Here is a 144,179-nt window from a genome sequence, read left to right as displayed (position 1 = left end):
TGACCCGGCTCTCTCCATATCCAGCTGTCACATGACCCGGCTCTCTCCCATATCCAGCTGTCACATGACCCGGTTCTCTCCATATCCAGCTGTCACATGACCCGACTCTCTCCATATACAGCCGTCACATGACCCGGCTCTCTCCCATATCCAGCTGTCACATGACCCGGCTCTCTCCATATACAGCTGTCACATGACCCGGCTCTCTTCATATACAGCTGTCACATGACCCGGCTCTCTCCATATACAGCTGTCACATGACCCCGCTCTCTCCATATACAGCTGTCACATGACCCGGCTCTCTCCATATACAGCTGTCACATGACCCAACTCTCTCCCATATACAGCTGTCACGTGACCTGGCTCTCTCCATATACAGCTGTCACATGACCCGTCTCTCTCCATATACAGCTGTCACATGACCCGACTCTCTCCATATACAGCTGTCACATGACCCGACTCTCTCCATATACAGCTGTCACGTGACCAGGCTCTCTCCCATATCCAGCTGTCACATGACCCGGCTCTCTCCATATACAGCTGTCACATGACCCGGCTCTCTCCCATATCCAGCTGTCACATGACCCGGCTCTCTCCATATCCAGCTGTCACATGACCCGGCTCTCTCCATATACAGCTGTCACATGACCCGGCTCTCTCCCATATACAGCTGTCACATGACCCGGCTCTCTCCATATACAGCTGTCACATGACCCGGCTCTCTCCCATATCCAGCTGTCACATGACCCGGCTCTCTCCATATACAGCTGTCACATGACCCGGCTCTCTCCCATATACAGCTGTCACATGACCCGGCTCTCTCCATATACAGCTGTCACATGACCCGGCTCTCTCCCATATCCAGCTGTCACATGACCCCGCTCTCTCCATATACAGCTGTCACATGTCCCGGATCTCTCCATATACAGCTGTCACATGACCCGGCTCTCTCCCATATACAGCTGTCACATGACCCTCCTCTCTCCCATATCCCTCTGTCACATGACCCGGCTCTCTCCATATACAGCTGTCAAATGACCTGACTCTCTCCATATACAGCTGTCACATGACCCGGCTCTCTCCATATACAACTGTCACATGACCCGGCTCTCTCCATATACAGCTGTCAAATGACCTGACTCTCTCCATATACAGCTGTCACATGACCCGGCTCTCTCCATATACAGCTGTCACATGACCCGGCTCTCTCCCAGCCTGTCTGCAGGGAAATATAACCAGGAGGAGCTTCTAGTCCGCCGCTGCTGGTCACATGTTCAACATAAAAAAAAAAAATAAAATAAAAAAATGGTGTGGGTGGATTTATGCCAGTCACAGGCTGTGGCATGCCCCTCCAGGCTGTGTCATAGGATAGGAGAGAGGTGAAGCCTCCATCAATCTATATGTAATATCCCGCCCCGCCCCATTGTGTTTAGCTGGTTAGTGGGCGTGGAGGAGGAGGGAGGGAGTGGGCTGACATTTAGCACTGTGTATACGCCCATATAGAGTCATATATACTGTCGATCAATCTCTGCACAGTGACTGAACAGCAATGGGTAATCTATTTTCTGTTCTTCTTACTTCTTACTTCTTACTTCTTACTATTACATCTCCTCGCTCCGGTATGTGTCCCCGATACTCCGATTTGCATTATATTTCTGGAGTCCAAAGGGATTATTCAATGTTAAAGGCATAGTTCATCTTTACCAAAGAACTGCCTATCCATGTAGATGTAAAAAAAAAAATGTGTAGCTCTGAACAAAGTTGAATAATGCCCTTGCTATAACTGTAGGCCATTTATGTACCTCCTGAAGCCTGACTGAAAAACTACCAGAGATGGCATCTCCCAATCCACTCTTGTTGCTTGGACATTGCTTTGACAGACGTTAAAGTGGAAATGCACGGCACCTGAGCCCCACAAACAATATTTAATTCATTTTAATGTTCACAGCAAGCTCCCCCATCCATCCATGTCTCCATGCTTTACTTTGTTAAGAGATCACTTTGAACCCCAAATCTTCCCCCCTCCGTTTCGAGCATTTCTGGCAGCAACCATCTAGAGTAAAGGCGGATGGTTCATGTAGCATTTATTTCCTGGAATCCATCTGCCCTTAGCTCAGGCATGCAGGAAGGTGTGCTTAGCTGAGAAAGCCTCTCCTCCCATGAAGACTCCTGGGATGTATGACATTATTTTGGCCTAGGCCTAAAACTAGGAAGTAGTAAAATATGATATACTTTCCTATCTATTTATTAATGCTAACAGTATAAGGATAACACATTGTCAAAGCTGATTGAGAGAGTGAAGTTCCACTTTAAGTTCACCTCCATCATCATAGGAGGGTGGCAGCTGGTGCTCCATTGGTCGGGGGGGAAGGGCGGCAGACAGACCTGAACACAGACATCCCCCTTTGCTCCAGCCCGCCACCCCACACTAACCCTCCTCCTCCTGTTGCTGGAGCCCGCCACTGACACCATGCCCACACCCCCCCCCACACCGGCTTGCCCGCCCTCTGGCCCGCCAGGCCCCCCTCAGCCCTGCACTGACCATGCAGGTCACGGCTGCAGCGGCGGCTTCCCCATCTGCTCCGTGTCCCAGCTTTCGCTTCTCCTCTTGGCCAATGGGGTCTTCGGACTTCCGGCCAATGCGCGCTTCGGATTCCTGGCCGATGGGGTCTTCGGACTTCCGGCCAATGAGGTCTTCGGACTTCCGGCCAATGAGGTCTTCGGACTTCCTGCCAATGGGGTCTTCGGACTCCCGGCCAATGGGGTCTTCTGACTCCCGGCCAATGGGGTCTTCAGACTTCCGGCCAATGGGGTCTTCGGATTCTCGGCCAATGGGGTCTTCAGACTCCCGGCCAATGGGGTCTTCGGACTCCCGGCCAATGGGGTCTTAGGACTCCCGGCCAATGGGGTCTCAGGTACCGCTTCCTGATTGGCCGGGAGGAGAAACAGGATATATATTAATTTGCTATGGTCACACAACTGGGTGGGCTCTGCGCCCCGAGCCCACCCTTTTTTGAAGCCTATTAGAGCCTCAGGATCTAATCATGTGTGTGACAGACTCACCCGGGACAGAGGCTTTTGGAGGGGACTGAAGGCTAGCCTCTTGCCTACCGATCATGGGCCCTGGCATTTGGGGGAATGGTGCTCTTTGTGAGCTGTATGCCTGGGGACCCTTGAGGTGGTGTTACTTTAGATTCAGGTCCATGTCCCCCAAGACACACAGACTCTGGGAACCCTGTATATGCCATATTAGAAATAGTGACTGATTCATACTGTTGGGACACATACTGTTAGATGCTAATGTCAACTCCAGCCACCTGTCTGTTGTCTTCTATAATGTAAATGAGTTTGGTCTGGCTTGCCACAGCTTCTAAGAGTATTTCACCCATTGTTGTTTGTGCTAATTAACCCTGCTATTGTATGAAGGAGTTCTGTGTTGATGTTTATGATAATGTATAATCTACTGTGTGAAGCTCGGTGACCACAAGTTTGACCTGTAGTGAAATCCTGATCAATCATAACAATGCTCAGGAGGGCACGGAGTCACATCGGCTGCTTTAAGAGATTAGTTAATTAGCTCTTGTTAATTCTGTTTCTGGTTACAGGTGTATTGTTAGAGTAATATGAGCAGGAGGGAGGAACCTCCTCTTTAACTGTATATAAGACTTGTATTTTGGTTCTAATAAAACAGTCCATGTTCAGCAACTAAACAAGTATCGTCTTGTTTTGTGCCTGTGAGCGGTTGGAATATCTGATATCTATAGTCAGACTGGGAGGAAGAGGTATATGACGAAAGCACTCAAGCGGAGTGTGAGACGTTTCCTTACAATGTGCTTCTAAAAAATAAAACCCTGTTGGAATCCATGCATCCGGCGCCCTGCATGTAGATTAGGGGGCCGGGCACATGGATTAGGGGGGCGGCGCCCCTAATGAGCGGCCGCCACTGTTCAAACTCCCTCACATGTGCTTGCTCTCCCCTGATGCAGTAGCTCTGAGCTCAGCATTTGAGCGCTCACTCCTGTGATGGTGGATGGGAACAGTAACAGCTGGGAGTCGTCTTAGCAACAAGTCAGGACGGGAGATGCCATCTCTGGGAGTTTTTCAGACAGGTTTTATGAGGTATGTAAGTGGCCTACAGAGCTGCACAATTAGTTTTTATCTACAGACACCCCCCTTATCTGCATAGGCAATTTTTTGGTTAAGGTGATTTTAAAAAAATTGTATTCCAGCCTGTATTCCTAACTCAGAAAAGTCCCTTTTATGGCGCTCAGCCTCCTCCACATTATTTTTATTTTTTTGCTGCTGTGATATGACTTCCTGTTAGAGGGTGGCTACATTCTTCCTCCATGGTCACCCTGTATGTAGGAAGGTAGTCACCCTTAGACATGTGCAATTCGTTTCTTTTCAAATTTGGTTTTCGATGAAATTTGGAAATATTCAAATTAACAAAAACCTGTTAAACGAATTTTTCAGAAAATCTGATAATTCTGAAATTCGGACATTCGAAAATCCGAAAATCGAAAGTTCGGAATTTCGCAAATTCGAAAATTTGAAAGTTCAGAAATTCGAAGATTCGGAAATTTGAAAAAATCTGAAAATAAGAACGAAAATCTGAAAATTAGAAAACCCAAAAATTTGAAAATCTAAAATAATAACTACCTAATTAATAATAACTATTACTAACTATTAAATTATAGTTATTGGAATTTCCTTTCAAATTTGTCAGTGAAAGTAACGAATACGAATTGTCTGAAATAATGAAATGCCGCATCTAAAGGAATGGAACATAAGGAATTAATAATAATAATAATAATAAAAAAAAGTTTTATTATTATTATTTACTATTATTAATTTGTTACGTTCCATTCGCTTAGATGTTATTTCGGTTATTTCGTAATTTCGGATAAATTTGTATTTGTTACGTTCACTAACAGCCAAATTTGAAAGGAAATTTCAATACCTATAATTTAATAGGTATTATTAGCTAGTTAGTTATTATTTTGGATTTTTGAATTTTCGGATTTTCTTATTTTCGGATTTTCACATTTTTTGATTTTCGTTCTTTCGAATTTTCGGATTTTCCCTTTTTTTGGATTTTCACATTTTTTGATTTTCATTCTTTCGAATTTTCAGATTTTCTTTCTTATTTTCGAATTTCCGGATTTTTTAATTTTTGAATTTGCAGATTTCGAATTTCCGAATTTTCGAATTTTACGAATTTACAAATTTTCGAAATTTACAAATTTTTTCAAAATAACGAATTTCTATCATAACAAATGACCCGAAAAACGAAAAAAAAAACCCCCAAAAAAACGAGACAAAAATGAACAGATTTTTTGGCAGTGCACATGTGTAGTCACCCTCTCTTGCTCACTCCTGAGATGGATTATGGGATGTGTCGTGTAGAGCAATGTACATGACTGTAACTAACATACACTGTTCATTCCATATAAACAGAAGTGAGGGGGAAAAAGAGCTCATGGAGGATAAAACAAGTAAGCAGAAAAACACATTAGGAATTTATTTCTTGAAAAATAGAATAGATGAAGTAATGGACGTGTATGGATTGTTTTTTGGAGACGAAGGATATCGTTTAGTGCCGTTATTACAATGTATTTTGATATGAAAGCAGCGTGAGTACCTATGTCCGTCATGATCCGTACAGCAGGCTGGGTCAGGGAGGGGCTGCCTTAGGAGCCAATCAGGTTCTCCAGCAGTGCACACATGAAGAGTGCAAAGGCTTGTGCCGCTGCTTCTCCCCCATCATCCAGTCACCAAGCTGTGCTGCTGCATCTGTGGAGGTCCAGGGCCGGGCTGTGCTGTCTGGCAGGGGTGCCTGGATCATAAGACTGGCTGAACAGAATTTCCCATCCTTCATCCGGTAAGAATAACATGATTTGTTTAGTCAGTATTTAGGATGCCTGGAGCTCACACTGTGGGGGCCCATTCGCACAGCGCTGGGTCCTTTAACCACTTTCTGCCCATGCTGTAGCTGAAAGACGCTAAGGTGCTGGCTTACTTTGCCGGGGGGACGTCCATACACATCCTCCCGTGATCGCACTCTGTGATTGGTGTGTCCTTCTGACTCAGCTGATCACCAATTGGGGTAAAGGGCCAATCACTACGGCCCTTTACTACGTGATCAGCTGTGTCCAATCACAGCTGATCACTCCAGGTAATCGTTTTTTCTTTCCTCATGCTGACAGTTGATCGAGAGCCGATAACCGGGTTTTGTTAAAGGCACATCAGCACTGATAATCAGGGCAGTCCCAGCAGTGCCCGCCAGTGCTGCCAATCAGTGCCCACCAGTGCCTATGAATGCCACCTATCAGTACCCATCAGTGCCACTTAATAGTGCCCTTCATTGCCGCCTATCAGTGCCCATCAGTGCTGCCTATCAGTGCCTATGTATGCCACCTATCAGTACCCATCAGTGCCACTTAATAGTGCCCTTCAGTGCCGCCTATCATTGCGCCTATCAGTGCCCATCAGTGCTGCCTATCAGTGCCCACCAGTGCCTATGAATGTCACCTATCAGTACCCATCAGTGCCACTTAATAGTGCCCTTCAGTGCCGCCTATCATTGCCGCCTATCAGTGCCCATCAGTGCTGCCTATCAGTGCCCACCAGTGCCTATGAATGCCACCTATCAGTACCCATCAGTGCCACTTAATAGTGCCCTTCAGTGCCGCCTATCATTGCCGCCTATCAGTGCCCATCAGTGCTGCCTATCAGTGCCCACCAGTGCCTATGAATGCCGCCTATCAGTACCCATCAGTGCCACTTATTAGTACCCTTTAGTGCCACCTGTCAGTGCCTCCTATCAGTTCCCATCAGTGCCACTCATCAATGCCACATATCAGTGCTGCCTATCAGTGCCCATCAGTTCTGCCCACCAGTGTCTAGGAATGCCACCTATTAGTACCCATCAGTGCCACTTATTAGTGCCCATCAGTGCTGCCTATCAGTACCCATCAGTGCCTATCAATGATGCCTATCAGTACCCATTAGTGCTACTTATTAGTGCCCTTTAGTGCCGCCTATCAGTGCCCATCAGTGCCACCTACCAGTGCTCTTCAGTGCTGCCTATCAATGGAGCCTCATCAGCGCACATCAGTGAAGGAGAAAAATTACCTGTTTTCAAAATATTATATCAAACTATGACATTTTTTTTTTTCAAAATTTTCGGTCTTGTTTCGTTGGTTTAGCAAAAAACTCCAGTGGTGATTAAATACCACTAAAAGAAAGCTCTATTTGTGTGATAGAAATGGTAAAAATGTCCTATGTGTACAGTGTCACATGACCGAGTAATTGTCATTCAAAGTGTGACAGCGCTGAAAGGCGAAAGCTGAAAATTGGCCTGGGCAGGAAGGGGGTGAGAATGCCCGGTAGGCAAGTGGTAACAGATGCATTTTGGCACATTGAGGCACATGGCGTTAGGCAGCCCACTCCAGGGCCACTGATAAGGGGGTACCACCAGATCTCCTGTATGTGGCACGGGCAGCAGGGGGAATCAGATGTGGGCAGGACAGGTAGGATAATTGGTACAGCAGGGGTACAATTACAGGAACGATGCCCTGTGTGTCTCTTCCTGCAGCAGCTGAAAGTCGGTCTCTCCCCCTCTCCCTCCAGCTGGCTTTCAGCTGCTGCAGGGAGACACACACAGGGCATCCCCCCCAGCACTGCCAGCTTCCCTCTCCTGCCAGCTGCTGCGGGCACACGGAGGGGAAGGGGGAGGATGTTCAAGATGGAGTGTGGGGGAAGGGGCCAGTAAATATGTCATTTACTGGCCCCTTCCTTTTCTGAATGAACACAGCGTGTGATTTAGTGACTGTTCATTCACAACTGAAGCATAGTAAACTGTGTTCACACACACAACTTTATTTATTGACTATTGATACGATTGTATCTTTTAGATTGCACAAGAATTTTGTAAGTTATGTTATGTGTGTGTCCGCTCATAACAATTGTAGTGTATATGTAAGGAAATTATTCAGTGGGGGGCGGAGGGGGGGTTGGGTCCTGTCTGGTAGGCTGTACGGCCCACTCACACTGTCACTGTCCTTCAGCGCATGGAAGGATCAATCCTGCATGATTGTTATAAACGCAGCACACTGTAACATATGGAGCATATACTGTACATCGGTGGCTGCTGGTGCTCCATTTTGGGGGGGGGCAAACAAAACACGCTCCACCCCCCCTCCAGTCGGTCGGTCCCCCACCAAACCCCTCCCCCATCACTCACTCGTTCGTCCGTCCGCCCCACCAGCCCCGCACTTACCCCTGCGGTAAGCGGGACCAGAGACTGGGGGGAGCCGAGCTATAGTGTCAGGCATGCCTGGATGACATGGGAGGAAGGGGAATAGAAGCCCGTGCTTATCCTCTCAGCCAATCGGGTCTCAGGACCCACTTCCTGATTGGCCGGGGCTAAGTGGGTGGGGCTGAGGGCGCAGTGCTCTGCGCCCCTGAGCCCACCCTTTTTTTGAAGCTTCCAGCTCTAATCAGGTGCTTTGAAAAAAAAAAAACCCATTGGAATCCATGCGTCCGGTGCCCTGCATGTAAATTAGGGGCCGGGGCGCATGGATTAGGGGGGGAGGCACCCCCTGCACCCTGTATGGACGAGCCGCCACTGCTGTACATGTGTGTGAGTGTGGTGCTATAACACGGGTGTGGAGAAGCTCAATGTAAACTGGACTCAGGTGGGATTACCAGTGAAGAGTGATACACTTATGTGTTACATTGTTACCCGATCACACATTGTTCTGGGGTGTGATGTGGGGAGGGCAGTAATTATGTTGCTCATGTACAATTACTGGTATAAAGGAAGAAGGAAGGAGGTTGCAGCACCCGATGATCGCTCTATTCCAGAATGTGAGCCCGGCGGACGGTAGAAACGTTTTCCAGAGCGGCTGTAATTAGTATCCTGTCATTGGTAATCTCTCTTTTATACCGCAAGGTGTCCCAGAAATTTGGGAGGTATGAGTGTGAACGCCTCCCTCGGCTCGAGCACGGGGCGATTCGGTGCTGGCACAATGAATTAGCGACTCGGAATGCGATAATTAATGTAACTCGGAGACGGGAGGTGTGATTGGGCTTTGTATCTCTCCTCCAATTTTTACTTCATCTTTTACTGTAACTTTCCTCTCTCCGTGAATAATATCCCAGAATACCTCCTCTCCCCCCCCCCCCACCCCCGTCACTGCAAGAAAATGAGAATCTGTTCTTCTCACCGGGTCCAGCTTCTCATTTAACCATTTCGCTGCCAGAGCCGTTTTTGCAGGGTTTTTTTTTTTTTGCACACATGTTTAAAAAAAATAATTTTAGGCCTGAAGAATACACAAAACCCACAAATATTGTATATTTCTGAAAGTAGACACCCTAGAGAATAAAATAGTGGTAGTTGCAATTTTTTTTATGTCACACGATATTACCGCAAAGGTCTAGGAAACACAAAATTTCTGTAAAAAACACACTAATGTGAATTTTAGGGCAAACACAAACACAATAAATTACCCAATTTTTTGGGTAGAATATAAAAGACGAGGGTAAATAGATACCCAACAATGTACGTGCGCCCGTGAAATGGCCACAAACTTTAGTACCTTATATTTTCTATGGGCGATGCTTCAAACCCCCCTATAGGTATCAGTTTAGTGTTACGGAGGAGGGCTGGTGTCAGAATTATCGCTCTCACTCCGGTGTGTGCGGCGATATGTAACGTGTGTATTGCAATCAAAGTTTTCACACGTAGGCGCCCCGACGCATGCATTTACATTTGTGCGTGTGTATATGTGTGGGTGGGTGGGGCTTCAAAAAAATTTGGGGGGGGGGTATTTTACGTGCTTGGGTGTAAATTTTTCTTACTTAATTTTTTTTTTCATCACATGGGGGACAAACAGTCCCCCATGTGATGATTTTTAGGTGAAAGGTTCTCTTTATTGAGATTTGCAGGGTCTAAAAGACCCCCAAATTTCTCCCCTCTACTCCACTGAATGTTTTGCAATGCAGATCGCATTGCAAAACATCCTTTCTCGGCAAAGTGAGCCGGGGACACCGAGAGCTTGACCCGGAAGTGACGTCAGAAACGTCGCTTTCCGGGTCACAAGAAGAAGGGGGAGGAGAGCGCATGTGTGACCCCTCCCCAGCAACAATAGATCCCCCCCCCCAGCAACAATTGATTTCCCCCCAGCAACAGTAGACCCCACCTCAGCAACAATAGGTCTCCCCCCAGCAACAATAGACTCCACCTCAGCAACAATAGATCCCACACACAACAATAAACTCTCCAACTAGCAACAATGGACCTCCACAACAAAATGCCACCCCAACAACAAGAGATCATTACATACATTAAGTGCTGGAGGTGCCGGAGCTGCGTTTCCCCACGTTCCCTCTGAAAAAGATCCCTGATAATAATAATTAATTTCTCTGTCTACAGTCACTTAACGTCAGCGTCTCATCTGTCACCCCAGACACACTGCACTAAAACCTAGACATAGGGGTTCATCTATTAGAATGTCAGCATGATTCTGTTTTTTTATTTCCTTGCATCTGATTGGATGTGTGTAGCCACAGGTTCTTCACATCTCAGTAAATGAGGTCCTGGATGTGTCAGAGGGACGAGTGAAAATCCAGTTTAATAACATTGTAACCGGAGTGTATTAAATAATTACCATCTGAAAGATTGTACCTTACTTTGAATGCCCTATCTATGCTTATGAGTCAGTTGATTTGCTTCTGTGTTGTAATAATATTTCTTTCAATAAAAATTAATGAAACAATAAAATTGTATCAGAGAGAAGATGTGAGGACTGGGGAGTAATCTGAGAGAAGGTCAGATTTGTATGCGATGAGGCCTTCGCTTTCTCCTCTGACTCCGTCTCCATCGCCCTCTGGCCTCTCATCTCCTATTCCTAAACAATCTTCTCTTCTAATGAAATCAGTAAAACTTAATTTGCACCCCGGAGACCGCACTATATATTAACTCCATTTATCACCCGCAGAGCCAACCCCATGAAATAGACTGAGCTTGAGGAATGTATAGTATTTATAGGACATGTGAGAGTTTATAGATTACTCCTATGTGGCTTTAATGTAAAAATATTGCTTCAATATACTGAAGCCATTATGCCAGGTGCGGATTATACAGTGGACTCTGCTGCCCTCTGCTGTTAGTATTCACACATTACATGAGGTGATGCCTCCAAGTGGCCAGTGCAGGTTATAGCTTGTTTCTTGCATGTGAACTTTAGTGGTCATCGCACATTGGCTCATCAATGTTTTCCAAAGTGACCAATATAATTAACTACATTTGAGGTCAGTTTTTTACAGTAAAGTTATTTTTAGAAATATATAACATGAACCGCGCAATGCACGTAATCTTATCATTGTGTGTTCAGGGTTTATAAACCTTGTGTTTGTGTATATCTTGGAGCATTGGTGTGGTCTATAATCTATAGCCGCAGTCCTCAGCCTTTTGTTAATTGTGGCACCCTTTAAAAGAACACAAAATCTTCCTCCGGCACCCCAGCCTGAAATATAAAAAAAAAACCATAAATGTGTTTCTGCCATAACGTCAGAGTCCCCTAGTCACATCATAGGCCCCCCATCACTTCAGAGGCCTCCTTTATATGTGAGAGCTCTTCAATCCCCCCACCACATCAGAGCCTCTCCTCTCCATCACAGAACCCCCCAATCGCACAGTCCCCCATCATAGAACCCTCCAATCGCATAGCTCCCCCCCCCTCATAGCACCCAATCTCCCCATCACAAGGTTCCACAATCACATAGCACTCTCCATGTCCAGAGCCGTGGCACAGCCTCTGGTGTGACCTGATATTTGAAGACGCTGTATGGGCTGAACATCAGGAACTACTGTGTTTATTGCAATCGTTGGGTGCCATCATCATCTACATTTTCCAGTGATATTAGAAAAGAAATTTGTAAATTCTGTAAATAATAGTATTCTATTTTGTATGAATTGCCTATGTATTGCTCACTGCACTCATTGTGCACAGGGCACTAATATTGTTTTCAGAACATGCATGGCAGTACCCCCATAGGGGCTGCTGAGTGTAGTAGTCCATCTAGTGGCAGCTGGTGGTTTTTTGTTTTGGGGGGCGGCAAGCAACCAAACCCCCCCCATTCCCCCCCCCCACTGCCAGTGAGTCCACCGGAACTTAACCCATCTAGGTGGCGGGCATCGCCGGGGATCGGGCATCAGCGGGCATCTGAGTAGCAGCTGGTATCGGGCATCCGACGAGCTGGGGGGATTGGAGCACCAAGCAGTGGTGGGTATCGGGCATCCAGGCATTGGCCAGCAGCTCTTCTCCTCCTCGCTTCCGCCGTGCATCTCCTTCCCTCCTCCTAGGCGTCCAATAGCATTGCCTGCCCTTTCAGCCAATCGGGTGATGGGTATCAGTCCTGCTTCCCGATTGGCCAGGAGGAGGATCAGTGTTGCAACAGCGAATATTCATTCGCTGCTGCAATACAACTGGGTGGGCTCCAGACACAATGCTCTGCCCCTGAGCCCACCCTATTTTGAAGCCTATTAGAGCCTCTGGTTCTAATCAGGTACTTAAAAAATAAAACCCTGCCACTGTAATTCATGTGCCCGGTGCCCTGAAAGAGGTCGGGCGCATGGATAGTGGGCGGTGCCCCGGAGTCCGTCTGTCACCCTGCCCAGCCAAGCACACACTTTTTCACTACTCAGAGACCAGAAAGCAGTCTTCGCACTTGTTTTTATGTTTTATTGAGGTGAATTGAACTTGGATAGGGTTAGGGGATTCATGAGATGCCCAGATAAATTTGAGAGTCCATATTGAGACTGACTATGTACACCGCGGTGTATATACATTCTCCTCTTCTCCTCCTCCACATCACTTCCTTTCCTTGAAGACTGAAAACTCCTCACTCCTCCAGCACATCACTTCCTTTCCCAGACTAGCTAGCACTGCAGGCCTGACACTGACTCAGCCAGGCCCAAAGCAGATGCTCTTTGCAGGCAGGAGTCGCGGGCCCTTATGGTGTAGCAAATATGTAGAAAAGTCCCAGTGCTAGCTGTCCATGTGGCTACTGCTCCCAGCACCACCTCTTCAGGCCTGGCAGCCCTCCTGGCTGCAGCTGCCTCTTTCCACTGCCTGTGCCATCACAATCCTCCTGACTGGCTTTGCACCCACCTCAGACCGCTCCGTCCTCTCAGGCGTGCCTCCCAGTCCTCCCGATTGTGCCTCCTGTCCAGGACACCTCTGTGGTTTGTACGAGGGTCCCGTCCGCACCCGATCCCAGGCCCAAGGTCACCCCCCTCCCCCAGACTGGGGAGCTCCCTCAAAGGCAAACACTTTATCTCAGATCCAGTTGCTATTAGATACTGACCACTAGGGAGGGAACCAGATGTCGACCCCCTCGCTACTGGAGGACCTGTAACCTTAGCCGGTACCACACCTAATGACTGGATGCTTTGCATCTCGAACTTGTGCTTGCAGAGTTAACCCTTTGTAGTGGTGTTACTTTATACCCCACATGTGCTTTACAAACCCCAGTTCTTTTGGAATATGCCCAAACCAACATGCATCCCTTGAATAACTTCAGACCAGGCTCAAAATGGTTAATGTAACTTTACTGAACAAGTGTGGCATAACCGTTCTATATGAACCTCAGCCCTAATCTAACTATAGTAGTGTGGCTGCCCAGACATACCTCTGTGAGGTGAGGGTCCATTATGGCATTGTCCATAGCTTGGCTGTCTTCAGTAGCAGTCCCGGTACCACAAACAGAACCAACCATTATGGCCCAGAAGAAGAAGGTGACCCTGGACCTCAGCCTTTCCCCTTTTTATAGCACAGGTGGACTGGCTAGGACCAAAAAAACCTACAATGGAGATTGCAATAGTTAACCCTTTCCCAGTCTGGGCCAGCTGCTAATTTGCTAGAACCACACATTTCAACCTTCCTACACTGTGTTAAGGATTGCAACAGGTCCGATCCAAAGCACACGAGGAGCATTCCCACTGAATTGGGCCTGTCCAGCTCACCACTTGACAAGAGTGCTGGACAGGCCCAATTCAGTGGGAATGCCTGCCGTGTTCCTTCGCAGGGACTTGACACCGACAGACTGGATCCTTGTCCCCTGTCAATACACTTGATGTCTTCCTCAGCTTTCAGGTATGGTCCCCCTCCTCTGACTTATCCAGAGAGAAGTTCCTGGCAGCCATGTTTGAGTATATGGACCAAATTGAAACTATCTTTGATGACTGAGAATGTACTTTGACGCCTTTCCCTCTAGAATCCCTGTCTGACATACTTGCAGGGGTTGGGCCTTCTGTTGCGGATGCTGTGTCTGACAAAGAGCCGCACAAATCCTTGATGGATGAATTCATTGCTGAGGAGCTGCAAGCAGCTGTCATCGCTCCTAGGCTTGGATACCCTATCTGTTCTTCTTGATGTGATGTGCATCACCTTAAAATTAGAACAATAGCCTGTAGCTTCTACTAGTTTTTTTACTAGTCTGGGACCCCTGAGAGGCCCCAAGACTTTCAAAACTTTTCCATTACAATCCTTTTTTCTTCAACTTGTTCTGTATTTTGACTGGAAAACACTTCAAAAACTATTCACTCCTCCAAAATGCTTTACAGACCAATGCCCAACCTGCTATGCAACCTTCCAGAAACTGTGCTATCACTCCATAAAACCTTAGGGGAATATACTCATATAATGTCAAAGGATCCAGTTACTGATACTTTGTTCGTAGAATGCTTATGGCTTATGCCTTCAACCCTACACTACTGTATAGACGGTTTATTGTCCATCTTGTTTCCCAGATGTGACTCCTGTCAGTGAATATGCTGAGATGTCTAGCTACAATAGTAGTCTGTGGAACAGCAATGTAAAAAATAATTACTACCCAGGCTTCTTGATGGCAAATGTTCTTTCATAGTTCTTTGGACAACCTCATAAAGGATCTCAGGGGGGTAAAAGTTCATATTTGTCCCAACAAAAGAAGCCTGAACCACAAATAGAGAAGACTCATTCCCTTCTGAGGCCAAGAAGAGTTCCTTTCATTACTCTCAGGTTTCAACCTCCAAGGCCAGATTCAAACCAGGGATCCTTAAATGTCTGAGCTTCTGTCAAGTCCTCTATGATATGAAGGGATGCCTTCACTTTTCAAAGGTCTGTTGGGCTTTGAGGACACATGATCAGAAAGCATGTTGAAATATTGGGTTAGAATAGTGATTTCTTGGAGCTACAAGCCGGAGTTCTTCTCTCTGCCACCACCCTGTTTCATGGTATCCAACTTGCCTCCTGAGTCTTTTACAGACTATCAGACTTTCAGATCTCCAGCCAGGGAGTTTCTGCTATTGTTCCAGCAGCAGAACTGTTTCAGTGGATTTACTTTAACATTTTCACTGTTCCAAAATCAAAAGTGGGCATTTGTCCCTTCTTAGATGTGAAGACAATAAATGTCTTGATTCAAGTCCACAAATTGTCATTGGAATCTACAAGGTTTGTCATAGCCTTCCCCCACCAAGGAGACTTTCATGCTGCTCTTGCAGATCTCCAGCCAGGGAGTTACTGCTATTGTTCCAGCAGCAGAAAGGTTTCAGGGGATTTATTTTAACCTTTTCACTGTTCCAAAACCAAAAAGGGGGCATTTGTCCCATCTTAGATCTGAAGACATTAAATGTCTTCATTCAAGTCCTAAACTTGTGCTGGGAATCCACTAGGTCTGTCATATCCTGCCTCCACCAGAAACACTATAGCTGCTAATGACATCAAGGAGGCATACATGAATGTCCTCTTTTTTACAGTGCATCAACATTTCCGGTGGGAGCCATTTGCTGTGGGAGCACAACACCAGCAGCTTGTAGCACCATCATTCATCTTTCTCTCCTTGAACGTTCACCAAGGTATAGGCACTTGTGTTAGCCCTAAGTAAATCCTATTGTAGGATATCTGAATGATCTTTTACTGAAGGAACAGTCAGCAAAAATATTGACCAACAATGTGTTGCCGACTGTCCAGACTTAAAATGGTTTGGTTGGATCCTGAACCTGGACAGCATTTGAGCTGACCCATGACTCAGAGTTTCTGGGTCTCATTCCAGACACATCCCAAGCCAGAGTTGTTCTTTTGCCCAATAAAACCTTTTTGACTTTCCACTCCCAGTCCAGGAGATGTCCAACTCCATGATTCTGCATTCTGGACTTGTTGGTAGCCTTCTTCAAGGCAGTATAATTTCCTCGGTTCCACTCCAGACCCCACCATGCAACATTCTTTCATCTTGGATCTAATTGTTTCTGTTTCTAGACAAACTGACTCGCCTAAAGCCCAAGACCAGGTTATCTCTTGCCTGGCCTCTCGGCAATCCATCTCTGACATTGGGGAAATCCTTCTTCCTGTTTTCTTGGAAGATCCCCAAAGAGTCCTAAACACCTTGTTAATCCCAATGGACTTGGTTGCCAAAGGAATCTCATTTCCCAATCAACATTCTGGAGTTTCGCATGGATTGGTTTTCCCAAAAAGCTCCTCAATGTGTTCTATGGAGCTCTGCTCCCCATAATTTCCTCCTAGGCAGGTTTTGAAAAACCAAGAAAAATTCCTGGCTCGACTTACCAGCCAGCCTGCAACAAACCAAATTATCCTGTCTAACAGTTCACATTAAAAACAGAGGTTTAGTTTGCACACATTACATTTGTAAGCTGCAGAGGCCGCAACAAGGCACCCCAGTATTATCTGCAGTCCTAACTTTATACATTTTGAGAGCCTCCATAGTAGATGCACATACAGTGCATCTGGAAAGTATTCACAGCACTTCACTTTTTCCACATTTTGTTATGTTATAGCTTTATTCCAAAATGGATTAAATTCATTATTTTCCATAAAATTTTACAAACAATCCCCCATAATGACAACGTGAAAAAAGTTTGTTCGAAATCTTTGCAAATTTTTACAAAATAAAAACGGAAAAAATCCCATGTACATAAGTATCACAGGCTCCTCCCATGTACATAAGTATCACAGGCTCCTCCCAAGTACATAAGTATCACAGGCTCCTCCCAAGTACATAAGTATCACAGACTCCTCCCAAGTACAGAAGTATCACAGACTCCTCCAATGTACAGAAGTATCACAGGCTCCTCCCATGTACATAAGTATCACAGACTCCTCCCATGTACATAAGTATCACAGGCTCCTCCCAAGTACATAAGTATCACAGGCTCCTCCCAAGTACATAAGTATCACAGACTCCTCCCAAGTACAGAACTATCACAGACTCCTCCAATGTACAGAAGTATCACAGGCTCCTCCCATGTACATAAGTATCACAGTCTTTGACATGACACCCAACACTGAGCTCAGGTGCATTCTGTTTCAACTGATCATCCTTGAGATGTTTCTTGATTGGAGTCCACCTGTGGTAAATTCAGTTGATTGGACATGATTTGGAAAGGCACACACCTGTCTATAGAAGGTCCCACAGGTAACAGTGCATGTCAGAGCACAAACCAAGCCATGAAGTATATACAAAAAAAGGGGAATTGGGACTTTATATGAAGCGCTTAGGTAGTGGAGATAAATATTACCATATTTAAATTGCACTATGAAATGTTTATTGGTTATAATAAATAACAAACAATAAAAGGAGTATTCGTTTCATATACAGTAACAAATGTATTAATTTCATATCAGTATAGGAATTATACACATAACATAGTAGAAAATATATATATGCACGTATACAGCACATAGTTGGATATTGAGAATAAAAAAGCGTAATATTCTTGGCAGACACATGCCTGGTACCGATCGATGCATTCACATGGTATATGTATATTTACTGAATAAAGTGGTTGGAAAAAACAATGGTATAAATGAGTAGAATTCCATATAGAATGTAGCTGGGGCATCAAAAACAAAGCTCGACGCGTTTCGTGGGTATCCCCACTCATCAGGAGCTGATGTAACCCAAAATTCCTAAAAAATACATATAAAGATAATGAACCATGTTGTCCATATATAAGGATAATAAATAAGTATGTAAATAAATAAATATTTGATATATCCAAATAGTTAGATCAAACACTCTCATCAACTCGGACAGCAAGTGCGGTGCGCGGCGATGGGCGTAGGGCGGGCCAGACGCATAGCCCCTCCACGGGAGCCGAGGCGGCTTGAATATAGATGCAACAACGGGCAGGGTGAGGAAGGGCAAGATGGAGCAAAGTGTGTTCAAAATCAGGAGTGTATTGAGGTGGGAGCAAACGTATCTGGGAACAAAATATAGGGTATATGTATAAATTAGCAGTAGTGTTTTACAAATAACAGTAATCAGTGTAAATAGTGGACCCAGTGAACTCCAAAAAAAGTAATAGTGTGTGTAATGAAAAGGTGGATAAGTATTAAAAGTCTATATATTACACGTGAGTGACAGTGGAAGTGAAAATGTAGAGTGGCCAAATTAAGATAAGAAGTGGTGGCAATTGGTGCAAGGAAGAGGGTTGGCAAGTGAAAAAAGGGGGGGGGTGACAAGAGGAGGTGAGATCACCAAAAGTGGGGACATTTGAACCCAGATGGAACAGCTAAATAAATGAAGAAAGGGAAAAAAGAAAAATACAACAACCTACCCCATTGTGGCATGTAGAAGCGTCACCAGCCAAACGTGAACCGCAAGGCTGGTGTGCAGTCGTCCCAGGAAGAGACCAGCCGTGTCAACAGCCAGCTCCAAGTGGGGATTATAAATATGCCGCCAATGCCACGTGGGTGACATAGAGGAGGAGCCGCCGCACCTGAGCCGAGTGTACACTCAGCGGTCGGCGCGGAGGGAATCCTACCATGATGACACCGGGATGGACACGCTGTACGTCAGCGCAGTGACGTTGGGATATGACGTCACACGCCCGACGTAGGATATGTGGCACCGATGCGCAGAGGGGCGTCCGCCCAGATCTCCTATCACTGAGTGAATGGGGAGAAGGGGAGGAACCACTGGCGCATCGCAGCTCCCACAGAGAGGAAGACCAGCAACGCCGAAACGTCCAAAACCCCACACACAAGCACAGAAACTGGCCAGGTGGAGGGCGTGCCCAGGATCCCTATAAGGAGAAAGCCATATGGGGCAAACAATCGGTAACCAAGGTGCTGCCTAGGAAAATTAAAGAATAACATGAAATTAAATAAAAACAATTATAAACAATAATATGTGCCATGACTAAATTATGTATAAACCATAGAAAGGGCAATGTCTTATATATGATGATACCCTGTAATTAGGGGCAAAACTCACACCGGGAGGGTAGGGGAACACTACCAATCCCATATACCCAATTGTTTCCATCCCGATAATATATGAAAATATGGAAGGGAGTTTGGGACTTTAAATGAGGCGCAATTAAGTGCCTCCATCCCGATATTTGGTATATACAAAAAAAGGGGAATTGGGACTTTATATGAAGCGCTTAGGTAGTGGAGATAAATATTACCATATTTAAATTGCATTATAAAATGTTTATTGGTTATAATAAATAACAAACAATAAAAGGAGTATTCGTTTCATATACAGTAACAAATGTATTCATTTCATATCAGTATAGGAATTATACACATAACATAGTAGAAAATATATATATGCACGTATACAGCACATAGTTGGATATTGAGAATAAAAAAGCATAATATTCTTGGCAGACACATGCCTGGTACCGACCGGTGCAAGCCATGAAGTCCAAGGAATTGTCTGTAGACCTCCGAGACAGGATTGTATGGAGGCACAGATCGGGGGAAGGGTACAGAAACATTTCTGCAGCATTGAAGGTCCCAATGAGCACAGTGGCCTCCATCATCTGTAAATGGAAGAAGTTTGAAACCATCAGGACTCTTCCTAGAGTGGGCCACCCGGCCAAACTGAGCGATCGGGGGAGAAGGGCCTTAGTCAAGGAGGTGACCAAGAACCTGATGGTCACTCTGACAGAACTCCAGCATTTCTCTGTGGAGAGAGGAGAACCTTCCAGAAGAACAACCATCTCTGCAGCACTCCACCAATCAGGCCTGTATGGTAGAGTGGCCAGACTGAAGTTACTCCTCAGTAAAAGGCACATGACAGCCCACCTGGAGTTTACCAAAAGGCAACTGAAGGACTCCCACACCTTAAGAAACTAAATTCTATGGTCTGATGAAACAAAGATTGAACTCTTTGGCCTGAATGGCAAGCATTTTGTCTGGAGGAAACCAGGCACCGCTCATCACCTGGCCAATACCATCCCTGCAGTGAAGCATGGTGGTGGCAGCATCATGCTGTGGGGAGGTTTTTCAGCGGCAGGAAATGGGAGACTAGTCAGGATTGAGGGAATGATGATTGCAGCAATGTACAGAGACATCCTTGATGAAAACCTGCTCCAGAGCGCTCTGGACTTCAGACTGGGTCAAAGGATCCTCTTCCAACAGGACAACAACCCTAAGCACACAGCCAAGATAACAAAGGGGTGGCTACGGGACAACTCTGAGAATGTTCTTGAGTGGCCCAGCCAGAGCCCAGACTTGAACCCGATTGAACATCTCTGGAGAGATCTGAAAATGGCTGTGCACCGACGCTCCCCATCCAACCTGATGGAGCTGGAGAGGTCCTGCAAAGAAGAATGGGAGGAACTGCCCAAAAATAGGTGTGCCAAGCTTGTAGCATCATACTCAACAAGACTTGAGGATGTAATTGGTGCCAAAGGAGCTTCACCAAAGTATTGAGCAAAGGCTGTGATACTTCTGTACATGGGAGGAGCCTGTGATACTTCTGTACATGGGAGGAGCCTGTGATACTTATGTACATGGGAGGAGCCTGTGATACTTATGTACATGGGAGGAGCCTGTGATACTTATGTACATGGGAGGAGCCTGTGATACTTATGTACATGGGAGGAGCCTGTGATACTTATGTACATGGGATTTTTCCCTTTTTTATTTTTAATAAATTTGCAAAGAATTTAAACAAACTTCTTTCACGTTGTCATTATGGGGGATTGTTTGTAGAATGTTGATGAAAATAATGAATTTAATCCATTTTGGAATAAGGCTGTACCATAACAAAATTTGGAAAAAGTGAAGCGCTGTGAATACTTTCCGGATGCACTGTGTCCCTCTAAGATCTCTTCTGCCCTCCTGTGGCTTCATTGTGTATTACACACAGGGCTTTATTCACTAAATACAGATAAATGAGAGTGTACCATGCAGTGTGATGTTCTCATGATTCATCCTTCTTATACAGTTTCTCTGTATGTGTGAATATAGGTGAGAATTGTACCACATGCAAATTTTATTTTACAGCTTGGTGAATCAGGCTTATGTAATTATGATGATCAACTGAATAATTTCCCCTCTTTTACCACACTTTACTAGAATTTACAACTAAAAGTCTCTCTGTTTCCTCTCCGCTGGATGTAAAAAAAAAAAAAAAAAATAGTCAACTTTAGAAATGCCTTAATGTATTTTGGTTCAATCTGATTTTATTAAAATATGTATAGAAAGGTTAACACATACAAAATATTAACAAACGTTTGCTTTGACAATACAAAGTAGAAAAAATACGATCTCTTGTGTGTAAAGTCGAGGACGTATATTCACAAAGCAAGGAAGTACTAATGATTGTATATATGGAGCAAAGAATACAGAATAGCAGCAATGATACAACCCGACGCTTCATTGTGAGGGGGAGGACATCAATAAATATAACTAGGGTTGCACCGATACCACTTTTTAAGCCTGAGATACTTTTTTTCAAGTACTCGCCGATACCAGTTACCGATACTTTTTTAAAATGTCATGTGACAGTGGTACATGTGACAGTAGTTTTTTTCTTTTTTTTTTTTTTTTTTCTTTACAATTTTATTTTTTACAGGTTTTTTTTTTAATTATTTTTTACAATTTTATATATATATATTTATTTATTTTTTACAATGCTTTATTTTTATTTTTTTATTCTTTTTTTGGGGGGGGGGGGGAGTGGACTGTTTCAGTATTTATTTTATTTTTTTATACAGTTTAACGTTGAAATATTTATTACAATCTTCCTTTTTTCAGCCCTGTTGGGGGGGGGGGACTCTAAACAGACCCCTGATATCTCCCCTTTAAGACAGGGAAAGGGTCTAAGGACAGATATTCCCCAGTCCCTTTCTCTGTGGCCTCAACTGCACTGAAAATGAATGGAGAGGAGACGCTGGTCAGTCTGTCCATTCAGAAAAGGAAGGAGTCGGTAAATGACAGATTTACCGGCTCCTTCCTCTGCTCTCCATCCTGAAAGATCCAGGATATGGGGGGGACCGGAGGAGGACAGAGGGGTACCGGAGGAGCAAACAGAGAGCCAGGGAGGATGCAGGGGGACCCGGAGAATGACACAGAGGGGAACCAGCAGGACAAAAAAGATTGGGACCCGGAGCAGGACCCGGAGAGCCGGGGAGGATGCAGGGGGACCCAGAGGATGACACAGAGGGTGACCCAAAGACAAACCGGATCGGGGACCAGGACACGGGGAGCACAGAGGGGGAACCAAAAAATGACCCCGGGGAACACTGAGGGGGACAGCCGGGGGGTGATTGGTGCGGCGGTGGGGGCAGTTACAAGCACCTATTTCCCTGACAGCCACGGGAGGGAGAGGAGGAGAAGCGGCTGTCAGAAAAGCTTTACAGAGAGATCGTGCTTGTAACTGCCCACCGCCGCACAGATCATCCTTGAGGCTGCCTAAGTATCGGGTCAAGCATCGGAGCATTTGCACGAGTACAAGTACTCATGCAAATGATCGGTATCGGTACCGATACTAGTATTGGCATCGGTACAACCCTAAATATAATGCAGCGCAGTTATGTTTGAGAAAGTAGTATACTGAAGGGATCACACGCTGTTGTGAATGCACACTGTACTTAACACCAGGAATGGATATCGGTCCCCTGGACGTTACACCCTAAAAAGGAATTACATAGCCAGATGGAAAAGAAAAAGAGCTTAAGAGAGCAAGGAATGAAAAAAGTGAATAAATGAATGAAGTGAATAAAATACACTCCAACAAGGCTATTAGGGGGTGTCTGCAGAGTCACCTTCAGCCCAAGCAAGGAACTCCGAGGAGTAGCAGAACATGAACCATGAGGTACAGGTGAGGGAGAACTGTTCCTCCCGTCCAGCTTCCTGAGCCAACAGTCATTCCAGGTCTCTTATATGGTCCACCTCACTCGCCCAATCTCCAAGAGAAGGCATAGTCGTCGATCTCCAATGGCGGGGAATAACTACCCTAGCTTCAGCCAGGAAGTGGCACAATGATGTCTCTCTTTACAGATTTGAAGGATCCAGGAAGCATAGACAAAAGGACCACCTCAGGTGAAGGTTGGATAGAGGTCGCTATCAACTTACAATACAGTTCAATTATTTGTTGCCAAAATCTCTTTACAGGGGGAACTCCCACCAGATGTGAAGCATAGTACATCTGGCTACATGACAACACCAACAAGAGTCTGGTGAGGAAGGACTGAAGTGATGGATGGTCGGCGGAAAATCTGTACCATCTAGTCACCAGTTTAAACCCCTTTTCTTGGGTCATATTGCCAAGGGACAGTTTGAGTTAGAATAAAACACTTTTGCCAATCCGCAAGAGAAATGTAGTGACGTAGTTCTGATTCCCACACCTGCGTGTAAGGAGGTAGGTCAGGGGTCAGAGCCCTCAGTACTAATGAATAAAGTTGGGAGACTACATGAGTTGGAGGGTCTTCCTGGAGGAGCATCTGCCAAGGAAGGGATAGTACGGATGTAAGACATTACTTGTCTCTGAAACCATTGTGTTGGGTAGCTCGCTACTGATGTGGAAGAAGTAGCTGTCGTCAGTGACTGGTCTACTCGAAGAATTTGAGCGAGTCTCCAATGATCTTCTTTTGTCCGAGGCCCATGGCCCATTGCACGCAGTGCCGGTGGAAAAGCCGGGGTCCCAAAGAAGGGAGTCATGGCTCCAGAAGGTTTAGATATCCTACAAGTTGCCATCAGCTGATTCCATATTTGGATCATCTGATGTGTAATGTCTCGAAGGAGGGATGGGCTATTCGAAGAGTGGCTGGGATCCATGGAAGGGCACACAGATTGAAAGGGTTCATATGATTTTCTAATTGGACCCCAAGCTTAAAAGAGGAATGATGGAACCAGTCTGATATGCGAGTAAACACTGCTGCCTTATGGTATATGAAGGAATCCAGTCCTCCAGCTCCTCCTCGAGATTTCGGTAGGGATAACGTTTCATACCGTATTCTAGGACGTGCCGCATTCCAGATGAATCTTGGAGTAAATCTGGCGAAGTGGCTATATGGATCGGGATTTTCTGGAATAAGTACAGAAAACGAGGAAGAACATCCTTTTTTCAGGGCGTTCACCCTGCCCAGCCAAGAAAGCCGTCTGGAGACCTAGGATGATAAGTCAGCTTGTGTTCTGAGAAGCAGGTATCAGAAACCATGAAATCAGACCAAGACAGAAGTACAGTTAAATCACACTTGTTTAATAATAAAAGTAAAAAGAACAAACGTAGTCAAAACATATCCAAAGTTCAGTAACCGGAACGGATAGTCAGCCAAGCCCGAAGTCAGGGATCAATGTAATGGAACAGCAAGCAAAATCTGGAGCCAGAAGGGATGTCAGCAAAGCAGGTCTTTGAACAGGACCGCAGGAGAAAGTTTCTGTGATGTTGACCAAGGCGAAGACAGAGATCCACTGGGCTGAACGGCTTAAGTAGGCAAGACTAACGAGCAGGATATCATCAACAGCTGAGTAACTGTGGAGAGATAAAAGCTGGCAATTAGCTGACAGCTGAGCGGCCAGCTCTGAGAAGGAAGGGCTAAGCCCAGCCCTGACAGCAGGGGAGTAAAATTCCGTGAGAAGGGCTGGGGTGCGTCCGCAGGTATTTGAATCCCGAGATAACGTATAGAGGTAGAACCGGCCTTAAACGGAAAAGTAGACGAAAGGTGTTGAAAAGCCGTCATCGATAGTGAAATATCGAGGAGTTCTGACTTGTTGTAATGTACTTTAAAATTGCTAACTACCCCAAATTTCTGAAACTCTGTTTTGATTGAGGGCAGGGATGTGTGTGGTTGTGTCACAAATAAAAGCAAATCATCTGCGAATAGGGCGAGTTTACGAGTTTAGTATGTATAGGGCCAACTGCAATACCCTTTACATTAGGGTTGTTTTCGCTGGTCAACAGCCAGATGTTCCATAGTCAGGATGTATAAAAGAGGGGACAAAGGGCATCCCTGTCGTGTTCCATTATATATAGAAAACGACGGAGATAAAGAGCCGTTGATTCGAATTCCAGCGGATGGCGAAGAATACAAGGACATTATCCTTGAGAGCGTATGAGGGCCCAATCCTATCTGCTGTAATGACAAGCGAAGAAATTGCCAGTCAACTTGATCGAATGCCTTCTCAGCATCGACTGTTATGCCGCGTACACACGCTCGGACTTTTCGACCGGACTTGGCCGACGGACCGAATCCGGCGGACAATTCGATCATGTGTGGGCTTCACCGGACCTTCAGTGGACTTTTCCAGTCGCAAATCTGACGGACTTTAGATTTGAAAAATGCTTCAAATCTTTACGTCGTAACTCCGCTGGACCCAGAAATCCGCTCGTCTGTATGCTAGTCCGACAGACAAAAACCCACGCTAGGGCAGCTATTGGCTACTGGCTATGAACTTCCTTATTTTAGTCCAGTGTACGTCATCACGTACGAATCCGTCGGACTTTGGTGTGATCGTGTGTAGGCAAGTCCGGTCGTTATAAAGTCCATTGAAAGTCCACCAAAAGTCCGTCGAAAGTCTGTCGAAAGTCTGTCGGACGGGCTGTCGGACTTTTGTAGCTGAAAAGTCCGACCATGTGTACGTGGCATTAGGGAGGCATAGAGGTATGTTTTGAGCTTCCATAAGAAGAAGGGTTTTCAAAGTTTTGTCCCCCCAGCTTCCTGACCGCTCATGAATCCGACCTGATCCATTGAACGGGAAATGGGGTGGGATCTGTAGCGTGGTCAGTCAAAAATAAATTGAAAATGGTCTCCAAAACGCGTTTGGCACAGTCGGGGGTTCGTGAGCAGCGAATCATTTCAACGCCACGTCCATTCTTTCACGGGGGTGGAGGGGAGCAAAAAAGTCAGGTACACTGGAGAGTGGTTAGACCAAACCATAGCGTCCATATCACATTCAGGGGACCAGTCCAAACAACTATGGTCAATGGGGAAGTAGTCGATACGACTGTAAAAGTGGTGTACAGGAGAATAGTGGGTATAATTACAAGACTTAGGGTTCAATACCCTCCAAACGTCAATCAGATAAAAGTCATAAAATGCACGCTTCAGAGCCCGTAGCTTAGCATAAGGGATAGAGGGGGTGGGGGAGCGACACTAAAGTCCCCCCCCAAGGATGAGCTTATCCTCCATAAAACTAGACAGGGCCTTTATTTGTTACTATTTCATTCGGAGATTCGGATACATCTGAATCTTAGAATAACCAAAAATTTGTCCGAATTTGTATTTGGATCAAAACGAATTGCACATGTCTACCATTCATTACAGGACCTGGAGGACAGTAAAGATCACTGGAGTAGCAACAACTGTTACAGTGACTTACAGCTTCTACAGGGATCCTGCTATTACGGATTATAGATATATTCATTGGTCCAAACTATGCACTAAGATCCTTCCCTGGAGTTCACCATTGAGGTTTTGTAGGACTGCCAGCAGGACCTGCATGGAGGGCGATGGGATCAGCAGGACCTGCATGGAGGGTGATGGGATCAGCAGGACCTGCATGGAGGACGATGGGATCAGCAGAACCTGCTTGGAGGGCAATGGGATCAGCAGGACCTGCATGGAGGGCGATGGGATCAGCAGGTCCTGCATGGAGGGCGATGGGATCAGCAGATCCTGCATGGAGGGCGATGGGATCGGCAGGTCCTGCATAGAGGGCGATGGGATCGGCAGGATCTGCATGAAGGGCGATGGGATCAGCAGGTCCTGCATGGAGGGCGATGGGATCAGCAGGACCTGCATGGAGGGCGATGGGATCAGCAGGACCTGCATGGAGGGCGATGGGATCAGCAGGTCCTGCATGGAGGGCGATGGGATCAGCAGGTCCTGCATGGAGGGCGATGGGATCAGCAGGTCCTACATGGAGGGCGATGGGATCAGCAGGTCCTGCATGGAGGGCGATGGGATCAGCAGGACCTGCATGGAGTGGGCGATGGGATCAGCAGGACCTGCATGGAGGGCGATGGAATCAGTAGGACCTGCATGGAGGGCGATGGGATCAGCAGGTCCTGCATGGAGGGTGATGGGATCAGCAGGACCTGCATGGAGGACGATGGGATCAGCAGAACCTGCTTGGAGGGCGATGGGATCAGCAGGACCTGCATGGAGGGCGATGGGATCGGCAGGTCCTGCATGGAGGGCGATGGGATCAGCAGATCCTGCATGGAGGGCGATGGGATCGGCAGGTCCTGCATGGAGGGCGATGGGATCAGCAGGACCTGCATGGAGGGCGATGGGATCAGCAGGTCCTGCATGGAGGGCGATGGGATCAGCAGGACCTACATGGAGGACGATGGGATCAGCAGGTCCTACATGGAGAGTGATGGGGTCAGCAGGTTCTACATGGAGAGTGATGGGATCAGCAGGTCCTACATGGAGGACGATGGGATCAGCAGGTCCTACATGGAGAGTGATGGGGTCAGCAGGTTCTACATGGAGAGTGATGGGATCAGCAGGTCCTGCATGGAGGACGATGGGATCAGCAGGTCCTACATGGAGAGTGATGGGGTCAGCAGGTTCTACATGGAGAGTGATGGGATCAGCAGGTCCTGCATGGAGGGCGATGGGATCAGCAGGTCCTGCATGGAGGGCGATGGGATCAGCAGGTCCTACATGGAGAGTGATGGGGTCAGCAGGTCCTACATGGAGGGGGATGGGATCAGCAGGTCCTGCATGGAGGGCGATGGGATTAGCAGGTCCTGCATGGAGAGTGATGGGATCAGCAGGTCCTACATGGAGAGTGATGGGATCAGCAGGTCCTACATGGAGAGTGATGGGGTCAGCAGGTTCTACATGGAGAGTGATGGGATCAGCAGGTCCTGCATGGAGGGCGATGGGATCAGCAGGTCCTGCATGGAGGGCGATGGGATCAGCAGGTCCTACATGGAGAGTGATGGGGTCAGCAGGTCCTACATGGAGGGGGATGGGATCAGCAGGTCCTACATGGAGGGCGATGGGATCAGCAGGTCCCTGTACAGATGATTCCTCCTGCTGCACTCATGCGGCGATGATCCGATAGGCTCTGCAGGCGGAGGAGGATGAAGCGGTTAATATTCCCAGGGACAAAATCCATAGTAGAGACCTAATTCATCAGCGAGCGGCAGTCTCTGACCTAGATTGTGTAACCCCAGGACCCCCAGCCCACCCAGAGCTCTTATCTGTCTGCCAGTGCCATGCCAGCGTGACCTACTTCTGCCGTACGGGGAACCTGGAGGCGCCTTGTCCTCCGCATAATCATGTAAATTTCATTGGATTTCACTGGGAAGGGACCCCCGGGGGGGTGCGGAGCGCAGATATGGAGGAATCATGTCACCGATCTGATTCAGGAGAAAGGGCGACAAAAAGTGACCCCCCCGCCAAAATATTTCACCAGATAGAGAAATCTATTTCCTGAGATCGGGGGTGCAAACTGGACTGGATTGGGGGGTGCAAACTGGACTGGATTGGGGGGTGCAAACTGGACTGGATTGGGGGGGTGCAAACCGGACTGGCCTGGGGGTGATGTACGGAGCCAGAGAAAGAGTCCCTTCCATAAGTAGCCAATAGGGATCAGTATATTGAAGGTCACAGTCCTAAACTTCCTCCGAGCAATTTTCTTTCTTTCCTCCAGATTTCCATTAAGGTGAAAATAAACCAGAAAATCAATTTCTAACATAAAATTTCACAAACTGTTACATCTTCTTACAATGTTGCAAATAGTTATCATTATTATTGTTATCATCGCACAGGGTTTATATAGAGCCAACAGTGTGCGCTTTTGGCAACTTTAAAATATAAAGGGAAATAATACAATTGCAATACGATTCAATGAGAAAATTGGTGTCAGTAGGAGGAATAGTGCCCCATCATTGGTATCAGTGGAAGGAATAGTGCCCCATCATTGGTATCAGTGGAAGGAATAGTGCCCCATCATTGGTATCAATGTGAGGAATAGTGCCTCATCATTGGTATCAGTGGAAGGAATAGTGCCCCATCATTGGTATCAATGTGAGGAATAGTGCCTCATCATTGGTATCAGTGGAAGGAATAGTGCCCCATCATTGGTATCAATGTGAGGAATAGTGCCTCATCATTGGTATCAGTGGAAGGAATAGTGCCCCTTCATTGGTATCAATGGGAGGAATAGTGCCTCATCATTGGTGTCAGTGGGAGGAATAGTGCCCTATCATTGGTGTCAGTGGAAGGAATAGTGTCCCATCGTTGGTATCACTGGGAGGAATAGTGCCCCATCATTGGTGTCAGTGGGAGGAATAGTGCCCCATCATTGGTATCAGTGGGAGGAATAGTGCCCCATCATTGGTGTCAGTGGGAGGAATAATGCCCCATCATTGGTATCAGTGGAAGGAATAGTGCCCCATCATTGGTATCAGTGGAAGGAATAGTGCCCCATCATTGGTATCAATGTGAGGAATAGTGCCTCATCATTGGTATCAGTGGAAGGAATAGTGCCCCATCATTGGTATCAATGTGAGGAATAGTGCCTCATCATTGGTATCAGTGGAAGGAATAGTGCCCCTTCATTGGTATCAATGGGAGGAATAGTGCCTCATCATTGGTGTCAGTGGGAGGAATAGTGCCCTATCATTGGTGTCAGTGGAAGGAATAGTGTCCCATCGTTGGTATCACTGGGAGGAATAGTGCCCCATCATTGGTGTCAGTGGGAGGAATAGTGCCCCATCATTGGTATCAGTGGGAGGAATAGTGCCCCAAGATTGGTATCAGTGGGAGGAATAGTGCCCCGTCATTGGTGGGAGGAATAGTGCCCCATCATTTGGTGTCAGTTTGAGGAATAGTGCCCCATCATTGGTGTCAGTGGGAGGAATAGTGCCACATCATTGGTGTCAGTGGGAGGAATAGTGCCCCGTCATTGGTGGGAGGAATCTATCTCATCATTAGTATCAGTGGTAGGAACCATAATGCCCTGAGGACCAGATAAAAGTAAGTAAAAGGTCGCAGTTTGGAGATCACTGATCTAGAGGATTATCCAATCCCTGAGCTGCTTCCACCCACGAAGTGACGAATCATTTACAAGTACTTGGACTGCTCAGCACAGTCCCTTATAGTGCACTCAACTTTCCTCCATACTGTAGTAGTTTCTCTATGGTAGCTCTGATATGAGTGGACTGACTTCAGGAGGTAAGGTCAAGGTGTGGCCTGCCCCCTTCCATGTCCCATTGGCCCTCGATTTTGATGGGCGGCTCCTGTGTTATGCATTTCGGGGTCTCGAGCTCTGGACAAGACGGTGAAATCTGTGTTCAGCCATTGGAGGAAGCCAACTTATCAGGAGCAATCCAAGTATCTGTCTCCATTAAAGGGAAGTAAGGCGTCCGTCCACGATATATTTATAACGATCGGACGCACAACGCTCCCCTCCAGCAGCTGAATCCACAGCAGAAAATCAAATTAAGGGCCCCCATTGCGATGGTTTTCATTTCCCGCGTCTGCCTAATTTCTCGTGGGATTTACATAGACGGGGAATGTGTCTCTCTGTTCTGGCGGTGATGTCAGGGGTTCACGCCTGAGCGCCGAGTGCCTCTAATTTCCCACGCCGTGCGCCTATTTACTGATGTGTAAAGGAGCGTCCGTATTAATGGTGACACCAGGCTCCTACAATACCGCTTTCAGGTCTTTTTTCCTTTTCCTGCAAGCCGCCGCTCTCATTATCTCCATCGCAGTCGTAGCTGTAGATGACTCTGTCAGCGGCAGAATCGCCGCAACAATTATCTCTGCCAAAGAGCTGGATTGATGAAACGCGTCCAGCCAACCAAAGGCGACTGGTTACAAGCGGTTTCTGATGATTTATTTTATTCATTTATGCAGCAACAAGATATTCTTTGGACTCGGTTCTCACCTAACCGTTGAGATGAAGCATGCACAAGCTTTTTATTTTATTTTTTTTTCATGTTAATGTGTGCTGCATTCCAAATGAACGGACTGGCAGTGCACCACTGCAGCCCAAAAAAAATGTACCCGATCCTTTCTGGCATTGCACCGCACCACAACGTAGGTTTGGGCATTGCCGTATTTGTCAGCACGGTGCAATGGGGTGCCATCCAGAATCAACGGCACCACAGCAAGTGGCATGCGGTGCTGCATGCTGTGGGAACACCTGTCCCAAGCAAGCTGATATGCGAAACGCGTTAATATACGTTCCCTTACATCATTGCTGTATATGTGTAATTCTATCAGAGTGAAAACTATTATAAAACATTGGATATCATATGTTGTGTATATTGGTTTTAAATGCTCAAGTGGAATAACATTTTATGATTTGTATACAGAAAATGTCATACTTTTTTTTTATACATTTTGTTTGTTTAGTTACAATCTCAGTGTTGTATAGAAAGTACAATAACTGTGTTAATGGGAGAATGCTGCACCCCATGCCTCACCTTCACCATAACCTTGTCCATAGGTGAATGGTTCACCCCATGCCTCACCTTCACCATAACCTTGTCCATAGGTGAATGGTGCACCCCGTACCTCACCTCCTCCATAACCTTGTCCATAGGTGACTGGTACACTCCATGCCTCACCTCCACCATGACCTTGTCCATAAGTGAATGGTACACCCCATGCCTCGACTCCACCATAACCTTGTCCATAGGTGAATGGTACACCCCGTACCTCACCTCCTCCATAACCTTGTCCATAGGTGAATGGTACACTCCTTGCCTCACCTCCACCATGACCTTGTCCATAGGTGAATGGTACACCCCATGTCTCACCTTCACCATAACCTTGTCTATGAGTGAATGGTGCACCCCATGCCTCACCCCACCATAACCTTGTCCATAGGTGAATGGTGCACCCTTTGCCTCACCTCCACCATGACCTTGTCCATAAGTGAATGGTACACCCCATGCCTCGACTCCACCATAACCTTGTCCATAGGTGAATGGTACACCCCGTACCTCACCTCCTCCATAACCTTGTCCATAGGTGAATGGTACACTCCATGCCTCACCTCCACCATGACCTTGTCCATAGGTGAATGGTACACCCCATGTCTCACCTTCACCATAACCTTGTCTATGAGTGAATGGTGCACCCCATGCCTCACCCCACCATAACCTTGTCCATAGGTGAATGGTGCACCCTTTGCCTCACCTCCACCATGACCTTGTCCATAAGTGAATGGTACACCCCATGCCTCGACTCCACCATAACCTTGTATATAGGTGAATGGTACACCCCATGCCTCACCTCCACCATGACCTTGTCCGTAGGTGAATGGTACGCCCCATGCCTCACCTCCGTCATAACCTTGTCCATAGGTGAATGGTACACCCCATGTCTCACCTCCACCATAACCTTGTCTATGAGTGAGTGGTGCACCCCATGCCTCACCTCCACCATAACCTTGTACATAGGTGAATGGTACACTCTATGCCTCACCTCCACCATGACCTTGTCCACAAGTGAATGGTACACCCCGTGCCTCGACTCCACCATAACCTTGTACATAGGTGAATGGTACACTCACACCTCACCTCCACCATAACCTTGTCCATGAATGAATGGTACACCCCATGCCTCACCTTCACCATGACCTCTCTGCTCTTGTCTTGTGCCGTCTGGAAGTTTAATGCATACACGGCTCTCGGAGGGACGGCGAGGTTTTCACCTTGAGCGATCGTAAACATGTTTATTACGGTCTGTCACCATGACGCCTTGTTATAAATTTAGCTGCAATCACTTTGATGAATGTTATGTTAATGAACCAGTACAGGGACCGTGCAAAGGCAGGAAAATCCCCGACAACCTGCAGCTATGGTGGCTGCAGCCGGAGCTCTACCTTAATAAAGGACATTTCATAGGAGTAATAAAACAATGAAATGATTTTGTCTTATTATTATTATAATACAGGATTTGTATAGTGCCAACAGTTTGCACAGCACTTGTATAGCTCACCTCCTCTTCTCTTGTAAAGACAGGACAGATGCTGAATGATTAACTTTTTGAATAAGAAAACACCCGGCTTGCCCAGTAATTCTTGTACTGGCTCTTTAAGTATCTGCGTTGCCTGGGGAGTAATGGTCAGGCTGTACTTTGTTGTTGAGGGGGAACTGTAGACACATGCAGGTTGATTTACTAAAGGTAAGTACACTGCTCACCCTGCAAGTGAAGTTGTACTCTGCAAAGGAAGTTTCCCCAGAGATTAGTACATTTGGATGAAGCTTGATTTTGCAAAGATTATCCAATCACATGCAAGGACAATAAAAAAAAAATGCAAATTTGTTTGCGCATGACTGGATGATGGAAGTCAGCAGAGCTTCCCCCCTCATCCACAAAGCTTCGGGGATAATATGAACATTCTGGCCAATTGAATGCATTAATGCCAGATGTGTGAACATTCCTGGAAAAACACCCTTTTTTTTTTTTTTTTACCACGTTCTGCTGCTAAACTTTAGGAGAAGAGTAGGTGTCATATAGAGAATACAGCGGGCAGTGGTGGCCCATAATGCAGGACGTAGGGGTGCTGCCCCCCTATCCATGCGTCTGGCCCCCTAATCTACATGCGGGGCATGGGACGCATGGATTCCAATGGGGTTTTTATTTTTTGACGCACATGATTAGAGCCTGAAGCTCTAATAGGCTTCAAAAAAGGGTGGGCTTGGGGCGCAGATGCGTTCAGCGAAGCGTTTGGCGGTCTGCAGGCCACATGCTAGTGTCATATTTTGAGGGTGTAAACAATGCACCCCCCAGTTGGTCGGGTCACCCGCACCCTCACCCCCCCCCCCCTGTTGGTCGGTTACCAGCCCTGCACTTACTCCATCTATGCCGCGGGCAATGCTTCCCTCCAGGTGACGGCTTTCCCTGCGTCTCCTCTTGGACATCACGGTCGGTTGTGTGTCTCCTCCCTTGTTTTCCTAAGCCAATAGGATCGCTTCTCCTTTCGGCCAATCAGGAAGCAGGTCTCAGGACCCGCTTCCGGATTGGTCTGGAGGAGAATCAGTGTGACAATAGCAAATGTTCATTGTCACGCCAGCTGTGTGACAATAGCGAATGAACATTCGCTATTGTCACAACAATTCTCCTCCCGGCCAATCAGGAAGTGGGTCCTGTGATCTGTTTCCTGATTGGCCGAAACAAGAAGCGATCCTATTGGCCTAGGTGGATGAGGGAAAATCCATGGATTTTGTTGTCGGAATGTCCGATCGTGTGTACGCAGCATTAGAGTGAGTGCGGTACCAGAGAAAGTTGTGATATGTCGGTGGAGCGATCGCCCAGAGCGGCTTTATCGGTCGGAGAATCATCAGAGATATCATTCCCTATCATACAGGCAGTAAAGTATCAGTTTGTAGCTGTTAAAAAGAAAAGTATCAGTTTTGGACTTTTGCTTCAAGGAGAAAGGCAGAAAAGTGTTATTTTGTGAAGGAAAGTTACAATAAATATGAGCCCGGACCTGGTCTAAACGTTTATTAATATTTCCCTCCTGGCGGTTCCATGGTTGTCACCAGTGCAATGCCAGCTTGGTCCTCATACATGGATCATCACCATCGGGTTCAGGCAGTGATCCATATTTAAGGTCTCTTTCACACAGACGGCCGTTCTGCCGCTGTTAAAAGCAAGTTTTGTTATGTTGAAATTCCAAGACTCCAGGCACAGCGATCACTTGCAGGTGTACATTGCTATTAGCTGCGTTTACGTGCGTTTACATGTGGCTGCGTTGGAACATTCTTACCATTTCTGATGTGCTTCCTGTTATTTTTTCTTTCCTTGTTGCTGCTGCTATCCGCAAGGAGAATTAATACACTGCGATTACCTGCAGTTATGTACAGATAGCTGCAATAAATCAGTCCTAGACGCACTCAAACTTATTTTTTTCTCAAAACCCCCATGTAACGAAGCCGTTGCTAAACGCAGTGTGTGAATGGGGCCATAGGAAAGAATTGTGTGAGTTTAGCTGCAGTAAATAACTTGATCTATCCGCAGCTAAAAGCTGAATTCTATCCGCCCGCGTGAAAGGGGCCTTACAGTACATTCTCATTACAAATGCGCACAGTTCCCTTTGTAGCGCGCGCTCCTGACCTTTCTGCCCCCTTCTAACGGTTTTGTTGACCTTTTCCGCCTCTCATTATGACAACCTGAGCTCCCTTGCAGCATCTCCCCCTCCGCCCCCCCGAGTTCCAGCTAAAACCACGGCCTCTGATATTCCATCAGTGTTGAGTGCCGGCAGAGCGGCCCATGGTGTCCAAACGCAGTGACCAGGAACCTGGAAATCGGAGCACCTGAGAAACGTACATTTTTTTTTTCTTTTTAAACCACGTTTGGTAATAAAGATCTTTTAATGGGAAATCTCACTTGACATGTGGTTCCTCTTCTTCAGTGTGTTATTCTCGGTTGGAGGAGACTGCGCTTACAATTTAACCACTTGCCCCCTTAATGACAAGTCCGATTTTGGGCATCCCCTGCAACACAAATGTCATTTTAACCACTTAAGGACCAGAAGGTTTTGCCCGCCTTAATGACCAGGCTATTTTTTTGTGATATGGCACTGCAGCACTTTAACTGACAATTGCGCGAACGTGCAAAGCTGCACCCAAACAAAATTGATGTCCTTTTTTTCCCCACAAATAGAGCTTTCTTTTGGTGGTATTTGATCACCTCTGTGGTTTTAATTTTTTGCACTATAAACAAAAAAAGAGCAACAATTTTGAAACAAATAAAAAAAAAAAACAAATTTCTTCATCAGTTTAGGCCAATATGTATTCTTCTACATTTTTTTTTTTTTTTAAATCACAATCAGCGTAAATTGATTGGTCTGCACAAAAGTTATAGCATCTACAAAATAGGGGATAGATTTATGGCATTTTTATTTATATTTATTTTTTACTAGTAATGGCGGCGATCTGCGATTTTTAGCGGGAGTGCGACATTGCGGCAGACAGATCGGACACTTTTTTGGGGACCATTGACATTTATACAGCGATCAGTGCTATAAAAATTCACTGATTACTGTGTAAATGTCACTGGCAGGGAAAGGATTATCACTAGGGGGCAATCAAGGGGTTAAATGTGTTCCCTGGGAGGTGTTTCTAACTATAGGGGGATGAGACTGACTGGGGGAGGAGAGAGATCACTGTTCCTGATCACTAGGAACAGCAGATCTCTCTCGCCTCCCCTGTCAGAACAGAGATCTGTCTGTTTACATTGACAGATCTCTGTTCTGGTTCACTGTGGAGCGATCGCGGGTGGCCGGCAGACATCTCGGCTCCGGCGTTGCTCCGCAGGTGCGCACGCACACCCCCTGTTGCTCTTAAAGCCCCCGACATACACCTATGGTGATTCACGCAGGAGAGACAACTTGCCACAGTATAATGACGACGGCTGGTCCTTAAGCTGTTAAAGATCACTAAATCTACTTTTCAGACCAGTATTATATACCATTATAATAGGAGGCTGAGCAAAGGGCCTTGACCATAGGATTTAGTTTGTATATAAGAACATATAAAGGTCCAGCAGACTTTTGGCTCTGATGAAAGGGGGGGTACCCTCAAAATGTGTTGGCATCTGCATCCATCTAGCTCCATCTGAAGGTGCATAACCAGTTCTGGTCGATCTGTTTGATACTTGCAATGGACTTGATGCTCTGTATTGTATGTGAGTCCATTACTTTTTATTCTTTAATAAATGGTGTCTCAGTTCATGCCTAAGGCTAGAGCGCCCCCCCCCAGTTTTTTGTTTTATCAAAGAGAAGAAAGAGCTTCACTCACAAACCCAGTGCATTAGTATGTAGATGAATGTGGCCTCAGCCAGCGTCACTCCAGCCACGCCTCCCTGACATGTTTCGCCCCACTTACCACCGGGGCTTGGTCAAGGTAAATGGGCGAAACATGTCAGGGGTACGTGCCTGGAGCGACGCTGGCTGAGGCCACATTCATCTACATACTAATGCACTGGGTTGGTGAGCACCGCCCTTTCTTCTCTATAATAATGTTCTTACATCTCTGAATGGTGCACTGATGCCTGCTCCCTTCACTGCAACCGGCAGGGAGATCTCAGCTTAGAGCAGCACTGCAAGGTTCATTGGAATCCCTTTTTGTTTTCTGATATATATATACAGTGCTTATGGATTCTCCAGTCAGAGGTGGGCAGCAAGACCAAGTGTATTGTAGAAGACCATGACCTGGGTTATGTGTTGGAGATGACTGCAATCTAGAGAGCGCCTCCCCAAAAGGACCGGTGCCATACCTAAGCGCAGAAGTGGGATTGCATCATTTTTTATGGTTGTTGCTTATATATCTTTTGCACCTGATTCCCCCGCTATCTGCATCCAAGCTTTTGAAAATACAGCCATTGTGTTCCATGGTTCTAGCTCCGCCCTCTCTCTATGAACCACACCCACTGCCATCTGAAAGAGGGACCTGCAGCACAGAAATCGAGAAGCACTGATAAATTCCCATTAAATCTAGTTGCAACATGTTTTTCTGATCTGAAGTATAAGTATAGGGTTGATTTTCAGAATTTAGCACAGTTGCAATATTTGCAAGATACAGTTAGCAGTTCTTGGAATGATTGGACTTTATAACTGCATCTTTAAGGCGTCGTTTACACTTGCTTCAGAATGTGGCATTGGACGCTTTTTTTTATTTTTTTTATTTTTTTAAAAACTCTGAATGCCAATCAAAGCTCCTGTCACTAAATAAAATGATGACCTTACAGTCCTGGTCACATGTTGCGTTTGCTTCGCTTCAAAAATGATCCCCCATGTCTCTTTCTTGATGCTTCAATGCATCTTTAATGCCTCCATAGAAATGAATGCTCGCTAACAGCACCTGCAGCATTTATTCTGAGGTAACGTTGCTTTGTTTTGGAGGTATTGGAGGCCTGAGATATCCCAGGATGCACTGGGAAACCAAAAAGCGAACAGGAACAACTTCCGGTTCATGTGTATTCTGAAAGTGTCGGGCGCCTACGTCACATCTGATGTGCAGCATGGAGCAGCAGGAAGGCAAGCGGGGTCCGGAAAGGAGCAACTAGCAAGATGGCACGTGGTGTGCAACATGGGAACACAAAAGCGGAAGGTGAGCGGGGACTGAAGAGCGAGGACTGAACGGCGGAGGATCAGAAGAGCTGGGGGACCGAAGCAGGAGAAACTAGCAATGTCACAGGTGGTGCGCAGTGTATGAGCAATATAGGGAGAGGTAAGCAGGGACCAGAGAGCGAGGAAGATCAGCAAACAAGAGGATCAGCAGAGCTGGGGGACCAGAGCACGAGAAACTAGCAATGTCACATGTGGTGAGCCAAGTGGGCGCAATATAGTGGGAGGTGAGTGGGGACCAGAGAGAGGGGAGGATCAGCAAACAAGAGGATCAGCAGAGCTGGGGGACTAGAGCAGAAGAAACTAGCAATGTCACACGTGGTGCGCAGTGTATGCGCAATATAGGCGAGGTAATCAGGGACCAGAAAGAGAGGAGGATCAGCGGAGCTGGGGGGAACAGAGCAGGAGAAACTTGCAATGTCACACGTGGTGAGCAGATTAGAAACAATATAGCGTAAGGTGAGTGGATACCTGACTGAGAGGAAGATCAGCAAACAAGATGATCAGCAGAGCTGGGGGACTGGAGCAGGAGAAACTAGCAATGTCACACGTGGTGCGCAGAGTTGGAGCAATATAGGGGAAGGTGAGCGGGGACCAGTGAGGGAGAGGAGGATCAGCAGAGCTAGGGGAGCACAGCAGGAGAAACTAGCAATGTTACCAGGGGACCAGAGAGAGAGAGGAGGATCAGCAGAGCTAGGGGACTGCAGCAGGAGAAACTAGCAATGTTACCAGGGGACCAGAGAGAAAGAGGAGGATCAGCAAACAAGAGGATCAGCACAGCTAGGGGACTTAAGCAGGAGAAACTAGCAATGTCACATGTAGTGCACAGAGTGGGAGGAATATAGCGGGAGGTGAGCGGGGACCAGAGAGAGAGAGGATCAGCAGAGATAGGAGAGCACAGCAGGAGAAACTAGCAATGATACCAGGGGACCAGAGAGAGAGAGGAGGGTCAGCAAACAAGAGGACCAGCAGAGCTGGGGGTTGCTATTAAGTTAGGGATCAGCAGAGCTGGGGTTTACTACCGAGTTGGGGATCTGTTGAATCGGGGACGAATGAGCTGGCATTCTGCTGAGCTGGGAGTTTACTGAGCTGGAATTTTACTGATCCCCTTTAAAACAAATAGAAATTCAACACGCACGGGGCATTTGCCAAGCTTCTTTAAAGCTTCAAATAAGCATCAAAACACATCAAAAATGCATATTGAATTGGTAACCTCTAAGGTGAGTTAAAACCAAAGCAAGTGTAAATGAGTCCTAAATAAGACTTTTTTTTTTTATTTAAAAAAAAAAATAACTTACTTGGAGAACACAAGTAATGCCATGAAGTTAAAATTCCCATCTTAAAGCAAAAGGTGACGTATATCTTTCTTCTCGACATGTATCTCTGGGTGCTCCTACCTACAGACATGAAAATACCTGCACTCTACTGGATGATGTATTCTACAAACTCATCTCATATATCTGTATGTTACTGACTTCCACCCTAACGCTACAGATTTTAGGTTATCCGTCAAGGTAGAGACCATAGGCCAAATATTAGTATGGACCTAACATTGTTGATGTAGAGGAGCTCAGACAGTTGCAGCAAGGATGAACATTCATATACAAGGAGTTGTTTCATAACAGGAACCTTTTTCCTGTACTCTTTTATCCCCTTTTCACCTGGTGAGTAAGACGAGTTTTGTTGACAAGATCTTATTTAGGTAAACTGATGCACGGGTCTACAAGAACATCTATCCTCCCCCGCTACAGTCTACACGGACCGCCAGGATTGCACGTCACACGGGATTAACATCAACGATCACACAACAATGATCTCTGGATCCACCTAAGCGTGCACAAGACATCGACGTTCCCTTGTATCCCTGACTTCTACATACGATTTGCACCCTTCTAAACATGTAGAGAATAGATTTACTACGCAACGGCGGCCATGCAGGTGAAGCCATTTTGAAAAAAGAAACGTTACGAGCTGTTTTCGGATGACTCTACCTCCATGATGTCTTGGTCTGTGTCTGCTGAAAAGTTTGAAAAAGGAATCAAATTTTACAACACAACTGCTAAGCATATATCAAGACATGACCATTTAGGACTTGGCCATGTGCAACTTTGTAGAAAGTCATGAGAATGCCTCCATTCTTTGCCAAGGCCACCTGATTGTAACAAGTTTTCATTCCATGTCAATAAGCTTATCAGATGAAAACAGAAGAGACGACTCGGAAGGTGAACATGGAGTAGCTGATCCCGCTAGCCGTTTACATTGTTGGACCGCACAGAACTGGTTTGACTAACCTATGGTGGAACAAGTGGGCTGCAGGAACCCTCTTACGTAGGTGTAAAATCTCTGCTAGGTGTTTGTTGAGATCACTTGTCTCTTTAGCAATAGGGAAAACGATGAGTGGACTAGAGGTCATGTTTGGAGGGTCGGCATGGCCTGCAGAACACCGATACAGCCTCAGGGTTTGGCCACGGTCCCGTTTTCAACAAGGAGACGAGGACATCTGGTCGTAGTCAGGGCATTTGAGGAGGGCGGGGTAATTAGAGTTCATCTGCAAAGAGGCTTCACTGGAGATATCAGAAGGACTCCGGCCTCTGACCCAAGCCTCAGGGTGGAGGAACTGGCCAGAATAGTCAGAACAGTTGCTTAGCCGTGGCCTGTAGAAGCCTGGATGAGGTCTGTAGGCATCCTCGGCCGTGTATCTTTTCATGAAGAGGTACACAGACATTACTCCAGCACTCTGTGAAAGAAAAGATGTAAAAGTCGTGAACTCAGAAAAAATTAGATTATAATCCCCTCCCTCCTGCACCTGGATCTCCAACCATTTTAAAGGCTGCAAGATTTGACATTTTTAAGGAGACCACCATGTGGATTAAACCAAGGCAGGGTTCCCTCCCCAGCTCACACTGGGCCTTCCGGCTTTTGTGATACAGTGGTTGATATGTATGACCACACTTGAGATAGTTTAAGACTTGCAAACCCTATTCTCCTATCTGCCCTCCTGTGTGAATGTGATAGGCCCCATGAAGTTCAACGTGGAGCTACACTACTTAGCCCACATGAATTATTTCATATGTTCTGCACTCGTGGTGCTACACTAAGTTACGTACCCTTATCCCCGAGGCATTATGAAGTTTTGCATCAAACTCTGAGACAGTTGTAGGCAGGTGCTGTTAGGAACTTTGCCCGTAGGTGGCTCTGTACCAGAATAGTGTTTGGTACAGCAGGTAGTGACACTAGGTGTTAGGCCCCTTTTAGGCAGAGTCCTCCCTCAGTGATATCAGGGGTGAGTCAGCACCAATATCTAAGCTAGGTGAGGAGGGGGACGTAGTGAGTCTGGGGTAATGGAAGTCAAACACCCCACACATGTGAGCATGTAGCCAACACACCTAGGCCCTGGACAGGGCAGGAGGCCTGGTGAAGTGGACCTATATGCAGGAGGAGCCGGCTGTAGTCATTCTGCCCCTTAAGGAGGTGATTGCTATGGAGGATTGCAAAAGGACTAACTAGAGATCCTTGTATGAGGCTTTTTCCCTGGAAGGTCCCCAGGAGAGGTGTACCATGCTGGGAGGTGTCTACAGAGAACCCAGTCCTGTGAGTACTGATGACCCTGGGCAGAGGGGAGACTATAGGGAGATGGCTGTTGGGGTGCTGCACAAGCTTTCACCTGTGCTTACTGCAGGTCGTCCACGTTATGTGATTGACTGTGTATGCCAAGTGACTCCAGAATGTAGGTTCTTGTGTTGTGACTGTATTACCACTCCCTGAACAACATCATTAAATTGCAGTGAATCTATTAATTGTATGAACAATCCTTCTTCTGGATATAATGGACTTTGGCTGGGAATGTTGTGAGGAGGCCCACGGTGAGGAGCAGGACACAAGATGACGGAGGGGTTGGCCTCAGCAGGTGGAATCGTGTTCTAGCAGGGCTGGAGCGTGGGGGAAGGGACATGTGCTTGGGCGTTAAAATCAGTCAACCAATGAAGTTCCTCTTACACAGTTGCATACATCTGTAACTGTTGTTCCTACAGACAGGAGAAACTATTCACATGTGGCCAAATAGGAGAATGGAGACACACCTTACGCCACATTGTCCTGGCTGTTTTTACATTAGCAGTGGACAATAAGGTCAATGTTATCTCTTTTAGCCAAAAGTGTACAATGTATCTTTTTGCTTGTTGAGAAAAATGTTTTATATCTTTTTGTTGGTTTGGATCATTTTAATAAAGGGCATAAAAAGAATGACGGTGCCTTTTTTTTTTTGGTACACGTTTTTGGGCTCTTCTGGCACTAGTTTAAACGGAATTTCAAAATTTTAAAAAATGTCAATTGATATGGACTATTGATGCGATACTGCAGGCGATAATGGTCAGATTTAGGATCTAGGTTACCTTTAATTAGGTTTTATAGTTAAGGGTTAGGGTCGTTTTTTGGGGAGTTATAGGTTAGCTTTCGGACGTGAGTAATTATCTATAGCATTCTTTCTCAACCTTATCAACACAAATGAACCCTTGAACTAACCTTCCTGTCTCAGGGAACCCCTGCTAAAAATTACTATATCTCCAACTCAAGAAACTTTACGAAGATGGTTAGTAGGGAGAATGCTCCTTACACTTGTGGTCATTGGGAGGAAGAGGCAGATCAGTAAAGAGGCAGAAATTGCTCATGGCTCAAGGAACCCCTAGCATCCTCTGGAGGAACCCTAGGGATCCATGGAACCCTGGTAGAGAAACCCTGATCTACGGTGATAAATTACATGGCAACAAACTACCATACGAGGGAAGTCTGAAAAGTTCATGGCCCGACAGGGAAGGAGTAACCACTTAGAGATAAAATTTTATCACTGCACCAAGCCGCTCCTCCAGATCTTTTGCTCTGAAAATGGCGCATGAGCACGGTTTTCATGTGCTCTTTGCAGACAGCTGGCACCCCCCTTAATCAAGTTGAAAATGGAGAAGGTGGAGAAAGGCAGCTCTGAGTGTTCCATCAGCGGGCAAAGTGATTGCAACAGCCTTCTGCACTGCTGATGCACACCCTCCAAATCCCAGTAGATTGTTGCCATCACTTTGCCTGCTGATGGAACACCCCAAGCCTTTTGTGCTAAATGTTTGTAAAGAGCGCATGAAAACTGTATTGCGTGCATGCACCATTTTCAGCTGACCATCTGGAAGAGTGGCTTGGTGCAGTGATAAAGTTTCATGTCTGTGTGGTCACTCTTTCCCAGTGGTGTCCCTAGGGTTGGTGTCGCCTGGTGCGGTTAAACATTGTGTGACCCCCCCCTCCCCCCATCGGGGTCTCTCCTGTCTCACCACCCCCTTCGGGTTCTCTCCTGTCTCACCCCATCCTCATCAGGCTCCCAACTGTCTCGACTCCATCGTGGTCAGATATCGCTTCCTACTTGATGGTGTCAACCCTCTGGCGGGTGTCACCTGGGTGCGGCCCGCACTCCCATAGCGACGCCACTGCTCCTTCTGTGTCAGGCCGTGAACTTTTCAGGACAACCCTCATAATGATTTCATTTCACCAAAACTAATGTGTTGAAAAAAACTGCAATTGGCATGGAAGCCCAATAAGTGAACTGTAGTGTCGTTTGGACTGTGAGGCTGTACAGGAACTCATATCTCACTCTTGTTGCTCCACAAATCTTAAAATGAGATAAATGTTATCAATATTCCTTGATATTCCTTAATAAATATCCCCAAACCATCAAGTTCTATACCTGAGGCATCCCTGACTACCAGAGATGTGTGACTTTCCCTCTAAATAAAAATACTTTGAGGCAGTGGTGGCTGGTGGTGTATATTTTGGGGGGGCGGCAAAAAAGACATCCCACCACCACCTCCCGGTAGGTCGGTCACTCAGTCAAACCCCCCCCCCTGCTGCTCGCTCATCCGCCCACCAGCCCCGCACTTACCCCATCTAGGTCTTTCCTGTGTTTCCTCCTCGGCGGCTTCACCCTGCGTCTCCGGCTTCACGACGGCTTCCTCTTTGGCGGTTTCCCTCCTCCTTCCCTCAGCGGCCAATACGATCGCTTCTCCTCTCGGCCAATCAGGTCTTAAGACCCACTTCCTGATTGGCCGGGAGGAGAATCAGGAAGACAATAGCGAATATTAACGCGCTATTGTCACACAACTGTGTGGGCTCTGCGCCCCAAGCCCACCCTTTTTTGAAGCCAATTAGAGCCTCAGGTTTTAATTACGTGCTTAAAAAAAAACAAAAAACAAAAAAAAACCATTGAAATCCATGCGTCCGGCACCCTACATGTAGATTAGGAGCCGGGTGCATGGATTAGGGGGGCGGCGCCCCTTCCCCCTGTATGGACGGACCGCCACTACTGTGAGGTCTTCACCCTGGACGAACTTCTCAAATCTTTTCTTTTGTTAGCAAAACCCAAAACATTACGGCCCCTCTGGAAATCATAATTACCTCTGTGAGGAGAAAGGATATAGCGGCAAACGCAAAGGACCATCCGTACTTGTAACTGAAATAGGTCTCCGAGTCTTTTGTACGATTCAGGATTTCATCGTTAATGCTGGATATGTAGAGGACCAGGCCGACCACCAGGGACAGTCCTAAGGAGGAAAAGAACATGTTGCCATAAGAATTCAGAGGATCTGGCAAACTTCTGTTTATTGAGGAGCAACCAGGTCATCACCAGGAGGGCTGTGATAGGTCTGGTATTGTCTAGGGGACAGGGAGGCTTCAGGTGGTTAAATATCATAGGTGTGCGCAGCCTATTGTATTAAGGTGTGCACCTCAAAGCTCCAACACATATGCCTTTGTGACATACTAACGGGCCTTTTCCTCACTCGTCATCCTAAAACAATGGGGGGGAGCAGGTGAGCACACAGGGGGACCTGGGCAGCAGAAAGAAAAGGAACTGGGACAAGAGGGGTGGCATACATTGGTACCAATCCCCTGTATTTTCCTCCCATGGCATCTGAATATCGGCGAGAGGAAGAGGAGGAGAAGCCTACTTTCAGCTGCTGCAGAAGAAAATACAGATCGGTCCCTTAATTTCCACTCCAGCCACCTATCCTGTCCAGGTTCTGGGGGTCGGCAAGTAAGGATCGCGGCTTACCTGTCACCTGTCCACAATTGATGGGTTGCCAACTCCAGGATTAGGGTGTGCCCAGGCACACCTGGCACACCCCTTGCGCACACCTATGTTAAATATTATGTGTGGCATGTCACAGGACCTAGACCGCACGTCAAACACATGCCAAATCCCGCCCACCAGGCCTTGTCATGTGGGCCCTCGCACCCAGTTTTGCAGCCAGAACTTGCTCTAACTCCATTCCACCACCTCCGTCTCTCGCTCTCTCCGCTCCCCCTCGCCGCTGTCACTTGTAAACTGGGAAGGCTTCGAACTGATCCCTGCATGCACTCACAGCAGAGACAGATTTCCTTAATCTAAGAGGGAGAATGATCTCCCTGCAAGGGGAGGCAGAACCTCCTACACAGGGAGGTACTAGATTTGGGCCAGGTAGGAGGGAGAGATGCAAGGGAGCTTTTGGGGTTTTGGGTTGCACACTGTGCATAGCGCACCCCTAAACACTGCACTCTGTACATAGTGCACCCTTAAACCCTGTATTTTGTATATAGCACACCCCTGAACCCTGCACTCTGTATGTAGCGAACTTCTAAACTCTGCACTCTGTGCATAGCACACCCATGAACCCTACACTCTGTATGCAGCGAACTTCTAAACTCTGCACTCAGTACATAGCACACCCCTGAACCCTATACTCTGTATATAGCACACCCATAAACCCTGCACTCTATACATAGTGCACCCTAAACTCTGCACTCTGTATGTAGCATAATTCTGAACTCTCCACTATGTAAATAATGCACTCCTGAACCCTGCACTCTGTAAGTAGCACACCCCTGAACCCTGCACTCTGTACATAGCACACCCCTGAACCCTGCACTCTGTACATAGCACACCCCTGAATCCTGCACTCTTTACTTAACACACCCCTGAACCATGCACTCTGTACATAGCACACCCCTGGACTCTACACACTGTATGTAGCACACCCGTAAACCCTGCACTCTATACATAATGCACCCCTAAACTCTGCACTCTGTACATAGCACACCCCTGAATCCTGCACTCTTTACTTAACACACCCCTGAACCATGCACTCTGTACATAGCACACCCCTGGACTCTACACACTGTATGTAGCACACCCGTAAACCCTGCACTCTATACATAATGCACCCCTAAACTCTGCACTCTGTACGTAGGGTAATTCTGAAATTTCCACTCTATACATATTGCACTCCTGAACCCTGTACTCTGTACATAGCACACCCCAGATACAACTGGTTCTTTGAGGGCAGCCATACTGCTGATGAGGCCCTTGATTACATTGAGTCTGACCTAAACATTACTTTGTGCACTGGTGCACAGTACTCATGTTGGAACAGGAAGAGGCCATCCCCAAACTGTTCCCCCAAAGTGAAAGTGAAAATGAAATTGTCCAAAATGTCTTGGTATGCTGACGCCTTAAGAGTTCCCTTCACTGGAACTAAGGGGCCAACCCAACCCCTGAAAAACAACCCCACACCATAATCCCCCCTCCACCAAATGATTTGGACCAGTGCACAAAGCAAGGTCCATAAAGACATGGATGAGCGAGTTTGGGGTTGGAGAACATGACTGTCCTGCACAGAGTCCCGACCTCAACCCGATAGAACTCCTTTGGGATGAATTATAGGGGAGACTGCGAGCCAGGCCTTCTCATCCAACGTCACACAAATGCTCTTCTGGAAGAATGGTCAAACATTCCCATAGACACCCTCCTAAACCTTGTGGACGGCCTTCCCAGAAGAGGTGAAGCTGTTATAGCTGTAAAGGGTGGGCCAACTCAATATTGAATCCTACGGACTAAGACTGGGATGTCATTAAAGTTCATGTGCGTGTAAAGGCAGGCGTCCCAATACTTTTGGTAATATAGTGTGTGTGTGTGTGTGTACATATATATATATATATATATATCAGTATATCCAGTGGCCTATACAAACAAACAATTCTTACTCATTGTAATAACTTCTTTATTTCACAAACTCTGACATGTGGGTTTCCCTCTGGTGACTTCAGAATGATTATTCCCAGTCACAGATGTTCTATAAGCCTCTCTATAAGGTGCTCCCAGCATGCCTTGTTCTACACCTTATGATTATGGAAGAAAATCCCGGGTTTATCATATAGATTTAGAAATGTGGAGGACGGAGATGGGGGCAGCAGGAAATGGCGGATTAGGAGAAGACTGGTGGGAGTGACAGGTGGGCACAAGGAGATTAGAGATTAATGTGCGCCCCCCCAGGAGGAGTGGTAAAAGAGGCAGTTTATGGATGGAATGGGGCGGACACACATTGGGGGTTCACGAAGGACAAGCATTTTATTCATTACATTTACCGTTGGAGCGTTCTGTAAATTGGGTCGGGTTTTAGGAACACTTTATGTGCTCTGAGGAGTGTAAGGGACAAAACAACACGAACTGCAAATCACTGGCACACTTTACAATAGGTTTGCACAGATCATAAGAGCTTTGCAGCCGATTTTGGTTGGAAGAGAGATTGTCCTGTGCCAGGATTGGTTGGAGAAAGATCATCCTGTACAAGGATTGATCGGAGAAAGATCATCCTGTACAAGGATTGATCGGAGAAAGATCATCCTTTACAAGGATTGGTCGGAGAAAGATCATCCTGTACAAGGATTGGTCAGAGAAAGATCATCCTGTACAAGGATTGGTCAGAGAAAGATCATCCTGTACAAGGATTGGTCAGAGAAAGATCATCCTGTACAAGGATTGGTCAGAGAAAGATCATCCTGTACAAGGATCGGTCAGAGAAAGATCATCCTGTACAAGGATTGGTCAGAGAGAGATCATCCTGTACAAGGATTGGTCAGAGAGAGAGATCATCCTGTACAAGGATTGGTCAGAGAAAGATCATCCTGTACAAGGATTGGTCAGAGAGAGAGATCATCCTGTACAAGGATTGGTCAGAGAAAGATCATCCTGTACAAGGATTGGTCAGAGAAAGATCATCCTGTACAAGGATTGGTCAGAGAAAGATCATCCTGTACAAGGATTGGTCAGAGAGAGAGAGAGAGAGATGATCCTGTACAATGATTGGTCAGAGAGAGATCATCCTGTACAAGGATTGGTCAGAGAGAGATCATCCTGTACAAGGATTGGTCAGAGAAAGATCATCCTGTACAAGGATTTGTCAGAGAGAGAGAGAGAGAGATGATCCTGTACAATGATTGGTCAGAGAGAGATCATCCTGTACAAGGATTGGTCAGAGAAAGATCATCCTGTACAAGGATCGGTCAGAGAAAGATCATCCTGTACAAGGATTGGTCAGAGAGAGAGATCATCCTGTACAAGGATTGGTCAGAGAGAGAGATCATCCTGTACAAGGATTGGTCAGAGAAAGATCATCCTGTACAAGGATTGGTCAGAGAGAGAGAGAGATGATCCTGTACAATGATTGGTCAGAGAAAGATCATCCTGTACAAGGATCGGTCAGAGAAAGATCATCCTGTACAAGGATTGGTCAGAGAGAGAGATCATCCTGTACAAGGATTGGTCAGAGAAAGATCATCCTGTACAAGGATTGGTCAGAGAGAAAGATCATCCTGTACAAGGATTGGTCAGAGAAAGATCATCCTGTACAAGGATTGGTCAGAGAGAGAGAGAGATCATCCTGTACAAGGATTGGTCAGAGAGAGATCATCCTGTACAAGGATTGGTCAGAGAGAGAGAGAGATCATCCTGTACAAGGATTGGTCAGAGAGAGATCATCCTGTACAAGGATTGGTCAGAGAGAGAGAGAGATCATCCTGTACAAGGATTGGTCAGAGAGAGATCATCCTGTACAAGGATTGGTCAGAGAGAGATCATCCTGTACAAGGATTGGTCAGAGAGAGAGAGAGATCATCCTGTACAAGGATTGGTCAGAGAGAGATCATCCTGTACAAGGATTGGTCAGAGAGAGAGAGAGATCATCCTGTACAAGGATTGGTCAGAGAGAGATCATCCTGTACAAGGATTGGTCAGAGAGAGATCATCCTGTACAAGGATTGGTCAGAGAAAGATCATCCTGTACAAGGATTGGTCAGAGAGAGAGAGAGAGAGAGATCATCCTGTACAATGATTGCTCAGAGAAAGATCATCCTGTACAAGGATTGGTCAGAGAGAGAGAGATCATCCTGTGGAAGGATTGGTCAGAGAGAGATCATCCTGTGGAAGGATTGGTCAGAGAGAGATCGTCCTGTGTAAGGATTGGTCTGACAGGCTTTGAACTATCCTGAAATCATTATTGTTCCTATGAGATAAGGTCAGTGCCTTTTGGGTGTACACACCTCTGAGGGTCTCCCATTGCCAATGTTGGAGCCCACCTGTAACTGAGTGGTGAACTGGCCGCATACTTGTATACACCGTCCACTTGCCCTTGATCACTGTCCTCCTCGAGGCCTTATCCATGTGTGATGGGACCCCCCAGCAAAACCATCATCTTTATTACATTCAGTCTGATAGCCACCTCTTCTAGTGATACCAGATACTTATTGTTTTCCAGCCTACCATATAGAGAATAGATTTCTCAAACTTTATGTGGATTATTTTATCAAAATGTATTTACCAAAGACTGCTGCTCCATGCACATATCACTGTGTAGGTGGGCAGCTTTGGGGCCCCATAGGGGTTGCATGGTGTGCAGCTCTGGGAGCCATTCAATGTGTCCTACGTGTGCTGTCAGGGAACATGTTGAGTGGTGCAGTGAACTGCTTCTGCTCCTCCAATGTCCAATCACAGTCTGGGGGTGGAGAGGTGACCAAGCTTTATTGCTTACCTGCAGTAGAGAAAAATCAGGTCACCAACCTGGCTGTACGGTCTGGCTGGAGTGTGTATACACTATATTGTCAAAAGTATCGGGACACCTGCCTTTACACGCACATGAATTTTAATGACATCCCAGTCTTAGTCCGTAGGGTTGAATATTGAGTTGGCTCCGCCCTTTGCAGCTATAACAGCTTCAGCTCTTCTATGAAGGCCGTCCACAAGGTTTAGGAGGGTGTCTATGGGAATGTTTGACCATTCTTCCAGAAGTGCATTTGTGAGGTCAGGCACTGATGTAGGATGAGAAGGCCTGGCTCGCAGTCTCTGCTCTAATTCATCCCAAAGGTGTTCTATGGGGTTGAGGTCAGGACTCTGTGCAGGCCAGTCAAGTTCCTCCACCCCAAACTCGCTCATCCGTGTCTTTATGGACCTTGATTTGTGCACTGGTGGGCAGTCATGTTGGAACAGGAAGGGGCCATCCCCAAACTGTTCCCACAAAGTTGGGAGCATGAAATTGTCCAAAATGTCCTGGTATGCTGATACCTTAAGAGTTCCCTTCACTGGAACTAAGGGGCCAAGCCCAGCCCCTGAAAAACAACCCCCCCACCATAATCCCCCTTCCACCCCCACACCATAATCCCCCCCATTCCCCACACCATAATCCCCCCATTCCCCACACCATAATCCCCCCATTCCCCACACCATAATCCCCCCTCCCCCACACCATAATCCCCCCTCCACCAAATGATTTGGACCAGTGCACAAATCAAGGTCTATAAAAACATGGAGGAGCGAGTTTGGGGTGGAGGAACTTGACTGTCCTGCACAGAGTCCTGACCCCATCCTGATAGAACACCTTTGGGATGAATTAGAGTAGAGAGACTGCAAGCCAGGCCTTCTCATCCAACATCAGTGCCTGACCTCACAAATGCACTTCTGGAAGAATGGTCAAACATTCCCATAGACACCCTCCTAAACCTTGTGGACGGCCTTCCCAGAAGAGTTGAAGCTGTTATAGCTGCAAAGGGCGGAGCCAACTCAATATTGGATCCTACAGACTAAGACTGGGATGCCATTAAAGTTAATGTGCGTGTAAAGGCAGGCGTCCCAATACTTTTGGCAATATAATGTATCTTAGAAACGGATGGTCAAAAATTCATATCCTTTGGCAGGTAAAGCAGCTCCCTTTTATGTATTGAGCTGTTTGCCTGAAGTTCAGCACCTCGTGGCCCCCGAGGGTCGTACTTTCCTCTTCTAATTCCGAGCTCGCTCCCTCCTGGACAGCTGGCACAATATTCAGCAGCTGATAAGGACTCGCTTATTATAGGCGATGATTGAGTGGGAGGGGCAGTGCGAACGGCGAGCGTTCCCGTACCAGATGACAATACCGAAGGTCTGTGCGTGGCAGAGCCAATTCTCCGCTTCACCGCCTTCATTGAACGGGGAGAGAGATAAACATGACCTGCAAAATGGCATTTCTGGGGCAGAATGATTGCGGTTGTTGTCCCCGATGTGCGGAATGCAGAGGAGACGTCCAGATAATGCAAACAATGCAAAGTGCTGCGTGTGCAGAAAAAGGGCCACATCGTCACCCCCCCCCCCCGCCCCCCCCAATGTCGCTGCTCCTCCTCCTCCGATGTCCTATTATTACCTTTCCACCATCTCTCCTTTTATACATCTTTTTATTTCTCCACCTAAACAACTTTGCTACATAGTAATTCAGCGACTTTGCTACATATTCTGCTTACGGTGCCTGGAAAAAGTATTCCCACCCCTTGAAATTTCGCACATTTTGTCATGTTAAACCAAAAATGTAAATGTATTGTATTGGGATTTTATGTGATAGACCAACACGAAGTGGCTCACAATTGTGAAGTGGAAGGAAAATGATAAATGATAAAAATAAATATGTGAATAGTGTGGGGGAGGGGCATTTGTATGGCGCCCCCCGGAGTCAATACTTTGTAGAACCCCCTTTCTCTACAAGTCTTTTTGGGGATGTCTCTACCAGCTTTGCACATCTAGAGAGGACATTTCTGCCCATTCTTCTTTGTAAAATATCTCAAGCTCTGTCAGATCGGATGGAGAGCGTCTGTGAACAGCAATTTTCATGTCTTGCCACAGATTCTCAATGGGATTTAGGTCTGGACTGTGACTGGGCCATTCTAACACATGAATATGCTTTGATCTAAACCATTCCATTGTAGCTCTGGCTGGATGTTTCGGGTCGTTGTCCTGCTGGAAGGTGAACCTCCCCCCAGTCTCAAGTCTTTTGTAGACTCTAACAGGTTTTCTTCTAAGATCGTCCTGTATTTGGCTCCATCCATCTTCCCATCAACTCTGACCAGCTTCCCTGTCCCTGCTGAAGAAAACCATCCCCACCACATGATGCTGCCACCACCATGTTTCACGGTGGGGATGGTGTGTTCAGGGTGATGTGCAGTGTTATGCCGCGTACACACGGTTGGACTTTACGGCAGACTTTGCCCGGCGGACTTTTCGACGTACTTTACGACGGACTTTCTGAATGAACGGACTTGCCTACACACAATCCACCAAAGATTGTCAAAATCGTACGTGATGATGTACGACCGGACTAAAATAAGGAAGTTCATAGCCAGTAGCCAATAGCTGCCCTAGTGTGGCTTTTTGTCCGTCGAACTAGCATACAGACGAGTGGACTTTTCGACCGAACTCAAGTTCGACGGATAGATTTAAAACATGTTTCAAATCTAAGTCCGTCCAACTTTTGAGCAAACAAAGTCCGCTGGAGCCCACACACGATCGAATTGTCCGACGAAATCCCGTCCGCCGGGCAAAGTCTGCCGTAAAGTCCGCTCGTTTGTACGCGGCATTAGTTTTCCCCCACACATAGTGTTTTGCTTTTGGTCTCATCTGACCAGATCACCTTGTTCCACATGTTTGCTGTGTCCTCCACATGGCTTCTCACAAACTACAAACAGGACTTCTTATGACTTTCTTTCACCAATGTCTTTCTTCTTGTCACTCTTCCATAAAGGGCAGATTTGTGGAGAACACGACTAATAGTTGTCCTGTGGACAGATTCTCCCACCTGAGCTGTGGATCTCTGCAGCTCCTCCAGAGTTACCATGGACCTCTTGGCTCTTCTCTGATGAATGCTCTCCTTGCCCGGCTGGTCAGTTTAGGTGGACGGCCATGTCTTGGTAGGTTTGCAGTTGTGCCATACTCTTTCCATTTTCTGATGATGGATTGAACAGAGCTCCGTGAGATGTTCAAAGCTTGGGAGATTTTTTATAACCTAACCCTGCTTTATACTTCTCCACAACTTTATCCCTGACCTGTCTGGTGTGTTCCTTGGCCTTCATGATGCTGTTTGTTCACTAAAGTTCTCTAATAAACCTCTGAGGGCTTCACAGAACAGCTGTATTTATACTGAGATTAAATGACACACAGGTGGACTCTATTTACTAATTAGGTGACTTCTGAAGGCAATTGGTTCCTCTAGATTTTAGTTATCAGAGTAAAGGGGGCTGAATACAAATGCCCCTCCCCCCACACTTTTCACATATTTATTTGTATCATTTATCATTTTCCTTCCACTTCACAATTATGTGACACTTTGTGTTGGTCTATCACATAAAATCCCAATAAAATAAATTTACGTTTTTGGGTGTAACATGACAAAATCTGGGAAATTTCAAGGGGTATGAATACTTTTTTTCAAGACACTGTATACAGGTTGGAATTACTCACCAGACAGGATGAAGAAGATTCCCGACACGAAGGCCAAAATGGTCCGATGGGGCCGGATGTGTCCGACGTTGTTGAGTATAAATCCGATAAACATAAAGAAGAGGCTGACCAATGGGAAGGGAGTGGCTGACCGAATCATTTCTGCAGGAAGACAAAAAACAAAACAAATTATACTGATGAAAACTTTCCTTCTGAATGAAGTGACATTCAGAGATCTGCTATAAAAAGATCATCGATAAACCACCTAAAGAGGAGGAAAAAGCTGAATTGGACCATCCATGAGTTCTCCCTTATTGTGAAGGTGTGTGGTCCTTTCCAATCGAATGTAATTGGTACAATGCACAGTGTATGCACTGAGGGGGGGTCATGTCATTCATTTGTAATGGGACCTCATCAAGCATGCATGCCTAAAATACGCCTGACACTCTGTGCATAAAATACCAGACACGGTGTGCTGCCATATGTTCAAGACTAAGTCCATCTTTCTAATCATGATTCATGTAAAGTTGAACTTTTTGGCATCAACTCAACTCCTTGTGTTTGGAGGAGGAGGAATGCTGCCTATGACCCCAAGAACACCATCCCCACCGTCATACATGGAGGACCTATGACCCCAAGAGCACCATCCCCCACCGTCATATATGGAGGTCCTATGACCCCAAGAACACCATCCCCACCGTCATACATGGAGGACCTATGACCCCAAGAGCACCATCCCCCACCGTCATACATGGAGGACCTATGACCACAAGAACACCATCCCCCACCATCATACATGGAGGTCCTATGACCACAAGAACACCATCCCCCACCGTCATACATGGAGGTGGAGACATTATGCTTTGGGGGTGTTTTCCTGCTAAGGGGACAGGACAACTTCACCGCATCGAAGGGACAATGAACGGGGCCATGTACCATCAAATCTTGGGTGAGAACCTCCTTCCCTCAGCCAGGGCATTGAAAATGCGTCATAGATGGGTCTTCCAGCATGACAATGACCCAAAACACACGGCCAAGGCAACAAAGGAGTGGCTCAAGAAGAAGCACATTAAGGTCCTGGAGTGGCCTAGCCAGTCTCCAGACCTTAATCCTATAGAAGATATGTGGAGGGAGCTGAAGGTTGGAGTCACCAAACGTCTGCCTGGAAACCTTCATGGCTTGGAGAGGATCTGCAAAGAGGACAAAATCCCTCCTGAGATGTGTGCAAACCTGGAAGCCAACTCCAAGAAACGTCTGACCTCTGTGATCGCCAACAAGGGTTTCTCCACCAACTACCAAGTCATGTTTTGTGAAGGGGTGAAATACCTATACTATATAATACTATATTTCACTCATTGAAATGCAAATCAATTTATAACGTTTTCAAAATGCATTTTTATGGATATTTTATTTGTTATTCTGTCTCTCACTGTTATAATAAACCGATCAATAAAATTATAGACTGATTGTTTCTTTGTCAGTGGGCAAACCTACAAAACCAGCAGGGGGTCAAATACTTTTTTTCCCTCACTTTATATGTCGGGAAAGGAAGTACCACTCTGCAAACGTTTTCAATTGTTACAATTGATTTGAAGAAGTTTTGACACATCAATTGCATTTGAAACAGAAGAATTCTGTGTGAATAATAGAGCTTTGTACATTGATTGTTTGGGAATAAATAATAATAGTGATGTATCAATCATACACATATTTTTTGAAGAGAAACTTGGCAGGATATTATGTGATCGGCGCTGATTATTGGGTGGTTAGAAGATAAGGAGGACAATGTATTACTGGAAGAGTAATATTGGGCTATTTATTGCACTGACACTTCCAGTCACCCCTCCATCACATGTCTGCTTGCTGCGTAGGTGGTGGCACACGGGGGCCCGGTGTAATCACACTCTGTCACACGGGGCCCCTCGTAGCCGAGAAGGTGTCAGGGAGGAAGAAAAAAAAATCTCATCACTTCGCAGAATTATCTGGAGAAATTTTGGAGATTTTACTGGTAAAATAGATTCAGAAAGTATTTCCATATGGTTCAGAACTTCCCTGATTGGAGCACTCCTTACCATCATCCCCCAGCTTGTATTTTATTTACTGGGTGTACTGGTTTGTATCACTGAGGGGCCACCCTTATCCAGTGCCAGGACAAGGTCACCTAGAGCTCAGGGAGAGAACGTGCCAACCCCCCCCCCCCCCCCAAAATGTATGAGCATTATGTGACAGCAAAAATCCTAAGCCCTACCCCCCAAAAAATTGGGCACTAATCTGCATGATTACCCCCTAAGCATAAGTTCCCCCTCCTCCCAGTCCAAATCTGCCCCCTGCTGAAATCCCCCTCCCAGTACAAATCTCTGCCCCCTTCCTTCCCCAAATGCCCCCACCAACAAAAAGAATACCCCTCCTAGCACAAATCCACCCCTCAAATTTCCCCTCCGAATACACATTACCCCCCCCCCCCCCACACACACACACACACACACACACACACTCCAAATCCTTCTCCTAGCACAAATCACATGATAGTGACCATCATCAATGAAATCCTGAGCCCCACCTCCATAACCACTTACATAACAATGACCATCATCCCTCACCACTCAACTCCTGAGCCCCACCTCCATCACCACGTACATAAAAATGGCCATTATCTTTGTGCACTGTAAATGTAACTCATTGTTTTCTATGCTCATGTTGAGTGCTTTGATTACTGTCAATGTCTTATATCTTTTTCAATAAAAAGAGTTAAAAAAAAATGACCATCATCTCTCACCGCTGAAGTCCTGAGCTCCATCACCACTTACATAAAAAGAACCATCATCTCTCATCGCTGAAGTCCTGAGCCCCACCTCCACCACCACTTACATAAAAAGGACCATCATCTCTCATCCCTGAAGACCTGAGCCCCACCTCCGTCACCACTTACATAAAAAGGACCATCATCTCTCATCCCTGAAGACCTGAGCCCCACCTCCGTCACCACTTACATTAAAAGGACCATCATCTCTATCTCTGAAGACCTGAGCCCTACCTCCACCACCACTTACATAAAAAGGACCATCATCTCTCATCTCTGAAGACCTGAGCCCCACCTCCGTCACCACTTACATAAAAAGGACCATCATCTCTCATCTCTGAAGACCTGAGCCCCACCTCCGTCACCACTTACATAAAAAGGACCATCATCTCTCATCTCTGAAGACCTGAGCCCCACCTCCGTCACCACTTACATAAAAAGGACCATCATCTCTCATCTCTGAAGACCTGAGCCCCACCTCCGTCTCCACTTACATAAAAAGGACCATCATCTCTCATCCCTGAAGACCTCTCCCCCACCTCCATCACCACTTACATAAAAAGGACCATCATCTCTCATCTCTCAAGACCTGAGCCCCACCTCCATCACCACTTACATAAAAAGGACCATCATCTCTCATCCCTAAAAATCTGAGCCCCACCTCCATCACCACTTACATAAAAAGGATCATCCCTGAAAATCTGAGCCCCACCTCCACCACCACTTACATAAAAAAGACCATCATCTCTCATCCCTAAAAATCTGAGCCCCACCTCCATCACCACCATAAAAAGCACAGATCCCCCCCCCCAAAAAAAATCCCCCTAAATCACCATTCCTAGCACATACCCCAAATGTCCCCTCCCAGAACAATTCCCACCCCCTTGCTGCCCCCCCAATTTGCTCCTCCCAACACAAATCCCCCCTCCTTCAATCTCCTTGTGGTGCCCCCCCCCCCCCCCCCCACCAACCTCACATGATACCACGGTGCCCAGGGCAGTCGCCCCTTCCTGCCCACCCCTTGTCCCAGCCCCTCCCCCCCGGTAATAATATTAGGAGGCCCTCTGCCTCTCTAATCTCTTCCCCTAAAACTTTGTTTTAAATGTTACAGAATACTATTTCCATTCATGGCGGTCATATAGAAGTTCCCAAGCGATATATTCATATTCTTTCTCCATATGTTCCTGCCACCCCCATAAATCACGGGCGGGCAGTGCTGGGCCCCATAAGAGCCCAATGGTCTATTAGGCTAGGGCATAGCTCCCAACTGTCCCTGATTTCCAGGGGCTGTCCTTGATTTGGAGAAATGTCCCTCTGTCCCTCTTTCCCCCTCATTTGTCCCTCATTTTGGTCTGATCCATATATCGTATATAAAATACACTTTTTATCTTTCAAAAAGTGTTTCCCAGAGCTAAACCTTTCATCTGATTTCTAAATTGCTGCATTTGTAAATGTTAAAAAAGCCAATATAAAGGAATAATGGTGGTAAAAAAAAGTCCTTGTGGATTTAATTAACTTTTTTTGTCTTAATTCTTCTTTAAGGGGGTGTGTTGAAGGAGGGTGTCTAGGGGGGGGGGTGTCCTATGCCTACATATGTTTGCAAGTAGGTGTCCCTCATTCCCATCTCAAAATGTTGGGAGGTATGGGCTAGGGCTGCCACGGCCAGGCTTTGCATCATGTGTTCAGGTTTCAGACTGCCTAAAACTCGGACACATTATTTAGACCAGGCTGTGACTCCCCAAGCAACCGAGTACCACAACCGCTGAGTGCAAAGGCGTGCCCACAGGAGTCCAGGTGTACCTGGGCACACCATAATCACCAGGGTTGCCAACTATCCAAAGGGCTGGCTGAAGCTGTCTAAGATGAGTGTTTGTGATACTCTCTCTTGCCCTGCCCAGAGCCAGCACAGTCCCCCCCCCCCCCCCCCCCTGCATGGACGGGAGAGGAGAGAGGGCTCAATCTGCTCCTCCTCTTCCAAACCCCTACCTCTCTGTGTCACTCCAATCCCAGGTGTGCTGTGCCTCAGAAAAGGGATGTATGGCTGGAAAATATGAAACCCAGCAACCTGCAGATACATGGTGGATGAAAGGTGCCGATGCCTGAGCCTCCATCCTCGGGGTGAGTGAGTGAGCTCACCATTCACTGTCTGTGAATGAAGCTTTCCCTCCCTTCTCTCTCCTGCCTCCGAGCAAGTGAGTACACGAAGGTAAGGGGGACTCAGAGGTAAGGAGGAGCTTTGGTGAATAGAAATCCTCTTACATCAGCGTTCCCCTCAACACAAAAGTCCACAGTGCCCCCCCCCCCCCCACACACACACTGTTCGGCGCTAAAGTGTTCGGGTTTGGCTTGAAGAAAAGTGGGCAACCCTGAGTTAGACCCCTATACAGATCTGCAGTCAGAGTAGCACATGTTTGGCAGGGCATGGCGACTACATTGAGGGTGAAGGACGCAAGTGTCCAACAACCGGGGCAGCAGAAAGAATTGCTGCAAGGTGATGGTGGCTCCTCCTCCTATACCGACCATTCTACCGCTAATCTCTCACATTGCCCTTCATTCCTGCTCAGGGTCACAACCTTTTCTTTAAGCCAGATCCCAACACCTCAGCCGCGCACAGCAATAAAATATAAAAAAATGTTAACGGGAATGCTGTGGACTGTGGGTATAAAGGGGAACCCACTTACATCAGAGTTCCCAGCATTCCCCCTTAAAATAGGGCCCCCAAATCCCCCCTTACATCAGAGTTCACAGGGCAGCCCTTATATCTGAGTCCCCCTTACCTAAGTGTATTAACTCGCTCAGAGGCAGGAGAGAGAAGGGAGGGAGGGGGGAAACTTCAACCACAGACATTGGATGGTGAGCTCACTCACCCAAGGATGGCAGCTCTGGCATCAACACCTTTTATCTGCTGGTTGCTAAGCTTCAAACTTCCAGCCCACAAAATTCCTTTCCTGAGGCGCCGAACGCTGGGGATTGGAGTGTGGGTGGGCAGAGAGAGAGGGGTAAGGGTAGGAGGAGGAGGAGCAGATCAAGCCCTCTCTACTCTCCTGCCCGTGTATGGGGGTAGGGCCCGCGTGCACACTACGTGTGGTACTCAGTTACTTGGGGAGCCACAGTCTATTCTGAATATTGTGTCTGGGTCTAAAACCCGGACGAACGATTCAAAACCTGGACTGTCCGGGTGAATCCCAGATGGGTGGTAACCCTATTCCTGCTCATGTGCTCTCATATCCTCAACTGAAACAATATAGACTGCAGGACATCACTCTTCAACACCCTTCCCCTCCCACCCCCCCCCCACCCCCAAGGGCCCATTCACATCTATGAGTTTCATTTACGAGTTTATAGCCATTTTTTGGTTCCCCAAAATGTTGCATTCTATGGGCTTCCCGGGCTCCATTGGGCCACCCGGGCTCAACCTCACTTGTTTGTTGTGGCAACACCTCCCAAAACATGCATTAAAGGAGAAGTATGGCCAGTGGCGGCAGGTGGTACTTTTTTTTTTTTTTTGGAGGGGAGGGGTGGAAAACAGTACCACCTCGGGTCGGTCGGGTGGCTCTTACCCTATCTATGGTGGGCAGCACTTCTCCCGAGCTTCACCGGCGGCGACGGCTTTCCCTTCCCCTGCTCTTCACGGGCATCGCGGTGGCTTCCGTTTCCTTCCTTCCTCCTCGGCAGCCAGTTGGGACTCTTCTCTTTTCGGCCAATCAGAAAACAGGTCTCAGACCTGCTTCTGATTGGTCCGGATTGAGGATCTGTGTTTCAACAGCAAATATTCATTCGGTGTTGGGTGGGCTCCTGGCGCAATGCTCTGCTCCATGAGCCCACCTTATTTTGAACCCTTTTAGAGCCTCTGGCTACAATCAAGTGCTTAAAAAAAAAAAAAAAACACCCCCCCCGCCGCTGGAATTTACGCGCCCGGTGTCTTGAAAGGGGCCGGACACATAAATAGGGGGTGGCGGTGTCCTGGCAAAATAGTAGCAGTGTGTGTATTTGTTTCTCTTTTTTGAACATTGTTGCACTTTGTTTCTGAATTATTTAATCATCACCCATCCACATAATACATTCATATGGCAGATAAATACTGCTGGGACCATCCAACCTGTGAACAAGGAACAATTTATAGATTTTCTTTGACTCACTCAGCACGCTGATGGTGGACTCTGATGTCATCTGGACGTTCATGGGCATCACATACTCGATGGTGAAACATCGTCCTTGTTCTTCACCTGCCAGAGGACACAACATGATAAAGCCCAACGGAACATTCAGTATAATCCAATGTATTCTACATTTCTATTCCGCAACAAAATATAAGGTGTTCACTGTCTAACAGTTCATTTTCATACAAACCAGCCACAGCCTGAGTAGAAAAACCTGTCACCTGCCAACATGATGCAGAGAAGGACCCCTGCTCTCTGCGTGAAAGCAGTGGTCTCTATGCCGAGGTCTGACACACCCTCTGTTGAGGCATAGCTACATTTTTGCACTCAGCAAATCTCATGCTCCATGCTGATAAGCTCTGACTCAGAAGAGGCACGTCAGACCTCTGCAGAGAGACCACTGCTTCCGCACAGCGCAAGGGTCCTTCTTTGCAGCCTGAATAGAAAAGCATCCCACCATCATTATTTAGAGATCAGCGTACACCCCTAAGCATTGCTGCAAAACTCACTCAGTGCTTTAATCCTATATACACATATGATAAAGATACAATTGTTTGTACCCCCTCCGGAGAATTGGTAATATACGGGATGTACCATTTTTAAAGAAAACATGAGTGAGCAGCCAGAATACATTTCATTTCTTTCTAATGGACTTCATATTCTGTAACTCCGTGTTTCTCAACTCCAGTTCTCAAGGCGCCCCAACAGGTCATGTTTTCAGGATTTCCTTCAGATGAAACAGCTGTGGTAATTACTAAGACAGTGAAACGGATCACATCACCTGTGCAAAATAATGGAGAGCCTGAAAACATGACCTGTTGGGGCGCCTTGAGGATTGGAGTTGAGAAACACTGAGTAACGAGGTGATAACAGAATGGCCTAAATCAGTGGTCATCAGCTCCTGTCCTCAGGACCCACTAACAGGCCAGGTTTGCAAGATAACTGAAATACATCACAGGTGATATGATTTGCTGCTCAGTGATTGCAGTATTCTAGTCTGCATCTCCCCGAGGTAATACGTAAAACCTGGCCTGTTAGTGGGTCCTGAGGACAGAGTTGATGATCACTGGCCTAAATAATAAAATACAACATGGTAACAAGTAAACCAATGAGATGCCACCGAATTCTTGCAGCTGCCCGTTCACCTTGGTACAAAGCCTCCAGGTCATGCAAAGTCTTCGGTCGTCTTGCATGGGGAGCACTTCTGAGATCTCTCCAGAGCGGCTCGATGATATGAAGGTCAGGAGACTGTGATGGTCACTCCAGAACCTTCACCTTTCTCTGCTGCAGGGCTTTTTTTCTCAAACGATAGGTGCTGGAACTCAACCACGACCCCCCCAAAACCCCTCTTTCCCACACACACCCTCCCAATCAAATAGTGGGTGTGGTCAGATTTCACAAAACTGTAGGAGGGTCTTAAAGGGGCATTAAATACCAGGATTGCATTACATACCGAGTGCAGAGTTCATGAGGGTTGCACACAGACTGCAGAGCTTTCACTTATAAACACAGAAACCGGACTTCTGTGTTTACAAGTGATTGTGGTGAGCAGGCACCAAAGGGTCTGAGCCAGAGGTGGTAGAACTGAGTTCCACGTGAAAAAAAGCCCTGCTCTGCCGTAACCACTGGAGGGTCAGCTTAGCCTTGTCATTCGGGTCATTGCTGGAAAGTCCAAGAGCGTCCCATGCGCAGATTTCCTGCAGAAGAATGCAAACTGTCTGTCGGTATTTTCTGATAACACACTGCGTTCCTCTTGTCATCAATTTTCACAGGATTCCCCACTCGTGCCTTTAGAGCTCACACACCCCAAAACATCAGTGAGCCACCACCATGCTTCACAGTGGGGATGGTATTCTTCCTCTCCAAACATAGCGCTTATGGTTGTGATCATAAAGCTCTATTTTAGTCTCGTCACTCCAGATTACAGTGTGCCAGAAGCTGGAAGGGGTATGAAGGTGTTGTCGGCCATATTGTAATCGGCTTTTTTTTTGTGGCTTTGGCACAGTAAAGGCTTCTTTCTGGCAACTTGACCATGCAGCTCATTTTTGTTAATGTATCGTTGTATTGTGCTCCTTGAAACAACCACACCGTCTTTTTCCAGAGCAGCCTGTATTTCTCCTGAGCAGTGGTGGCTGGTGTTTTTTTGTTTAGGGGGGAGGCGGAAAAACAACCACCCCCCCCCCAGGGCACCTCAAACCCCCCCCTCACTGTCTGGTGGTCCACCGGCACTTACCCCATCTAGGCGGCGTGCACATCGGGCAGCGGCGGGGATCGGGCAGCGGCGGGCACATTGGGCAGCAGCGGGGATCAGGCATCGGCAGGGATTGGACATTGGAGGACATCAGGCTGCGGCAGGCATCAGGCAGCGGCTCCTGTGTCTTCTCCTCCTCGCTTCCGCAGAGCGTCTCCTCCCCTCCTCCTAGGCATCCAATAGGATCGCCTGTCCTTTCAGCCAAACATGTGATTGGCCGGGAGGAGGATCAGTGTTGCAACAGCGAATATTAATTTGCTGTTGCAACACACCTGGGTGGGCTCCAGATGCAAAGCTCTGCGCCCCGAGTCCACCCTATTTTGAAGCCTATTAAAGCCTCTGGCCCTAATCAGGTGCTTAAAAACACACCCCGCCATAGGAATTCAGTCCTGAAAGGGGCCAGGCACATGGATGGAGAGGGCGGCGGTGGTGGATAGGAGAGGTGGTGCCCGTGTGCCCACAATGGATGGGTCACTTCTGCTTCTGAGGTTGCCTGTGGGGTTTTTCTTTGTTTCCCTGAACAATTCTTCTGGCAGTTGTGGATGCAATCTTTCTTGGTCTAACTGACCTTGGCTTGGTATCAAGAGATCCCCGACTTTTCCATTTCTTAATAAGTGATTGAACAGTAGTGACTGGCATATTCAAGGCTTTGGGTATCGTTTTATATCCTTTTCCATCTTTATAAAGCTCCATTACCTTGTTACACAGGTCTTTTTGACAGTTCTTTTCTGCTCCCCCATGGCTCAGTATCCAGCCTGCTCAGTGCATCCATGTGAGAGCTAACCAACTCATTGACTATTTATACACAGACACTAATTGTATTTTAAAAGCCACAGATGTGGGAAATGAACCTTTAATTGGCCTTGTGTGTCCCCTTGTGTGTCTGTACCAAGGCCAAACATTCCGAGGGGATGGAAACGCTTCATCAGGGTCATTTGAGGGAATTTTTTATCATTAGGTTTTACAAAGGAGCCAAGCAACTCTGTGATAATAAATGGCTTCATATCATCACTGTCCAAAAAGCATGATCGGTCATATCCTCAATAGCAATGCCGAAATGTCACCGAGGCAAACTTTTGAGCACATCTGTAGGACATTGCGTGCCTTTTGTTCTGGTATCTTGGTGTCAGGAAAACCTGTCAGAAGTGACTCCTGCAGATAGCAGAGGAAGGAGGCAGTAGACAGAGATGACACTTAGTGCTCTGGACTGAGACAAGTACACACTATAGAGCAGGGGAAGGCAACCCGGGGCCCTCCAGCAGTTACAGTTATTCCCAGAGGCATGAAGGGACTTGTAGTTCTGCAACAGCTGGGAGGGCCCCAGGTTGCCTACCCCTGCTATAGAGGAATATGCTTTGTTCAGATTTCATATCTGAGGATTACAACCACTTTGCCTCTCATCACCTGGTGAACAAGCTTAGGGCCAGTGAAGTTGGGTCTCCCGACCTCAGTAAGTCTTCCAGGTCAGAGACTCCCTGAAAGAAGTCAACATGACAGGTTCACTTTGAAGGTTATACATTATTCAGTGGTCAGAAGGTTTTCGTGAATGAAAGGAGACGGCTGCCCGGCGTGGAATCCACATCTCATACAATGACTTCTCCGACCGCTCTATAAATTATAACGGAGCTGGGAGCTAAAAATACCCCAGTAACGGGGTCACGTAGAGGGAGGCCTGGCACTGCGCCAGTTCCTGCGGCGCTGGGAGCTCCTGTGGATCCCGCGGTACGGAGGACACAGGGGACACCACAGAGGTCCCGGAGAAGACTACGGCCTCTACAGAGCTGGACATAAAGGGGGCCCCTTTAAGTGACTTGTATCAATCCTTTCTGCATTCCTGGACTTTCTATTTCATTCTATTAATGTACAGATGGGAAAATAATGATCTGATCCCCTGTAGACCACTTACAAAGAAATGAAGGGTCTATAATTCTTATTGTAGGTGTATTTTATATGATAGAGACAGAATATCAACCAAAAAATCCAGAAAAAAATGCATGATACAAATTTTATAATTTATGTTGCAGTTCAGTGAGTAAAATAAGTATTTGATTCCCAAGCAAAACATGACTTAGTAGTTGGTGGAGAAACCCTTGTTGGTGATCACAGAGGTCAGACGTTTCTTGTAGATGATGATCAGGTTTGCACACATCTCAGGAGGGATTTTGGTCCACTCTTCTTTACAGATCTTCTCTAAATTCTTAAGGCTTCATTGCTGTCTCCATACATTTGACAAACTCCATACTGTATTCTCTAAAAGGGGCGGTGCTGGGAGGTGGGTAGGTGGGGGAACCAAGGGTCAGTGTGCGGAGGTGGGTGGAGACAAGAGGGGAGTACCTACACCTATTCTCTGGAAGAAAAAAAAAAGCCCTGCCTGTATGTATAGATCTATAGGGTCTTTGTGTACGGTCCTGACCATAGTCCATTCCTCTCAGTCTTTGTGTACGGTCCTGACCATAGTCCATTCCTCTCAGTCTTTGTGTACGGTCCTGACCATAGTCCATTCCTCTCAGTCTTTGTGTACGGTCCTGACCATAGTCCATTCCTCTCAGTCTTTGTGTACGGTCCTGACCATAGTCCATTCCTCTCAGTCTTTGTGTACGGTCCTGACCATAGTCCATTCCTCTCAGTCTTTGTGTACGGTCCTGACCATAGTCCATTCCTCTCAGTCTTTGTGTACGGTCCTGACCATAGTCCATTCCTCTCAGTCTTTGTGTACGGTCCTGACCATAGTCCATTCCTCTCAGTCTTTGTGTATGGTCCTGACCATAGTCCATTCCTCTCAGTCTTTGTGTACGGTCCTGACCATAGTCCATTCCTCTCAGTCTTTGTGTATGGTCCTGACCATAGTCCATTCCTCTCAGTCTTTGTGTATGGTCCTGACCATAGTCCATTCCTCTCAGTCTTTGTGTACGTTCCTGACCATAGTCCGTTCCTCTCAGTCTTTGTGTACTGTCCTGACCATAGTCCATTCCTCTCAGTCTTTGTGTACGGTCCTGACCATAGTCCATTCCTCTCAGTCTTTGTGTACGGTCCTGACCATAGTCCATTCCTCTCAGTCTTTGTGTACGGTCCTGACCATAGTCCATTCCTCTCAGTCTTTGTGTACGGTCCTGACCATAGTCCATTCCTCTCAGTCTTTGTGTACGGTCCTGACCATAGTCCATTCCTCTCAGTCTTTGTGTACGGTCCTGACCATAGTCCATTCCTCTCTGTCTTTGTGTACGGTCCTGACCATAGTCCATTCCTCTCAGTCTTTGTGTGTGGTCCTGACCATAGTCCGTTCCTCTCAGTCTTTGTGTACGGTCCTGACCATAGTCCGTTCCTCTCAGTCTTTGTGTACGGTCCTGACCATAGTCCGTTCCTCTCAGTCTTTGTGTACGGTCCTGACCATAGTCCATTCCTCTCAATCTTTGTGTATGGTCCTGACCATAGTCCATTCCTCTCAATCTTTGTGTATGGTCCTGACCATAGTCCATTCCTCTCAATCTTTGTGTATGGTCCTGACCATAGTCCATTCCTCTCTGTCTTTGTGTACGGTCCTGACCATAGTACATTCCTCTCAGTCTTTGTATACGGTCCTGACCATAGTCCATTCCTCTCAGTCTTTGTGTACGGTCCTGACCATAGTCCATTCCTCTCAGTCTTTGTGTACGGTCCTGACCATAGTCCATTCCTCTCAGTCTTTGTGTACGGTCCTGACCATAGTCCATTCCTCTCAGTCTTTGTGTACGGTCCTGACCATAGTCCATTCCTCTCAGTCTTTGTGTACGGTCCTGACCATAGTCCATTCCTCTCTGTCTTTGTGTATGGTCCTGACCATAGTCCATTCCTCTCATTCTTTGTGTATGGTCCTGACCATAGTCCATTCCTCTCAGTCTTTGTGTACGGTCCTGACCATAGTCCATTCCTCTCAGTCTTTGTGTACGGTCCTGACCATAGTCCATTCTTCTCTGTCTTTGTGTACGGTCCTGACCATAGTCCATTCCTCTCAGTCTTTGTGTACGGTCCTGACCATAGTTCATTCCTCTCAGTCTTTGTGTACGGTCCTGACCATAGTCCATTCCTCTCAGTCTTTGTGTACGGTCCTGACCATAGTCCATTCCTCTCAGTCTTTGTGTACGGTCCTGACCATAGTTCATTCCTCTCAGTCTTTGTGTACGGTCCTGACCATAGTCCATTCTTCTCTGTCTTTGTGTACAGTCCTGACTAGCGATGGGCTTTATGTTCAGGTTGAACATGAGTTCGACTCGAACATGGGCTGTTTGCCGATTAGCGAACAATTTGGGGTGTTCGCTGGAAATTCGAAAGTCGCGGAACACCCTTTAAAAGTCTATGGGAGAAATCAAAAGTGCTCATTTTAAAGGCTTATATGCAAGTTATTGTCATAAAAAGTGTTTGGGGACCCGGGTCCCGCCCCAGGGGACATGGATCAATGCACAAAAAAAGTTTTAAAAAACGGCCGTTTTTTCGGGAGCAGTGATTTTAATAATGCTTAAAGTGAAACAAGTCCTGACCATAGTCCATTCCTCTCAGTCTTTGTGTATGGTCCTGACCATAGTCCATTCCTCTCAGTCTTTGTGTACGGTCCTGACCATAGTCCATTCCTCTCAGTCTTTGTGTACGGTCCTGACCATAGTCCATTCCTCTCAGTCTTTGTGTACGGTCCTGACCATAGTCCATTCCTCTCAGTCTTTGTGTACGGTCCTGACCATAGTCCATTCCTCTCAGTCTTTGTGTACGGTCCTGACCATAGTCCATTCCTCTCAGTCTTTGTCTACGGTCCTGACCATAGTCCATTCCTCTCAGTCTTTGTGTACGGTCCTGACCATAGTCCATTCCTCTTAGTCTTTGTGTACGGTCCTGACCATAGTCCATTCCTCTCTGTCTTTGTGTACGGTCCTGACCATAGTCCATTCCTCTCTGTCTTTGTGTACGGTCCTGACCATAGTCCATTCCTCTCAGTCTTTGTGTACGGTCCTGACCATAGTCCATTCCTCTCAGTCTTTGTGTACAGTCCTGACCATAGTCCATTCCTCTCAGTCTTTGTGTACGGTCCTGACCATAGTCCATTCCTCTCAGTCTTTGTCTACGGTCCTGACCATAGTCCATTCCTCTTAGTCTTTGTGTACGGTCCTGACCATAGTCCATTCCTCTCTGTCTTTGTGTACGGTCCTGACCATAGTCCATTCCTCTCTGTCTTTGTGTACGGTCCTGACCATAGTCCATTCCTCTCAGTCTTTGTGTATGGTCCTGACCATAGTCCATTCCTCTCAGTCTTTGTGTACGGTCCTGACCATAGTCCATTCCTCTCAGTCTTTGTGTATGGTCCTGACCATAGTCCATTCCTCTCAGTCTTTGTGTACGGTCCTGACCATAGTCCATTCCCCTCAGTCTTTGTGTACAGTCCTGACCATAGTCCATTCCTCTAAATCTTTGTGTACGGTCCTGACCATAGTCCATTCCTCTCAGTCTTTGTGTGTGGTCCTGACCATAGTCCATTCCTCTCAGTCTTTGTGTGTGGTCCTGACCATAGTCCATTCCTCTCAGTCTTTGTGTACGGTCCTGACCATAGTCCATTCCTCTCTGTCTTTGTGTACGGTCCTGACCATAGTCCATTCCTCTCTGTCTTTGTGTACAGTCCTGACCATAGTCCATTTCTCTCAGTCTTTGTGTGTGGTCCTGACCATAGTCCATTCCTCTCAGTCTTTGTGTACGGTCCTGACCATAGTCCATTCCTCTCTGTCTTTGTGTACGGTCCTGACCATAGTCCATTCCTCTCTGTCTTTGTGTACAGTCCTGACCATAGTCCATTTCTCTCAGTCTTTGTGTACGGTCCTGACCATAGTCCATTTCTCTCAGTCTTTGTGTACGGTCCTGACCATAGTCCATTCCTCTCAGTCTTTGTGTACGGTCCTGACCATAGTCCATTCCTCTCTGTCTTTGTGTACAGTCCTGACCATAGTCCATTTCTCTCAGTCTTTGTGTGTGGTCCTGACCATAGTCCATTCCTCTCAGTCTTTGTGTACGGTCCTGACCATAGTCCATTCCTCTCTGTCTTTGTGTACGGTCCTGACCATAGTCCATTCCTCTCTGTCTTTGTGTACAGTCCTGACCATAGTCCATTTCTCTCAGTCTTTGTGTACGGTCCTGACCATAGTCCATTTCTCTCAGTCTTTGTGTACGGTCCTGACCATAGTCCATTCCTCTCAGTCTTTGTGTACGGTCCTGACCATAGTCCATTCCTCTCAGTCTTTGTGTATGGTCCTGACCATAGTCCATTCCTCTCTGTCTTTTTGTACGGTCCTGACCATAGTCCATTCCTCTCTGTCTTTGTGTACGGTCCTGACCATAGTCCATTCCTCTCAGTCTTTGTGTGTGGTCCTGACCATAGTCCATTCCTCTCAGTCTTTGTGTACGGTCCTGACCATAGTCCATTCCTCTCAGTCTTTGTGTACGGTCCTGACCATAGTCCATTCCTCTCAGTCTTTGTGTACGGTCCTGACCATAGTCCATTCCTCTTAGTCTTTGTGTATGGTCATGACCATAGTCCATTCCTCTCAATCTTTGTGTATGGTCCTGACCATAGTCCATTCCTCTCAGTCTTTGTGTATGGTCCTGACCATAGTCCATTCCTCTCAGTCTTTGTGTATGGTCCTGACCATAGTCCATTCCTCTCTGTCTTTGTGTATGTTCCTGACCATAGTCCATTCCTCTTAGTCTTTGTGTACGGTCCTGACCATAGTCCATTCCTCTCAGTCTTTGTGTACGGTCCTGACCATAGTCCATTCCTCTCAGTCTTTGTGTACAGTCCTGACCATAGTCCATTCCTCTCAGTCTTTGTGTACGGTCCTGACCATAGTCCATTCCTCTCAGTCTTTGTGTACGGTCATGACCATAGTTCAGCTGGATACAATGGTGGTTGGGAAGGTGTGTAGGTGATTGTACACTTACCTGCCAGGAAGCAGACTCTCCACAGGCCGGAATGAAGGGACATTTTGATCTCGTTGGTCTGGTTTTGTGGCAGGATGATCCCCTCTTCCAGGTAGAGCCAGTAATCGGTGCTGACGGCGATTCCCAGAAGCCCCAGGCCGCAGACGGCGAACACGCTGCTGAGTAGTGTCAGAGCCTTTCTGCTGCAGGCGCCCATCCCGCAGAGCATCAGGTCCGACAGGCTGCAAATCGGGACCTGCAGAGGATCAACAGGAGATTAAAAGAATCTGGGGGGGTGGGGACCTGAATTCCACACATTCACAGGGGGCAAATGACTTTCAAGGTGTTAATCAGTGTACTTCAGTTAATAGTTTGACAGACTGTATCATTTTTGGAGACTAATCAGAAGAATAGAAAAAGTGATAATGTAACAAAGTTCAGAGATACGAGAAATTCAAATAACCGGGGAGACTACAGACTCCTATTGCCTTTACACACACATGAACTTTAATGACATCCCAGTCTTAGTCTGTAGGGTTCAATATTGAGTTGGCCCACCCTTTGTAGCTATAACAGCTTCAACTCTTCTGGGAAGGCCGTCCACAAGGTTTAGGAGGGCGTCTATGGAAATGTTTGACCATTCTTCCAGGAGCGTATTTGTAAGGTCAGGCACTGATGTTGGACGAGAAGGCCTGGCTTGCAGTGTCCGCTCTAATTCATCCCAAAGGTATTCTATCAGGTTGAGGTCAGGACTCCATGTCTTAATGGACCTTGCTTTGTGCACACAAATGTCTGAGACAGATCAGCCCCCTTCTGTAATCACCTTGTAATTTGTTACAAAATTATAATGTTGCATTCTGATCCCTGGGGAGAGGAGACTGAGAAAATGCTTCCTTCTGCCTGCAGCAGATTGATAAAATCATCTCAGCCTAGGCAGAGTCAATGAGTGGAGACCTTAAAGTGGCGTTCCACCCAAAAAGGGAAGCATCGTATACCTGACTCCTCCCCCCCTCCGGTGCCACGTTTGGCACCTTTCGGGCGTGGGGGGGGGGGGGGGCAGGTTCTTTTTGACAGATGCCTGTCCCCAATTCCACCAATTCCAGGAGATTGCGCCACGGCGCGATTATTCGGAAGTTTCAGCTCCACTCCTCCTTCCCCCTGCGGTCGGGCCATTCCGAAAGCACAGCAGTAGGGAACCGGCTGTGAAGCCTGCAAGGTTGCACTGCCAGGTTCCCTTACTACAAATGGCAGGGGCAACACCTGTGAGCTGATGGAAACATTGGCTGGGGTGCCGACATCGCTTGACTCCAGGACAGGTAAATGTCCTAATGTTAAAAGTCAGCAGCTACATTATTTGTAGCTGCTGACTTTAACTTTGCATATTAGTTACATACATAGAAGAATCGTTCTTGCCAAACCAATCTACTAACCTTCTATGAGGAGGTGAGTTGCCATCTAGATAAAGGAAGGCCCGTAGACGTGGTGTATCTGGATTTTACAAAAGCATTTGACACAGTTCCCCATAAACGTTTACTGTACAAAATAAGGTGCGTTGGCATGGACCATAGGGTGAGTACATGGATTGAAAACTGGCTACAAGGGCGAGTTCAGAGGGTGGTGATAAATGGGGAGTACTCGGAATGGTCAGGGGTGGGTAGTGGGGTTCCCCAGGGTTCTGTGCTGGGACCAATCCTATTTAATTTGTTCATAAACGACCTGGAGGATGGGATAAACAGTTCAATCTCTGTATTTGCAGACGATACTAAGCTAAGCAGGGCAATAACTTCTCCGCAGGATGTGGAAACCTTGCAAGAAAATCTGAACAAATTAATGGGGTGGGCGACTACATGGCAAATGAGGTTTAATGTAGAAAAATGTAAAATAATGCATTTGGGTGTCAAAAATATGAATGTAATCTATACACTGGGGGGGGGGGAGAACCTCTGGGGGAATCTAGGATGGAAAAGGACCTGGGGGTCCTAGTAGATGATAGGCTCAGCAAGGGCATGCAATGCCAAGCTACTGCTAACAAAGCAAACAGAATATTGGCATTAAAAAGGGGATCAACTCCAGAGATAAAACGATAATTCTCCCGCTCTACAAGACTCTGGTCCGGCCGCACCTGGAGTATGCTGTCCAGTTCTGGGCACCAGTCCTCAGGAGGGATGTACTGGAAATGGAGCAAGTACAAAGAAGGGCAACAAAGCTAATAAAGGGTCTGGAGGATCTTAGTTATGAGGAAAGGTTGCGAGCACTGAACTTATTCTCTCTGGAGAAGAGACGCTTGAGAGGGGATATGATTTCAATATACAAATACCGTACTGGTGACCCTACAATAGGGATAAAACTTTTCAGCGAAAGGGAGTTAACAAGACTAGGGGCCACTCACTAAAATGAGAAGAAAAGAGGTTTAACCTTAAACTACGTAGAGGGTTCTTTACTGTAAGAGCGGCAAGGATGTGGAATTCCCTTCCACAGGCGGTGGTCTCAGTGGGGAACATCGATAATTTCAAAAAACTATTAGATAAGCACCTGAGCGACCGCAACATACAGGGATATACAATGTAATACTGACATATAATCACACACATAGGTTGGACTTGATGGACTTTTTTGTCTTTTTTCAACCTCACCTACTATGTAACTATGTAAGGAGCTGGTTATTGGTTGCTAGGACCGCTGTGTGCTAGTTAATATGCAAAGTTATCTGGGGCAGCTCCCGCCCTCCATGCAGGGCTCCTGCGCCTCTTGCTCTTGATCTATCTCGCCTCCTGCTATGCTCTGTGATAATGACAGTGGCGGTGTCTGGGGGAAGGAAGTGGCTCCTAAATGTCACAACGACTGGTCCGGATGGGTCAGCGACTCGGTCCCGATCCAGACCGCGGTCCACCATTTACTAATGGCTGCTATAGACTATCACTGACTATGATGCTGTTGCTGGATATTGTGACATGTCAGGAATTTATTTAGGGAGACAACGCAAAGTTACTGACAGGTCCCTTTAACAATAATCGAACCCTTCGCTCCCTAAACTATCAGTTGAACTATCAGGCCAGGACTCACCGGCCAATATAGTGGCCCATATACATACAGCAATCAGGCTGATCACATTTACACATATACAGTATAAAGATTGCAGTTCCCTTTTACCGCATTGTTACATTTCTAGGAGTGTTTCATTGTGATCCAGACGTTTCCTATTTCCCACAAAGACTTTTCCATGTATCGGATAGGAATATTCCTTATTGTAAAAGCAGAAATCTAATTAACAAAGGGGCTGAAAACGGCCAGTTTACTCCCAACCTTTGCGTCGGTATATTTTTGGTAATTATAGTGGGGCAATAAGATAGGGGTACAGTAATTTGGAGACACAGAGTCGGGATACATCTGGGTTACCTTTTCATGTCTTCTCTTCCTACGGATCGACCCTCTGATCCCAATTAAACGGCATGTAGTGAAGTCTTAATGAGCAGCGCAGGCAGAGCCGACTGTTGGGGGGTCGGTATCCAGGCAGATTAATGAGGGGACTCTGAGAGTCCTCTGAAAGTCCTTCACAGCATGATTGTAGAACATCTGCGCCGCTTCCACTGCATGCTTACATGGGCGGATCGCAGACCTGTGCCTTGTACGGGGGTGGGGGGGCAATGGGGGTTATGTCTATAGCAACCAAGCTGAATATTCCTTGCAGCATCCAAACTGTACAGGAGGAAGACATCTGGAGTCTGACTGGCAACCACTGAACATACCACATTAAAATGATAACTGTAACATTTTAGATTTCCTATCACTTCCTGTCCTGGTGATAAGAGTCACTGTGAAAATGGAGAAGAGGAACCTCCCCTGCGGGGACATAGACAGCAGTAATAACCTAATGGATGGTCTAGCCTTTCCATCCTCCAGCCAAAACTTGTCTATAGATACCCTTTAGGCCTCGCAAAACAGAAAGCCAGCTCCAAACTGAAGAGGGATCTTCACAATGCCAAGCTACTACAAGGATGATGACCATTGGCACCCTCAGCCATCAGCTAACTATCCCGGCCAAATTACTGGAGGCAGAGAGTTCAATTGCATCTATTACCACCAATCTGACCAGCACTGTGAATGGTGGAGCCAAGCCTGACTTTTGCAGGAAAAATCAAGATTTGCTGCATTATACGCTATAAGGCCAAAAATATGGGAACCCCCTCCATGTTAAGTTTAGGTGTCTCCATTGTAGGGTACTTTTAATACTACATCATACAAAGACATTGTAGACAATTGTGCCTTTGTGGTAGCAGTTTGGTAAAGGTCCATTTCTGTTCCAGCATGACTGTTCCCCCCCCCGTGTACAAAGCCAGCTCTATAAAGATGTGGTGTGACCAGTTTGGATCCAGTGTGGTCTTCACAGAAGCTTAACCTCAAACCTACTGAACAGCTGCATAAGGACAATAAGGTTTGACCAGTTTAGTTTGGTGTAGCTCAAGTGTCCTACACAGAGCCCTGACCTCAACCCTACGGAACACCTTTAGGATTAATTGAATGCCAGTTGTAAGCCAGGCCTTTTTTTTGTGCCCAATGCGGGGCCTGGTGTGTCAGCCAGGTCTTCTTATCCAACATCAGCATATGACCTCACAAACGGGAACAAATTATGGGATACCTTCCCAGAGGAGTCGAGTCAGCTCCATAAAGATATGGCTTGACCAGTTTGGTGTGGAGGAACTGCACAGAGCCCTGACCTACTGAGTACCTTTAGGGTGAATTCGATTGTGAGCGCGATCTTCTCATCCAGCATCAGTACCTGACCTCACAAATGGGCATAGATTCCCACAGACACCCTCTAAAATATTGTGGAAATTCTTCCCAGAAGAGAGGAGCATGATATAGCTGGGGCAACTCCATATTAATGGCCATAGGGAGATGGGGCAATCCTATAGTAATGGCCATAAGGATGGGGAGGAGACTCCATGCTAATAGCCATAAGAAGGAAGGAGGGCAACTTCATATTAATAGCCATGCTAGTGGGTGGGGGGGTGACTGACCTCATTTTCGTGAGCATTGCCTGCGGTTCATCGGACATCTGACCAGCACCACCTCTGCAGTGCTGCAACCCACGCTTCGTGCGCCGCAACGGGTGATCACAAGCGTATCTGCAGCCAGGATGTCCATCCGGGATTCACTAGCTGGAAGACATCGAATCGGTCTGGTCGTTGGTAAGAGGGCCACTGCCCATCTTTGCAAACCTTTCCTTTGTTGTTTCACTGGGACACTGTGCACAGACAGCTTTACTTTGGGAACACTTCATGCACCTTTATTTGAACACTGTACATGGGCATCTTTAGCGGCAGTCATCCTCAGATATACTACCACTCTGTTACTACACCTTATTGGATACAATTAATGAGCTCCGACTGCCGGTGAAGACCATCAGATCTGCAACGGGGACATTCTGTCATTGCTACTTAAAGGGCCCTCATACCATCCATGTTTAGCTTCATCTCTTATTGGGATTAAAGGTTAAACAGGCAAGCCTAAGTTTCTCTTTCTAGAAGTGTTATCAGAATTGATACTTAAAGCAGAGGTCCGCCTACCGCTGCACACTGCAGCTGCTGGCTTTTAATAATCGGACACTTACCTGTCCTGGAGTCCAGCAATGTCAGCACCGCAGCTGATGTTTCCATCAGCTGTCGGGTGCATGTCGCCTCCATTGCGAGTAAGGGAACCCGGCAGTGAAGCCTTCACGGCTTCACGCCGGGAACCCTACTGCACATGCACGAGGCTCCGCTCCTCTCGCCTACTGGCCCGGCGGCCGGGGAAGGAGGAGGGAGCTCGGGCGGTGACGTCAATACCCGCGGCTGAGGCTCCCAGAAGTGGGAACAGGATACCTGTATTGGACAGGTATCCTGTCCCCCTGCCATCCCGAATGGTGCCAAATGTGGCACCGGAGGGGGGAAGGAGTACAACGAGCGGAAGTTCCACTTTTTGGTGGAACTCCGCTTTAACCTCTGCTTATCCTTACAAGTTATGTTCAAGTGATACTACATTGTACATATATGTATATAATAATCTGTTGTTGCCAACAGCCTTAACTGGCATTTTCCTTAGGAGTCACTCAACTGAGTTTGTGCTGTTATCCCAAGCTCAGTTCAACTGGTACCTCTTTTGTACAATCATATCTTCACTGAAGTATTCTAGTAAATGTTAACATAATATAAACGTATTGAGTGTTGTCTTGTTACTTAAAGGTGTTGCAAAGATGTCGGAACCTAGAGTGTCAGGTGGGTTGGAATGATCACAGGGTCATGGCCATGCTACACACACGTATATAAATAAAATAATTTCTCGAAGTGAAGATTATAGTAAAAATGTGCCTTTGACTTCCCAAATTAGATGCAAATGAGCCATTACATTTCCTCCAGCAATACCCCCTGCCCCCATTAGTAAAGAAAAAAAAAAAATCCCTGACACACTAATTACATCCCATGGAAAGGAATAAGTGTGTTATTATTGGTGAAATGATTTATAAAATACAGGAAATGAGATTGTTCCTTGTTATTTGTAGAGGCAGAATGACGTAATGGGAATGGGTGAGAATACTAAGCATATCATTATGAGTGAATGGCGAGGCGTGCGTTTGTAAAATAATACGGATTGGGGTCATCAGGCGTGTGCGCGGGGTCTCTTACTTCAAGTCAGGAAGCCAGGGAGCAACACTGAGTACTCATCAACCCTTCAGACCAGCAGAGGAGAACACCATGTGCTCCACGGATGATGGAATCATGGTCCAGCTCTGCTCCGGGAATGACATGAACTCCCTGCGCACTTATTAGATACATGCAACTCAAAGCATCAAGAGATCCATCCGTGCGTTAGAATGGTGAAGATGCGTGATCTAAGCGAGTTTACCTATGAAATGTTTGTTGATGACAGATGTGGTCATGTGAAGCATCACCTGGGATTTACACCCTAGAATGGTGGGAAAAAGCATCCAATTCTGTAGGTGAGAAGACCTCATTAAAAGGGAGAGCTTAGAGAAGAATGGCTGGAAGGAAGTTCACAGCTCCTCCAATAGCCGCTATTTTCAGCAGTGCCGCGTGCGGAAGGCCATCTCTGAACACCCAACATGGGAGAAACCTGGAAAATGTCAGACTGAGGACCCACTGAGGTCTTTCCTGTCCACCGAGAAGAGGAAAATATGGGTGAAGAGAGTGACCCGTACTGGAGGACTACCTGACCCCCTTTATGACCAAGCCATCTTTTGCTTTAACAGACAATTGCGAGGTCGTGCGACACTGTACACAAATAATATTGATGTCTTTTTTTTTTTTTTGCTTTCTTTTGGTGGTATTTGATCACGTCCCTCTTTTTATTCCTTACAAAAAAGACCGACAATTTTGAAAAAAAAAAAAAAAGTTTAGTTTCTTTTGCTATAAAATATATCCATTTTTTTTGCTATAAAACATGTCCAATAGAAAAAAAAATTTAAATTGAATTTCTTAATACATTTAGGCCAATATGTATTCTGCTACATACTTTTGGTAAAAAAAAAATCCCAATAAGTGTATATTGATTGGTTTGTGCAACAGTTATGGCGTCTACATACTATGGAATATATGCTGGATTTTGTCATTTTTTATTTATTTATTTTTGTACTAGTAATGGCGGCGATCAGCGACTTATAGCGGGACTGCGATATTGCGGTGGACTGATGACACTGTCTGGGAAGTTGTTAAACATCTAGGGCGATCAAAGGGTTAAATGTGTGCCTAGCCAGTGTTTATGGGTACGGTATGTGGTGCTTTTACTAAGGGATGTGATGTGAAGTCCATTACTTCCCCACTTATAGGACAGAGCTCTGCCTTGTTTACATAGGCAGAGCCCTGTCCTGTCTGTTTTCTGTAAGAACTGCGGGCTTCTATTGCTTCTCCTCCTCCTCTGCATCATGGTGGCTTCCGCTCTGCCTCTCCTCTCTCCTCCTCCTAGGCGTCCAATAGGATCGCCTGTTCTTTCAGCCAATCGGGTGACGGGTCTGCCTGATTGGCCGGGAGGAGGATCTGTGTGACAGTAGCGAATATTTATTCGCTGCGCCCACGACAGGGATTCCTCCCAGTGCTCATACCGGAGCTCGGGGGAGGCTGAGCCGGAGGGCATTGCTGACTGTCTCTGTACATGAGAGGGGGCCGAAGGGCTAAAGCGCTCCGTGGGGCGTGCCCGCAGAGCGCATCTCAAAGGAGAAGAAGCCAGAGCCGAGGAGGAGGAGGAGGAGGAAGTTCCCTGCATGGCAGCTACCTGCGACTCTAGCCAGTCCGTCCCCATTGACTCTGCCATGGAGTGGAGCTGTTCCTGCAGATTCCTCAGATCTGACATGACACGAACAGCAGCGGTGAGGGAGAGATACTGCTGGACTCTTCTCCAATCTTCTCCTCCTCGTGTCTGACCCCCGATATCTGTCTCCTTGTATATCCCACCAGACTGACCCCTGGGGACACCCCCCCCCCCCGATATCCGTTTCCTTTTATATCCCACCAGACTGACCATTGGAAACCCCCCCCCTCCCCCGATATCTGTCTCCTGGTATATCCCACCAGACTGACCCCTGGGGACACTCCCCCCCCCCCCCCACCCCCGGCCAACCAATGACCTGACTATCCTAACTGTAAGAGTTGACCCCTGGTTTACCGGATTCCCCTGTGGACCCTTATCATGCTAGACCTGCGCTTATTTTTCCTTTTTCATTTTTGCTGCGGGCTATACTAATCCTTAGCCAGAACGTTGCCTGTTCACCCCCAAATTTGTGAGGCACTTGGTGGGATTCCCTGCTGACAGTTGAATGAAAAAAAAATCATTGCTGGCAATAAAAATGTCTGGTATGGATTTAAAGGAGAACCCCACGCCAAAATAAAAAAAAAAAAAAACAGCGTGCAATCCCCCCAAAATCCATACCAGACCATTATCCGTGCATTCAGCCCAGCAGGTCAGGAAAGGGGGGGAGGACAAGCGAGCACCCCACCCCCAAACCATACCAGGCCACATGTCCTCAACATGGGGGGAGGGGGGGTGCTTTGATATTGATGGGGACAAGGGCCTCTTTCTGAAAACCCTGGGCGGTGGGCTTATCGGAATCTGGAAGCCCCCTTTAATAAGTACCCTACCCATTCACCCAAAAAGGTCAAAAAGAATTAAAAACATAGATAACTTTGACTATTCCTTTATTAAAAATAAAAAAAACAATATCCCCCGATGTAGATCCATTGTCAATCACGCCGCCGCCACCGCTGGACCTGAAAAGTGAAAAAGAAAAACGCTCCGCCTGCAAATTCAGGTGTTCGCCGAACAGGTGATGTTTGGACGGAACTTTTGCTTGGCCTGAACTGTTCGCCCAATTCTGTTTCTGATGAATGTTCCCTTCCACAGGACACGCGTGTAAGAAAAAAATATACAATTGTTGCACTGATAGTAGTACAGAAGTAGCCGCCATGTGCTGGAGCTCCCCCCAGGGGTGGCCTCTGTATCATGGGGCCCATGTCTTCTATAGATTGTATATTATATAGAATATCCCCAGCTGGTCCTCTTGGCAGTCGAGGCCTTCCTACAGATCTCTGTGTCACCTCTGCGTGGCTCCAATCACAAGGTGTCACCGGTTGTATTATCAGGACGGCGCTGGGAGAGGTGACACATGTGCGGTCCTGTCATCTCTGATATGAGGTGTGAAATGGGAAGCTCTGCCCACTCATTTATCTGTAAAGAGATTGTGTAGTCTGTGGTGTCAGTTTATCCTGCTATAGCGGGCCTGCCAGGACACAAAGCCCGCCATGAGATCGCCGTGTTATGGCGGCCGGACTCTCTGTTCAGAGGAGTGGGTCCTCCTAAAGACTGACTCTCTGTTCAGAGGAGCGGATCCTCCCGAGGACAAACTCTCTGTTAAGAGGAGCGGGTCCTCCTGAGGCCGGACTCTCTGTTAAGAGGAGCGGGTCCTCCCGAGGACGGACTCTCTGTTAAGAGGAGCGGGTCCTCCCGAGGACGGACTCTCTGTTCAGAGGAGCGGGTCCTCCTGAGGCCAGATTCTCTGTTCAGAGGAGCGGGTCCTCCCAAGGACGGACTCCCTGTTCAGAGGAGCGGGTCCTTCCGAGGCCGGACTCTCTGTTCAGAGGAGCGGGTCCTCCCGAGGACGGACTCTCTGTTCAGAGGAGCGGGTCCTCCCGAGGACGGACTCTCTGTTCAGAGGAGCGGGTCCTCCCGAGGACGGACTCTCTGTTCAGAGGAGCGGGTCCTCCCGAGGACAGACTCTCTGTTAAGAGGAGCGGGTCTTCCCGAGGCCGGACTCGCTGTTCAGAGGAGCGGGTCCTCCAAAGGACAGACTCTCTGTTAAGAGGAGCGGGTCCTCCCGAGGCCGGACTCTTTGTTCAGAGGAGCTGATCCTCCCAGGGCCAGACTCTCTGTTCAGAGGAGCGGGTCCTCCCGAGGACGGACTCTCTGTTCAGAGGAGTGGGTCCTCCCGAGGATGGACTCTCTGTTCAGAGGAGCGGGTCCTCCCGAGGCCGAACTCTCTGTTCAGAGGAGCGGGTCCTCCTGAGGCCGGACTCTCTATTAAGAGGAGCGGGTCCTCCCGAGGCGGACTCTCTGTTCAGAGGAGCGGGTCCTCCCGAGGCCGGACTCTTTGTTCAGAGGAACGGGTCCTCCCGAGGCCGGACTCTCTAGTCAGATATTCACAGGGCTGGACTGGGACAAAAATTTGGCCCTGGACTTCATCCAGACCGGCCCACTTTAATTTTGCAAACATGCACAAAAACAGTATATAAACTATACACAATTGTGCAAAAAAAATAAGGGTCCCCAGAGAGCCCCCTTACATCAGAGTACCCAGAGAGCCTCAGTCTTGCATCAGGATCCCCAGAGAGCCTCAGTCTTGCATTAGGATCCCCAGAGAGCCTCAGTCTTGCATCAGGGTACCCAGAGAGCCTCCTCCTTACATCAGGATCCCCAGAGAGCCTCCCCCTAACATCAGGGTCCCCAGAGAGCCTCCCCCTTACATCACAGTCCCCGGAGAGCCCCCCCTTACGTCAGAGTCCCCAGAGAGCCTCCCCCTTACATCAGGGTCCCCAGAGAGCCTCCCCCTTATATCAGGGTCCCCAGAGAGCCCCCTCTTACATCAGGGTCCCCAGAGAGCCCCCCTTACATCAGGATCCCCAGAGAGCCTCCTCCTTACATCAGGGTCCCCAGAGAGCCTCCCCCTTACATCAGGGTCCCCAGAGAGCCTCCCCCTTACATCAGGGTCCCCAGAGAGCCTCCCCCTTACATCAGGGTTCCCAGAGAGCCTCCCCTTTACATCAGGGTCCCCAGAGAGTCTCCCCCTTACCTCAGGGTCCCCAGAGAGCCTCCCCCTTACATCAGGGTCCCCAGAGAGCCTCCCCCTTACATCAGGGTCCCCAGGGAGCCTCCCCCTTACATCAGGGTCCCCAAGGAGCCTCAGCCTTGCATCAGAGTCCCCAGAGAGCCCCCCACTTACATCAGGGTCACCAGAGAGAGGGCGGACAGTGAGAGATGATGTAATCTCTCTGCTGCCAGTGGTTGCACAGTGAGGGCGGAACAGCAGTGATGCAGGGCGGGCGGTGAAAGATGATGTCATCTCTTTGCTCTCTCGCCCGCCCGCCTCTGCCTGTCCACTCTCCGGCTTTCCCATGCTGCCCGCCTGCTCTCCGGCTCTCCCATGCTGCCCGCCGCACGGCTGCATAGAGGCCGCGACACACTACCTGTGTTTGGGGACTCTGGGCCATGGGCCCCAGATTCGGAGCTATAGCCCCAAACCGGCCCACTGAGCCATCGGCCCACCGGGAAACTCCCTGTAGTCCCAATGGCCAGTACATGCCTGGATATTTAGAGGAGCGGTCCTCCCGAGGCCGGACTCTTTGTTCAGAGGAGCGGGTCCTCCTGAGGCCGGACTCTTTGTTCAGAGGAGCGATCCTCCCGAGGCCAGACTCTTTGTTCAAAGGAGCGGGTCCTCCCGAGGCCGGACTCTTTGTTCAGAGGAGCGGGTCCTCCCGAGGCCGGACTCTTTGTTCCGAGGAGCGGGTCCTCCTGAGGCCGGACTCTCTGTTCAGTGGAGCGGGTCCTCCTGAGGCCGGACTCTCTGTTCAGAGGTGCGGGTCCTCCTGAGGACGGACTCTCTGTTCAGAGGAGCGGGTCCTCCCGAGGCCGGACTCTCTGTTCAGAGGAGCGGGTCCTCCCGAGGCCGGACTCTCTGTTCAGAGGAGCGGGTCCTCCCGAGGTCGGACTCTCTGTTCAGAGGAGCGGGTCCTCCCGAGGCCGGACTCTCTGTTCAGAGGAGCGGGTCCTCCCGAGGCCTCCTGGTGACGTCACTCCAGCTGCTCGGCAACTCAGCTGGAGTGTCTATCCGTTCTGCGCATGCTTGGGCACTTTTCAACGGTAGGCACATATCGACAGAACACCGATTCAGTAACGTAGTTTCATATATTAATTGTCGCGCCAGTAAATCGTTAATCGAACGTGCGAACCAGCGCACCAATTAATGTACGAACTGGTGCTGCGTCTTCTCCTTAGTGAATGACCCTCCCCGTGTGTATACAGTGTGTGTATATATATATATCTAAAATGTCTGTCAGGTGCAATTAGTGTGAAATGTGAGGATAAATGATTTGTTTGTATTTTTCCTCTGAGCCCCGTGATGTCTCGGCCAATCTGCACATCTTACATAAGAACTTTTACTTGGGACGTTTATGGCATAGCGATCAGTAAGTAGGACACGGCCAGTATGTACACTTCGTATTACCATAATAGCAGTATTTATGTATATATATAATTGCAGCTCTCGGAAGTTAGAAATAATGTACAGTTTAGGGCACCCTGTGCTCTCCGTGTCCACCATGGTCCATGTATCACCCTGTGCTCTCCGTGTCCACCATGGTCCATGTATCACCTTGTGCTCACCGAGTCCACCATGGTCCGTGTATCACCCTGTGCTCTCCGTGTCCACCATGGTCCATGTATCACCCTGTGCTCTCCGTGTCCACCATGGTCCATGTATCACCCTGTGCTCACCGAGTCCACCATGGTCCGTGTATCACCCTGTGCTCTCCATGTCCACCATGGTCCGTGTATCACCCTGTGCTCTCCGTGTCCGCCATGGTCCGTGTATCATCCTGTGCTCTCCGTGTCCACCATGGTCCGTGTATCACCCTGTGCTCGCCGTGTCCACCATGGTCCGTTTATCACCCTGTGCTCTCTGTGTCCGCCATGGTCCGTGTATCACCCTGTGCTCTCCGTGTCCGCCATGGTCCATGTATCACCCTGTGCTCTCCGTGTCCACCATGGTCCATGTATCACCCTGTGCTCTCCGTGTCCACCATGGTCCATGTATCACCCTGTGCTCTCCGTGTCCACCATGGTCATGTATCACCCTGTGCTCTCCGTGTCCACCATGGTCCGTGTATCACCCTGTGCTCTCCGTGTCCACCATGGTCCATGTATCACCCTGTGCTCTCTGTGTCCGCCATGGTCCGTGTATCACCCTGTGCTCTCCGTGTCCACCATGGTCCATGTATCACCCTGTGCTCTCCGTGTCCACCATGGTCCATGTATCACCCTGTGCTCTCCGTGTCCGCCATGGTCCGTGTATCACCCTGTGCTCTCTGTGTCCGCCATGGTCCGTGTATCACCCTGTGCTCTCCGTGTCCACCATGGTCCGTGTATCACCCTGTGCTCTCCGTGTCCACCATGGTCCATGTATCACCCTGTGCTCTCCGTGTCCACCATGGTCCATGTATCACCCTGTGCTCTCCGTGTCCACCATGGTCCATGTATCACTCTGTGCTCTCCGTGTCCACCATGGTCCGTGTATCACCCTGTGCTCTCAATGTCCACCATGGTCCGGGTATCACCCTGAGTCTGTCACAGGTGTCATCTCTGGTTTCCTGTACTTCTCTACGCAATGCAGACAGTTTATGGCTGGTGGGAGGGGCCGGCAAGGGGGCTGTACACAGCTTCCTGAAATCATCCCAGCACCCCGCCCCCAGTACTCCTCTCCAAAGCAATCAGTCCTGATGTAAGCAGTGGGAGAAGTTATCCAAATCTCAAAATGCCTTGATGGGTGGGTGTCAGCAGTGCCATCTTAATAGCGGCAAAGTAATGCACTGGGAGATAGTTTCCTGTGGAGCGCACCGCAGCAAAAAGTGGGTGTGGCTAAATTATGCAACATATTGGGCATGGCTTTTTAGTCTGATTAGAAACAAATAAGCACATCTAAGGGAATTATCTCAAATTACACACACCCCCTGTATACACTGTCCCACCCTCTCTACACACTGACCCTCTCTACACACTGACCCTCTCTACACACTGACCCTCTTTTCCGCTGTACACACTGCTCCCACTTCTTTACACTAGTCCCCCCCCCCCCCCGTCATGAATGCCTTTTCCAGCCCAGGGGGGCAGAAGTACACAGTACAGGGTAGGCAGTAGGGCACAGTATGGGGTGCAGGAGGGCACAGTACAGGGTGGGCAAGATGGTACAGTACAGGGTGGGCAGTAGGGCACAGTATGGGGTGCAGGAGGGCACAGTACAGGGTGGGCAGTAGGGCACAGTATGGGGTGCAGGAGGGCACACTACAGGGTGGGCAGGTAGAGCTCACTACAGTGAGTACGAGGACATAGCACAGGGTGGGCAGGAGGGCACAGGACCGGGTGTGCAGGAGGAAACAGCACAGGGTCAGCAGGAGGGCACACTGTCAGTCTGGAGGACTGGGTGTTTCCAGGCAGGTTGTATTTGCATACAGACTGCCCATTGGGTGGTCCCAGGCAGGTTTAATTTGCATGCATACTGCCCTAGGTAACGCCCACATGTGATTCTGAAATCCTTTGAAAGAATGAAATGGGCAAAGCCAGGGACAGTCAGCCTGAGAAGAAAAAGAGCTAGATGAAGCTGGATGTCCTCCAGCCAGGAAATGAGGTGGGGCTCTATCTGACTTGCTGCGGCCTCTATTGCACATTGTGAGAAGCTCACAGTGTGCAGTGAAATCAGAGGAAGCCATTTCAGTCCAGGAGATGAGCCGGTACACCTGTGCAAGACTAAAGGGGGGGATTTCTGAAGTGGTGCACCACATGACTCAGAGACCGGTTCAGTCCGTGCGATATAAACAAACACTCAGGAAACACACCTTCCAGCCGGTACAAGCTGCGCGGGTTGTGTGATGTGCGGCGGTGGTGGTGTGAAATCTTCTGGCAGATGGGAATAATTACCCCAATTTGTCCTTTGTAGAATCTTCCTCCGTCCTTTGTGCAGCCACAATAGACATTGATTCCGCTGCTGCTCTGCCAGAATGCCGGGATTATCTTCTCCTGTCCTCCCACAAGGAGTTAAATCTTCACCAATCCGGCAAATTCTTCCCTTTCATGTGCTCAGTGCTCCATCCATGGAGAGGAGAAACCCCGCCGAGCGCAATCCGCGCTCTTCTTATCCAACCGTACTATCAGAAGCAACCCGAGTCACCCGAGAACACTACATTAACTCGGCATTTATTCCTCCAGCTGGGTGAATGTTCCACTCGCCTCACTATAGACGTCTTCCATCATAGTTACATAGTAGGTGAGGTTGAAAAACTATTGATGCTCCCCGCTGAGACCACACCCTGTGGAAGGGAATTCCACATCCTTGCCGCTCTTACCGTAAAAAACCCTCTACATAGTTTAAGGTTAAACCTCTTTTCTTCTAATTTTAATGAGTGGCCACGAGTCTTGTTAAACTCTCTTCTGCGAAAAAGTTTTCTCCCTATTGTGGGGTCACCAGTACGGTATTTGTAAATTGAAATCATATCCCCTCTCGAGTTTCTCTTCTCCAGAGAGAATAAGTTCAGAGCTCGCAACCTTTTCCTCATAACTAAGATCCTCCAGACCCTTTATTAGCTTTGTTGCCCTCCTTTGTACTCGCTCCATTTCCAGTACATCCTTCCTGAGGACTGGACAGCATACTCCAGGTGCGGCCGGACCAGAGTCTTGTAGAGCGGGAGAATTATCGTTTTATCTCTGGAGTTGATCCCCTTTTTAATGCCAATATTCTGTTTGCTTTGTTAGCAGCAGCTTGGCATTGCATGTCATTGCTGAGCCTATCATCTACTAGGACCCCCAGGTCCTTTTCCATCCTAGATCCCCACCAGTGTATAAATTGCATTCATTTTTTTGCCACCCAACTGCATTATTTGACATTTTACTACATTAAACCTCATTTGCCATGTAGTTGCCCACCCCATTAATTTGTTCAGATCTTTTTGCAAGGTTTCCACATCCTGCGGAGAAGTTATTGCCCTGCTTAGCTTAGTATTGTCCGCAAATACAGAGATACCATACCATACTGGTCAAACTATGTCTTTATGGAGATGGCTTTGTACACAGAAGACCTGGGTTGCAATCGGTGTTCCAATTCACCCCAAAGGTGTTCAGTAGGGTAGAGGTCAGGGCTCTGTGAAGGACACTCCAGTTTCTCCACACCTCCAAAGATATTCAGTAGGGTTAAGGTCAGGGCTCTGTGTAGGCCCTCAAGATTCTCCACGCCATACTGGTCAAACAATGTGTTTATGGAGATGGCTTTGTACACAGAAGTCCTTGCTTGCAATTGGTGTTCCAATTCATCCCAAAGGTGTTCAGTAAGGTTGAGATCAGGGCTTTGTGTAAGCCTTCAAGGTCCTCCATACCATACTGGTCAAACTATGTCTTTATGAAGAAGGCTTTGTACACAGAAGACCTGGGTTGCAATTGGTGTTCCAATTCACCCCAAAGGTGTTCAGTAGGGTAGAGGTCAGGACCCTGTGCAGGACACACGAGTTCCTCCACACCCCCAAAGATATTCAGTATGGTTGAGGTCAGTGCTCTGTGTAGGCCCTCAAGGTTCTCCACACCATACTGGTCAAACCATGTCTTTATGGAGATGGCTTTGTACACAGAAGACCTGGCTTGCAATTGGTCTTCCAATTCACCCCAAAATGGTCACAAGAGGGGGATTGGGGAAATTGGGACTTTAAATTAAGCCATGGCCGGGTAAGGTCATGTGCCTCCATCCCTATCATTACGAGGTAGAAGCAGCAAAAAGGGTGGGACTTTAAAAGAAGCTCATGATAGCAAATGAATAGAAGGTGGATGATATAATATTTTATAATCCATAAATACATGTTTACATACATTCAATTTCATATACATAGAAATGCACACTTTCCTAGTGTCAATTTCTGAAACAGTAATATCTGGTAATAACATATTTATAAACATTAATCATATGGTAAGGTTAAGGAGATCCACCGAAATTCATGATTAGATGTACACATATAACAGGATAGCACCTGCATGGTCTATGGTCTTTCTAATCCCTATCACAATATAAAATGATATATACAAGGGCACATATCTTAACAGGCGTGTAATTGTAGTACACGACAACTGGTAGCTCTACGCGTTTCACGACTTTAAGCCACTCTTCAGGAGAAGGCGTGTGATGTATGTGCAATGGGAAATTAGATTGACTGAGTAGACTAGCTTGTATCAATGTAGGGGAGGATCAAAAAGCACTATCCTATCCTGTTATATGTGTACATCTAGTCATGAATTTTGGTGGATCCCCTTAACCTTACCATATGATTAATGTTTATAAATATGTTATTACCAGATATTACAGTTTCCGAAACTGATACTATGAAAGTGTGCATTTCTATGTATATGAAATGTAATGTATGTAAAAATGTATTTATGAATTATTAAATATTTTATCATCCACCTTCTATTTATTTGCTAGCATGAGCTTCATTTAAAGTCCCACCCTTTTTTCTGCTTTTTTGCTGCTTCTTCTTCACCCCAAAAGGGTTCAGTAAGGTTGAGGTCAGGGCTCTGCGCAAGACCTCAAAATGGTCAAACCATTTCTTTATGGAGCTAGCTTTGTATACAGAAGACTTGGCTTGCAATTGGTGTTCCAGTTTATCCCTAAGGTGTTTAGTAGGGTTGAGATCAGTGCTCTGTGTAGGCCCTCAAGGTTCCCCACACCAAACTGGTCAACCATGTTTTTATGGAGCTGGCTTTGTACACAGAAGACCTGGCTTGCACCCAAAGGTGTTCAGTAGGGTAGAGGTCAGGGCTCTGTGCAGGACACTCCAGTTTCTCCACACCTTCAAAGGTGTTCAGTAGAGTTGAGATCATACCTCTGTGTAGGACCCTCAAATTTCTCCAAATCAAACTGGTCAAACCATATCTTTATAGAGCTGGCTTCTTACACAGAAGACCTGGCTTGCAATTGGTGTTCTAATTCATTCCAAAGGTGTTCAGTGGAGTTGAGGTCAGGGCTCTGTGTAGGCCTTCAAGGTTCTCCACACCATACTGGTCAAACCATGTCTTTATGGGGCTGGCTTTGTACACAGAAGACCTCCCTTATAATCAGTATTCCAATTCACCCCAAAGGTATTCAGTAGGGTTGAGGTCAGGGCTCTGTACAGGTCAGGACACTCCAGTTCCTCCACACCAAATTGGTCACACCATGTCTTTACGGCGCCGACTTTGTACACAGAAGACCTGACTTGCAGTTGGTGATCCAATTCATCCCAAAGGTGTTCAGTAGGGTTGAGGTCAGGGCTATGTTTAGACCTTCAAGGTTCTCCACACTATACTGGTCACTGGTCACACCATGTCCTTATGGAGCTGGCTTTGTACGTGGGGGGGGGGGGGGGGGGGCACAGTCATGGTGCAACAGAAAAGGGTCTTCTCCAAAATGTTACCACAAGATTGGAAGAGCACAATTGTCAACAATGTCTTTTTATGATATACATGGTGAATAATACAGCTGAATGTTTATACAATTTCTGACTTTCCCTGCAAAAGCCAAGCTTGGTTCCACCATTCACCATGCTGGTCAGATTGGTGGAAATGGAAGTGACTGAACTCTCTGCCTCCAGTAATTTGTCCAGGATAGTCAGATGACGGCTCGCCATGACCTCTACACAGTTTTCTCACTATCAAGGTCCTGAGGGCACAGATTGTTACCGTCCTTATAGAAAATTGGCGTTGTGAAGAGCCCTCTTCAGTAATCTGCTCTGAATTAGCCAGTGATTGGCTTCCATTCAGGATCAGCAAAGAGCTTTCTAGAGGCTCCTCCGTGTGAAAGTCAAGTGGTGTCAGCAACAAGAGCGCGGAGGGCGGAGCTGTGATTGCGGTTCTTGGCCCGGGATCCAGCTGAGCCGCTGCCAAAGGTTTGTCACCACCACAGATAAAATATATTTCAATTAAAACCGCAGTCTGCGGAATGCCAGCGTGTCTTTGTCCGGATTATACCGACACATGAGGAATAGATGTGAGTGAGAGAGTTTCTGGAACACTGAGATCAGTGAAGGAAATGCCAAAACAAGCCATTTCTGATGTCACAGAGCGTGGGGGCTTTCGTTCCCGCTGTTACCGAGTCTGGCCAGGAAATATGTGGATGTTCCAATTATATGAGCGCTTGGACACGGAGCAGCACACAGAGCAGATAACATGTTTCTACCAAGTATGTCAGCGTACCAATTATTATTACATTGCAACACTGAATTCATTCAGAGATTTATATCTGAAAGCAGAACATTTTTCCACTGCTGTTCACTGGGCAATCCCAGCATGGATTCACAATGTAATCCATGCATCGCCTCCGTCTACATACCGTCCTGACCCTGGCACCTCGCTTCATATGTGACAGGTCCACTTTAATCAAAATCATTTATATTTTGCTAATACTTAATATCTAAAAAGCAACAAAAAAAAAACCTTTAAAAAGTAATTGTGTGTTTATTAAACACATTTCAGTAAAAATAAAAATCAATTTTCAAATCCAGCAGAAACCTGTCATTATATGCCTTTCCCACAATCCCCTGACAAGCTTATCCACCCCTATGTTGGCAGCAGGATGCCCCTTCCAGAACCCCCACAGAGTCTCAGTCTTTCTGCTGCATTCCCCGATCTGTGGAATAAAGAAAAGGCAGGTAGGTGGAGCGGCAGAGACTGGATCCTCACCTGTCTAATCTCCACCCCAACCTGAAATAGCAATATTTTCTTCAGTGTCACAGACTGTGCCAATATAGACAGATCACGCAGAGAGAATAAATCAATCTACAGACAGGATGAAGGTTCATTATGATGTAAATCCCTCCGATGGCACCAGATGAGATGAATGGAAAGCGGGACGGGGCTGTGACTGGTGAGGGAGGAGGTGGAAGCCGACAGACGTCTTCATAATTGCTGAGCACTGAGCAGATCTTCTCATCTCCCCCACCCTTACCATCAAAGATTGCCGTCCTCCTTCCCAGGAGTCGTCTTCCCCCCTACAATCCCCGTCCTCCCTCCCAGGAGTCGTCTTCCCCCCTACAATCCCTGTCCTCTCTCCCAGGAGTCGTCTTCCCCCCTACAATCCCCCGTCCTCCCTCCCAGGAATCGTCTTCCTCCCTACAATCCCCCGTCCTCCCTCCCAGGATTCGTCTTCCCCCCTACAATCTCCCGTCCTCCCTCCCAGGAGTCGTCTTCCCCCCTACAATCCCCGTCCTCTCTCCCAGGAGTCGTCTTCCCCCCTACAATCCCCTGTCCTCCCTCCCAGGAATCGTCTTCCTCCCTACAATCCCTGTCCTCCCCCCCAGTATTCATCTTCCCCCCTACAATCCCCTGTCCTCCCTTCCAGGATTCGTCTTTCCCCCCTACAATCCCCCATCCTCCCTCCCAGGAGTCGTCTTCCCCCCTACAATCCCCCGTCCTCCCTCCCAGGAGTCGTCTTCGCCCCTACAATCACCTGTCCTCCATCCAAGGAGTCGTCTTCCCCCCTACAATCCCCCGTCCTCCCTCCCAGGAGTCGTCTTCGCCCCTACAATCACCTGTCCTCCATCCAAGGAGTCGTCTTCCCCCCTAAAATCACCCGTCCTCCCTCCCAGGATTCGTCTTTCCCCCCTACAATCCCCCATCCTCCCTCCCAGGAGTCGTCTTCCCCCCTACAATCCCCCGTCCTCCCTCCCAGGAGTCGTCTTCGCCCCTACAATCACCTGTCCTCCATCCAAGGAGTCGTCTTCCCCCCTACAATCCCCCGTCCTCCCTCCCAGGAGTCGTCTTCGCCCCTACAATCACCTGTCCTCCATCCAAGGAGTCGTCTTCCCCCCTAAAATCACCCGTCCTCCCTCCCAGGAATCGTCTTCCCCCCTACAATCACCTGTCCTCCCTCCCAGGATTCGTCTTCCTCCCTACAATCCCTGTCCTCCCTCCCAGGAGTCGTCTTCCCCCCTACAATCCCCCGTCCTCCCTCCCAGGATTCGTCTTCCTCCCTACAATCCCCGTCCTCCCTCCCAGGAGTCGTCTTCCCCCCTACAATCCCCAGTCCTCCCTCCCAGGATTCGTCTTCCCCCCTACAATCCCCGTCCTCCCTCCCAGGAGTCGTCTTCCCCCCTACAATCCCCCGTCCTCCCTTCCAGGAATCGTCTTCCCCCCTACAATCCCCCGTCCTCCCTCCCAGGAGTTGTCTTCCCCCCTACAATCCCCCGTCCTCCCTTCCCGGAATCGTCTTCCCCCCCTACAATCCCCCGTCCTCCCTCCCAGGATTCATCTTCCCCCCTACAATCGCACGTCCTCCCTCCCAGGAATCGTCTTCCTCCCTACAATCCCCCATCCTCCCTCCCAGGATTCATCTTCCCGCCTACAATCGCCCGTCCTCCCTCCCACGATTCGTCTTCCCCCCTACAATCCCCCGTCCTCCCTCCCACGATTCGTCTTCCCCCCTACAATACCCCGTCCTCCCCCCCAAGATTCATCTTCCCCCCTAGAATCACCCATCACCCGTCCTCCTTCCCAGGAGTCGTCTTCCCCCCTAAAATCACCCGTCCTCCCTCCCACGATTCGTCTTCCCCCCTACAATCCCCCGTCCTCCCTCCCAAGATTCATCTTCCCCCGTCCTCCCTCCCAAGATTCGTCTTCCCCCCTACAATCCCCCGTCCTCCCTCCCAGGATTCGTCTTCCCCCCTACAATCCCCCGTCCTCCCTCCCAGGATTCATCTTCCCCCCTACAATCCCCCGTCCTCCCTCCCAGGAGTCATCCCTCTACCTACAATCCCCCGTCCTCCCTCCCACGATTCGTCTTCCCCCCTACAATCCCCCGTCCTCCCCCCCAAGATTCATCTTCCCCCCTACAATCACCCGTCCTCCTTCCCAGGAGTCATCTTCCCCCCTAAAATCACCCGTCCTCCCTCCCACGATTCGTCTTCCCCCCTACAATCCCCCGTCCTCCCTCCCAAGATTCGTCTTCCCCCCTACAATCCCCCGTCCTCCCTCCCAGGATTCGTCTTCCCCCCTACAATCCCCCGTCCTCCCTCCCAGGATTCATCTTCCCCCCTACAATCCCCGTCCTCCCTCCCAGGATCACTCTTCTCCCTACAATCCCCCGTCCTCCCTCCCAGGAGTCATCCCTCTCCCTACAATCCCCCGTCCTCCCTCCCAGGATTCATCTTCCCCCCTACAATCCCTGTCCTCCCTCCCAGGATTCCTCTTCACCCTACAATCCCCCGTCCTCCCTCCCAGGATTCGTCTTACCCCCCTACAAACCCCCATCCTCCCTCCCAGGATTCGTCTTCCCCCCTACAATCCCCCGTCCTCCCTCCCAGGAGTCATCCCTCCCCCTACAATCCCCCGTCCTCCCTCCCAGGATTCATCTTCCCCCCTACAATCCCTGTCCTCCCTCCCAGGATTCCTCTTCACCCTGCAATCCCCCGTCCTCCCTCCCAGGATTCGTCTTACCCCCCTACAATCCCCCATCCTCCTTCCCAGGATTCGTCTTCCCCCTACAATCCCCCGTCCTCCCTCCCAGGAGTCCTCCCTCCCCCTACAATCCCCCGTCCGCCCTCCCAGGATTCATCTTCCCCCCTACAATCCCCCGTCCTCCCTCCCAGGATTCCTCTTCCCCCTACAATCCCCCGTCCTCCCTCCCAGGATTCATCTTCCCCCTACAATCCCCCGTCCTCCCTCCCTGGATTCGTCTTCCCCCCCTACAATCCCCCGTCCTCCCTCCCAGGATTCATCTTACCCCCCTACAATCCCCCGTCCTCCCTCCCAGGATTCGTCTTCCCCCTACGAACCCTGTCCTTTTCAGGATTTATCTTGCCCCCTACAATCCCCTCCCCCCTACAACAATGGCGACCCTAGGGGGGGCCAGAGGGGGCCCTGACCCCCCCCCAATATTATGCTGTGCCCCCCCATGTGCCCACCCCCCCCCCCCAAAAAAAAAGTTTTTTTTTTTTTTTTTTTACAAAAAATCAATGTCTAAGAGGGAGAGAGTCCCCAGTCAGCTCCTGCGGGTGATTCCTCCCCCCTCCCCTGCTCGCTGACACTGCATAATGCGAGCGTTCACACAACCACGGCCGCCTGATCTGCTCCTTCACCTGCATCCTCATTGGCAGGGAGAAGAGCGAGTTGCAGGAAGGACTCCACCAGGACTTTCAGTTACTGAAAAAACAGACTGATTTCTCCCTTCCTTAGGACAGGAGGACCAGCCTGTAAATTCCAAGAGATGCCAGACCAGCGCTGTCAATAGCAGGGGCAGGACAGCAAGAGGAGGCCGGGGAACCCCACAGTGGCAGAACACCAGGGCCCGGAGGCAAGACAACCTTTGCAACCCTGATAGTTCTCCCACTGCTTTGGATCCTTATATTTTCTTGATATGCTGGTGACATATATCTCTTGTTTTCTGCCACCCTGGGGGACCCCAATACAGTAGGAAGGGAGCTCACTGCAGAACATGTGAAAGGGCCCGTTGTGGGGTCGTAGTAAAGGGCCCCAGGATATATATATATATATATATATATATATATATATATATATATATATATATGCATTTTATAGTTGCCCCCCTACTTTTGTCCCTGTCCCCCCATGTGCCCCCCCTAAATTTGAAAGCTGGAGACGCCACTGCCCTACAATCCCCTGTCTTTCCCAGGATCCACCTTTTTTCATCCAGGAATCACTGTCCTTCCTCCAAAGATTGCTACTCTCCATTCAGGATCGCCATTCTCCACCCCACAACCCCAATTGCTATTCTCCTCTCAGGATCATTGTCTCCCCCCTGCCCCCACCCTGCTGGCACACATTGCCCTCTTCTCAGGTGAACACGGCCCTGCTGGCACACACTGCCTTCTTCTTGGGTGAACACAGCCCTGCTGGCACACACTGCCCACTTCTCAGGTGAACACGGCCTTGCTGGAACACATTGCCCTCTTCCCAGGTAAACACGGCCCTGCTGGCACACACTGCCCACTTCTCAGGTGAACACGGTCCTACTGGCACACATTGCCCTCTTCTCAGGTGAACACGGCCCTGCTGGCACACACTGCCCTCTTCTTGGGTGAACACAGCCCTGCTGGCACACACTGCCCACTTCTCAGGTGAACACGGCCCTGGTGGAACACATTGCCCTCTTCTCAGGTGAACATGGCCCTGCTGGCACACGTTGCCCTCTTCTCAGGTGAACACGGCCCTGCTGGCACACGTTGCCCTCTTCTCAGGTGAACATGGCCCTGCTGGCACACGTTGCACACGATGCCCTCTTCTCAGGTGAACACAGCCCTGGTGGCACACGATGCCCTCTTCTCAGGTGAACACGGCCCTGCTGGCACACATTGCCCTCTTCTCAGGTGAACACAGCCCTGCTGGCACACATTGCCCTCTTCTCAGGTGAACACAGCCTTGCTGGCAAACACTGCCCTCTTCTCGGGTAAACACAGACCTGCTGGCACACATTGCCCTCTTCTCAGGTGAACACGGCCCTACTGGCACACATTGCCCTCTTCTCAGGTGAACACAGCCCTCCTGGCACACATTGCCCTCTTCTCAGGTGAACACAGCCCTGCTGGCACACATTGCCCTCTTCTCAGGTGAACACGGCCCTGGTGGAACACATTGCCCTCTTCTCAGGTGAACACGGCCCTACTGGCACACATTGCCCTCTTCTCAGGTGAACACAGCCCTCCTGGCACACATTGCCCTCTTCTCAGGTGAACACGGCCCTGCTGGCACACGATGCCCTCTTCTCAGGTGAACACGACTCTGCTGGCACACATTGCCCTCTTCTCAGGTGAACACGGCCCTACTGGCACACATTGCCCTCTTCTCAGGTGAACACAGCCCTCCTGGCACACATTGCCCTCTTCTCAGGTGAACACGGCCCTGCTGGCACACGATGCCCTCTTCTCAGGTGAACACGACCCTGCTGGCACACATTGCCCTCTTCTCAGGTGAACACGGCCCTGCTGGCAAACATTGCCCTCTGCTCGGTGGTGTGGAACATGTTGAGTCACTTTGTTCTGCTCTTAGGAGGCTTCTCAGTCTCTTCAGCCCCAGGCAACTGTGAGTAATACTTCCCAAAATTAGTCACTGCAACCCACACCGCTCTGAACACCTACTACTTGTTATGCCGGCAGCCTGAAAATAAACAACCGAAGGGGAAACAAACTATATTAGAATTCCCCCATGTACTGGGTTGCCCTAGACCTCGGGATGCACTGCCCAAAGCAGCACCCCCCCCTCCCTAAAGTACTGGATGTACAAACAGGGAACCCTATCAGTGTCTCTGAGTTCCCGGGTGGAACAACTCTGCACCTTAAAGTGGTGTTCCGGCCGAAATTATATTTTTTAAATAAAAATACCCCAATCATACACAAGCCTAATGTATTCTAGTAAAGTTAGTCTGTAAACTAAAGTCTGTTTTGTTAGTTTATAGCAGTAGTTTGTTATTTTATAAACTTACAGCAGGCCGTGGCCATCTTAAGTGTGGGCATCTGAAGCCAGACTGTATTTCTTCCTGGATCTCATCCTTGCAGATCTCGCACATGCCCAGTGCAGCACAAGCAGTGTAATAGGTTTCAGGTCAGGTTTCCATAGCAACGGCAGTTTCAGAGGAAGTTGCCACCCCTTCCCAGAAGGCATTGCAAACAGGAAATGATGCGATGGGCCGCGGCCAGGGAGGAGGAAGTAAAAAATACAGCAGATATACAGTAGGTGCTGAGAAAAAAAATAAAAAAATATCCAATTTGTTTACAGTGCACAGTTTAGTGAGGGATGCTGAAGAGTTGTAAAAGTGGGTGGAACTCCACTTTAATGGTCGGTTTTCATTTAAACATTCAGACGCAGATATGTTTTTTGAACGCGCCATTTCCTCATTTGAATGATAAAAAGGACCTCTTCATACAACTCAGTCAACTGCTGCTGGGATCTTCTAAATTCCAAAAATGATCAGAAATACATTTATTCTTCTTGTATCCATGGTGACAGTGCTCAGTTTGCAGACAGTTTTTCACCAAAATCCTCATCCCTGTGCTCCTGTAATTGGTCCTCACAGAGGTCCGTGTATAGAAAGCCTAGTGCATGGAACGTGGCATCCCAAGACATTGGCCTTAGGTTTACTACACTGTGAGATTCATCATTAGCTGCACGGGAGGGGGGGGTCCTGCACATCTAGATGAATGCAGGGGTGCATTGATTCTTATTTCAGCATTGGGGGACAGTCATGTGATTTTTGTATACTCCTGCTCTAAAGTCTGCAGTGTGGCGGTCTACATAAAGCTGGCCACATGCGGAATTTCCTTTCTGCAACCACGGACAGTGTTGACCGGGGAATCCCTCCTGCCAAGCCACCGGGAGAAGACACGGAGCATTGCTAGTGGCCATACTAGCCACTAGCGATAATCGCATGCAAAATCCGGGAGGCTGGTTGTACCCAAGTTGATCGTTTGTTTAACTTGGTACAATCAGCCTGCCCATGCATGGTTCCTGCCAGTGGCGGCCCGTCCATTAGGGGCGCATGGGCACCACCCCCCCATCCATGCGTCCGGCCCCCAGAGATACAATGTAACCCCATAGAGGGATATCCAGTACAGAGATACAGTGTAACCCCATAGAGGGATATCCAGTACAGAGATACAATGTAACCCCATAGAGGGATATCCAGTACAGAGATACAATGTAACCCCATAGAGGGATATCCAGTACAGAGATACAATGTAACCCCATAGAGGGATATCCAGTACAGAGATACAATGTAACCCCATAGAGGGATATCCAGTACAGAGATACAATGTAACCCCATAGAGAGATATCCAGTACAGAGATACAATGTAACCCCATAGAGGGATATCCAGTACAGAGATACAATGTAACCCCATAGAGGGATATCCAGTACAGAGATACAATGTAACCCCATAGAGAGATATCCAGTACAGAGATACAATGTAACCCCATAGAGAGATATCCAGTACAGAGATACAATGTAACCCCATAGAGGGATATCCAGTACAGAGATACAATGTAACCCCATAGAGGGATATCCAGTACAGAGATACAATGTAACCCCATAGAGAGATATCCAGTACAGAGATACAATGTAACTCCATAGAGAGATATCCAGTACAGAGATACAATGTAACCCCATAGAGGGATATCCAGTACAGAGACACAATGTAACCCCATAGAGAGATATCCAGTACAGAGATACAATGTAACCCCATAGAGAGACATCCAGTACAGAGATACAATGTAACCCCATATAGGGATATCCAGTACAGAGATACAATGTAACCCCATAGAGGGATATCCAGTACAGAGATACAATGTAACCCCATAGAGGGATATCCAGTACAGAGATACAATGTAACCCCATAGAGGGATATCCAGTACAGAGATACAATGTAACCCCATAGAGAGATATTCAGTACAGAGATACAATGTAACCCCATAGAGGGATATCCAGTACAGAGATACAATGTAACCCCATAGAGAGATATCCAGTACAGAGATACAATGTAACCCCATAGAGAGACATCCAGTACAGAGATACAATGTAACCCCATAGAGATATATCCAGTACAGAGATACAATGTAACCCCATAGAGGGATATCCAGTACAGAGATACAATGTAACCCCATAGAGAGATAATATCCAGTACAGAGATACAATGTAACCCCATAGAGGGATATCCAGTACAGAGATACAATGTAACCCCATAGAGAGATATCCAGTACAGAGATACAATGTAACCCCATAGAGGGATATCCAGTACAGAGATACAATGTAACCCCATAGAGGGATCTCCAGTACAGAGATACAATGTAACCTCATAGAGGGATATCCAGTACAGAGATACAATGTAACCCCATAGAGAGATATCCAGTACAGAGATACAATGTAACCCCATAGAGGGATATCCAGTACAGAGATACAATGTAACCCCATAGAGAGATATCCAGTACAGAGACACAATGTAACCCCATAGAGAGATATCCATTAAGAGATACAATGTAACCCCATAGAGGGATCTCCAGTAAAGAGATACAATGTAACCCCATAGAGAGATATCCAGTACAGAGATACAATGTAACCCCATAAAGAGACATCCAGTACAGAGATACAATGTAACCCCATAGAGGGATATCCAGTACAGAGATACAATGTAACCCCATAGAGAGATATCCAGTACAGAGATACAATGTTAACCCATAGAGGGATCTCCAGTATAGAGATACAATGTAACCCCAAAGAGGGATATCCAGTACAGAGATACAATGTAACCCCATAGAGGGATATCCAGTACAGAGATACAATGTAACCCCATAGAGGGATATCCAGTACAGAGATACAATGTAACCCCAAAGAGGGATATCCAGTACAGAGATACAATGTAACCCCATAGAGAGATATCCAGTACAGAGATACAATGTAACCCCATAGAGAGATATCCAGTACAGAGATACAATGTAACCCCATAGAGAGATATCCAGTACAGAGATACAATGTAACCCCATAGAGAGACATCCAGTACAGAGATACAATGTAACCCCATATAGGGATATCCAGTACAGAGATACAATGTAACCCCATAGAGGGATATCCAGTACAGAGATACAATGTAACCCCATAGAGGGATATCCAGTACAGAGATACAATGTAACCCCATAGAGGGATATCCAGTACAGAGATACAATGTAACCCCATAGAGGGATATCCAGTACAGAGATACAATGTAACCCCATAGAGGGATATCCAGTACAAAGATACAATGTAACCCCATAGAGAGATATCCAGTACAGAGATACAATGTAACACCATAGAGAGATATCCAGTACAGAGATACAATGTAACCCCATAGAGGGATATCCAGTACAGAGATACAATGTAACCCCATAGAGGGATATCCAGTACAGAGATACAATGTAACCCCATAGAGGGATATCCAGTACAGAGATACAATGTAACCCCATAGAGAGATATCCATTACAGAGATACAATGTAACCCCATAGAGGGATATCCAGTACAGAGATACAATGTAACCTCATAGAGAGATATCCAGTACAGAGATACAATGTAACCCCATAGAGGGATATCCAGTACAGAGATACAATGTAACACCATAGAGAGATATCCAGTACAGAGATACACTGTAACCCCATAGAGAGATATCCAGTAGCAGTAGGCTTCAAGAAAGGGTGGGCACGGGGCGCAGAGCACTGCGCCCTGAGCCCACCCAGTTGTGTTACAATAGCAAATGAATATTTGCTATTATCACACTGATTCCCCTCCCGGTCACTCAGGAAGCGGGTCATGAGACCAGTTTCCCGATTGGCCGAAAGGAGAAGCCATCCTATTGGCCTATGAGGGGCAAGGAAGAGGAGACGTATGGTCGAGGAGACGCATGGGAAGCCCGGGACACAGGGGAGTCTGAGGGGGGAAGCTGTCGACGCCATCTCCACTTGTCAGCACAGGGTGAGTGAGCTGGCGACAGGGGGTGGGGGGGTATGGTGCACAGTGCGGGGTCCGTCTGCCGCACCCCCCCCCAACTGATGGAACACCAGCAGCCACAAAAAAAAATTCCTCTACCTTCCCTGACTGAACCAAATCCTCCTTCACTGGTGTCTCACTCGCAGGGTCGGGACAAGAGGTGAGCAGGAGGGTCCATTGCACTGAGCACTAGTATCATGTGAGGTGGGGAGGAGCGGTGAGGAGATTGGGAGCGAGGGCATTTGTGTTGGGAGGGGAAATTTGGAGGGTGTCAAGGGGCAAGAATTGTTCTAGGAGGGGAAAATTGGGGAGGTGTGCTAGGAGTGGTGATTTAGGGGGTTTTGTGCCGGGAGGGGGAATGGGGTAAGAAGATTTGTGCTGGGAGCGGCGATTTGGTCCCTGGATTTGGTTGGCATTTTATATCCCTTTATGTCCCTGGGTTGAAAGCTCGTGGGAGGGGTTTTTAGATATGGTGGGAGTTGTAAATATAGATGGGGTGTGTAGATGTGGAGGGGTGTTGAGGTATAATGTGGTGTATAAATAAGGTGAAGGTGTTTAGATAAGGAGTAGGTGTTTTTAAATGTGGCGGGGTATGTACATTTGGAGGGATGTGTAGATGTGGCGGGGTGTGTAGATGTGGGGGGGTGTACATTTGGAGGGGTGTGTAGATGTGGCGGGGTGTGTACATTTGGAGGGGTGTGTAGATGTGGCGGGGTGTGTAGATGTGGTGGAGTGTGTACATTTGGAGGGGTGTATAGATGTGGCGGGGTATGTACATTTGGAGGAGTGTGTAGATGTGGAGGGGTGTGTACATTTGGAGGGGTGTATAGATGTGGCGTGGTGTGTAGATGTGGGGGGTGTGTGCATTTGGAGGGGTGTATAGATGTGGTGGCGTGTGTACATTTGGAGGGGTATAGATGTGTCGGGGTGTGTACATTTTGAGGCGTGTATAGATGTGGCGGAGTGTGTACATTTGGAGGGGTGTGTAGATGTGGTGGAGTGTGTACATTTGGAGGGGTGTGTAGATGTGGCGGATTGTGTACATTTGGAGGGGGTGTGTAGATGTGGTGGGTGTGTACATTTGGAGGGGTGTGTAGATGTGGCGGGGGGTGTACATTTGGAGGGGTGTGTACATTTGGAGGGGTGTATAGATGTGGCGGGGTGTGTTCATTTGGCGGGGTGTGTACATTTGGAGGGGTGTATAGATATGGCGGGGTGTGTAGATGTGGTGGGGTGTGTACATTTGGAGGGGTGTATAGATATGGCGGGGTGTGTAGATGTGGCGGGGTGTGTACATTTGGAGGGGTGTGTAGATGTGGCGGAGTGTGTACATTTGGAGGGGTGTGTACATTTGGAGGGATGTATAGATGTGGCGGGGTGTGTAGATGTGGAGGGGTGTGTACATTTGGAGGGGTGTATAGATGTGGCGGAGTGTGTACATTTGGAGGGGTGTATAGATGTGGTGGGGTGTGTAGATGTGGGGGGTGTGTGCATTTGGAGGGGTGTATAGATGTGGTGGCGTGTGTACATTTGGAGGGGTGTGTACATTTGGAGGGGTGTGTACATTTGGAGGGGGTATAGATGTGTCGGGGTGTGTACATTTGGAGGGTTGTATAGATGTGTCGGGGTGTGTACATTTGGAGGGTTGTATAGATGTGTCGGGGTGTGTACATTTGGAGGCGTGTATAGATGTGTCGGGGTGTGTACATTTGGAGGCGTGTATAGATGTGGCGGAGTGTGTACATTTGGAGGGGTGTGTAGGTGTGGCGGAGTGTGTACATTTGGAGGGGTGTGTAGATGTGGCGGATTGTGTACATTTGGAGGGGTGTGTGGATGTGGGGGGTGTGTACATTTGGAGGGGTGTGTAGATGTGGCGGGGGGTGTACATTTGGAGGGGTATGTACATTTGGAGGGGTGTATAGATGTGGCGGGGTGTGTTCATTTGGCGGGGTGTGTACATTTGGAAGGGTGTATAGATATGGCGGGGTGTGTAGATGTGGCGAGGTGTGTACATTTGGAGGGGTGTATAGATATGGCGGGGTGTGTACATTTGGAGGGGTGTGTAGATGTGGCGGGGTGTGTACATTTGGGGGGGTGTACATTTGGAGGGGTGTGTAGATGTGGCGGATTGTGTACATTTGGAGGAGTGTGTACATTTGGAGGGGTGTGTACATTTGGCGGGGTGTATAGATGTGGCGGGGTGTGTAGATGTGGCGGGTGTACATTTGGAGGGGTGTGTACATTTGGAGGGGTTGTAGATGTGGAGGGGTGTGTACATTTGGAGGGGTGTGTACATTTGGAGGGGTGTGTAGATGTGGCGGAGTGTGTACATTTGGAGGGGTGTATAGATTTGGAGGGGTGTATGGATGTGGTGGATGTGTAGATGTGGCGGGGTGTGTACATTTGGAGGGGTGTGTACATTTGGAGGGGTGTATAGATGTGGCGGGGTATGTACATTTGGAGGGGTGTGTAGATGTGGCGGGGTGTGTACATTTGGAGGGGTGTGTAGATGTGGCGGGGTGTGTAGATGTGGTGGAGTGTGTACATTTGGAGGGGTGTATAGATGTGGCGGGGTATGTACATTTGGAGGAGTGTGTAGATGTGGAGGGGTGTGTACATTTGGAGGGGTGTATAGATGTGGCGTGGTGTGTAGATGTGGGGGGTGTGTGCATTTGGAGGGGTGTATAGATGTGGTGGCGTGTGTACATTTGGAGGGGTATAGATGTGTCGGGGTGTGTACATTTGGAGGGGTGTATAGATGTGTCGGGGTGTGTACATTTGGAGGCGTGTATAGATGTGGCGGAGTGTGTACATTTGGAGGGGTGTGTAGATGTGGTGGAGTGTGTACATTTGGAGGGGTGTGTAGATGTGGCGGATTGTGTACATTTGGAGGGGTGTGTAGATGTGGTGGGTGTGTACATTTGGAGGGGTGTGTAGATGTGGCGGGGGGTGTACATTTGGAGGGGTGTGTACATTTGGAGGGGTGTATAGATGTGGCGGGGTGTGTTCATTTGGCGGGGTGTGTACATTTGGAGGGGTGTATAGATATGGCGGGGTGTGTAGATGTGGTGGGGTGTGTACATTTGGAGGGGTGTATAGATATGGCGGGGTGTGTAGATGTGGCGGGGTGTGTACATTTGGAGGGGTGTGTAGATGTGGCGGAGTGTGTACATTTGGAGGGGTGTGTACATTTGGAGGGATGTATAGATGTGGCGGGGTGTGTAGATGTGGAGGGGTGTGTACATTTGGAGGGGTGTATAGATGTGGCGGAGTGTGTACATTTGGAGGGGTGTATAGATGTGGTGGGGTGTGTAGATGTGGGGGGTGTGTGCATTTGGAGGGGTGTATAGATGTGGTGGCGTGTGTACATTTGGAGGGGTGTGTACATTTGGAGGGGGTATAGATGTGTCGGGGTGTGTACATTTGGAGGGTTGTATAGATGTGTCGGGGTGTGTACATTTGGAGGGTTGTATAGATGTGTCGGGGTGTGTACATTTGGAGGCGTGTATAGATGTGTCGGGGTGTGTACATTTGGAGGCGTGTATAGATGTGGCGGAGTGTGTACATTTGGAGGGGTGTGTAGGTGTGGCGGAGTGTGTACATTTGGAGGGGTGTGTAGATGTGGCGGATTGTGTACATTTGGAGGGGTGTGTGGATGTGGGGGGTGTGTACATTTGGAGGGGTGTGTAGATGTGGCGGGGGGTGTACATTTGGAGGGGTATGTACATTTGGAGGGGTGTATAGATGTGGCGGGGTGTGTACATTTGGAGGGGTGTATAGATATGGCGGGGTGTGTAGATGTGGCGAGGTGTGTACATTTGGAGGGGTGTATAGATATGGCGGGGTGTGTACATTTGGAGGGGTGTGTAGATGTGGCGGGGTGTGTACATTTGGGGGGGTGTACATTTGGAGGGGTGTGTAGATGTGGCGGATTGTGTACATTTGGAGGAGTGTGTACATTTGGAGGGGTGTGTACATTTGGCGGGGTGTATAGATGTGGCGGGGTGTGTAGATGTGGCGGGTGTACATTTGGAGGGGTGTGTACATTTGGAGGGGTTGTAGATGTGGAGGGGTGTGTACATTTGGAGGGGTGTGTACATTTGGAGGGGTGTGTAGATGTGGCGGAGTGTGTACATTTGGAGGGGTGTATAGATTTGGAGGGGTGTATGGATGTGGTGGATGTGTAGATGTGGCGGGGTGTGTACATTTGGAGGGGTGTGTACATTTGGAGGGGTGTATAGATGTGGCGGGGTATGTACATTTGGAGGGGTGTATAGATGTGGCGGAGTGTGTACATTTGGAGGGGTGTATAGATGTGGTGGGGTGTGTAGATGTGGAGGGGTGTGTACATTTGGAGGGGTGTATAGATGTGGCGTGGTGTGTAGATGTGGGGGGGTGTGCATTTGGAGGGGTGTATAGATGTGGTGGCGTGTGTACATTTGGAGGGGTGTGTACATTTGGAGGGGGTATAGATGTGTCGGGGTGTGTACATTTGGAGGGGTGTATAGATGTGTCGGGTGTGTACATTTGGAGGCGTGTATAGATGTGGCGGAGTGTGTACATTTGGAGGGGTGTGTAGATGTGGCGGAGTGTGTACATTTGGAGGGGTGTGTAGATGTGGCGGATTGTGTACATTTGGAGGGGTGTGTAGATGTGGCGGGGGGTGTACATTTGGAGGGGTGTATAGATGTGGCGGAGTGTGTACATTTGGAGGGGTGTGTAGATGTGGCGGAGTGTGTACATTTGGAGGGGTGTGTAGATGTGGCGGGGTGTGTACATTTGGGGGGGTGTACATTTGGAGGGGTGTGTAGATGTGGCGGATTGTGTACATTTGGAGGAGTGTGTACATTTGGCGGGGTGTATAGATGTGGCGGGGTGTGTAGATGTGGCGGGTGTACATTTGGAGGGGTGTGTACATTTGGAGGGGTTGTAGATGTAGAGGGGTGTGTACATTTGGAGGGGTGTGTACATTTGGAGGGGTGTGTAGATGTGGCAGAGTGTGTACATTTGGAGGGGTGTATAGATTTGGAGGGGTGTATGGATGTGGCGGGGGGTGTACATTTGGAGGGGTGTGTACATTTGGAGGGGTGTATAGATATGGCGGGGTGTGTAGATGTGGCGGGGTGTGTACATTTGGAGGGGTGTATAGATATGGCTGGGTGTGTAGATGTGGCGGGGTGTGTACATTTGGAGGGGTGTGTAGATGTGGCAGGTTGTGTACATTTGGGGGGGTGTACATTTGGAGGGGTGTGTAGATGTGGTGGAGTGTGTACATTTGGAGGGGTGTGTACATTTGGAGGGATGTATAGATGTGGCAGGGTGTGTAGATGTGGAGGGGTGTGTACATTTGGAGGGGTGTATAGATGTGGCGGAGTGTGTACATTTGGAGGGGTGTGTACATTTGGAGGGGTGTATAGATGTGGTGGGGGGTGTAGATGTGGGGGGGGTGTGTGCATTTGAAAGGGGTGTATAGATGTGGTGGCGTGTGTACATTTGGAGGGGTGTGTACATTTGGAGGGGGTATAGATGTGTCGGGATGTGTACATTTGGAGGGGTGTATAGATGTGTCGGGATGTGTACATTTGGAGGGGTGTATAGATGTGTCGGGGTGTGTACATTTGGAGGCGTGTATAGATGTAGCGGAGTGTGTACATTTGGAGGGGTGTGTAGATGTGGCGGAGTGTGTACATTTGGAGGGGTGTGTAGATGTCGCGGATTGTGTACATTTGGAGGGGTGTGTGGATGTGGGGGGTGTGTACATTTGGAGGGGTGTGTAGATGTGGCAGGTTGTGTACATTTGGGGGGGTGTACATTTGGAGGGGTGTGTAGATGTGGCGGAGTGTGTACATTTGGAGGGGTGTGTACATTTGGAGGGATGTATAGATGTGGCGGGGTGTGTAGATGTGGAGAGGTGTGTACATTTGGAGGGGTGTATAGATGTGGCGGAGTGTGTACATTTGGAGGGGTGTGTACATTTGGAGGGGTGTATAGATGTGGCGGGGTGTGTAGATGTGGGGGGGTGTGTGCATTTGAAAGGGGTGTATAGATGTGGTGGCGTGTGTGCATTTGGAGGGGTGTGTACATTTGGAGGGGTGTGTACATTTGGAGGGGGTATAGATGTGTCGGGGTGTGCACATTTGGAGGGGTGTATAGATGTGTCGGGGTGTGTACATTTGGAGGCGTGTGTAGATGTGGCGGAGTGTGTACATTTGGAGGGGTGTGTAGATGTGGTGGATTGTGTGCATTTGGAGGGGTGTGTGGATGTGGGGGGTGTGTACATTTGGAGGGGTGTATAGATGTGGCGGGGGGTGTACATTTGGAGGGGTATGTACATTTGGAGGGGTGTATAGATGTGGCGGGGTGTATAGATATGGCGGGGTGTGTTCATTTGGCGGCGTGTGTACATTTGGAGGGGTGTATAGATATGGCGGGGTGTGTAGATGTGGCGAGGTGTTTACATTTGGAGGGGTGTATAGATATGGCGGGGTGTGTAGATGTGGAGGGGTGTGTACATTTGGAGGGGTGTATAGATGTGGCGGAGTGTGTACATTTGGAGGGGTGTGTACATTTGGAGGGGTGTATAGATGTGGCGGGGTGTGTAGATGTGGGGGGGTGTGTGCATTTGGAGGGGTGTGTACATTTGGAGGGGTGTGTAGATGTGGAGGGGTGTGTAGATGTGGGGGGGTGTGTACATTTGGAGGGGTGTGTACATTTGGAGGGGTGTGTAGATGTGGAGGGGTGTGTAGATGTGGAGGGGTGTGTACATTTGGAGGGGTGTATAGATGTGGTGGGGTGTGTAGATGTGGTGGGGTGTGTACATTTGGAGGGTTGTATAGATGTGGTGGGGTGTGTAGATGTGGCGGAGTGTGTACATTTGGAGGGGTGTGTACATGTGGAGGGGTGTGTATATGTGGCGGAGTGTGTAGATGTGGCGGGGTGTGTACATTTTGAGGGGTGTGTAGATGTGGCGGAGTGTGTACATTTGGAGGGGTGTATAGATGTTGTGGGGTGTGTGCATTTGGAGGGGTGTGCAGATGTGGCAGGGTGTGTACATTTGGAGGGGTGCCTTCACTACAAGATCCACTAAGCCTGGCACAGGCCTGTCCTTCACAGATGACTGCTTCAGGCTTAGATCTCATCAGTGCACGATATGGAAGAATGGCTTGTGGGTTCTAGAAGCAAACCAGTACATACCAGGAGACCAGCAGGTAACAAAATCTATACATAAAAATAGAGAAACTATTTTAAACTACAAACCTTGCTAAAAGGCATAAATTGGGATAAAATATTAGGAACAAAGAACACGGAGGAGAGATGGGTTTGCTTTAAGAGCATATTAAATAAGGGCATTAGCCAATGTATCCCATTGGGTAATAAATTAAAAAGAGCGAACAATGTAAAAATGCATATAAAAGCAATGGAGAAGGCCTTCAAAAAATACAAGGTTGAGGGATCATCATCAGCATTCAGACTTTATAAAGAATGCAACAAGAAATGTAAGGGTGCAATTAGGACGGCTAAGATAGAACATGAAAGACACATAGCGGAGGAGGCAAAAAAATCCCAAGAAATTCTTTAAATATGTAAACATTAAAAAAGGGAGGACAGACCATATTGGCCCCATAAAGAATGAGGAAGGACATCTGGTTACAAAGGATGGGGAGATGGCGAAGGTATTGAATTTATTCTTCTCAGTCTTCACGAGTGAATCGGGGGGCTTCAGGAACCAAAACTGCAGTGTTTATCCTCATGACACAACACAGGAAGCACCTCCATGGTTAACAGAGGACAGAATTAAAATTAGACTTGAGAAACTTAACATTAATAAATCACCGGGACCAGATGGCTTGCACCCGAGGGTACTTAAGGAACTCAGTCAAGTGATTGCCAGACCATTGTTCCTAATTTTTACAGACAGTCTACTGACTGGAATGATACCAGCTGATTGGAGAAAAGCCAATGTAGCACCAAAATTTAAAAAGGGTCCAAAATACATCCCTGGGAATTACAGACCAGTTAGCCTAACATCAATAGTATGTAAACTCTTGGAGGGGATGATAAGGGACTATATACAAGATTTTAGTAATAAGAATGATATCATTAGCAATAATCAGCATGGATTCATAAAGAATCGTTCTTGCCAAACCAATCTATTAACCTTCTATGAGGAGGTGAGTTGCCATCTAGATAAAGGAAGGCCCGTAGACGTGGTGTATCTGGATTTTGCAAAAGCATTTGACACAGTTCCCCATAAACGTTTACTGTACAAAATAAGGTCCGTTGGCATGGACCATAGGGTGAGTACATGGATTGAAAACTGGCTACAAGGACGAGTTCAGAGGGTGGTGATAAATGGGGAGTACTCAGAATGGTCAGGGGTGGGTAGTGGGGTTCCCCAGGGTTCTGTGCTGGGACCAATCCTATTTAATTTGTTCATAAACGACCTGGAGGATGGGATAAACAGTTCAATCTCTGTATTTGCAGACGATACTAAGCTAAGCAGGGCAATAACTTCTCCGCAGGATGTGGAAACCTTACAAGAAGATCTGAACAAATGAATGGGGGAGGGGCAACTACATGGCAAATGAGGTTCAATGTAGAAAAATGTAAAATAATGCATTTGGGTGGCAAAAATCTGAATGCAATCTATAGACTGGGGGGAGAACCTCTGGGGGGATCTAGGATGGAAAAGGACCTGGGGGTCCTAGTAGATGATGGCATGCAATGCCAAGCTGCTGCTAACAAAGCAAACAGAATATTGGCATTAAAAAGGGGATCAACTCCAGAGATAAAACGATAATTCTCCCGCTCTACAAGACTCTGGTCCGGCCGCACCTGGAGTATGCTGTCCAGTTCTGGGCACCAGTCCTCAGGAGGGACGTACTGGAAATGGAGCGAGTACAAAGAAGGGCAACAAAGCTAATAAAGGGTCTGGAGGATCTTAGTTATGAGGAAAGGTTGTGAGCTCTGAACTTATTCTCTCTGGAGAAGAGACGCTTGAGAGGGGATATGATTTCATTATATAAATACCAGACTGGTGACCCCACAATAGGGAGAAAACTTTTTTGCAGAAGAGAGTTTAATAAGACTCGTGGCCACTCATTAAAATTAGAAGAAAAGAGATTTAACCTTAAACTACATAGAGGGTTCTTTACTGTAAGAGCGGCAAGGATGTGGAATTCCCTTCCACAGGCGGTGGTCTCAGCGGGGAGCATTGATAGCTTCAAGAAACTATTAGATAATCACCTGAATGACCGCAACATACAGGGATATACAATGTAATACTGACATATAATCACACACATAGGTTGGACTTGATGGACTTGTGTCTTTTTTCAACCTTACCTACTATGTAACTATGTAACTATGTAGAAATAAGAGAATCACAAAGGATAAAACATTCCTAATCAGGAGACATGAGGTGCTGTGTTCACAGGACTAAGAGAGAAGTCAGAATATGTAAAACTATGAAGGGGTTAAAAGCTGTAAATTCAGGTGACTGGAGTCAAGCTAAAGAGCTTGGAAAGACAGAACAAGATACAGTGAGGGGAAAAAAAGTATTTGATCGGCTGCTGATTTTGTACCTTTGCCCACTGACAAAGAAACGATCGGTCTATAATTTTATTGGTCGGTTTATTTTAACAGTGAGAGACAGAATAACAACAAAAATATCCAGAAAAACATATTTCAGAAAAGTTATAAATTGATTTACACTTTAATGACTGAAATAAGTATTTGATCATCTATCGATCAACTGAACCTGTAAAGGGGAACTCTGATGTAAGGGGTGCTCTGAGAACCCTGATTTACCTTAGTGTACTCGCTCAGAGGCAGGAGAGAGACAGGGATGGATGGTGAGCTCACTCACTCCTTGGCAGTCAGCACCTCTCACCCAGATGTATCTAAGGCTGCTGGACTTCACATTTCCCACCTCACTTTCTAAGGCCCAGCGCCGGGTATTGGAATGTGGGCAGACACAGAGGAATAAGAGCAGATCGAGCCGTCTCTCCTCTCCCGTCTGTGTTTTTTGGGGGGGGAGGGGGGATTGTTAGTGCCGGCTTTTGTCAGTGTAAAAGAGAAATGAAGGCGAGAAGAACAATGAAATGAGATAAATCCATCCCGCCACCATGAGGACGCCTATCTCTCCTCTCTCAGCAGTCATTTCCTTCAGTGCGGAGCTGAACGCAGCACTCAGCGCTCACATCTCGCCGCTCCGCCGGGACTGTAAAGTGCCCGCTGTATTACATATTAATCGGCACCATGGCGGCCTGGTCATTAAAGTGCCTTCAGAGTGCCCGGCCGAGCGATCAGGAGCATATGGCTTTCCTTCTAGTTCACGGAGCAAAGAAGCCGAATGATTCTCGCCGCCAATCGCTTGAATACACATCGACTTTTCACATCCGCTAACAGTCTGCCGAGCGAAGACCCCCCCCCCGCCTTGTCACTGGCGATCTTTGTCACCGCACTTTGACTATTGAGTGTCACCCTGGGGGGCCACACTAACTCCTTCTAGGGCCCCATGTAGATATGTAATCTGGGGGCCAGTGATAGGAAGGATGGGGCAATTAAACCATTTACTTCTTGGGTGGGGCAAAACCCAGGGAGAGCACACTGCCAGGAATACATTGTTATAGTATGAGCCCAGGGAGCACACTGCCAGGAATACATTGTTATAGTATGAGCCCAGGGAGCACACTGCCAGGAATACATTGTTATAGTATGAGCCCGGGGAGCACACTGCCAGGAGTACATTGTTATAGTATGAGCCCAGGGAGCACACTGCCAGGAATACATTGTTATAGTATGAGCCCAGGGAGCACACTGCCAGGAATACAATGTTATAGTATGAGCCCGAGGAGCACACTGCCAGGAATACATTGTTATAGTATGAGCCCGGGGAGCACACTGCCAGGAATACATTGTTATAGTATGAGCCTGGAGAGCACACTGCCAGGAATACATTGTTATAGTATGAGCCCGGGAGCACACTGCCAGGAGTACATTGTTATAGTATGAGCCCGGGGAGCACACTGCCAGGAATACAATGTTATAGTATGAGCCCGGGGAGCACACTGCCAGGAATACATTGTTATAGTATGAGCCCGGGGAGCACACTGCCAGGAATTCATTGTTATAGTATGAGCCCGGGGAGCACACTGCCAGGAGTACATTGTTATAGTATGAGCCCGGGGAGCACACTGCCAGGAATACAATGTTATAGTATGGGCCCGAGGAGCACACTGCCAGGAATACATTGTTATAGTATGAGCCCGGGGAGCACACTGCCAGGAATACATTGTTATAGTATGAGCCTGGAGAGCACACTGCCAGGAATACATTGTTATAGTATGAGCCCGGGGAGCACACTGCCAGGAATACATTGTTATAGTATGAGCCCGGGGAGCACACTGCCAGGAATACATTGTTATAGTATGAGCCCGGGGAGCACACTGCCAGGAATTCATTGTTATAGTATGAGCCCGGGGAGCACACTGCCAGGAGTACATTGTTATAGTATGAGCCCAGGGAGCACACTGCCAGGAATACATTGTTATAGTATGAGCCCAGGGAGCACACTGCCAGGAATACATTGTTATAGTATGAGCCCAGGGAGCACACTGTCATGAATACATTGTTATAGTATGAGCCTGGAGAGCACACTGCCAGGAATACATTGTTATAGTATGAGCCCAGGGAGCACACTGCCAGGAATACATTGTTATAGTATGAGCCCGGGGAGCACACTGCCAGGAATACATTGTTATAGTATGAGCCCGGGGAGTACACTGCCAGGAGTACATTGTTATAGTATGAGCCCGGGGAGCACACTGCCAGGAATACATTGTTATAGTATGAGCCCGGGGAGCACACTGCCAGGAATACATTGTTATAGTATGAGCCCGGGAGCACACTGCCAGGAATACATTGTTATAGTATGAGCCCGGGGAGCACACTACCAGGAATACATTGTTATAGTATGAGCCCGGGGAGCACACTGCCAGGAATACATTGTTATAGTATGAGCCCGGGAGCACACTGCCAGGAATACATTGTTATAGTATGAGCCCGGGGAGCACACTGCCAGGAATACATTGTTATAGTATGAGCCCAGGGAGCACACTGCCAGGAGTACATTGTTATAGTATGAGCCCGGGGAGTACACTGCCAGGAATACATTGTTATAGTATGAGCCCGGGGAGTACACTGCCAGGAATACATTGTTATAGTATGAGCCCGGGGAGCACACTGCCAGGAATACATTGTTATAGTATGAGCCCGAGGAGCACACTGCCAGGAATACATTGTTATAGTATGAGCCCGGGAGCACACTGCCAGGAATACATTGTTATAGTATGAGCCCGGGGAGCACACTGCCAGGAATACATTGTTATAGTATGAGCCCGGGGAGTACACTGCCAGGAATACATTGTTATAGTATGAGCCCGGGGAGTACACTGCCAGGAATACATTGTTATAGTATGAGCCCGGGGAGCACACTGCCAGGAATACATTGTTATAGTATGAGCCCGGGGAGCACACTGCCAGGAATACATTGTTATAGTATGAGCCCGGGAGCACACTGCCAGGAATACATTGTTATAGTATGAGCCCGGGGAGCACACTGCCAGGAATACATTGTTATAGTATGAGCCCGGCCATATGGATAGTCTGTGTTTGGGGTCTCTGCTGACTGCTGTGTCCCTGTCTGCACTACTACTGCTGTGTGCGATGGGGGAGACCAAGCCTGCAACCAGGAGGGTGCAATTCTCATCTCTGTGTCTTCCTCTCTCCCCCTCCACTTCTCTCTCTGTGTCTCCCCCCCTCCACTTCTCTCTCTGTGTCTCCCCCCCTCCACTTCTCTCTCTGTGTCTCCCCCCCCCTCCTCTTCTCTCTCTGTGTCTCCCCACCCTCCACTTCTCTCTCTGTGTCTCCCCCCCCCCCCTCCACTTTTCTCTCTGTGTCTCCCCCCCCCTCCACTTCTCTCTCTGTGTCTCCCCCCCCCCTCCACTTCTCTCTCTGTGTCCTCCTCTCTCCCCCTCCACTTCTCTCTCTGTGTCTTCCTCTCTCCCCCTCCACTTCTCTCTCTGTGTCCCCCCCCTCTCTACTTCTCTCTCTGTGTCTCCCCCCCTCCACTTCTCTCTCTGTGTCTCCCCCCCCCTCCACTTCTCTCTCTGTGTCTCCCCCCCCTCCACTTCTCTCTCTGTGTCTCCCCCCCCCCCCTCCACTTTTCTCTCTGTGTCCCCCCCCCCCTCCACTTCTCTCTCTGTGTCTCCCCCCCCCCCCTCCACTTCTCTCTCTGTGTCCTCCTCTCTCCCCCTCCACTTCTCTCTCTGTGTCTTCCTCTCTCCCCCTCCACTTCTCTCTCTGTGTCTTCCTCTCTCCCCCTCCACTTCTCTCTCTGTGTCTTCCTCTCTCCCCCTCCACTTCTCTCTCTGTGTCTCCCCCCCCCCTCCACTTCTCTCTCTGTGTCTTCCTCTCTCCCCCTCCACTTCTCTCTCTGTGTCTTCCTCTCTCCCCCTCTACTCCTCTCTCTGTGTCTTCCTCTCTCCCCCTCTACTCCTCTCTCTGTGTCTTCCTCTCTCCCCCTCCACTTCTCTCTCTGTGTCTTCCTCTCCCCCCCCCCCCTTCTCTCTCTGTGTCTCCCCCCCCCCTCCACTTCTCTCTCTGTGTCTTCCTCTCCCCCTCCACTTCTCTCTCTGTGTCTCCCCCCCCCCTCCACTCCTCTCTCTGTGTCTTCCTCTCCCCCTCCACTTCTCTCTCTGTGTCTCCCCCCCTCCACTTCTCTCTCTGTGTCTCCCCCCCTCCACTTCTCTCTCTGTGCCTCCCCCCCTCCACTTCTCTCTCTGTGTCCCCCCCCTCTCTACTTCTCTCTCTGTGTCTCCCCCCCTCCACTTCTCTCTCTGTGTCTCCCCCCCCCTCTCCACTTCTCTCTCTGTGTCTCCCCCCCCCTCCACTTCTCTCTCTGTGTCTCCCCCCCCCTCCACTTCTCTCTCTGTGTCTCCCCCCCCTCCACTTCTCTCTCTGTGTCTCCCCCCCCCTCCACTTCTCTCTCTGTGTCTCCCCCCCCCCCTTCCACTTCTCTCTCTGTGTCTCCCCCCTCCACTTCTCTCTCTGTGTCTCCCCCCCCTCCACTCCTCTCTCTGTGTCTCCCCCCCCTCTCCACTTCCCTCTCTGTGTCTTCCTCTCCCCCTCCTCCACTTCTCTCTCTGTGTCTCCCCCCTCCACTTCTCTCTCTGTGTCTTCCTCTCTTCCCCTCCACTTCTCTCTTTGTGTCCCCCCCCTCCACTCCTCTCTCTGTGTCTTCTCTCTCTCTCTCTCATTTCTTCTCTCTCTCCCCTTCTCTCTTTTTCTCCTTCCTTTTTCCCTCTTTCTCTCTCTCCCTCTTCCTCCTCTTCTCCTCCTCTCTCTCTTCCTTTTTTTCTCTCTACCTCCTTCATTGTCTTTCTCTTTTTCCTACTCTCTCTCTTTCTCTCACCCTCCCTTCTCTCTCTTTCTCCTCTTCTCTTTCTCACTCAATCTCTCCTTTTCTCTTTCTCTCCCTTCCCCTTCTCTCTCTTCTTTTTCTTCTCTCTCTCACATACCTTCTCACCCTTCCTCCTTCTATTTCTCTCCCTCTTTTTCTCTCTCTCCCTCCATCTTTCTTTCTCTCTCCCTCCTCTCCTTTTCTCCTTCATTCTCTCCCTCCTTCTCTCCCTCTCTGCATCTCTCTCTACCTCCCTCCTTCTCTTTCTCCTTTTTTCTTTCTCCCTCCCTACTCTCTCTCTCCCTCTTTCTTCCTTTCTCTCCCTCCTTTTTTTCTCTCTCTTCCCCTCTTCTGTTCTCCCCCCTCTTTCTCTCGCTTTCTCTCTCTCCCCCCCCTTCTCGCTATCTCTTCCCCCCCCCCTTTCTCTCCCCCCCTCTTCTCTACTCTCCCATCTCTCTTTTTCACTTCCCCCTCCCCCTTTTTCTCTCTCACTCCCCCCTCTTCTCTACTTCCCTCCCCCTCTGTCTTTCTCTCTCTCCCTCCTTCTTTCTCTCTCCCCCCTTTTCTGTCTCCCCCTCGTTCTCTCACCCTCTCTCTCTTTTACCCCCCCCCCCTCTCCCCCTTTTCTCTACCCCATCTCTCTTTTTCTCTCTCTCCCCTCAGTCTTTCCACCTCCCTCTCATATATATATATATATTACTGTGAATATCTCACTGTAAACCTATAAAGAGACCCGAGTTGTGAACAGCAGGATCCTGGCATCCAAACTGTAAAAAATAAGAATTTGTTCCCCCCCGAGGCTCCTCACCCAACAAACATCCAGAGAGAAGAGCGCTTAGTGTGATTACCAGCCAGAGACATATTTATTAAATGAGATCTGATTGGTTCCCATGGGGACTCTTTGCACATTATCTTTGCTCTCTGCGCCATCTCACCGAATAATTACCAAAACAGGAGATTAAGGAAACGATTACCAATCATAAGACTTGGCTGTCCTCCCCCTGGAATAGTGCGCTCCTAGACCGCTGCCTGCTCTGCCTCTGTGATGAGTACAATCTTATTACAGGGCTGGAAGATTTATATTGTTATAGAAAGTTCTGCATCCTTCCAGAGTCCAGCGGAAACATTATATATATATATATATATATATATATATATATGGATGGTGGGAGACAAATTTTGTGATTTATTAATCTCCATCCATCCTCTCTTCACCACAGACGGTATTTATTGCTTCTCCTTACCTGTCACTACACATCTATTCTACTGAGGACCACCCAAATATTGGAGACTATGGTCCTCTACTACAGAATCTCTTCCTAGGATCAATGAGGGGGAGTCTGTAGTACTACAACTCCCAGCATGTTCCACCGGGAATGGCCCTCTTCTACAGAACACCTTCCCAAGATTAGTAACTATGGGAGGTCTGTACTACTACAACTCCCAGTATGTTCCACCAGGGACTTATGAATGGCTGGAGATCCTGCAGAGGAATCCAGTTCTTTTTTATTTAATTGACATCACAGACTCCATCTTTGACAGTCGTCTCTGAATGATCCTGTATATCCCTGTCTATAACCTTCCTATCCTCATATTCCTCTCATGGTGAATTCTGATATGTCCTTTCCAGGATCCGAGCAGCCAAGACATCCCCTCATTGGTGGAGAGAGGCCAATTCAGAGACCTCCAGATGGCTACAGGTGGGACTTCATATTTCTGGTTATAGTCGTACCTGGCAGGACCCAATCCTACATGGAGCACATAATCCACCAGATACTACCGATCCCTGGTACAGAATTCAGGGACTGATTGTGCATTGTGGGGTCTCCTTCAGACAAGAGTCAGGATGACAAAGGTGAGTGAAAACTCCTGGGAAATGTGGGCCCCTGGATGAGATATGAGACCCCTCAACCAGACATGTGGGTCCTCTGGATGAGATATGAGACCCCTCAATCAGACATGTGGGCCCTCTGGATGAGATATGAGACCCCTCAACCAGACATGTGAGCCCTCTGGATGAGATATGAGACCCCTCAACCAGACATGTGGGCCCTCTGGATGAGATATGAGACCCCTCAACCAGACATGTGAGCCCTCTGGATGAGATATGAGACCCCTCAACCAGACATGTGGGCCCTCTGGATGAGATATGAGACCCCTCAACCAGACATGTGAGTCCTCTGGATGAGATATGAGACCCCTCAACCAGACATGTGAGCCCTCTGGATGAGATATGAGACCCCTCAACCAGACATGTGGGCCCTCTGGATGAGATATGAGACCCCTCAACCAGACATGTGGGCCCTCTGGATGAGATATGAGACCCCTCAACCAGACATGTGGGCCCTCTGGATGAGATATGAGACCCCTCAACCAGACATGTGAGTCCTCTGGATGAGATATGAGACCCCTCAACCAGACATGTGGGCCCTCTGGATGAGATATGAGACCCCTCAACCAGACATGTGGGCCCTCTGGATGAGATATGAGACCCCTCAACCAGACATTTGGGCCCTCTGGATGAGTTATGAGACCCCTCAACCAGACATGTGGGTCCTCTGGATGATAACTGTGACCTGTCTGGATAGGAATTTTGGTTCTCTGAATGGAAAGTGTAAATCCTCTGGATTGGGAGTGTAACTTGTGGGAATGGGGAGTGCGACCCCTCTAAATGGAGATTGTATTTCATTCACCCAGAATGAAAAATGTGCTCTCCCAGGGTAGGAAATCTGGAAGTGTGATTCCTACAAATGGAAAGTGAGGTCCCTTGGGATAGGAAGTGGTCCCCCAGTTCCCCTTATTCCCTGGATGGGAAGTGGGGCTCCTCTGGATAGGAAGTGTGCTATGTGCTGCCCAGTTCCCCCATTCCCCAGATGGGGGTGGGCTCCCCCCTGAATGGCCCCTTATGTATTAAAATTTGCCCATGTTGAACCCTCTGGATAGGAAGTGTGGTCCCTCTGATTTTGAAATCTGCCCCCACATATGGAAAACGTGGTCTCCTGTATGGGAAGGGTGACCCCTCTGGACAGCAAATCTGATCCCCCTGAATGGGAAGTTTGATCATTCTGGATAGGAAATCTGCCCCCTGGGATGGGGAGAGTCCCCCCCCTCCCAGATGGGAAGTGTGGCCCCCTCTAAATGAGAAATGTTACCCCTCTAAATAGGAAATCTGCACCCTGCACCCTGGGATGGGAAGTGTGCCCCCTTCCCCCCCCCTTTTGGGAAGTGTGACCCCTTGGATAAGAAGTGTGCCCCCCTGGATGGGAAGTGTGGCCCCCTGGATAAGAAGTTTGCCCCTTCCCCCCCCTGGATGGGAAGTGTGCCCCCCCCCGGATGGGAATTGTGGCCCCTCTTTATAAGTGTGACCCCCTCTGATTAGGAAATCTGCCTCCTCCTCCTCCAGATGGGACGTGTGACCCCTATGAGTAGGAAAACAACACTCCCCCGATGGAAAATGTGTTCTTCACCAATGAGAAATGTTACCCCTATGAATAGGAAACCTGCCCCTGGGATGGGAAGTGTGGTCCCTCTAAATAGAAAGTGTAGTCCCTCTGGATGGGAAGTGTGTCATGTGCCCCCCAGTTCCCCCCTCCCCAGATGGGAAGTGTGACCCCTTATGTGTTGAAAATCTGCCCCCCCCCACCCCTTGATATGTAGTTTGAACCCTTTGGATAGGAAGTGTGGCCCCTCTGGTTTTGAAATCTGCCCCCACATATAGGAAATGTGGCCCCTCTGGATAATAAATCAGGCCACCTGTATGGAAAGTGTGGCCATGCTGGATAGCAAATCTGACCCCACTTTTGGAATTTAAATGGGAATTGTGACCCCTCTTGATAAGAAGTGTGACCCCCCCTCTGAATAGGAAATCTGCCTCCCTCCTCCTCCATATGGGAAGGAGTGTGACCCCCCCACCCGATGGAAAGTGTGTTCCCCCCATGAGAAATGTTACCCCTCTGAATAAGAACTCTGCCCCCCAGGATGGGAAGTGTGCCCTCCCGGATGGAAAGTGTGTTCCCCCCATGAGAAATGTTACCCCTCTGAATAAGAAATCTGCCCCCCAGGATGGGAAGTGTGCCCCCCCCCACCCAATGGAAAGTGTGTTCCCCCCCATGAGAAATGTTACCCCTCTGAATAAGAAATCTGCCCCCCAGGATGGGAAGTGTGCCCCCCCCAGATGAAAAGTGTGTTTCCCCCCATGAGAAATGTTACCCCTCTGAATAAGAAATCTGCCCCCCAGGATGGGAAGTGTGCCCCCCCCAGATGAAAAGTGTGTTTCCTCCATGAGAAATGTTACCCCTCTGAATAAGAAATCTGCCCCCCCAGGATGGGAAGTGTGCCCCCCCCCCAGATGAAAAGTGTGTTTCCCCCATGAGAAATGTTACCCCTCTGAATAAGAAATCTGCCCCCCCAGGATGGGAAGTGTGCCCCCCCCCACCTGATGGAAAGTATGTTCCCCCCCATGAGAAATGTTACCCCTCTGAATAAGAAATCTGCCCCCCTCCCCACCTGGATGGGAAGAGTGACCCCTCTGGATAGAAAATTGCCCCCCCCCCCCCCCCGAAGCATCCTTTCCTCCATCCCTGACAGTGTGATAGGTGAGAGGTCCCCAGCTGTGTGCTTCTAGATGGAGCTGGTAATCCCGGAGTCATGTAATCCCGATGTACAAACCACAATCCAACCTGAATCTCTGAGCATGCTGACAATACCCCCCCCCCCCCCCTCAGTGCAATGCATTGATATGGGGCTCCTCTGCTATGTACAGAAATATCCACATTATATCCGGTAGGTCTTAATCACAGCACCCCCCCCCCCCACCCCTAGAGTTGGCCACTTACCTGTGTGTGCAGAAGGCTGTTGACTTCCCACAGAAGGCTCAGGACAAACTTCCTGGGTTTACTTCTACCTCTGAGGAACAATCTGCACCAGCGCATGGGAGGGGGTGCAGCTGGCAGGGGGGGTTGTACAGGCTTGGTGGTGGTTGGTGGTGGTGGTGGGGGGGGCTGGTCCGGGGGTCTCTGCGACGGGTTTGCTTTGCTTGGGATAGCTCAGAACGCCCTTGTGCCTCCTGCGCTGAGCCTGGGGTGGTCGTTTTGGCAGGGCGATGTGGGTGGTCAGGGGGCGACTCGGGCGCTCATGATGTAGCTGACGGAGAAGAGAGTCAGCGGTGGCTTCTGCTGCTGCTGCTGCTGTGGACTGTGGCAGCCTTTGTACGGTTCCCGTTCTCTAATGCTCTGTAACACCAGGCTCGCCCCTCCCTCCAATAACGAGGGAGGCTGAGCGAGACGCCGAGCCAGCAGGTGCTGAGACAATAGCAGAGCGCTCGTCCTCCTACATTGTAATGTATATCTCTGTCATTACCGACACGCACCGACTTAGAACCTGCAAGCTGCACGTAACCCGCAAGCTGCACGTAACCCGCAAGCTGCACGCGTTTTATCCCGTCCTATTCTGCGCCGCTCCGTACCGTCTGCCTGATGCCTCCACTGTGACAGCCAGACGGTACAAAAATCCAATGTGAAAAAAAGTTCCTTTTTATTATCAACCAATGGCATAATTTTCATTCCATGTAGAACTAATAAATATGTCACCTCCCAACCAGCGAGGGGATCTCTACATGCCCCCCCCCCCCCTACACAGTGACACCAAAATGCCCCGCATTCTCCTAGAAAATAAGAAGTGTAATAATCAATAAGGACTAATGCTGGAGCTCAGCCTCGGGCTGCTCCCTGCCATGGGGGGACCGGTCCGTCTCTGGGGTGATTTTTTTTTTAGTGGTTATCTACAATTTGTTGGGTTGCCATTGCTACAAATGATATTATAATTTTATATTATGCTTTTTGTTTTTCCTATAGGGGCTGGTTTGCTGTAACGGAGATCATTCCATGGATATAAATGAGGAATGTTCCCTCTCACAGATCCAGTTTATTCCTGTTCCTGGCAGGCGTTCCAACTTCCAGCCTACTAGAAGGATACAACGGGGTATGTGCGCCTATTTTCTAGATATTTGGGAAACGTTTTAAGCGATAATCTGGAATAGTTGTTGGCGCTGTGAGCACCCGGACCTCCCACCATCTACAGCGCCTGGAAAAAGTAGTCACACCCCTTGAAATTTCCCACATTTTGTAATGTTACAACCAAAAAACGTAAATGTATTTTATTGGGATTTTATGTGATAGACCAACACAAAGTGGCACATAATTGTGAAGTGGAAGGAAAATGATAAATGATACAAATAAATCTGTGAAAAGTGTGTGTGTGGGGGGGGGGGCATTTGTATGGCACCCCCCGGAGTCAATACTTTGTAGAACCCCCTTTCTCTGCAATTACAGTAGTCCCTCTGGATGGGAAGTGTGGTCCCCCTGAATGGGAAGTGTGACCCCTTATGTGTTGAAAATCTGCCCCCCCTTACCCCTTGATATGTAGTTTTAACCCTTTGGATGGGAAATGTGGCCCCTCTGGATAATAAATCAGGCCACCTGTATGGAAAGTGTGGCCATGCTGGATAGCAAATCTGACCCCACTTTTGGATTGGAAGCATGCCCCTCTAAATGGGAATTGTGACCCCTCTTGATAAGAAGTGTGACCCCCCTCTGAATAGGAAATCTACCTCCCTCCTCCTCATGCATATGGGAAGTGTGACCCCCCCTCTGAATGGGAAAATGCCCACCCCCCTACTCAATGGAATGTGTGCCACCCCCCCCACCCCCCCCCCCATGAGAAATGTTACCTCCCTTGAAATTTCCCACATTTTCTCATATTACAACCAAAAACATAAATGTATTTCATTGGGATTTTATATGATAGACCAACACAAAGTGGCTCATAATTGTGAAGTAGAAGAAAAATGATAAATGATACAAATAAATATGTGAAATTGACCCCCTGAGTCAATACTTGTAGAACCCCCTTTCTCTACAAGTCTTTTTGGGGATGTCTCTACCAGCTTTGTACATCTAGAGAGGATATTTTTGCCCATTCTTCTTTGCAAAATATCTCAAGCTCTGTCATATTGGATGGAGAGCGTCTGTGAACAGCAATTTTCAAGTCTTAAAATAATAATAATAAAAAGTTTTTATTATTATTATTTTTATTTATTATTTTTCATTTGTTACGTTCCATTTGTTTATATACGGAATAATTTGTAACTTCTAATAATTCGGATAATTCGTAACTTCTGATAAATTTGTATTCGTTACGTTCACTAACAGCCAAATTTGAAAGGAAATTCCAATATGTATAATTTAATAGTTACTAATAGTACAATTATTATTAGTTCATTATTATTTCAGATTTTTGAATTTTCGAATTTATGAATTTACGAATTTTCGCTTATTCGAATTTACAAATATTCGGAAAAATCTGTTAAACTGGTTTTCGTTAACTTGGATATTTCCGAATTAACTAATTTGTCGAAATTCGTTAAAAAAACGAATTCGGAACGAAACGAATTGCACGTGTCTAACGAAAAGAAAGCTCTAGAAGATGAGACTAGAAGGCGGCCAGCAAATGTGTGACCACTTGAAAGCTATGCTAGAGATCATAGAGCAGCTACATGCCATTGGAGAGGACATCAAAGATAAGCATATTATTGCCCTGCTCCTCTGCAGTCTTCCAGAGACATATACTGCTCTTATCAACGCTTTAGAAACCAGACCCGAGCAAGAACTGACACTAGAATATGTCAAAGGCAAATTAATCAATGAATTTGACAGAGGGAAAGAAAATCTGCACCGTGATGACAAAGCTCTTAAGATGTACAAAGGCACAAAGCACAACAAAGAAAGCAGAGCCTGTTTTCGCTGAAAAAAGGACCGGTCACTTAAAAAAGGACTGTTCTATGTGGGAAGCCGAGCAGCGAAAGCTAAAGCTAGCCACAAAAGAGTCAAAGCAGCCACAAAGCAAACTGCAGACACTTCATGTAGTGGCACCTTTAACCGCTTCAGCCCCGGAAGATTTTGCTGCTCAATGACCAGGCCATTTTTTGCGATTCGGCACTGCGTCATTTTAGCTGACAATTAAGCGGTCGTGCGATGTTGCACCCGAACAAAACTGACGTCCTTTTTTTCTCCACAAATAGAGCTTTCTTTTGGTGGTATTTGATCACCTCTGCGGTTTTTATTTTTTGCGCTATAAACAAAAGAAGAGCGACAATTTTGAAAAAAAAAAAACACAATATCTTTTTATTTTTGCTATAATAAATATCCTACATTTTTTATCAAAATTTTTTTTCCTCAGTTTAGGCCGATATGTATTCTTCTACATATTTTTGGTAATAAAAATCGCAATAAGCGTACATTGATTGGTTTTGCGCAAAAGTTATAGCATCTACAATCTGATCTTGTTGCTGACCCTGCCTGTTTACGACACTGCCTTCTGGTTGACCCCTGTGTACTTCTACCTTGGTCCGCTGTCTTGGATTGTCCTTTCACCCACCGGTTTCCTGTCTTCGGCCTAACCGTGAGCTATTTGCTGGTGGTTCCTTGTTACGCTGTTTCCACCATCTATTGCGGTCCCTTTATTCTGGCTGCAGGATCTCAACCGTCCCTCCACCTGATACTGGGATAACAAGACTACCGGTCAGGAAACCGAAGTGACGGTTGAAATCTCCTGGCAGACCTGACAGAGACAACCTTGTGTGTAAACTTCAGAAGAGTATCTACGGTCTTAAGCAATCTGCAAGGATGTGGAAGGAGAAAGTGAGCAAAGTGCTTACCAGAGAGGATTCTCAAGAAGTAAAGCCAACCCCTGTCTCTACTCCAAGAATCAAGAAGACAGATGGATATACATCCTTATCTATGTTGATGGCATTATAACTTATTTTGAACAAGAAGGGGATTACATTCAGATAGTTCACAAGCTGAAAGAAAACTCTGAAGTCAAAGTCAAGCTAGGGGACATTAGCTACCATCCGGGAATCCAAATAGAGCGAGAAGAAGATGGAAGTTATCTTCTCAACCATACTCAGAAAACCTCCAAAATCTTAGAACAATTCCATATGCAGGATGCAAAGGAAGTGAAAACTCATACTAAACCAGGCTATCAGAAGAGCAATGAAGCACAACACTTGCTACCATGACATATATCGCAGAGCAGTTGGTAAGCTGCTATATGTTGCCACTATGACAAGACCAGACATAGCTGCAGCAGTGGGCAAACTATGCAGGAAAAGTCTCAACTCCCTGTCAGAGTGACTGGAACGCAGAAAAAAAAGAGTGTTGCAATACCTCAAAGGAACAATTCAGATGAAGTTACGTTTACAGCAACATCCAATCCAAAGCTGGTCAGGTATGTGGATGCTGATTGAGCCAGGGACTGCAAAGACTGCAAATCCACAAGTGGATTCATCTTCCAGTATGGGGAAGGAAGCATAAGTTGGTATAGTCGAAAGCAAGCAACTGTCGCTCTATCTTCAACTGAGTACATTGTAGCAGTACACGCATGTCAAGAAGTGATATGAATTTGTCAACTTTTTGTGGACATTGGGATAGACATTTCAAAACCAATCCCCATTTTTGAAGACCACCAGGGATGTATAAAGCTTACACAATCAGAAAGGGTGATTCCTAGAACCAAACACATTGATGTCAAGTATCACCTACTGAGGGACAATCAAGAGCAAGGTGTTATTGACATTCAATACTGCCCATTAGAGGAGATGACTGCCGATGCACTCACCAGGCCTTTGTTGAAGGAACGTCATAATTATATCCAGAAGAAGCTAAATGTAATTTGACAAAGCACATGTTGTTGAGAAGGGGTGTTGGAAAAGCAACAGCAAGTTATGTAAACTGAACTATATATGCATTATACTGTACCTATCTATACCAGTTGGTGGCACTGCAGTGGTATAGTGTGTTATTCTATGGTAATGTGATCACAGGATGTTCTGTCTATGTTCAATGCATGCACTTGTATGCTCCTTGTTCCTGTTCATGTTTCTTATGCTGTAAGACATGCATTGCTAATCCTCCATGAAAGTAAAGCCGTATTACTGCATCCCAGAAGCTTCCAGCGCTTATATCAATACTCTGCACAATAGGTTATGGGTCCCAAGCACCCAGGTATTGGAGAGGATACTACAAGCCCAGGCACCCAGCAGCACCCAGGCTCTGGAAAGGATACTGCAAGTCTGCGAGTACTGTATACAAACAGCTGAAAGATGGCAAGTGGTTCATTACTGTATCCAAGAAGCTTCCAGCGCTTATATCAATACTATGCACAATAGTCCTGTGGACAGATTCTCCCACCTGAGCTGTGGATCTCTGCAGCTTCTCCAGAGTTACCATGGGCCTCTTGGCTGCATCTCTGATGAATGTTCTCCTTGCAGTTGTGCCATACTCATTCCATTTTCGGATGATGGATTGAACAGAGCTCCGTGAGATGTTCAAAGCTTGGGAGATTTTTTTATAACCTGACCCTGCTTTAAACTTATCCCCAACTTTATCCCTGACCTGTCTGGTGTGTTCCTTGGCCTTCACAATGCTGTTTGCTCCCTAAGGTTCTCTAACAAACTTCTGAGGGCTTTATAGAACAGCTGTATTTATACTGAGATTACATTACACACAGGTGGACTCTATTTAGTAATTAGGTGACTTTTGAAGGCAATTGGTTCCACTAGATTTTAGTTAGGGGTATCAGTGTAAAGGGGGCTGAATACAAATGCACGCTACACTTTTCAGATATTTATTTGTAAAAAAAATTTGAATATCATTTATCACTTTCCTTCCACTTCACAATTATGTGCCACTTTGTGTTGGTCTATCACATAAAATCTCAATAAAATACATTTACGTTTTTGGTTGTAACATGACAAAATGTGGAAAATTTCAAGGGGTATGAATACTTTTTCAAGGCACTGTATAGTGGTCTGAGCATTGGAGAGCGGAAACTGTAAACTTCCTGGACTGGACTGTATTGTCTTTTCCTCCACAACCTAAATTTTCCACATGTGATCAGCAAGTGTGTCTCTTTTTATAAGTGTATGAATGTGAAGGTCACATCAGGGTGGAGTGAGGCAAAACTGGCTGTGGACATACGACGGCTGACTGGAGACATGGAGATGAAATCTGACCAGAAATGAAATCAGAAAGCCAGAGATCAGCATAGTCGGAGGCAGCAGACAAGATCAGGAACCAGCAAGGACGTCAGCCAGACAAGTCTTCAACAGGACAACAGCAGAGAGTGTCTAGATATGTTGACCAAGATGAATGGCGCTGAATGAATGAGCCAGGCAGTTTAAATAGCCAGAAGGGGCTGGCTGTGGGCTGGACTGAAGAGCAGGAAATGAACACAAGGTGAGCCACTGTGGAACGATGAGTGCTGGCAATTAACCGACAGCTGAGCAACCTGAGCACTAAGAAGGGAGAGCTGAGCCCAGCCCTGACAGGGAGCCTTGCCAGGGATTTTGTATCTCCTGAGAAAAGTAAAGTAATTGGCCAGGAAAACCCAACCCTGTGGACTGAGGCACAACTGGTTGTGAACATGCAATGGCCAATTGGTCATGGAGATGAAATTCGACCAGCCAAAGATCTTCCTTATAAAAGGTCTTTCTATAAACATCTATGCTTGAATCGGCCGAGTGTCTATGACAAAGGATAAAGGAAGGGAGCCTTGCCAGAGATTTCTTATCTCTTGGGTAAAATAAAGTTATTGGTCAGGAGAACCCAATCCGAAGGATTGAGGCAAAACTGGTTGTGGATAAACAATGGCTGACTGGACATGGAGAAAAATCTGACCAGCCAATGATCTTCATTCCGAAAGTCTCTCCATAACCATCTATGCTTGCATTGGCCGAGTGTTCATGTTAATGGCTATGGAGAAGGGAAGGGAGCCTTACCAGGGATTTTGTATCTCTTGGGAAAAGTAAAATGATTTGGCAGAAGAACCCAACCCTGTGGATTGAGGCAAAAACTGGCTATGGACATCTGATGGCTAACTGGAGACATGGAGATAAAATCTGACCAGCCAAGGATCTTCCTTTTAGAAGGTCTTTCCCTAAACAACTATGCTTGGATTGGCCAAGTGTTCATGTTTATAGCTATGAAGAAAGGAAGGGAGCCTTGCCAGGGATTTCCTATCTTTAGGGAAAAGTAAAGTGATTAGCCAGGAGAACCTAACCCTGTGGATTGAGACAAAATTGGTTGTGGACAATACGGTGGTCGACTGGACATGGTGATGAAATCTGACCAGCCAAAGAGCTTCATTTAGAAGGCCTTTCCATAAACATCTATGCTTGGATTGACCGAGTGTTCATGTTTATGGCAATGGAGAAGGAAAGGGGAGCCGTATTCCATGGGATTCCGTATCTCCTGGGTAAAGTGAAGTGATTGGCCAGGAGAACAGTAGAACCCAACCCTGCCAATCAATTTTTTTCAATAATAGGGTTGGTCAAAGGTTTGCGTGCCCACCATAGACATGCAATGATATTAACCATTATCTTATGTGGCCATATTATACTGTATGTGTGTTTTCATTCAACATAAGAAGTAGTAAGAAGATATTCCTGTCATTTGGGGCTCAACGGCTGACCTAGAAGACCAGGACTGTGTAATCTCCAGTCCCGACAAGTCTCATATTCCGGAAGACCTGCAGCACATGTCTCATTGTCCTTTCCTTGGAATGGTCCTATATACAGTATCTCACAAAAATGAGTACACCCCTCACATTTGAGTAAATATTTCTTCTATCTTTTTATGTGACAACACTGAAGAAATGACACTTTGCTACAATGTAAAGTAGTGAGTGTACAGCTTGTATAACAGTGTAAATTTGCTGTCCCCTCAAAATAACTCAACACACAGCCAGTAATGTCTAAACTGCTGGCAACAAAAGCGAGTACACCCCTAAGTGAAAATGTCCAAATTGGGCCCAAAGTGTCAATATTTTGTGTGGTCATCATTATTTTCCAGCACTGCCTTAACCCTCTTGAGCATGGAGTTCACCAGAGCTTCACAGGTTGTCACTGGAGTCCTCTTCCACTCCTCCATGACGACATCACGGAGCTGGTGGATGTTAGAGACCTTGCGCTCCTCCACCTTCCATTTGACGATGCCCCACAGATGCTCAATAGGGTTTAGGTTTGGAGACATGCTTGGCCAGTCCATCACCTTTACCCTCAGCTTCTTTAGCAAGGCAGTGGTCATCTTGGAGGTGTGTTTGGGGTCTTTATCATGTTGGAATACTGCCCTGTGGCCCAGTCTCCGAAGGGAGGGGATCATGCTTTACTTCAGTATGTCACAGTACATGTTGGCATTCATGGTTCTGTAGCTCCCCAGTGCCGGCAGCATTCATGCAGCCCCAGACCATGACACTCCCACCACCATGCTTGACTGTAGGCCAGACACACTTGTCTTTGTACTCCTCACCTGGTTGCCCCCACACACGCTTGTCACCATCTGAACCAAATAAGTTTATCTTGGTCTCCAGTAATCCATGTCCTTAATCTGCTTGTCTTCAGCAAACTGCGGTCTTTCTTGTGCATCATCTTTAGAAGGGTGTTCCTTCTGGGACGACAGCCATGCAGACCAATTTGATGCAGTGTGCGGCGTATGGTCTGAGCACTGACAGGCTGACCCCCCACCCCTACAACCTCTGCAGCAATGCTGGCAGCACTCATACGTCTATTTCTCAAAGACAACCTCTGGATATGACACTGAGCACGTGCACTCAACTTCTTTGGTCGACCAAACCAGGAACCTGTCCTGATAAATGGCTGTATGGTCTTGGCCACCGTGCTGCAGCTCAGTTTCAGGGTCTTGGCACTCTTCTTATAGCCTAGGCCATCTTTATGTAGATGTATATGTAGGGTGCCCCCTATCAGGGTTATAGCGTATAGCTGCAGGATATTTCTTCATAGATTTATTTTTTGTACACTTGAGCACAATATATATATTTTTTCATAGATTTATATTTCTTTACAACAATTTACACCTAGCGCAAATTTTTCCTTTTAGAATAAACATCTTTATGTAGAGCAACAATTCTTTTTTTCAGATCCTCAGAGAGTTCTTTGCCATGAGGTGCCATGTTGAACTTCCAGTGACCAGTATGAGAGAGTGAGAGCGATAACACCAAATTTAACACACCCGCTCCCCATTCACACCTGAGACCTTGTAACACTAACGAGTCACATGACACCGGGGAGGGAAAATGACTAATTGGGCCCAATTTAGACATTTTCACTAAGGGGCGTACTGACTTTTGTTGCCAGTGGTTTAGACATTAATGGCTGTGTGTTGAGTTATTTTGAGGGGACAGCAAATTTACACTGTTATACAAGCTGTACACTCACTACTTTACATTGTAGCAAAGTGTCGTTTCTTCAGTGTTGTCACATGAAAAGATAGAAGAAAAGATTTACAAAAATGTCACTGAGGGGTGTACTTACTTTTGTGAGATACTGTATGTTTCTTCAAGGTAATAACAATAGAAGTTTGCCATGTGTACTCCTCTGTCCCTCTGTTCTCCACAACTGTCTAATGTAATGATGAGTAAAAATAAATATGTATAATGTATTTATGTCACATTATGTCAGCACAGCTGCTAAAATAATACATGAGGCAAAGAGCAAAAAAAAAAGAGATGCTGCATCTCTAGCGGGGGGTGGGGGGAGGTAACATTCAAAGATCAGGCAGAGTTCAAGCAAATGGGAACAACTTAGGGCTTGGAATATTTTGAGTCTCAATAAGCAGCCATGCATCATGGAAATGCTTCCATCTCCTTCTACAAAGTTACAATGTACAGTCTGCTCACTGGAGGAGGGGGGACTGAGGAAATGTATCTTCCTCCTTCAACAAAGTTACAATGTACAGTCTGATCACTGGCTGAGGGGAGACTGAGCAAATGCTCCCTCCTGCCTGCAGCAGACTGAGGACATCATCTCAGCCTAGGCAAAGTCACTGGGGGAGGGGTGACTAAGGAAATGCTTTTTCCTGCCTGCAGCAAACTGATGACATAATCTCAGCCTAGACAAAGCCACTGACTGAAGCTCTAGAATGATGTTTTATTGATAAAAGGATGAGCCTCTCTGAAAATTGTTACAGCTACTGTAAATTGAGAAATGAGACAGCGCCTGTTTGTCACAGTGGCAGGACCCGGCTCCTCAGAGACCAGCAGTGAGGGGGTTAATCAGAGAGTCTTTATTCTGTGAGAATTTCACCCCCCCGATTGATGAGGGTGAAGTGATTGCAGCGCAGAGAGCGGCGGTTCCTCCCTTTAACATTCGCATTTCCTCATCACCAATCAGGCTAGAAGTGCGTGAAATCGGCAAGAAAAGGGGCTCTGGACTCCGGCAGAATTATCCCGTAAATAAAAAAGCATTGTGCCTGCGAATGACGATAGGATCTGGTAATTAGGGGAGCTTCTCGCTGGATGGAAGAAGTCATTTCAATTCAACGGCACGCCGGACGCGGCTCACCTCCAACAAAACCTTTGTGAGATCAGCAACATCAACGTGTCCACCAATTTCACAGGAAATTTCTTTTCCGTGAGAATGACGTCACAAAGTAAAAAAAGTGAAAAGTAAAAAGATTAATGACAACAATTTTTTTTTTGAAAATAATACTAAGGGGAACCGAGGGAAGGCTGACTGCCATTGAAGATAACAGAGAATGTTCTCCTCATAGAGACAGAATCCGTTTACAAGTAGTTTTCCTTTATCTCCCGCTGATTGGAGACTCTGATACCCCTAGTGATCAGCAATTCACCAATCAGGTTATTCATTTCTATATGTAAACTCTAACGTGGACCTGTCAGTAAGCTGGATGTGGAGGTGTTTTCTTCCTTCTCACTTTGGCCAGCAGGGTCATCCCCGGTTCCTAGCCACCTGCTGATATTTGTCAGAATGCACAGCCAAGGCAGGTATCACTTTAGATGTTTATGGGAGTGGGGTGAGTCTGGCTTGTCTCTAACCCAAATAATGGTGCTGTGAAATGGACTTTGTGGGGCTCCAGATACTTAGCTGTATGATGAGTCTGGCAATGATGGCCTCCTAAGGTTCTCGAACTGATGAATGGTGTTTGTGTCCTGGGGACGGCCCTTGTCCAGTTTTAGGATTCTCACTGTATTGGGTTTATAGATAATTAACTCTATGATGGTCCTCTTAAGTAGTCCAGGAACAATGCCATCCTGAAATAATTCTAGGTTTGGTGGACAGCCTTTGTGTCCTAGAGGTGATATGTCTTTATGATGGTCCTCTTCAGTAGTCTGGGAATGATGGCCTCCTGAGGTCCCAGGATTGATGGATGGTCCTTATGTCCCAGAGTTAACCTATCCACTTTTAGGACTGTATATGCAGTGGGCCTCCAGATACTTAGCTGTATGATGGTGGTCCTTAGGAGGAGGAATGATAGCCTTCTGAGGTCCCTGGGTGGGTGTTCTTTGTGTCCTAGAGGTAACCATATCTAGTTTTAGGACTCTATGTTGCAGTGGGCCTCCAGATACCTAGCTGTATGATGGTCCTCTGTAGGAGTCTTGCAATGATGGCCTCCTGAGGTCCCCAGATGGATGGTCTTTGTGTCCTTTTCCAGTTTTAGAACTCTAACTGCATTGGGTTTCTAGATACTTAGCTTCATGATGGTCCTCTGAAGTAGTTTGGCAACAATACCACCCTGAAAGCTCAGGTTTGGTAGACGATCTTTGTGTGCTAGAGGTGACATGTCTAGATTTAGGATTCTTGCTACACTGGTCCTTCAGTTACTTAGCAGTATATTGGTCCTCTTCAGTAGTCTGGGAATGGTGACCCCCTAATGTCCCAGAATTGATGGACAGTCTTTGTGTCCCAGAGGTAATCTATCCAGTTTTTGGACTCTATGTGCAGTGGGCCTCTAGATACTTAGCTGTCTGATGGTCTGGCAAGGATGGCCTCCTGAGGTTCTCAGATTGATGGATGGTCTTTGTGTCCTGGGGGGGGCACTTTTTCAGTTTTAGGACTCTCACTGCATTGGATTTCTAGACACTTAGCTGTATTATGGTCCTCTTGAAAAGTCTGGGTACAATGCCTTCCTGAAATCCTAGGTGTCCTAGAAGTGATATGTCAAGATTTAGAACTCTTGCTGTAGTGGTCCTACATTTACTTAACGTTATGATGGTCCTCTTCCGTAGTCTGGAAACGAGGACCTCCTGAGGTCCCAGGATTGATAGACAGTCCTGTTTCTGGTGTTCCAGAGGTAACCTATTCAGTTTTAGGACTGCATATGCAGTGGGCATCCAGATATTTAGCTGTATGATGGTCCTCTGTAGGAGTAGCAAACAATGGCCCCACAAGGTTCCCGGACTGATGTATGGTCTTTGTGTCAAAGGGAGCATTTTTTCAGTTTTAGGACTCTCACTGCATCGGGTTTCTTTTTTTTTAATCAAAAATAAAGTTTATTGAGCATAATCAGCAATTCAGGAGATTACATTCAGAAAACATAGTGCAATCGGCACCAGACAGAAAACAAAACTAAACAAAAAAGAAAAAATTGTCTGACATGTTATAGTAACAGTAATATTACTAGGCGCTGCTATTTGCAAATGAGGCATGATTTTACATATTCATAATGGGTATTGGTAATGGTAACACTCACCGAGCAAGCATGACAAGCTGGCCTAAAAAGCATACAACATTAGTCCGTACAGGTGGAAGAGTCATCCACCCACCTATCCTAGATCTTATGAAATTTACCGGGCATGAGAGTAGAGGACCCTTTTGTAGGGAAGAGTGAGGTTTACAGCCCTTTTCCATTGCTGTATTGTGGGGGAGGTAGCTCTAAGCCACAGTTGGGCTATCTGCATTCTGGCTGTGAATAGGGTTTCCTGTAGGAATGTCAACAAGTATTTCTCTTCCTCAGGAACGGGGAGGAGGCCAAGTAGACATTGGCATGGGCATAGTGTCAGAGGAGAGCCCATACAGTCATGGAGAAATTTAACAACTTGCAACCAGTATTGGTCAAGCCCAAATTAGATGGTAGAAAGTGCTGTCTGTGTCTCCACATCTGGGGCATGTTGGGTTGGCATCCTACTTATACTTGCATAAACAAGAGGGGGTGAGGTATGATCTACAGTATGGAGGATATAGAGGTGGATAAGGCGGTTTGAGAGTTTAGGGGATACTTTTTTACAAGACTCTAATATTTCCCCCATTCTTCATCTTCCATCTCCCCCAGGTCCGCCTCCCATTTAGATTTTAGTTAGTATGCATGTGCGGCGGCCGATGGCAGAAGAAGTTGGTTATATAGTATGGAAATTAATTTCTTAGGGTCTTCACCAAGGATCACATCCGCCAGGGTCCCTGATTCTAGCATAGGAGTTGAGGCGCTAAATTGGGACTGAAGGGCATGCCGGACCTGGAGGTTGTCGGACCTGGAGGTACTGCATTGGGTTTCTACAGAAGATACTTATCTGTATGATTGTCCTCTGAAGTAGTCTGGGAACAATGCCATCCTGAAATCTCAGGTTTGATGGACAGTCTTTGTGTCCTAGAGGTCATGTGTTCAGATTAGGACTCTTGCTGTAGTGGTCCTTCAGTTAATTATCTGTATGATGGTCCTCTTCAGTAGTCTGGGAATGGTGACCTCCTGAGGTCCCAGGATTGATGGACAGTCTTTGTGTCCCAGAGGTAACCTATCCAGTTTTGACTCTATAGGCAGTGGGCCTCCAGATACTTAGCTGTATGATGGTCCTCTGTAAGAGTCTGGCAATGATGGCCTCCTGAGGTTCTCGGACTGATAGATGCTCTTTGTGTCATGTGGGGGGGCACTTCTCCAGTTTTAGGACTTTCACTGCATTGGGTTTTTAGATGCTTCGCTGTATGATGGTGCTCTTTAGGAGTCTGGCAATGATGGCCTCCTGAGATCCCAGGATTAATAGACAGGCGTTGTATCCTAAAGAGGACTTGTCTAGTTTCAGGAGTTTATACTGTAGTCAGGAAGATTTTCATACTCTGAGATCTGGTCTGGTGCTTCAGAAAGATGGAAAGATTCTCACTAGCTTGTAAGGATAGTCCTTGCACAACAAGCGACTGTTATGGGGCCCGGTGCTGTCTGGTTGCACAGTGATTTGTGGAGGTAGGAATAAGATGTGGCAGATAGATAAAATGAAGGTGTATATAGTTTGGGAGCGTCTACATGACTGCTATGTAAACCTTGTTCTGTATCACTAGAGGACTTTGCTTTGAAAAGGAGATTAGAGAGACAGGGGGTCCCTTCATGGTTTTACTATGGGGCCCCATCACATATAGGTACTGCTGTGGTTTCTCTGTTTTGATTGGTTGTTACACGTTACAGTATGGTGTCATTGCCTGCAACCAGGGCTTTTATAGCATGGATTTACTATGGATGGAGCGAGGAAGGGTTGGAACCTATGAGGCTGTGGACTGCAGTAGCATAGGTTAGACCTGACCCTTTTTGCTCCCCACATCTGCTAGAGCTCCCAAGGCAGTTGCCTCTTCTGCCTACCCCTTGGACTGGCCCTCCCAGGATTTTTATTGGTATATATGATGCCTTGATTTGGTTAGAGCATCTTGGCCATCTCTTTCTGGGTTCCACATCAAGGTGGTCTATCACAAATAACATCTGTTTGCTCCTGTTAAGTGCTGAGCTTATTGGATTGTTTCGGATTTTGTTGGGGAGTTTTGGCCTTTCTTCCTGTGACTTGGTGTCTCTGAGACAGGAAGTGAGGAAACCTCTCCCCAGGGGGGAACACACTGCAGTTATGACCCTTTTGTGCTCTTGAATGACCTCCAATGGCAGCAGATCAGCACTTAATAGAAGGGGTACATATGAGAGGGCAAGTTTATTTATTAAAAAATGTCTAAAAGTCTTATGGAGCCACCCAGAGTGTATGGATGGAATGGCCTCCGTTAGAGCTGTACTGACCCCAATTAATGCACCAATGGTCCCTGCTGGCCAGTGCTGGGTTAACGGTTCATGAATCAGTCAGAGTCAGGAACTGGGACATCCCACTGGAGGACATACGGCTATGTTTAGACTGTGAAGCTCTGAATTGATTCTCTGTTCTGACCGCATCTCATGGATCAAACTGAACTCATGAATATTCATTAGGTCTGAGAAGAACACAGTGCTGCCCCTCCCCCCCTTCTCTCACCCCGCCAGGATTCATGGACAGAGGACAGGCCCTTAAAGGGGAACACCGTGCAGTACAATATTGCTTTCTACTTCCATGCACCTGTCACTAGATGATGCACATAGCGACCCGCCAACCACCAGGTCCTCTCCCCAAATGGTTTTCATTGTGTTCATTTCACATCAAAGAACTTTATGTGGCGTAGTCTCCCCGTACCCGGGCAACTTATTGTAAAATCGGGGTTTCATTTTGGTAGCAGATTTGAAGACAAAGAGGAGTTTTATTAATACATTTTTCTGGAGTTTTTCCTGATGCCGCTTTTACCTGACTGTCACCAACACAGATTGTACCCCGAAATATAACGTTTACCGTCTCCAGTACAGAGATACAATGTAACCCCATAGAGAGATATCCAGTACAGAGATACAATGTAACCCCATAGAGGGATATCCAGTACAGAGATACAATGTAACCCCATAGAGAGATATCCAGTACAGAGATACAATGTAACCCCATAGAGAGATATCCAGTACAGAGGTACAATGTAACCCCATAGAGGGATATCCAGTACAGAGATACAATGTAACCCCATAGAGGGATATCCAGTACAGAGATACAATGTAACCCCATAGAGGGATATCCAGTACAGAGATACAATGTAACCCCATAGAGAGATATCCAGTACAGAGATACAATGTAACCCCATAGAGGGATATCCAGTACAGAGATACAATGTAACTCCATAGAGAGATATCCAGTACAGAGATACAATGTAACCCCATAGAGGGATATCCAGTACAGAGATACAATGTAACCCCATAGAGAGATATCCAGTACAGAGATACAATATAACCCCATAGAGGGATATGGAGGAAAAGAGATACAATGTAACCCCATAGAGGGATATCCAGTACAGAGATACAATGTAACCCCATAGAGGGATATCCAGTACAGAGGTACAATGTAACCCCATAGAGAGATATCCAGTACAGAGATACAATGTAACCACATAGAGGGATATCCAGTACAGAGATACAATGTAACCCCATAGAGAGATATCCAGTACAGAGATACAATATAACCCCATAGAGGGATATGGAGGAAAAGAGATACAATGTAACCCCATAGAGGGATATCCAGTACAGAGATACAATGTAACCCCATAGAGAGATATCCAGTACAGAGGTACAATGTAACCCCATAGAGAGATATCCAGTACAGAGATACAATGTAACCACATAGAGGGATATCCAGTACAGAGATACAATGTAACCCCATAGAGGGATATCCAATACAGAGATACAATGTAACCCCATAGAGGGATATCCAGTACAGAGATACAATGTAACCCCATAGAGGGATATCCAGTACAGAGATACAATGTAACCCCATAGAGGGATATCCAGTACAGAGATACAATATAACCCCATAGAGGGATATGGAGGAAAAGAGATACAATGTAACCCCATAGAGGGATATCCAGTACAGAGATACAATGTAACCCCATAGAGGGATATCCAGTACAGAGATACAAGGTAACCCCATAGAGAGATATCCAGTACAGAGATACAATGTAACCCCATAGAGGGATATCCAGTACAGAGATACAATGTAACCCCATAGAGCGATATCCAGTACAGAGATACAATATAACCCCATAGAGGGATATGGAGGAAAAGAGATACAATGTAACCCCATAGAGGGATATCCAGTACAGAGATACAATGTAACCCCATAGAGGGATATCCAGTACAGAGATACAATGTAACCCCATAGAGAGATATCCAGTACAGAGATACAATGTAAACCCATAGAGAGATATCCAGTACAGAGATACAATGTAACCCCATAGAGGGATATCTAGTACAGAGATACAATGTAACCCCATAGAGAGATATCCAGTACAGAGATACAATGTAACCCCATAGAGGGATATCCAGTACAGAGATACAATGTAACCCCATAGAGAGATATCCAGTACAGAGATACAATGTAACTCCATAGAGGGATATCCAGTACAGAGATACAATGTAACCCCATAGAGGGATATCCAGTACAGAGATACAATGTAACCCCATAGAGAGATATTTAGTACAGAGATACAATGTAACCTCATAGAGGGATATCCAGTACAGACATACAATGTAACCCCATAGAGCGATATCCAGTACATAGATACAATGTAACCCCATAGAGCGATATCCAGTACAGAGATACAATATAACCCCATAGAGGGATATCCAGTACAGAGATACAATGTAACCTCATAGAGGGATATCCAGTACAGAGATACAATGTAACCCCATAGAGGGATATCCAGTACAGAGATACAATGTAACTCCATAGAGAGATATCCAGTACAGAGATACAATGTAACCCCGTAGAGGGATATCTAGTACAGAGATACAATGTAACCTCATAGAGGGATATCCAGTACAGAGATACAATGTAACTCCATAGAGAGATATCCAGTACAGAGATACAATGTAACCCCATAGAGGGATATCTAGTACAGAGATACAATGTAACCCCATAGAGAGATATCCAGTACAGAGATACAATGTAACCCCATAGAGGGATATCCAGTACAGAGATACAATGTAACCCCATAGAGGGATATCCAGTACAGAGATACAATGTAACCCCATAGAGAGATATCCAGTACAGAGATACAATGTAACCCCATAGAGGGATATCCAGTACAGAGATACAATGTAACCCCATAGAGGGATATCCAGTACAGAGATACACTGTAACCCCATAGAGGGATATCCAGTACAGAGATACAATGTAACCCCATAGAGAGATATCCAGTACAGAGATACAATGTAACCCCATAGAGAGATATCCAGTACAGAGATACAATGTAACCCCATAGAGGGATATCCAGTACAGAGATACAATGTAACCCCATAGAGAGATATCCAGTACAGAGATACAATGTAACCCCATAGAGGGATATCCAGTACAGAGATACAATGTAACCCCATAGAGGGATATCCAGTACAGAGATACAATGTAACCCCATAGAGGGATATCCAGTACAGAGATACAATGTAACCCCATAGAGAGATATCCAGTACAGAGATACAATGTAACCCCATAGAGGGATATCCAGTACAGAGATACAATGTAACCCCATAGAGAGATATCCAGTACAGAGATACAATGTAATCCCATAGAGAGATATCCAGTACAGAGATACAATGTAACCCCATAGAGGGATATCCAGTACAGAGATACAATGTAACACCATAGAGGGATATCCAGTACAGAGATACAATGTAACCCCATAGAGGGATATCCAGTACAGAGATACAATGTAACCCCATAGAGAGATATCCAATACAGAGATACAATGTAACCCCATAGAGGGATATCCAGTACAGAGATACAATGTAACCCCATAGAGGGATATCCAGTACAGAGATACAATGTAACCCCATAGAGGGATATCCAGTGGCAGAGGTCTCTAGCAGTATCTGGAAGTCTTTATAAGTCTACATTAACATAGCAGCAGTCTCCAGTAACATGGAATGGTCCATAGTAACTTAGCAAGAATATCTTGTAATATGACTGTCTCTTATGAAATGCCATTTTCAATCAGGTTTGCCAAGCTCATCTGTTTATAGCCCCCTTGTCCTGAACAGGGGCTACTATGTCAATTTAATTGGCTGATTGTATAGTTTTTCACCTGTTTTTTCCCTAAGCTTAAAGTGGTAGTAAAGTCTCTTTTTTTTTTACCTGTACCTACACATACTCCTGAATTAAAGCTTACCTGTAGGTACAATGAATATCTCCTAAACTTGCACGTCACTTGTGACGTCACCGGCTGCATGCAGTCTGAATATCTCCTAAACTTATTATAGGCTTACCTGTAGGTACAAATACGACGATTTAACTACCACTTCAGAGCCCCGTGCAGCGGCTGTAACTCCCACGCACACTCGAACCCGGAAGGAAGGTCCGGGTGAAGATGGAACCCTGTCAGCCGTGACAGCATGCCACTGGAGGGCTTCATTCTAAGGTAAGTATTTCATAATACAAAATAAGGTGAAATAAAACCTTCAACCTGCACACTCTGGATCAGCCAAAAAAATACTAATAAGTATAATTTATGTACAGGTCTTTTTTATTATTAAATATTTCATAATGTGCTAGTATGTGACATGCAGTTTACTACTACTTTAAGTTGGCTTGTGCTTTCTCACTGCCAGTAGATGTCACTGGTATCACTGGTCATAATACTAGATCTCACAAACAAAATTAAGTTATGAATACTTATATTTTCTTCAGCCAATCTAGTAGGATGTTTATGCCACTGGTGCATGCTGGGGGAGGATATAAATATTCGGGGCAGGCCATTTGCCCACTGTCTTCCCCTGGGCTGAGGCCTAGGGATGTACTGCTGGATGGAACTCTGATGTTAGGCCCAATAGCCTGTTTTGGGGCCTATTGTGTGCTGAAGTGGTCCTTAAGCTGTCCTGCCTGGTCTGGAGGAAGCTGTGCCACGGGGGGAGACCCATTGCTGGAGAGAGCCAAGAAGAAGGCCGGTCTCTTAGAAGGGCCTGGTGATTCACTTGGAGGACGCACTGAAATGTGGGAACGTGCTTACATACTACATTTCCATTAGCAATGCGGTCAGAAATAAAGATGCTTGTGGCTCCAGGACGCTGATAGGATTACTATTGTTCTAAGCAAGGAAAACTATTCTTCTCCAATGGAAATCCTCATCTGCGCCAACCCTTACCTTGGGGAAAATATTAATTAATGCCAAATTACCACTGTACAAGGCCACCTATTTAGCAAGAGGATGCCCTAAACAAATTCCACAAGGTTTGGGACATTTGGGTAGAGGGCCTGTATACTAATACTGACGCTGAATCTCCTAATTAGTAGATTACCTTACCAACGACCAGGTGGACATGTATATGTAGTTGAACCCACATCCAACCCAAATATCTAATAATACTTCCATCTTATTAAAGGTGGCTTAATACTACCCCTGAGTGGCTGATACCTACAATATTCTAACAATCTCAGAAGTTACTGGAGCGTGTAGTCTTGTTCTAGTGCCAATAGCCGCACTACTGTTAAGATTTTATTTTTATACTGTTTGTTTTGTTGTGATGTATGTGGACCGAGCCTGGGTATGCCCGATAGGCCCTGTTTTGTAACTAAACTTGAAACCCAATAAAAAGAGTAAAAAAAAAAAAAAAAGAAATATGCTTTTAATTGAGTAGATTAGGGAAAGCCTCATATAACTAAAACAAGAGGTTTTCACTTTGGGAAGAGTAAAAATCTAATTTTGAAAAGACGTGATCACGTTGAAGCTCCTTTGAGACTCTAGAGATTGGGTTTACAAGAAATCAATGGGATGGAACCTGGGATTGTGTCGGCTTAGTTGCAGGTCTACAGAAGGACACTTCCGGCTGGTCTATATATTGGTGTTTGTGTTCCTTTTGGGTTCCCAAGGCTTTGTGTGGCAGTTGAATCTATTCTAAAGCCCATTTGTTACTTTACCTAATCTACTTCTCCGGGGTTGGTGGGGCCCCCGCTGCTCCCATAAGCGATAAACAAACATTCGACTTCTATTTTTACCCTCGGCGAGTCCGGCCTCATCTGCCGCACTTCATCCTCACCTCCGCTCAACAAATAATAGTCACTACCGGAGGGGGGGGCGGCTTCTGTATGTCAGAAATATGCCCTGTTACCCCTGACAACCGGGAGAAGAGAGACCCCTTTATCCTGTCTCTTCTTATACTATTGATGACTTCATTGTGAGGTGCAAAGTCAAACCCTTTCTCTGCCAGATCTGAGGAGACACATCAAAAGCTTATGTACCAAGATGACCATTTTTTTTTTTTTAATGAATGTGTTGCTCAGCATTTGTTTTGAGCCTCAGCGTGTCTTTGTTAGAATATTTTCTTATTCTGAAATAGAAGGAACGGGTGTTTAAGAGGTGTCAGGAGGATAAATGCAGCAAAAACATGCCGGCCTGGGCAAACGTGTGGACCATGCAGAGTGCCCGAGCACCCATGTAACAGGGCGGGGATTGGTGCTGCATGAAAAATTGTATCAAATACTTACTGTAATTTTCCTTTCCTGGCATCAACCCATGGGAGCATTCATGTGGTAGGATCCTTGCCTACTACATGTATGCTGCTGCCATATTGGCACCAGGAAAGCAGAAAATTGTATCAAATGCCGTAATCTTCCTTTGCTGGCACTAATCTATGGCGGTGTACATGTGGAAGTACGCTGCCATGTTGGCGCAAGGAAAATGGAAAATTGCATCGTATACTTACCATAATTTTCCTTTTCTGTCGAGAATCCAAGGCAGTATAAATGTAGTAGGCAGGGATACTACCACATGTATGCCACCAAGGATTGGTGACAGGAAAATAAAATAATGGCATTTGATACAATACCATGTTGGCACCAGGAAAATGGAAAATGTTATCATATACCTACCATAATTTTTATTTCCTGGCACCAATGCATGGCAGCATACATGTGGTAGTATCCCCTCCTACAACAAGTATGCTGCCATGTTGGTGCCAGGAAAATATAAAATGGTATCATATACTTACCGTCATTTTCTTTTCCTGGCATCAACCCATGCCAGCATCTATGTGGTAGGATCCCTGCATACTACATCTATGCTGTTGCCATGTTGGCTCCATGAAAATAGAAAATTGTCTCAAATACCTTAATTTTCCTTTCCTGGCACCAATCCATGGCAGCATACATGTGGTAGTATCCTATCCACGTTGGCACCATGAAAACAGAAAGTAAATTTCCTGATTTTATTGGACCCCAAGGATGACTGTTGTGTAGAGTTAGTGATGAGAAACATTTGCTCCTGGTCTCCAGGCTCTGATCTGGATGTGGAGTTGTTAGCAGCCAGCATGAGGCTCACTGGAGAGGAGAGTGGTGGTATTCAGTCTTTTATTCTTCTTAATTTTCTATGTAGTCCACAAGAAGAAGAAGAAGAAGGGAAGAGCACATGCCGTAGGCTGTAATAGCTCAGTGGATGAGATGCCTAGTAAGACTTTCTTTCCATTTCGTGTTATACTAATGTAACATCATCATTGGACAGGTCGGTTCTGCTGGAGACCACTCCGTCCAAAAGTGAGACTAAAGCCCCATACACACACACGGTTTGATTTTCTGCAGATTTTTGTCTTCAGAAATTTTCAAAACCACGTAGTGCAAGGGCCTGCCTGATTGCATACAAATTTTAAACTCTTAAGTATTAACGTTTTATTATATGGTTTTGGTAAATCTGAAGATGAAAATCTGCAGAAAATCTAATAGTGTGTATGGGAATTTAGAATATTTTTCATCTATTTTTTTTTATGGTGGGCCCTACAGTATTTTTGTGCATTTTTGGATAGTGGGACTTAGAATATTTTTCCTCTACTTTACCTAGGTAGATGAGTACATAAAAATGGTGGGAAGCTTTTTTTTTAATACTTTAGCATCTGCTCAATCCTTAAGTAAGACAATAAGAATGTCTCTTAGCGTGAAGCAGTGATAGCTCACTTGGTAAGAGCTGAGACTGGTCTGCTGGAGACCCTGAGTTTGAATCCCTGTGGCCCCCAGGTCCTGGGCAGCGCCTGATCTCCCTGATGGTGGAAGATCTTTAAGGTTGTGTGTGTGTGTGTGTGTATATATATATTTACACACACACAGCACTGCATATATTTAGGGGGTGAGGCCATAAAACACCAAAGTCTCTGCTTCTGCAACTGAGCCACTGCCACCTCTCAGTCTCCAGACATCTTCTTCTCATCCTCATCCTAATTCAGTTTTCTATTTGGACCATTTTAATGGAATGTTTTTCATCTATTTCCCCCGGTGGGACTTAGAATACTTCTCTCTATTATCTCTAGTTGGATGATGGGACTTGTAATATTTCTGATATTTCGGCTTGTTCCTGATGTATAGGAGGTTGAGAACATTGGCTGGCAAGTCCACTGGCCTCATGGCTCAGGTAGTTGGTGCGCGTATATTCTGGCGAAAGTTCTGGAGACGTGTGATGGAATCCCAGGGATGGCAACTCATTATTTCTTTTGTATTGTACAATGTGGGTGATGACACTGAGAACAATCTGAATCAGACATCTCCTCCAACCTGGTTGGCTCAGAGGGTTAGTCGTTAGTCAGTGACCCCACAGAGATTTTGGAGTCGCAGGTTGAAGGTTTGGTGTCTTTTTATTTATTGGCAGCAGATTAATACCTGAACTATGAGAAGGAACACCTTGGTGTCTGAGTGCAGGTGGTGGCTCAGAGAGTAAGGACTCAGACTGGTATGATGGAGACGTGAGTTCAAATCCCTCTGGTAGAGGTTGCTGAGTTTCAGGTTGTTGGGCAGTGCCTGAGTTCCCTGTTGGTGGTAGAGAGGAATGTTTTCAGCCCACTACTATGTCCTTCCACTTTAGGATAATAACAGTAAACCGTGGAAAATTTAGAAACAAGAATATTTTACAGATGGACTTATTGCACAGTTTACAACCTATCACAGTACCAAGCTTGTATTCACTGAGCTCTAGAGAGCGACCAATTCTTCCACAAATGTTTGTAGAAGCCGTCTGCATGCCGAGGTGCTGATTTTTTACACCTGTGGCCATGGAGGAGATTGGAACACCTGAATTCAATGATTTGGATGGGGTGTCCTAATACTTTTGGCAATATAGTGTATTCTCCTCTATTCTGGATGGTGGGACCTAGAATATTCTCTTCTATTTTGGATGATGGGACTTGGCATGTTTCCTCTGTTTTTGCACATACCCGATGTATAGGAAATAGAAGGATGAGAACATTTGCTTGCATATCTGCCTGCCTCATGGCTCAGGTAGTTGGTGCGCCTATCTTCTGGAGAAAGCTCTGGAGACGTGTGATGGAATCCTGGGGCTGGCAACTCATTATTTCCTTTGTATTGTACAATGTGGGTGATGACACTGAGAACAATCTGAATCAGACATCTCCTCCAGCCTGGTAGCTGGCTCTGAGGGTTAGTCGTCAGCCGGTAACCCCCACAGAGATTTTGGAGTTGCAGGTTCAAGGCTTGGTGTCTCTTTAGTTATTTGCAGCAGATTAATACCTGAACTATGAGAACGAACAGGTTGGTGTCTGAGTGCAGGTGATGGCTCAGAGAGTAAGGACTCAGACTGGTATGATAGAGACATGAGTTCAAATCCCTCTGGTGGAGGTTGGTGAGTTCCAGGTGCTGTGCTTGATCCCCTGTTGGAGGAAGAGAGTAGTGGTAATGTTTCAAACCCACTACTATGTCCCACCAGGAGGGGGTTAAGGTGGCCCATATATTGGGGAGTGGTTTTTAATAAAATTCAAAAATGTTTGCTAAGTATAAGCTTTTGGAATGGGCTGCCCCAGTAAGACAGCCCATTCTATTTATATATGTTGCAGTGATGTCACAGACCATGGACGGAAGAAGCAGGGGGTGTCCACAACCTAATGTGATGCCCACACATGTTACAGGCCTGTGGGGACCTGGGACTGGAACAGACTGGTGGGTTGTCCATGGCCTCCAAGCTTTCACTCAGCAAATTGAGCATGGGGTCTGCAGGATTTGAACATGGGTCTACGGTCCTTCCATCACTGAGTGATTCACATCCGCCCAATTCACTCAGAGATATGAACTCAAGGTTGCCTCTGTCAGTGAGTGATTCCATCTGCCCAATTCACTCAGAGACTTGACCTGGGGACTATGGGATTTGAACTTGAGTTCATGGCGCCCTGGTTACTGCTCTAATCCACTGAGCTACTCGCCTCTGCTCGGTGACTTG

General features: G+C 47.3%; 1 protein-coding gene across 2 annotated transcripts; it reads right to left on the bottom strand.

Annotated features, from left to right (window-relative positions):
- Nucleotides 1-39,636: 39,636 nt before the first annotated feature.
- On the bottom strand, nucleotides 39,637-119,813 carry CACNG5 (calcium voltage-gated channel auxiliary subunit gamma 5). Of its 2 annotated transcripts, none has more exons than XM_073607140.1 (6): nucleotides 119,143-119,813; nucleotides 70,088-70,322; nucleotides 60,865-60,951; nucleotides 53,947-54,087; nucleotides 44,781-44,926; nucleotides 39,637-41,091 (listed from the first exon to the last, which is right to left on the bottom strand). In XM_073607140.1, the coding sequence occupies exons 1-6, from the start codon at nucleotides 119,236-119,238 to the stop codon at nucleotides 40,834-40,836; spliced, it is 963 nt and encodes a 320-aa protein (XP_073463241.1). In that variant the 5' UTR covers nucleotides 119,239-119,813; the 3' UTR covers nucleotides 39,637-40,833. The 2 variants fall into 2 exon arrangements, with proteins under 2 accessions (XP_073463241.1, XP_073463242.1); XM_073607141.1 differs by lacking the exon at nucleotides 119,143-119,813 and adding an exon at nucleotides 73,463-73,642.
- Nucleotides 119,814-144,179: the final 24,366 nt, after the last annotated feature.

Source organism: Aquarana catesbeiana, linkage group LG12 (assembly GCF_042186555.1).
Source record: "Aquarana catesbeiana isolate 2022-GZ linkage group LG12, ASM4218655v1, whole genome shotgun sequence".
In the NCBI taxonomy this organism is placed as follows: domain Eukaryota; kingdom Metazoa; phylum Chordata; class Amphibia; order Anura; family Ranidae; genus Aquarana; species Aquarana catesbeiana.
Note: the sequence above shows the minus strand (reverse complement) of the source record. Positions and strands in the feature narration are given on the sequence as shown.

Excerpts from the sequence above, each read along its gene's own strand:
- CACNG5 (XM_073607140.1), bottom strand. The coding sequence starts at position 119,238 with ATGCGCTGGTGCAGATTGTTCCTCAGAGGTAGAAGTAAACCCAGGAAG. Across the intron at positions 60,952-70,087 it reads GAGAGTCTGCTTCCTGGCAG|GTGAAGAACAAGGACGATGT; the intron begins GTAAGTGTACAA and ends GTCCTCTGGCAG. Across the intron at positions 44,927-53,946 it reads AATCTTCTTCATCCTGTCTG|GACTGTCCCTGGTGGTCGGC; the intron begins GTGAGTAATTCC and ends TTTCCTCCTTAG.